This window comes from Myotis myotis, unplaced genomic scaffold, assembly GCF_014108235.1.
Source record: "Myotis myotis isolate mMyoMyo1 unplaced genomic scaffold, mMyoMyo1.p scaffold_m19_p_2, whole genome shotgun sequence".
NCBI lineage: Eukaryota > Metazoa > Chordata > Mammalia > Chiroptera > Vespertilionidae > Myotis > Myotis myotis.
The window spans coordinates 110314991-110459169 of NW_023416324.1; the positions used below are offsets into that span (position 1 = coordinate 110314991).

General features: G+C 39.7%; 2 protein-coding genes and 1 pseudogene across 2 annotated transcripts; all 3 read left to right on the plus strand.

Annotated features, from left to right (window-relative positions):
- The first annotated feature begins 4229 nt into the window (after nt 1–4229).
- LOC118677944 lies at nt 4230–4350 on the plus strand (annotated as a pseudogene).
- Nucleotides 4351–32339: 27989 nt separating this feature from the next.
- Nucleotides 32340–74965, plus strand: CPB1 (carboxypeptidase B1). The gene is made up of 11 exons (XM_036351913.1): nt 32340–32410; nt 32525–32600; nt 41195–41319; nt 54612–54711; nt 54798–54899; nt 55760–55861; nt 58464–58574; nt 58663–58753; nt 59416–59618; nt 72920–73004; nt 74672–74965. Exons 1-11 carry the CDS (start codon nt 32340–32342, stop codon nt 74857–74859), a joined length of 1254 nt encoding a protein of 417 aa, XP_036207806.1. The 3' UTR covers nt 74860–74965.
- Nucleotides 74966–82771: 7806 nt separating this feature from the next.
- Nucleotides 82772–115486, plus strand: CPA3 (carboxypeptidase A3). The gene is made up of 11 exons (XM_036349972.1): nt 82772–82939; nt 83036–83111; nt 89358–89479; nt 99168–99270; nt 99383–99484; nt 101322–101423; nt 102699–102809; nt 104057–104147; nt 106303–106505; nt 108902–108986; nt 115197–115486. The coding sequence occupies exons 1-11, from the start codon at nt 82872–82874 to the stop codon at nt 115382–115384; spliced, it is 1251 nt and encodes a 416-aa protein (XP_036205865.1). The 5' UTR covers nt 82772–82871; the 3' UTR covers nt 115385–115486.
- The last annotated feature ends 28693 nt before the right edge of the window (nt 115487–144179 follow it).

Here is a 144179-nt window from a genome sequence, read left to right on the forward strand (position 1 = left end):
GATTTTGGAGATGAAGTCAATTTAAAAGAGGATAATAATTAGACATGAGTTATAGTCATGAGCATTGCCATGCAGTATCATAGGGTTAAGAGTCAAACAAGCAAGCAAATTGGAGTCATTCCTGTACAAATATTTTAAAACAATGGGAATAAACATTGATCAAAAACAAAGAAAACAAATGGGGGCCCTGGCGCAGTGGCTCAGTTATTGGAGGTCATCACCTACACCAAAAGGTTGCAGGTCCAATTCCTGGTCAGGGCACTTACCCAGATTGTGGGTTCATCCCCAATAGAGGCACATGAGGGAGGCAATTGATCAATACTTGTCTCTCTTTCTCTCTCTCTTTCCCTCTCTTTTTCTCTCTCTCACTCCTCCCTCTCTCCCTTCTCTCTAAAATCAGTTTTAAAGATCTTTTGTATTTTTTTTTTTTGGTCTCTATGTCATTTATTTCCACTCTGATCTTTAGTATTTCCTTCCTTCTACTTATTCTGGGCTTTTCTTGTTATCTTTCTAATTCTTTAAGTTGTTGTGTTAGATAACTTATTACCAGTTTTTCTTGTTTTTTTGAGGTAGGCCTGTAGTGCTATGAACTTCCCTTCAGGACTGCTTTCACTGTGTCCCATAGATTTTGGATTGTTGTATGTTCATTTTCATTTGTTTATTTTTTTCTTTGATCTCTTTGGTAACCCATTCATTGTTTAATAGCATGCTATTTAGCCTCTATGGATAAATAAGATTGATGAACCTCTAGCCAGGCTCACCAAGAAACAAAAAGAGAGGACCCAAATAAACAAAATCAGAAACAAAAGAGGAGAAGTAACAAGTGACCCCACAGGAATACAAAGAATTGTAATAAAGACTATGAATGACTTTACTCCAACAAACAGGACAGCCTGTGCGTAATGGACATATTCCTAGAAAAATACAACCTTCCAAAACTCAATCAGAAAGAACCAGAAAACCTAAATAGGCCAATAACTACTGATGAAATTGAAGCAGTAATAAAAATAAATAAATAAACAAACAAACAACGCTTGGTAAAGAAAGCCCTGGTCCAGATGGATTCAGAGGGGAATTTTACCAAATATTCAAAGAAGAACTAGCATCTCTACTCCTCAAACTATTTCAAAAACTTCAAGAGGAAGAAAATTTCCAAACTCTTTCTATGAGGCCAGTATCACCCTAATTCCTAAACCAAATAAAGACATGACAAAGAAAGAGAACTACAGGCCAAAATCCCTGATGAACATAGACACTAAAACCTTCAACAAAATTTTAGCAAACTAGATCCAGCATTGCATTAAAAAATCATACATCATGACCAAGTGGGATTTATTCCAGGGATGCAAGGCTGGTACAATATTCATAAATCAAAAAATGTGATACAGCATATAAACAGATTGAAAGGCAAAAATCACATCATATCAATCAATGCAGAAAAAGCATTTGACAAAATCCAACACCCTTTTTTGATAAAAATTCTCAGCAAAGTGAGAATAGAGAGAACATACCTCAACAAAATAAAGGCCATATATGACATACCTAGAGCCAACATCATACTCCATGGACAAAAACTAAAACCATTTCCCCTAAGAACAGGAGCAGAGAGGGATGCCCACTTTCACCACTCTAGTTCAACATAGTTCTGGAAGTCCTGGCCATAGTGATCAGACAAGAAGAAATAAGAGGCATCCAAATTGGAAAACAGGAAGTAAAACTCTCATTATTCACAGATGACATGATACTGTAGATAACAAACACTAAGGACTCTATAACAAACTACTAGATTTAATAAATGAATTTATAAACATAGCAGGATACAAAATTAACACCCAAAAATACATAGCACTTATATACATCAATAGTGAACTCTTAGAAAGAGAAACTTAAAAAACAATCCCATTTATCATTGCAACAAAAACTTTAGGATACTTAGGAATAAATGTAAACAAGGAGGTAAAAGACTTGTACTCAGAAAACTACGGGACATTGAAAAAAAAGAAATAAAGGAAGATATAAAGAAGTGGAAGAATATACCATGTTCATGGATTGGTAGACTCAACATCATTAAAATGTCCATACTACCCAAAGCAATCTATAGATAGAATGCAATCCCTATTAAAATACCAATGGTGTATTTCACAGACCTAGAATAAACTCTCCAAAAAATTTATATGGAGCCAAAAAAGACCCTGAATAGCTGCAGCAATCTTGAGAAAGAAGAAAAAAGTTGGAGGAATCACAATACCAGATATCAAGTTATAATACAAAGTCACTGTACTCAAAACAGCCTAGTACTGGCACAAGAACAGGCAAATAGAACAATTGAACAGAACAGAGAATCCAGAAATCAGCCCAAGCCATTATAAGCTCAATTAATATTTGACAAAGGAGGCAATAGCATATATCAGAGCAGAGACAGTCTCTTTAATAAATGGTGTTGAGAAAATTGGACAGGTACATGCAAAAAAATGAAACTAGACCACCAACTTATACCATACACAAGTATAAAGTCAAATGGATAAAATACTTAAATGTAAGAAGTAGAACCATAAAAGTCCTAGAAGAAACCATAGGCAGCAATATCTGAGACATCTCTCATAGCAATATGTTTGCAGATACATCTCTTAGGACAATGGAAACTAAGGTGAAAATAAACAAATGGGACTACCTCAAAATAAAAAGCATCTGCACTGCAAAAGAAACCATCATCAAAATAACAAGAGAGCCCACTACATAGGAGAATGCATTTGCCAATGATACGTCTGATAAAAGGTTAATCACCAAAATATATAGGGAACTCATACAACTTAACAAAAAGAAAACAAACAATCCAATTAGAAATGGGCAAAGGCCCTAAATAGACACTTTTCCAAAATATACAGAAGGCCAAGGGACATGTGAAAAAATATTCAGTCACAAATCATCCAAGAGATGCAAATCAAAATGACAGTGAGATATCACCTCACACCTGTCAGAATGGCTATCATCAACAAATCAACCAACAACAAGTGTTGGCAAGGTTGTGGAGAAAAGGGAACCCTAGTACAGTGCTGGTAGGAATGGAGACTGGTGCAGCCACTATGAAAAACATTATGGAGTTTCCTCAATTTTAAAAAATTAAAAGTGGAATTCCCCTTTGACCCAGTCATCCCCTTCTAGGAATATATCCTAAGAAACCAGAAACACTCATAAGAAAGAATATATGCACCCCTATGTTCATAACAACACAATTTGCAATAGCTAAGACTTATATGCATGAATATAAGTATAACCAATGGACATAAGACACTGGGGGGTAGGGGAGGCCAGGGGATTGTCAAGGGCGGGGGGAAAAAGGAGACATATGTAATAACCTTTGTAATACTTTAAGCAATAATAAATAAATAAATAAATAAATAAATAAATAAATAAATAAATAGAAAAAGAAAAAAAAAGACTTAGAAACAGTCTAGGTAAGTTCCCATCAGCAGATGACTGGATTAAAAATAATAAATAAATACATACATACATACATACATACATACATACATACATACAAACTATGGTACATTTACACAATGGAATACTATGTGGCAATAAAAAAGAGAGAACTCTTACTTGCCATTTGCAACAGCATGGATGGACCTGGAGAATATTATGCTGAGTGAAATAATCTAGTCAGAAAAAGGCAAGTATCACATGATCTCACTCATATGTGGAATCTAGTGAAACAAATAAACTGATGATAAAAATAGACCTAGAGACATAGAAGCATGAACAGACTGTTGAACCTCAGAGGGAAGGCAGGAAGGTGGGGGCGAAGAGAACAACCAGTGAACTTATATGCAGATATGCATAACCCATGGACACAAACACTGGGGTGGTGAGGGTGTGGGTGAGGGGAGTTCAAAAGGGGACTGGAAGAGATTACTGAGAGTAAAAGGAGGACCCATGTAATACTTTCAACAATAAAGATTTTATTTAAATAAATAAATAAATAAATAAATAAATAAATAAATAATTTTTAAAAATTTAAAAAGAAAACAGTGGGGCGGGGGGTGGGGTGTAGAGTTAGGGATTTGCAAGGACCTTCCATTGGTTCAGTGTTTCATCTTAAGAAGGCACATAAAAATGTTAAAGTAGGTAATGTAGAAAATGAACAAGAAACCCAAATTAGTAGAAGAAAAAGTGAGAAATAACAAAAACATAATCAATCTCCTAGAAAGCAGGTTAAAAAAATAATGCCATGTGGCCCTTAACGAAGCTGCAGCTGCTGCAGTCAAAAAGGAGCCCGGAGTGACAGTTTTCCTTGATGGTCGCCTTTCTGTTTGCTGTAACCGATCTGCAACATTTCAGGAAAAGACAATTCTCATGGGAAAAAATAATAATAATAATGCCATGGAAACTGAATAAGTATGATTTAAAAAATAAAAGTCAACAAACCAAAATAAACATCCTTGGAGATATATATATATATTATATATATGCTAGAGACCCGGTGCACAAAAATTTGTGCACTCGGGGGGGAGGGGGGGTCCCTCAGCCCAGCCTGTGCCCTCTTGCAGTCTGGGACCCCTCGGGAGATAACGACCTGCTGGCTTAGGCCCGCTCCCGGTTGGCAGAGGGCAGGCCCAATCCTTAGGTGCAGCCCCTGGTCGGGCTCAGAGCAGGGCCGATTGGGGGGTTGGGGCACCGTCCCCTGTCACACTCAAGGCAGGTTCGTTGGGGAGGTTGCGGCGCCAGCCCCTGTCACGCACAGAGCAGGGCCGATCAGGGGTTTGGGGAGCCGCCACTGTCACACTCAGGGCAGGGCCGATGGGGAGGTTATGGCTCTACCCCGTCACACACAGAGCAGGGCCCGTGGGGGGGGGGGGGGTTGGGGCATGGCACCCTGTCACACACAGAGCCCCAGGGCAATCAGGGGGTTGGGGAGCTCCCCCGTATCAGGCACAGAGCAGGGCTGATCAGGAGGTTGGAGCGCCTTCCCCTGTCATGAACAGAGCAGGGTGGATAGGGAGGTTGTGGCCCCGCTCCCTGTCACACACAGAGCCGCAGGGCCATCAGGGGGTTTGGGCGCTGCCCTCGTCACGCTGATCCCAGTGCTGGGAGGCCTCGCGGCTCCGCTGATCCCGGTGCTGGGAGGCATATTACCCTTTTACTATATAGGGTAGAGGACTGGTGCACGGGTGGGTGCCGTCTGGTTTGCCCTGAAGGGTGTCCTGGATCAGGGTGGGGGTCCCCACTGGGGTGCCTGGCCAGCCTGGGTGAGGGGATGATGGCTGTTTGCAGCTGGTCACACATCCTTCAGGGTGGGGGTCCCCACTGGGGTGCCTGGCCAGCCTGGGTGAGGGGATGATGGCTGTTTGCAGCTGGTCACACACCCTTCAGGGTGGGGGTCCCCACTGGGGTGCCTGGCCAGTCTGGGTGAGGGTCTGAGGGCTGTTTTCAGGCTGGGGGTGACTGAAGCTCCCAACTGCTCCTTTTCTTCTTTTTTTTCTTTTTTTATTCTGGGCCAGCTTTAGCTTTGAGGCTTGGCTCCAGCTCTTAGGCCTCCGCTGCTGAAAGTAGGTTTCTGGCCTTTGCTTACAATGTTGCGATCCTGCTGGCTGAAGCCCAGCGGACTAAAGCAGGTTTCTGGGGTTTTGTTTAGCTTCTATATTTGTTACATAGTTGCTTAGAGTTGCAGCTCAGAGGCCTGCAACGGCAGGTGGGGAACGTTGGAGTCCTCCGTCACTGAAGCAAGCAAGCCTCATGTTAGTTTCAAGCTGCCTGGCTGCCTGCCGCCATCTTGGCTGGCAGTTAATTTGCATATTGCCCTGATTAGCCAATGGGAAGTGTAGCGGTCGTACGCTAATTACCATGTTTCTCTTTTATTAGATAGGATATACATATATATATAGTCATTTCCTTAGAATCTTTAGAAATGGAAGCCTGTGATAAAATTTATGTATACAATTTTAATATAGACACAATAACTTTTGATTTATCGATTTGCTTCACAAACTATATTTTTAATAAAAAATGTAACTGCATATCTCTTAAACTTCACTTTGGCATGCTCCATGCTATTGCTAATGCTCCAGCCACACTGTTCGACCTACTCCCAAAATACACCAACCTCGCTCACTTAGGACCTTTCCATATGCTCTTTTCTCTCTATTGGCCTCCCACTTGCTCCCATACCCCATTACAAGGTGGTGCCTGTGGTCTTCCCACAGGCAGCACCTTCCTGAAAGAGTCCTCTCTTTCATTCTTCCTTAAGTAGCCATACCTGGAAGATCACCTCCCCAGTAACGCATAGCCACACTTTGCAAAAAATTCTCAACAACTTTCCTTTCTAAAACTGATGGGTGTAGTGTCACCTCCTTATGTTAATTTTTACAGCACAGTCTTTATTCTTTGACACACTACAATTGATTTTATTCTTTCATAAATCAAGCTTCTAAGTGCTAATAAGCCATATAATAAAAAGGTAAGCGGCCTCTGTATTAATCTTCAGTACTGCTGCCTGTAATGTAATTTTTAAAGCTATATTCTCAAATCAACATAAACCCTGTGGGGCTGATTGTCAATGTCTTTCATACATAAAAAAAAAAGCCTCATTGTGGCTGTCATATAGCTTATGCCAAATCTGTTTTCTTCCCTACTTAAAAGAAAAGGAAGAAGAAAAGAAAACCTTGCTATAAAGAGACTCTTGTGAACTTCGTTCTGTTGAAAGAAGCCACACTAAGTGTTCATGGCCTTGGCTTAACCACAGGAGAAGCACTTTCCTATAGCACTGACATACCTCACATACATCAGAAAATCCAGTCCTCTTGATATGAAGCATCCAATACCAGTAAAAGTCTTTGTCATTAGAGTTTTTGCCATTTCCAGCAGGAAATGACCTGGACTATCACAAAACAACCAGCTTTAAGGATCTAGTGATGGCCGCCAGGCATGAGCTGGTGAATTATTAACATTACTAAACCTGTCTGTAGCATTTAGGATTTTCAGAATGTTTTACAACCCCTTTTCTTAGTCATAACTCACAAAGGCAGTACCTGTCATATTTGCTTTGCAATTTGGATGCTGATCCATGGAAAGGTTAAATACCGTTTCCAGGGTCACCAAGAGCTTTCCTGACAGGGCCTACTTAAGCATTCATTGCCTCTGACATAGGGCTCTGGGGAGAAGGAGAGAGTAGAGGTGAGGAAAAGCCCTAAGCTACGATGAGAATGCAGTGCCATAAGCACTTATCCAGGGATAACATTCTCATAAACTCCTAAAGACAACCACACCATGAATATTTGATTGTCTAATTCTTGCTAATATTAAATAACAGCATCCTTAGCATTCCTGGGGAATAGCAAAGCTATAAATTGATATAGAATGTGAAGAGGGTGAAAAAATACACTGACTTTTTAATACCAAGACAGAATATTTATTTTCTATTTATGCCATGTTGATGTTAACACATGCATCTTATATTTACAAACACTAATGTACTTCCGTCACATGTGCTGTAAGGATCAGGCATTGTTGGATTTTGCTGTCTAGGATCTGACTGTCAAGGGAACCCTATCATCTTTCAGAGAACTCTGTACTCAGAAAAATTAAGTGGCTCATCCAACATCACACAGTACCCAGTGCACCTTGCCCCCAGCTCAGCTCTCTGTCCCCAGGCCATCCTATCTGTCCCTGGCCTTCCTCTGGTGGGCAATAGTGGTTCCCTTAAAAATGGTCACATCCATGAAGACATTTTACTGTGGGGGAACACATGAGCAGAGAAAATCAATTGGCAAGAGTTACTAATCAACTGCAAAGGATTTGGGTGAAATGCTGAAAACACCCCAAAAATCACATGATCTAAAAACCTTTAAGTAGAGGAATTCTTTTTTTTTTTTTTTTTTTTTTTTTTTTTTTTTTTTCAGAGAAAGGAAGAGAGAGGGAGAAAGAGAGATAGAAACATAATTGATGAGAGAGAATCACTGATTGGCTGCCTCCTGCACGTCCCCTACTGGGGACCAAGCCTACAACCCAGACATGTCCCCTTGACCAGAATCAAACCCAGGACCCTTCAGTTCACAGGCCAATGCTCTATCCACTGAACCAAACTGGCTAGGACGAGGAACTCATTATTGCTCAGTCATCACAAATCCCAGTTTTCCTCTTATCCTTGGCCAGGGGAGGTTGGAAACCCAGATTAGCTCTGGAGGCAGCTGTGACTCTGATCCTGGACACAATCCTCATGATCACGTATTTCATCAGATTGGCTTCTGCCCCATAGAGAGTGCAATAGGGCTTATTTATTACTGAGAGCAGAGTAACAGTGTACAAATCAACTCTCCAGTTTTGTTCTGTTTATTCCAGATATTAGTTTATTTCCATTGCACTGTGGTTCATGAATGCACTTGGTCATAAAAACTTGGCAGTTCTTGGGGGTTAATGTTGTTCAACCTGGAGTAGAATAGGTGCAATGCACTTTCCTCTAAGTAGAGCTCAGTATGGTTCTTTTACTCCTGACTTCAGCAGCAAACCACAAACTTTTCACTGTGGGATTTGGGGATTAGGTCTGTTTTCCCTTAGCCCCATTATTTTCCTAGCATTTGAGCAAGTTCATTGTTTCTCTGCCAAGCTCTTCAATTGGTACCTGCAGAACAGACATCGCATCCAAGACAACGTAGTTAGGCAGACCACAAAGTCTCCAGAATGAGGAAATACTAAAAGCAGATAATATATTCAGCTGAGCATTCTTCCTGGCAGTGTGAGGGAGAGCCTGCTTTGGACCTTAAAAGTTTAGTGGCAACAACAAATGAACATTGGTCTGGTCCTCTTAAGCAAGACAAGGTAGGCAATGTGAATATAAGTTTGAGTTATTTGCAGCATCTCTCTGCATTTAAAAAAAAATGGTCACACTCCCACACAGGCCACTGTCATGAAGTCATTGGGCTCTGCATCCCTGTGTGTGACCTAAAGTTCTCTACATCTCTGCCTCCCAATACCTGAGGGTCAAGTACCCCTCTGAGCTTGGAGACAGAAGCCAAAAAGATGTGGAGCTGGTGAGGGTGACTTCTGAGCACAGATGGTGGGCTATGGATGTGATCTGTGTATCTGAGAGGCATGTGCTGTAAGGAGGCAGCTGCTAAACCAAATGAATCAGGCCACAGTTTTTAAGATGAGAGAGTGTGGATTGGAAAAGGTAGAAATTTTGATGTTATGCAGCTGTTCATGGCTATGATTGATGCTTAAAAATCAAGATTATATGCACTAATTGATTGAGGGTTTTCCCAAAGTTCAACTCTATGGAGGGTCCAAGCAATAATCCATTTCATTGGGAGGGGGGGGATGGGTCATTTTGCAAGCTCAACTTTAATTCTTTCCATCCGTTGTTCTCCTGGTATGCCGAAAAGCGTTTTATTACTAATGGTGCTCTATATTTTAGGATGGGATAGCAGCTCCAGGTTTAAAAGAAGGTATTTAACTGTCATTTCCCTGTGGAGGGAGAGCAGAGAATGTTTTTACTCCGTGTATTGATCACTTAGATGCATGGTTTAATCTGGTCGGCTGGGTAAATTTTGAATTTTCTATTTATCTAGTGTAACCCATTATGTTAGTGGAAAATGAGCCAACATTACTTAGTTCTGGCTATGTGAGCAGCACTGAACTCTAATGTTGATCGAAGTCCCAGAATGGAAACTGCCAAGATCAATTGATTTTGATAAATCAACTGTTTCTGATGGCCATCTACAGTGAACTGCAGCTGCTCCGCTTTTTCCCCTAGCAACATGATTATGAAGCACGTGTGCCCCAACTATTACTCATACTCTTTTACTGAACTAATGAATTGCTCTGGGAAGCCTGTTATGAAGATTTTTGATCAATTATTGCATACAAGTTGGTTAAAATTATAATCATAATTAGGCGAACAAATCTGTTGTGAAGCTTCATCTCCTGATGAATGAATTCCTTGGAAATGAGGGCTTGGTGGGCACATAGGGGTACTTTGCATTTTTCAGTTTATCGATTTTCTTGCTTTATGATATGATGGATTAACAAACTCTGGCTCACAATTTCTCTTTGTCCAGAGTTTAATGGAGAAAAACATACCTTTCAGTCTCTTTTAAAAAACTTCTTAGACGTGTGAGAGGAATAAGCATAAGGTCTCCAACAACACTTCTAAGGACATTCACCTAGATCAAATGAGGAATGTTAGCTGTCACTGCTATGTCATTACAGCCCCTCCTCAACTGCACTTATGTTGCCAACAAGAAGCCTCACTAGATCAAAATAATTGGAATCGGACCGAAGACAGCTGTGATATAGATAAAGGAAACCAAATGATTTTCAGTCTCCTAGATACCGAGAAACAGGAGATGTCATTGGTGGCCAGTTAGTAATCTTGTTCTGTACTCCAGTACCCATCTGAGTGTAACACTCTGTATGGTCCTTGGACCATCACTGCTTGTTACAGTTTAAAGAGAAAAGGATTCCATTTCCTTTTAAAACCTTTTACTGAAAAGTTATGGACTCAGACATCAAGTATCATTGAGAAAACTTCACCTATACTGACCTTTTACTAGAATAATTCTATTTTTCAAAAACTGAAGCAAAATCAACATGCATACACATTTTAGACTAGACACTACCAAGTGGCAAGTAGAGTTTATTCTGAAATTATTAAAAATTGACTACATGAAGAGAAAGTCATCAGTCAAACCACTCACAAGATACTTTGGACATTGATAAGAAATTAGTTTATACCTATCTAAGTTTAAACACAGTGTCACATTATACTCTACGAGATATAACTTAATAAATTGAAAATTTTACAGGTCAGATATGGATATGTGCAGGGTCAAAGTCATTTGAACTTTATGCCCAAACAAATAGAAAATAATCTCTGGACTCATGGGAAGTACATTTCTCAGGAAGAATCAGTCCACCCTCTACCCTGTCCCATGAAAGAAGCCAAAAAGCATCCCTTGAATGGGCCTCCATTTCCCTGGCTCTTGTTCCAGGAACTCACCTCTGGAACTCTCCCCAGGAAATTTTGAGCCTCCTTGTTCACAGAGCTTTTTCTAAAGATACCTTGTATAAGATAATTTGAAAAAGTGTGGTTTCCTTTGAAGAACAATGGGTGTTGCTATTACTACAGCGGTTTGTGGCCTATATTCATAATTGAGGGAAATGCCAACTTTTAATTAGAAGTGAGAGAAAATAAGGATGTCATTATTTTCAAATCCGAACTCATGGGCCCTGAGTTTTCTCCGTGGACCTCAGGTTGAGACCCTGAATTAGAAGAAGAAAGGTTCAGTAAAAAAAGAGTCTTCCCTGCTGCTTTCTATTCTTCCATTTTCCCAGACGTGTCCTGTGTCTCTTAGGCCCTTTTCCTGCAGTTTCTTGCTATTTCTTCTCCGTATCTGTCTTCCCTTCTTTCTTTCCTTAGTTCCTCCTCCCATTCTCTTCCGCAAATGCATTTTCTTTTCTCACTTTTCATGATCTACCTCTCAATACACTGAGCATGTGAGCAGCCCTGCTGGGGCAGGCCCTTGACTTGGTCTTCCTTGCAAGCAGTGAAGGTTTGGGCAAAGACGGAAATGTACCTCAGAGTGCAGTCAAGGTGTGAGATGAGTGCAGCTTGCACCAGGCCAGACCTCTTTGTCATAAATAAAAGAAAGAAAGCAGCTTCAACAGCTCAGAATGAAAAGGGGCTATTGTTTTCAACCTTTATTCCATATCCAATCAGTAGTTATCCAATCTTGAAAGTAGAATACTTGCAGACATTATTTTTATCACTTAAATATCAAGCTCTTCCTATAGAAATTAAGGTTGCATTAGCTAATCCCACAGCATAATAGAAATTAGCATTAGCAAAATCCTAAAAATATTTCTGGACAGTCAAAAAGATTGTAGGGAAGCTCAAGCAATTAAAATTATTATCCAAATACCTCAAATACACAACCATACACTGACACTCAAAAGTATAATAATACTTCACACACACACACACACACACACACACACACACACACACACACACACATGCACACACCACCCTGCTCCTCAAATAATATTCTAGAAGCATCTTATTTGATGATTACCTTAGAGGCCACTGGATTCTCTGGTTGGCCTCTGGGCCACTGTTGAGTAATCCAGAAGTCTGTTAAATACCCCAGTAAGTTGCTAAAGAAAAACACGGAATCGATATAGAAACAATAGTAAACAAGAGGCTCATGAATGAAATTTGTTTTCAAATTGTGCTGGATAGATTAGACTTACCAATGAGGAAAGGGAATTCATTAAATGTTAATCGTTTCATTTCAATAAAGCACGTGTAACATTTAATGTAATTTTGTATAAAACTATCTGAACTAATTTTGCAATAAAAATTTAGCCACCTGGGTAGAAAACTGTCTAGAAAAAAATAATAATAATTTATAAGAATGCCAATTGAGGAAAATCACTTAATAGTATGCTATCTAGCAAAGAAAATGAGATCTGTTCAAATCACATTATTTCTCTGACATGAAGTTTTTTGTGTTATTTTGTTCTTAATCCATCATGAAAAAGACCCAGCCAGGAAGCAGGTAAAAGCATAAGTGTGAAAGTCACACCTGAATTCACACTTTTTTTCAGATGACTCATCCCTTTTCAGATTACATAGGTCTCTCTTCCTAATGTTTCAAGTACAAATAAACACGATGTCTCTGATTCAAATCTTGGCTCTCCTAATTGTGTGACCTTAAGCATTTACTTTCTTCTTCTAAATTCCAGTTTTTTCAGATATAAGAGAGGAGTAATTCATAGAACAGACATGAAAATCAAGATAGACGATCCATGTTAAATTGTTAACACTGAGCCTGGCATGGACTAAGTTCTCAATAAATAATAATCTTTAGTTGATCCATCCAACTGACCAGATGATATTTCAAGCTATGAAAAGGAAGCATAGTTGAATTTTGTATAATGTGGAATGCCTTTTCTCTGCTTAGGAATCTGTTTTGTTCTCTTTATATTTGGTAAAATATATACCAATGGTGTGGTAGAAGAATAATTTACACTTTAACTAAAACAGCTCATACAGTGCCAAGGACTATGTCATCTGCCTTGATACAACATAAAGAACCGCCCCCCCCCACCCACCCCACCCCCACACACACAAACAACCTGGAGAGAGAAGATGGCTTCAGCTTTGTTTATATGGGAAGAATAAGTTAACATTCAGTCATTTCTGTATTTTAAAATCCAATGTACGTTGGCTTAGCCAACAGATTTCAAAATAAATAATTTCTTAAGTAATAGTGATCTTTAAAACTAGGGAAATAATTAAAAATCCATCTCCTTTATTTAGCACATTCAAATATAATATCTATAAAAGCTTTGTGTTGTGATATTAATCCTTTACACAGTATAAGGATTATACCCCTTTGAATTAGATTTTGATAAATTTGAGATGTAACCTGACATATTCCTATGTTGAAGATGGCTTTTCTCTTACATGATAGCATCACTAGTATCCTCTCTCTCTCCTTGGTCTTTCTATTTATTCATTTCCCATTAATCGTAAAATTGAAATAAAAAGAAAAATGAATTTTTTAAAGTCACTTTCCATTTGGAGCTTTGTTAATTTCTTCTAAGTGCACTTGAGTGCAGTTTAATTTGTATCTGGGGGCAGTACACTGCTACAGCACTATTTGCTATTCCTCCAGATAGAGACAATTAGCTGGGCTAGCCAAATCCTCCACCTGGCCACTATCAGCATATGCATCGCACCAGAACAAAACAGGAGGCTGAGTGTTCCTCAGGGCCTGTTTCCTGTGGTATTCAAAACCCCACTTTCTCCAGTGGGCCTGTGGTAGTGGAGGCAAATGTATGGAACTCAGATCATCTCTGATCCTATTCCAGGCAGACAATGAACACAGTTGTATTTCTATGCTGATATTTCAGTACCAAACACAGTTCTATTTAAAAGCTAGGGTGAGGGCATGGGGCAGGGCCGGGGGGGGGGGGGGGAATAAAAGCTATTCACTGACATTCTCTAAAAGTGCACTTACTAAATTGGCATTGGTTAATACTTCTGGGGTGTGTGTGTGTGTGTGTGTGTGTGTGTGTGTGTGCGTTTTAATAGCACCAAACAATATTCTGTAACATCAGCTAAGTTTCTTACAATTTGCCTCAATTCTGACACTATCTACCTTGAGATAGCACCAGATCCCACACATTAAGGACTCAGTCCTACAAGACTGGACTCCTCCCCGACTTCAGATGCAAATTGCAAGTTCTGGTTGTCACTTGTGCTTCTGACCCACCAACTACAGACCAGAGGTTCCCATGACCCCCTCCTTGGATTTGATTAATTTGCTAGAGCTAATCACAGAACTCAGAGAAATATTTTACTTCATATTTCTGGTTTATTATAAAAGGGTACAACTCAGGAACAGCCATATGGAGGAGATGCATAGAGCAAGGTATGTGGGAAGGGGCTTGAAGCTCCCATGCTCTCTGGATGCACTACTCTCCCCAAAACTGCACATGTTCACTCACCCAGAAGCTCTCCAAATCTTGTCCTTTGGGGTGTGTTTTGTTTTGTTTTGTTTTGTTTTGTTTTGTTTTGTTTTGTTTTGTTTTGTTTTATATAGCTTCAATACATAGGGATTATAAGATCCTTAGCCACTGGCAATTGATTCAAGCCTTCTCTCCTCTCTCTTCCCAGAGGTCAGGCTAACTATTTGAATGTGCTAAATAAAGGAGATGGATTTTTAATTATTTCCCTAGTTTTAAATATCACTATTACTTAAGAAATTCAAACTCTCTAATCTTACAGTTGATTCCCCTGGCCACCAGCCCCCATCCTTAGATGCTTTCCAAAAATCACCTCACTAACATACACTCAGGTGTGGTTGAAAGGGGTTTGTTCTGAATATCAAGGAAACTTTATGGCTCTTATCACTCAACAAATTCCAAGGGTTTTAGGAGCTCTCTGCTAGGAATGGGAACAAAAACCAAATACATCTTTCTTTGTTTTGATAAATCACAATATGACAATACTGGAAATCAATGTTTTGTTAATGTTACATAAGAAAAGTCTAAAAAGAAACAGGAGTGATCTTGGTGTAGCTCAAACAATATTATGGATGTCCAGACTTTGGAAAATATTTATAGATTTTCCTTGGTGAGATTGTCCTTGTAGGGTCACTGGCTAACTCCATACCCCTTTGAATTAGATTTTGATAAATTTGAGATGTAACCTGACATATTCCTATGTTGAAGATGGCTTTTCTCTTATATGATAGCATCACTAGTTTCTAGGCTTTCTTCCCACAACTGAGCACAGCATTATCTTCAATTTATAAAAAGTTTCACTCCCTAGGTGTCACCTGACAATAACTCATTTTGACACAGAACATTTTGATTTTAAAATTAAATCATACTTCATCGGGGGATCTGGTACCCAAGAAAACAAACATTTTTAACTAAGGATCTATCATGTCACATTCAAATAAATTAAACATTAAGCATCTTGTATAAGATCAATAGTGTAAGGAAATGTGTAGGAATTTTAGATGAATAGGACAGAACAATATTTTTATTTTGTATTAAATGTTTATAATTAACCTATCATTGTTATTTGTGAATATTTACATCTTTCTCCTTCGATTTCAACAAGAGATGTAGGATTCAGAAGACCTCATCTTGGAGGTGTTGGAACTTTCAACTTAGAGAATGATTCTCTTCATCCTTGGTCATGCTTTTCCTGGTCTTAGAACCTGCTCAATAGCAAACCCACAGGTGATTCAGGGAAAAGACCAATAAGTAATCCACCAAAGAACTGAAGGGAAGCCCCAAAGATCTTTAAATCAAGTAACCAAAAGTTGTAAGTTTTTTCTTCTAAAGCAAATTAACTTTTTTCTAATTATAAGGGGAAGTCATCTGCTAAATAGCTTCTTTCTTTACTGTGTACAATTTAAATGGCTGTCCACAGTTGTAATCTAGGTGCCTAGCTCAGAGTCTAGCACATGGAAGAGGCCACATAAATATCTTTAGAAATTATAAAAGGCTAGTTTAGTGAATGCATAAATAAATGGATGAAGATCATATTTTTTGATTTAACTTTTATTTTTCAATTACAGTTGACATATAATATTATATTAGTTTCAGGTATACAACTCAGTGGTTAGACATTATATAACTTACTAAGTGATCACCCCAATAAATCTAGTACCCATCTGACACCATACATAGTCAATACAATATTATTGAGTCTATTTCCTATATTGTACTTTACATCCCCATGACTATTCTATACCTACCAATTTGTACTTCTTAATCCCTTCACATTTTTCACCATTCCCCCAAACCCCCTCCCAACTGGCAACTGCAACAATGTTCTCTGTATCTATGAGTTTGTTTCTGTTCTACTTGTTTATTTTGTTTTTGAGATTCCACATATAAGTTTTGAGGTTCCACATATAAATTTGTCTTTCCTGTATGACTTACTTCACTCACACAATACCCTCTAGGTCCATCCATGTTGTGCAGATGGTAAGATTTCATTCTTTTTTATGGTTGCATCATATTCAATTGTATATATGCACCACTTCTTCTTTATCTATTAATTTATTGATGAACACTTAGTTTGCTTCCATATCTTGGCTACTCTAAATAGTGCTGCAATGAAGATATATATATATATGTCTTTTTTATTTAGTATTTTGGGTTTCTTCAGAAAAGTGGAATTGCTGGGTCCTTCTTTGTCTCTGGTTGTATAGCCTTTGTTTTAAAGTCCAATTCATCTGGTATAAGTATTGCTACACCAATTTTTGTTTGTATGTTTCTATTTTCATGAAATATCTTTTTCCACCCCTTTACTTTCAGTCTGTGTGTGTCTTTCAATCTGAAGTGAGTCTCTTATAGATAGTATAGGTAAGGATCTATTTTGTTATCCATGCATCCACATATGTCTTTTGACTGGAATGTTTAATCTATTTGCATTTAAAGTAATTATCAATAGATATGTATTTATTGTCATTTTATTCAGTTTTTTTCTTCTTCTTTATAAAAAAGACCCCTTAACATTTTTTATAATATTGGTTTGATGATGAACTCCTTTAGTTTCTTCTTGTCTGGAAGGCTCTTTATATGTCCTTTAATTCTAAATAATAACTTTGGTTGGTAGAGTTATTATTGCTTTTGTTCATGCCAATCCTTTCTGGCCTTCCAAGTTTATGTTGAGAAATAAGCTGACAGTCTTATGGGACCTCCCTTATAGATAACTAACTGCTTTTCTCTTGCTGCTTTTAAGATTCTCTTTTAATCTTCAACCTTTTACATTTTCATTATGATGTGTCTTGGTATGGGCCTCTTTGGGTTCATCTTGCTTGAAACTCTCTGCACTTCCTGGATTTGTCTCTCTCCCTCACCAAGTTAGGGAAGTTTCCAATCATTAATTATTCAAATATGCTTTTTTATTTTTTGCTCTCTCTCTTCTCTTTCTGGCACCACATGATGAAAATGTTGATATGCTTGATATTGTTTCAAGGGGTCCTTATACTATCCTCATATTCTGTGGATTCTTTTTTTTCTGTTCTGATTGGGTATTTTCTGCTTCCTTATCTTCCAATCTCTGATTTAATCTTCTACTTTATCTATTCCACTGTTGATTCCCTGTAATATATTCTTCATTTCAGACCGGGTCTTCTTTAATTTTTCTATCTCTATTTTTGTTTCCTATCTCTTAGTTCAAGTTCTCAATAAGTTCATCTACTCTTCCCCTAAGTTCATTGAGCATCCTTATGACCAGTGTGTTGAACTCTGCACCTGATCGATTGCTTGTCTCCATTTTGCTTAGTTCTTTTTCTAGAGTTTTGTTTTGTTCTTTCATTTAGGCCATGTTTCTTTGTCACCTCATTTTGGCAGGCTCCTGTGTTTGTTTGTATGTATTAGATAGAGCTGCTGCATCTCTTAAGCTTGGTAGAGTGGCCTAGTGTAGTAGATGTCCTATAGGACCTAGTGGCACAGCGTCCCCAATCACCTGAGCTGGGCATTCCAGGTGTGCCCCTGTGTAGACTGTGTATACCCTCCTGTTGTAGTTGAGCCTTGATTGATGTTGGTATCTCAATGAGAGGGATTTACCCCCAGGCCTATCACTGGGAGAACTGGCTGTGACCGCCAATGAATTTAAGGGATCAGCTGTATAGGGGCTGACCCCAGGGAGTAGAACTTATCTCAGCAGGATTCTGGTGCCCCCTGCATTTGTTGCTTCTGGAGGTGGGTGGGTGGTGATTCAAGGTGTTATGAAGCTGTTTACTGGGTGTGCTGACTTTAGGGCCTCCTGGTAGGTGAAGGCCAACCAGGCTGCCACCTGTACCCTACCTGGGACCACCCAGCATGAGCTACAATGCAATATGCTAATTATTGCTACTTTTGCTGGACTTGGAGGTGCCCATAAAAGGCTTCCACTAGTTACAGACCTAGGGCCACTTATATGGTGGGGGGGGGGGGGGGGGGAGGGGCATGCAAAGGCAAGATGCTGCTTGTTTGAGGGATAATAGGAAAGTCTGAAGCATGAGCTAGGGCCATTTGTATAAAATAGCTTGTGGGCCCATAAGTTGGGTGGGGCAGAGTGTCATGGAATCATCAGGGTGGGATGAAGAGTGATAGCCAGATTAATGGAGACTTAAATATGGTGCCTGCCTGCTGGCTCTATTGAGGGAGGGCTCAGCAAAGGAACAGTGTCCTCTGCCTGTAGTTCTGTCTGGAAGAAAGATGCCCCTCCAGCTCTCACCCTGAAGCCAGACAATTCAGTTCCTCCTTGTATGTCCCTGGTGCCTTTTGAGCTGTTGCCCCAGTGCTGGAGCTCAGAGAGAGTGAGTCTGCGCATGAGCCCTTTAAGAGGAACACCTGGGACTCCTACAGTCCTCCATTTCACTCAGCCACAATCTCTGCTGGTTTTTACAGTCAGAAATTATGGGGACTTCTCTTCCTGGCACTGGAACCCTAGGTGGGAGGGCCTGGTATGGGGCTTGGACCCCTAACTCCTCAGAGGGTAGCTAAAGAGTGGAGATATCCCTCCCAATTTTTATCTGCCACATGTGGATGTAGCATCAGCTTGTTCTGCATCTCCACCCCGCCTTGCAGTTTGGATGTGGCTTCTTCTTTATATCCTTAGTTGTAAGATTTCTGTTCAGCTAGATTTCACGTGGTTCTGAATGATAATTGTTAGTTGTAGTTGTAATTTTGATGTGGTTGTGGCCATCTTGATCAGTGAAGACCCTGTTCTAAGTTTTAATTTATCACTAATAATTTAGCAGAAATTTCCTGAGAAGTTTTGTTGTTAATATTAACATTTATCATCACATTTTCTAAATTCATACTATCAAAAATGTGAAAATGTTGAATTGGTCTCTAGATTGTACAAAAAGCCAGGGAACAGAACAAATCAAGGTGGAGGAAATTTTCCTATCTCTTTATATTCTCTGATAAATTAATAAACAATCCTGCATGTTGTTCTGGATTTGAAAATGTTTTAAAATAAGTTACATTTTTATTTGGCCCCATTAGTAATCAACCTAAATCCTAGTTTTCAAATGTGAGCTGTCCTTTATCATAAAAAGACAAAAAGGGAAGAGATAAAAAGATACACTTAAGGCCACAGTTTTAAAGAATTAGATTGCTGCATCACCTCACAGCAGACAGTCTGGAAATGACAAATGATAGGCATTTTGGTGGTATTAGCAGAGTAGTAAATATAATGTATTTCATTTTTATTCCAGACAGGAAGACTGCAGGTAGTTACTAGTGAATGACAGTAAATTGTACCAGTAAATTTGAACAGCCTTTTATATACACTTCTCATATTCACCTACTCATTAGTATTTTAATTTTTAGGTATATAACTCAATACAAAGTTTCAATATAACCATACGTAAAAAGAAAATTTCAAAGTTCTCTATAGAATAACATTCTCTTCTTGAGATAAGCATTCATAGCTTGATAAATAAATCATTCAATATCTACCCAAGAGAATGAAAACATACATCCACACAACTTATATATGAATATTAATGAGTGGAAACAATACAAAATGCTCATGAACTGGTGAATGGACAAACAAAATGTAGTCCATCCAGACAATGAAATATTATTCAACACTAAAAAAGAAATGAACTATTGATAAATGCTACAAGATGGATGAACCTCAAAAACATTATGTTAAATGAAGTAAGCTAGGTACAAAAGATCTGGAATAATATAATGTAATATTCCATTAATATAATATAATAATAATATAACATTCCATTCATGTAATCTTATCTAATAAAAGAGAAACATGCAAATTAACCATACCTTCGCTACACTCACAAGTCACGCCCACCAGCCAATCAGAGCAACTATATGCAAATTAACCCAACCAAGATGGCAGCCGGCAGCCACGGAGCTGGAGGAAGCAGGAGGTTTGGTTGCCCCAGGGATGGAGGACGCCAAGCTTCCCGCCTGCCCTGGCCGGCTGTGGCCTCCACTAAAGGCAACAAAGTTTCAATTATAGAAGATAAATAAATCCCAGAACCTGCTTCCAGCCAGCCTCCACTGAGAGCTTGGGTGGCTGGGGCCGTGACCAGCCTGCAAAGAGCCATCAGTCCTTCACCCAGGCTGGCCAGGCACCCCAGTGGGGACCCCCACCCTGAAGGCGCTGTGGCCAGCCTGAAAATAGCCATCAGCCCCTCACCAGACTGGCCACACCCTCATGGGGTGAGGGTACCCACTGGGGGGCTTGGCCAGCCTGCAAACAGCCATCAGCCCCTCACCAAGGCTGGCCAGTCACCCCAGCGGGGACCCACAGCCTGAAGGGGCTGTGGCCACCCTGCAAACAGCCATCAGCCCCTCACCAAGGCTGTCCAGTCACCCCAGCAGGACCCCCATCCCTGAAGGGGGTGTGGCCAGCCTGAAAATGGCCCTCAGCCCCTCACCCAGGCTGGCCAGGCACTCCAACGGGGACCCCCACCCTTAAGGGGCTGTGGCTAGCCTGCAAATAGCCATCAGCCCCTCACCCAGGCTGGCCAAGCAACCCAACAGGACCCCCCTACCTGAAAGGGGTGTAGCCAGCCTGAAAACAGCCATCAGCCCCTCACTCAGGCTGGCCAGGCACCCAAGCAGGACCCCCTCCCTGATCCAGGACACCCTTCAGGGCAAACCAGCTGGCCCCATCCATGCACCAGGCCTCTATCCTATATAATCAAAGGGTAATATGAAAATTGACCCTAACAGCAGAAAGACTGGGAATGACTGGTCACTATGACACACACTGACCACCAGGGGGCAGATGCTCAATGCAGGAGCTGTCCCCTGGTGGTCAGTGTGCTCCCACAGGGGGAGCTCTGCTTAGCCACAAGCCAGGCTGACGGCTGCCAGTACAGCAGTGGTGGCGGGAGCCTCTCCCGCCTCCTCAGCAGAGCTAAGGATGTCCAACTGCAGCTTAGGCCTTCTCTCCACTGGCAAGTGGACATCCCCCAAGGGCTCCTGGGCTTCCACAGGGATGTCTAAATGCCAGCTTAGGCCCAATCCCCCAGGGAGCGGGCCTAAGCCAGCAGGTGGACATCCCCCAAGGGGTCTCAGACTGCAAGAGGGCACAGGCCAGGCTAAGGGAGCCCCCCAAGTGCACAAATTTTTGTGCACCAGGCCTCTAGTTATAATATAAAAATCTATTACTATAATCTATCTATATATATATAAAAGCTTAAGCAACCATTATGACCTAATGACCAGTTGCTATGACTTTCACTGACCACCAGGGGGAGATGCTCAATTCAGGAGCTACCTCCTGATGGTCAATGTGCTCCCACAGCCAGCCACCACTGATTGGCCGACCTTCTGCGATCCCTGCCCCCAGCCACTACACCCCATATCTCCCTGCCAGCTGGCAGGCCCTGGTGGCAGTGAGGTGGCAAGAATTCATTTGTCATGTATTCTTGGCATATAGAGTTGCAGTACCTCTCTTCAAAGATTTAACAGTAAGAGCCAGAACATGAACCTGTCCTGCTGGCTGCCATGTGTACATTTCCATATTCAGAAATCACCAGCATCAGATAAAATAATGCATGTCAAAACCATTGTTCACTTTTTTAAATTCCCAAAATACATGTAAGCTATTGATCTGTATAAATCTTAACAAATCATTTAATTAGTGCATGAAAGAGCAAAGTCACTGATGGTTTCTATACATAATTTTTACTTATGAACCTCTTTTCCACATTGTTTCTCAGCCTCATTAAAGCCTTATCTGCATTAAAAATGGTATTCCCTCACCATAACCAGGAAGAATGTATTTGGTGCAGATCTCTCTTTCCCTCAGGAGATCTGCACCACATACCTGATCCTGTATGGCTGCAGTGTAGGTTCTGGATGTGACTGATGCGCATTATGATGTTCCTACAATGCAGTATTGATATATATGTAAACATTTTGTTCATTGGACAAAATGCTAAGTAGAAACATAAGCAAATGAGTGGTTTCAAACATGTGTATGAGTGAGAGAATAAAAAAAGGCAGAAGAATACTTTAAGCAATAAAAAGAAAAATTAAAAATTAAAAAAATAATAAATAATAAAAAAAGGCAGAAGACTGGAAACAAAAAGAGAGTTCTGGTTTTTTGTTTCTTTTCTTTTTTTTTTTTTTATCATCAAGGCTTATGCCAAAGAAGTTAGGACCATGGCTTCAGCTGTGTCCTTCTGAAGGAAGCTCTGCCATCATCCACAATTTATAACATGGTCCAGTATTTCTCTTGATCAACTTGTCAGTCTGCCAGTTATAATTTGCCATCTAACAAAACTTCTACCAACTGCCACCCTTATGCCCATTGGACTTAAACCAGCTACTCTTCCCCACATTTTATACTGAACTAAATTGTGTGTGAAAATTACCTTTTATTGATTTTAGTGAGAGCCTTATACAAACAACTGAGGGCAGATTTCAACTGCCCACTGCCAAAACAGCCCTCTGTCCCATCTGTTGGATGTACATATCATTAAGATTTTTATTATCTTCAGAAATAGAGAACTCATTTTATGTTGTTAGCTAAAAATCTACAGAGTCCTTGAAAATCAGCTCTTACCAGTCCTGATAACCCTGCATCTGAGCAAATGCTGTAAAGAACCACGTTGGCAACAGACATTGATAAATAAAAATGCCTGCAAAGGATAGCACCAAAATGTAATTTCATACTTACATTAAACTGCTCAAAGAAAATAGACCCTTTGAAATCAGAGACTTTTAAAAATTTGTTAAAAAAAAAAGAATAAGAAAATTTTCTTAGAAACATTGGGAAAACATATTAATAAAAACAAACAAACAACAACAAAAAACAACAACAACTGTGAAACAAAGACACACCATCATAAGAAATCAAGAACTTTCTTGGAAATGGAAACGTTTTAAAAGACTTAACCATTAGGGGCCCAGGGAAAAGTAATGACCTTTTACCAGAAGAAGAGAATAAAATCATGGAGACCTAATATATTTTTTTACAATGCTGCTTATAATTACACATTAAATTATTTACCCCTTGTGAATGGGTTTCTACAGCCTGCTGAGATGTTGCATTCAGAGAAACGCATACATGCTGTTTTTTCTTCTGTTGCGGTTTATTTTTATTAAAACAAAAACTTAACAATAACCAAAAATATTCACTTTTGCTGAATTTTACTATTTCCAAGAAAACTAGCAGCATGGGTAAACATTTGTCCAATGTTTGCTGTAAGTCCAATAATAAAAAACAATGGTTTATACATCCATGACCAGTCAATGTCCTATGGGCTGGAATTCATAAAATTGAGGCAGCAGATGGCATACCTAAATTTAATTTGCTATTTGATTTATCCTTGTGTTACCGCTCTGAAATGTAGATAGTGAATGTTTATCTGCCACTGTTAAAAACACAAGACCATACTCTGATGTTGGTTCATTAATCCTGAGGATGAAAACTGTAGTTCATCAAGAGGCACTTTGCTCAGATTAAAGGAACACATCAACAATCAATGCCTTGTGTATCAGGGATGGCATTTCATGTAGTTTGGAATCACTACTCATGACAGTAAATTAATACCAGAGACCATCAAGAGGAAGAATGTGCCTTTGATTCTGCTGATCTAATTTGAAATTAGAGGGGATCTTTGTGTGTTTCAGCCTTACCTCCCAATGTTCCTTGAGAAAATTGGTGTTTTGTTCGATCACTTTTCCTTATAGGTTCTTCTCTTGAACACTGTATTTGATTGTCCATTAGCATGTAAACATCAGTCCAATATACTAGACCACCACATCCTGAAATGAAAATTTCTTGAGACTGATGTTACTGCTTCTGGCAGTTGTGAAAATAATTTCTGCTGACATCATGTTTAACAGACTTGCCTCTGAGTCAGATCAATGTTGGGAGCAGCATGCAGTGCTGCAAAATTAGATCATTAATTGTGCAGCAAGTTCAACCCTCCTTGCATTTGGAGACCAAAATCCTGAGGTAAAAGGAAACTAAACAAAGATTTTGGAATCTTCTTTTACATTTCAATCATGGCGTCAGTTTAGCTATTTAATCCTCAGAGTTCTTTGGAGGAATTTTATAATTTAAAAATCATGATATAATACCTAGTCCTCCAAAGAGACTGTACAGCATTCCAAAATTAAAATGTATCACTCCTAACAGATAAAAATCGAACATACTGATCATCTTTCTCAGCACTCAAATGTGAACTTTTTCTAAAGACTCCAGGTTCTCTACCTGTTACTCTCAAGTGTCAACCAGAGTAGTTATCATAGGATTAGCCTATAACATTCCTCATACTAAGAAAAGAAAGAAACACAAGCATCCCAGTGACTTAGAACAGAAAAACCCACCTGTTGGTTAGAACCAGGTTGCCAAGAGACAGCATCAGCTGCATTACCTGTGTGCCTGGAGGTTGCCTTTCCAAACTAATTTTAAGAATAAATTGAAATTGAACTGGAGCTATTAAGACTTTATTAAGATTCTTATCAGGTAAAGAGTAAACAGGTTGTCAGAAAACATTGACATTTTCTTTGTTAAATTGATTCTATGCTTTTATTTTTCTACCCATATGACATTTTATATTATTAACATTTATTTATGAAAACTCTGCCTTTTCTTCAAAAAGTTTTAAGGAGCTTTAAGGTTCTGTTACAGCATTTTAAGAATAAAAATAGTTCCCCATTACTTTACAAATTAGAGTTAAATAAATATTTCTCATAAAGTAAAGATATTAATATGGAAATATAACATAATTTATTCATATAATAAATCAAAATACGTGGGAACTTTTTCCTAATATCCATCATCTCATACACAAATCAAAGATCAAAATATTAAGATGGCATTTAAGAATTAACAAAGATAAATGTAGGTACAAAAATAGGTTGATTTATTTGTCACCATTCCAACTTACCTCCCCCTGCCTCTGTTCTGATTAATTGCCCTCAGCAAGGAGCTGGAGCCTAGTTATGCTGTTTTCTTAATTCCTGTTGATGGAGTATTGATACAGGCTGGAAAGAGAACCAACTGCCTTTTAACTAACCCATTCTTCATGAGTTAATCAATCATAACTTGTCCATTTTAATTATCTCTCAAATTCCAAATAGAGATATGCTTGCAGTTTCCAAATATTTGCATGATTAAAGTCGTTTTCCTTGTTTCAATAAGGAACCTCAAATTGATGAGTCAGGTGGTAAGATTTATTTGGATGAAATTGTCCAATTTATCTCCCAGCTTTCAAAAATACTGGTCTGCAGTTCTTAACAAATATTCCCACCAGACTATGCCCATTAATGATGATGATCATATATATATATGTATATATATATATACACACATATATATATATGCAAGTAAATGCAAGAGAGAAAATCCAGCCAAGAAAATATTTACTAGCCTCCCTCTTCATATTCATAAAAAGTACTTTATTACAATACTAAATATAATTACACAAAGCTAATAGGCCACTGGTGCATCTGGATAACATTTTCAGGTTGTTTTTGCCCTTTTTTGGAGGAATACCAATAGATTGGGTCATCAATCAGTTACACCCATCAAGTTACAGGGAAACTAGCTGCCTCATAAACATCGGGACAGTTCAGTTAAGATAAAGGTTTGAGCAGTATTTTCACTGAATTGACTGAACAAATTAGTTTATTTGAGTGAATGCAAACAAAAACAAAAGCTAACTCTTCAGAAATAATTTTTCATTTAGGAGCTTCCTTCTTCTATCTCTAAAACCTTTTGCAGTTTAACATTAGAATTGAAGCAACACTGTTCTTTCTTCTTTTATTTTTATTTTTTTCATTTTTAAATATATTTTTTATTGTTGATAGTATTATAGATATTTCCCCTCTTCTTCCCAGCCCTTACCTTCCCCCCACCGAGGTCTTCACTACCATATTGCCCATGTCCATGGGCTATGCATATCCTAATATATAAAAACCCTGGGTTCATCACAACTGGAGTCTCGACCAACCGGAAGTCAATCCTGCAGTCAGCACTGGGTTGCCAGGGCGACCCAGCACTGACTGTTATGGCAGCAGGCATGGTGACTCAGCACTGACTGCTGAGGGGGCTGCGAATCAGGCCCATAGAGAGGCCTGAAGAGAGAAGCAGGGTCTGATCTGTAGCCTCTGTTGCAGCTGTTGATCAGCTCTTGCCTCTCTATTTCTCTCCTGGCCTGGCCAGCATTTTTCTCCAGGCCTCCACCAGGGCTGCTGATCAGCCCTGCCTTTCTGATCAGGCCCCATTGACAGGCCCGGAGACGCTGACTGGCATAGAAACCAATCAGTCAGAACCAAATCTGGGTGAAGTGCGAGGAGCCAATGGTTGCCTAGGAGGCAGAGCTTTTGATGCTGACTGGCATAGAAATTGACCAATCAAGATCAAATCTTGGTGAAGTGTGAGGAGCCAATAGCTGCCTAGGAGGCAGAGCTTTTGATGCTGACTGGCATAGAAACTGACCAATCAAAACCAAATTGGCCAGCAGAAGATGGCAATTGGGAGCAAGATCAGGCTGGCAGGGGAAGGCAGTTGGGAGCAAGATCAGGCCAGCAGGGGAGGGCAGTTAGGGGGGACCAGGCTGGCAGGGAAGGGCAGTTGGGGGCGATAAGGCTGGAAGGGGAGCAGTTAGGGGGTGATCAGGCTGGCAGGCAGAAGCGGTTAGGGGCAATCAAGCAGACAGGCAGGCAAGCAGTTGGGAGCCAGCAGTCCCGGATTATGAGAGGGATATCTGACTGCCAATTTAGGCCCAATCCTGGGCCTAAACTGGCAGTCAGACATCCCCCGAGAGGTCCCAGATTGGAGAGGGTGCAGGCTGGTCTGAGGGACAACGCCCCCCCCCCATCGGTGCACGAATTTCGTGCACCGGGCCTCTAGTAAGTATATAAGTTCTTTGGTTTATCTCTTCTTGTCCCCCCAACCCCACATTGAGGTATGTCAGTCTGTTCCATGCCTCCCTGCTTCAGGTCTTACTTTGTTGGTCAATTCATTTTGTTCATTACTTTCACAAATAAGTGAGATCATGTGATATTTGACTTTCTCAGTTTGGCTTATTTCACTTGGCATAATATTTTCCAGGTCCATCCATGCTGTCCCAAAGGGTAAGAGATCCTTCTTTTTTATAGCTGCATAGTATTTCATAGTGTAAATGTCCCACAGCTTTTTTATTCATTCATCTACTAATGGACACTTGAGCTGTTTCCAAATCTTAGCTATTGAAAATAACTCTGCTATGAACATAGGTATGCATACATCCTTTCTGATTGGGGTTTTGGGGTTTTAAGATATATTCCCAAAAATGAGATCACTAGGTCAATAATAAATGATCTACCAGTTGATAATAAGATAAGATAATGATGGAGATGACTACACAGGATTTTTGAAAGTATCAATTTTATATAAATCTTTTCTATTCCATATGCAATAAACACAAATATATGTACAAAACACTTTAACTCCTCCAAGTCATTAGAACAGTTTTCTCTGATTTAAGAGAAATTACACATTCCCTGATTTATCTCTCTCCCCCTGTATTATCTGTTCCTATAGTGAAAAAGAGCTCTCTATTACTCTCTTGCACTTACTATTTCTCTCTTATCAGTTTGAGGTTGCATTTAGGTTGAGGGAATGGTTTACCCAAAATCATCGATTGACCTAATGTTAAACCCATACTCTAAAGCAAAGCAAACTCTCTTGCCTTGAACAAAACACACCAAGAATCCAAAGGGACCTTTTAATTTAATGTGATTCCATTTGTGAACTCAGTCTAGTTTTCCAAAATGTGTTCCCAAAATCAGTGGGCCTAAGTGATGCTTTTGAAGAAAATGTTCCACAGCCAAACACACTGGAGTGTAGCAATGGTCCTAGGTCCTCTAGATTTAGCTGGACATAACTAACATGGCACTCTACTGTGGGGTATATTTGGGATATGCTGTATCACAGTCCCTTTTTGAAGATTTACAATATACATTAAAGACTCTAAAAAACCCTGCACTATAAGAGCTTGTCTGTTTTAGTTTAAAGCAAAGGCATTTGACCTCAGCACTCTTTCCTATTTAACACCATAGAATATGTTTAGGAAATGCTTTACCAGAAACTGAGACATCACATAGGATGAATCATAACATCATGGAGCAGTTTACAGACTCTTCAAAATCTCACACTGTTACATTAACCACTAACAGACACAAAGCTGCCTCTTGGCTTATTAATAGCCAAAGTTGTACATAAAAAGAAGAAATTAAATATATAAATATGAGATGGGAAGCAGAAATTTTAATATCTATGAAAAAATTATTGCAACTAACAAAAACAAATTTTACTTACTAATTGGAATTCCCAATTGTTCTCCACTTGGATTCAAACAGTATCCATTGAAATAAACCTGCTAGCATATTTACAGTTCCAAGTATAATACCACAAGTCACCTTCAAATGATGATGCCCTCCTTCAGTGTATTTGTCATTCTTTTTATCATCCAGATCTTAACACCTTCTCTAAGACTTCAAAATGCTCTAGTTTAAGAGCCATAATAGGCAAAGACCCTTTCCACTCTTTAAGTTAAAAGTCAGACTCCCACTTTCCCAGCCTCCCTTATAGTTAGGACACTGACTTATGACCATGACTTTGACTAGGACTCCCATGACTAGTAGTCCAAGTGAGGACTGCTCAAGATCCACTCTGAGGAAGGTGGCAAGAGCAGCAGTAATAGCTCTAGTAGATATTTTGTGTGGGGCTTATGCCAAGGGTCTAGGGTTGGTCATATGACTTATACCTGGACATACATACATCTCATCATCCTGACCACAGAATTGCTTGAAAGACAGGGAGGCACATGTGCCAACTCAGTCCACTGAGATTCAATCTGAAAATTTGGGATAGAATTTTGGGGAAGAAGAAACTAGCTTTCCAATAAGATTGCCAACTCAGTAGGATGCAAAACTGGACCAATAGTGGCCATTCTATTATCACATAGCAGAATTTACCGAAAACAGGATTAACAAACATCATCAACTGAATCTGTGAAGCCAGTACTATTGCTGAACTTACAGTTACATAAATGAGTTCTCTATTTTATTTAGCGAGTTGAGACCAGGATTGTTTTCCATGATAGAATTGCCCTAGATTCCTTCCTTGTAGTCCATGTGAAGTTTGTGCAATAGCTAATAAATCCTATTGTACCTGTATTATTGCCTCAGGTGAAGGGGAATAGTCAATATTGAAATTTAAGAGGAAAGCTGCCTGGCTTTCTAAAGCAGACACTGATGGTTTATGGAATTTGTTCAGCTGGTTGGGTCTAGTACCCTGGGAAAGCATGGCAGAGATCAATGTTACAGATTAACCTCATGCTGCTTGGAGTCCTGCTGATATTCATCTTAATGAAATGCCACATTAGGTAAATTGAATGGATTTGGTCCTGTCAGAATTATCAGAGTGACCAAGAAAGTAGATACTCTTGGGAAAATTCACCAAAAGTCAAGAGTATATAGAGAGGGGTAGGTATTGTTGAGAGACAATTATCCATGGAGCCTCTGTTTCTGCATGACTTGGGACAACTTTTATTCCAAACTATCTTTTCAAAGATATTTGTATAGAAAACAGCTTGGAAGATAGAAACAGTGTCTGCCTGTTGGGCAAAGGAAAGTCCTATTTGCACTCCGGGATAACAAAGCTAATGTCTCCTCTGTAGCAAAGGTTGGGCAGATTTGCTAGCAGCACCCTCATAAAATTGGAAATTTCCTAAACTTAGTATACCTCAATCATGACATAAACCTGCATACCAAACATCCACCTGAGCCCATGAGACTGGGGTGTAAAAGGACTGGTACAAATGTAAAGCTTATGCTGCCCACTGTGTCAGAAATAATAAAGTCCTTTGATTCTGACCCAGGAGTCTTCTGCCAGCATCTATGAAACTCTGGCAAGATAACTTTTTATCTTGAAGGTATAATAAAATATCAGACCCTTCACACTTTTGACAAAGACCCATATTAATATACATAATAATATACATAATATACATAATAATTATTAATATACAAAGATAATATGTATATGAGTAGAAAGACTCAATATCATAATTATATCAGTTCTCCCAAAATTGCTCTATAGATTCAGTGCAATCCCAATCAAAATCCCAGCAAGATTTTTCATAGAAACTGACAAATTGTTACTAAAATATATATATTGAAATGCAAAGTACTTAGAATAGTCAAAACAATCTTGGAAAAGAACAAAGTTGAAGGATTTACATCCTATATTACCTTAAGACTTACTATATAGTATAACAACCAAGATATTGTGATAATTGTATAAAATTAGACAAATAGCCCAATGAAACACAATAAAAAGTCCAGAAATTCCCCTACACATATATGGCCAAATGAATTTGACAGAAAAACCAATGTAATTCAATAGGGAAAGAAAATAATTCTCAAAAAATAGTATTGGGTCTATCGAATATCCAGATTAAAAATTAGTTGATCCATACTTCACTCCATACATAAAGACCTATAAGAAAACATAGGCAAATATGTTTGAGACTTTGGAATAGTAAAAGATTTTTGAAAAGATTGTAAAAGACATGAATTATAAAAGAAAAGCATTGATAAACTGAAACCTGAAACTTTTGCTAATCAAATGATAATATTGAGAAAGTGAAAATGAAAGCTACATACTGGAAGAAAATATTTGCAAGATATAGTTTAAATAGAGGACTTGTATATGGAATGTATAAGGACCTGCTATAAAACTATTTTAAAAGGCAACAATAAATTTCTTTAAAAAGACAAAAGACTTCAAGTGATGCTTCACTAAACAGAATTTTTCAAATGGTCAATAAATACATGAAAAGATGTTCAGCATCATTAGTTTCAGAAAAATACAAATTAAAACCACAAATAGATACCACTGCACACTCACTAGAGTTACCAAAACTAAAGACTAATAATACAAAAATGTTTGGAATGCAAAGCAACTGGATACTGGTGAAAGCTTAAAATGGTACAACCACTGTAGAAAAATGGTAAAATCTTATGATGTTAAAATACAACTACATTATTTAGCAATTCCACTCTTTTTTACCTCTTTCCAAAATTAAAATATGTTAATAAAAAGACTTGTATAATAATTTTTATAGAGGCTTTATTCATAATAACATAAAATTAAAAACAACACAAATATCCATCAACAGGAAAATAGGTAAACTGTGGTATATTCATACAAGTGAACAAACCAATAATACAAACAAAAATACTAATAAATCTCAAAACCATTATCTTGAATGAAAGAAGCTGGACACAAAGGAATATATATGGGGTGACTTCAATTACATGAAGTTTTAGTATAGTCAAAACTAATATATGAAGCTAGAAATCTAAATAGTGGTTGCCTGAAGGAGAAACAAACTAAAAGTACTCAAAAGAACTTCTTAGGGTGATGAAATGTATACCTTGATAGAGATGATTATTACATGTGTGTATACATTTGTCAAACTCATCAAAATTTACACTTAAATCTATAGAATTTATTGTAAGTAATTCTCAATTCAAAATGAGAGGAAAAAAAACAGACTGTGAAATAGATTTTATGTAAAAATAATTGACCTTCAGACTGTTCAAGGTCTGACATCCAATTAGATAAGATGAAGTTGAGGTTATTTGTCCTGTTTCCACAGGTGTGGAGAGAGATATCTTCTCAGACTTTACACAGCTACCAAAGTAGCAATGCCAGGAAAATAATTAATCATGATTTGATAGTGCCTATTTGCAATCAGAAGAAAAAAAACAAACACCCTGGATTATAAAAGTAGGTGAAACACACCCAAAAGACCTAGTCAGGCACAATGTTGGCACTCTTGGTTCTCGTGACTTTGGCCCTAGCATCTGCTCACCATTCTGGTGAGCACTTTGAAGGGTAAGTAAACAACTCCTTAAATAAGTCAGTCCTTCTTCCTTGGTAGCTCAAAAAGTTTGAATGTATTACCCAATTTAAAATTTTCTCTTCTTCTTCTGCTCTCTCACCATTCAGTGAGAAGGTGTTCCGTGTCTTTGTTGAAGATGAAAATCACATCAACTTGCTCCATGCCTTGGCCAGCACCAACCAGGTAAATTGCAATTCTGTACTATAGGTTTGGTTCATACTTACTTTAAAATCTTAGATTGCACTGTTCTTCCATCAAAGGAAGAATTACTTGAAATATTAGCTATAGCATTTTTGTTGCAAGAAGTAAAAACTTGAAAAACATTTAGTGCCTCATATCTTTTTATTCTGCCTACATTAGATTGCCATAAATCCTACAGTGTTATAAATCCAAGGTAACTTTTTTAAGAGCTGGTAGAGCATGACAACTGGATGAGCTGGCCTGTCACAAATATCATAGAAAATCTAATGTACAGTCACTTTCCTTCTTAAGCAAAAACGAAAAATAATCGACTTCAATATTACTGAAAAACTGGGCTTTTGTCCAACTTGAAATTCATTTCCACATCCCATGTATCATCTGTTCTCTTTGATTTTCTTTCATTCCAAATCAAACAGTTTGAGTTTTCATGACCTTGATTCAGGCCCTCTTAATGATATGACATGGGTAGAGGGGAGACAAGGTAAAAAGATATGGGTGATTTCCATGCTTTCTTTTTATTTTCAAGAAACCAAAATGTCTATGCTACTTTAAAAAATTCACTGACCATGGAGTAAAAACTGACATTTTTTATTATGCATGTCATGTGGCAGTAAGCTATTGCTGATCACAAATAGTTCACTTAGGCCAAAACTCTTTCTTTATGAATATATAATCTAAAATAATCTACTAGCTCCTAAATATCTATCCATCTCTCTATCCAGCTATCTTTTCTTTCTACAGATTTTTTTTGTTTGTTTTGACCTTTTAAGGTATAGAGGGAAAAAAAGGTAGACAGTGTCATAACATGAACAGATTCAGAAGTTTAGAATTAAAAGGTGATATAAAGTCATCTATTCCAGCCTTCCACTCAAATCTAGAATTTCCTCCATAGAAATAGCATGTGGTTGCTAGCCCTAATAAAACCTGTTTGAGTACTTCTAGGGACAGTGAGAATACTGCTTTTCAGAGTAGCCCATTTGCCTTAAACAGCATTCTAATTGCTATGTGAAGCTGAAGGTACCTTCTCTAACTTGGACCTAACTGAGATAAATATTGTCTTATTTCTATGATTTTTTTTCCAGACCTTCCATCATTTATCTTAGCACTGGTTTACAGGCACTTGATCATCCTGGTCACCTCTGAATATTGCTAAGCTTTCTGTCTGTATTTCTTTTTTAAAATGTAGTTCTCAGAATTGACAGTGGACCTCCAGGTGTGCTATAATTAATACATACCACAGACCACTGTCTACCTTCATTTGTAAAGCAGACATTATTATTACTGGGGTCTGCAATTCTTTTTAGCATCTTGAACAGTTATTGAATACGCTTAGCTCATAGTAAACCTGTGTCCAATCAAAACCATTAGGTAATATTTTCTCACATGAGTCATCCTCAAGTAAGATATTTTTCCTTATGTGACTGCGATTTTTTAAACTAAATGCAAGATTTTAGATTTACCCCTGAGAAAATTTATCTTGATAGCCTGTTTTCAGCCTGTTGAGATCATTTTAAAAATAAATTGTCATCCAGGATCATAATTCTTCTCCCTAACTGCATCACCAGCAAGTTTGATAAGTACTCCTTCTCAACTTTTATCTTTGTCACTTATAAAGAAAAAGATTAAGGAGTCAGGGGTCAGCACAGAACTAGGGGCCTCATTCATGGTTTATTCATTCAATATGTATTTATTTTCACTCTCCGATGTGCCAGACATAGTGTTAAGTACTGAAAGTGATTCATTAACCAACTCTTCTTGGATAAGTTCACTCAACTACCCATGTTACTGTGGTGTAACCTACAGATAACACTGTGCTTTCCAACTTGTAAAGAGGAATATAAATGAAAACACTTGGTCAATTGCTTTGCTGAGATTCAAATTCAACATGCAGGCTTGAGGTCTCTTCCAATAATAAGATGAAATAATTGGGCCTAACTTATTCTTATTTTAAACAATGCTGGCTCCCAGGGATCACAACTTCCTTTTCTGAGCGTTCACAATCCATCTGCTTCCAGTATACCCTACAGCTTTGCCAGAATTCATGCCTGGCCCAGGAGCTCCTGTAACTGAGATTCAACTGTTTTTCTCTTTATGAAATCCCAAACTTTCCCCATCCATTCCTAGCGATCCCTTCAAACTCTAATTGCTCCAAAACTGCTGATAAAGTTCTGCAATTACATCTGCAGTATTTTTTAGTTACTTAAAATTCAGCATTTTATGGTGGTCAAGAGAAGATAATCTGGACTCAGACTGGGCTCTACCACTTGCTAGCTGGATCTTGGTCACCTCTCTGGGTCTCAACTTTTTTGTTAATAAAATGAGGAGAATAATAGTATTTACCTTATAGGATTGTTGTGAGATTTAAAAGAATTAATATAAGTAGAGCACTTAGAAAGAACATATATAATAAGAACTACATAAGTGTTCGTTACATCTGGAATTTGAAAGGCAATTTACACAGCCAGTATAATCCCCTCTCTCCTCATCTACTGTGGGCCTCAATGTTCTCTTTCCAAAGAAAGTTATTTCTGCTAAAATTTAACATGACAAATTCTTTATTCGTGTTAATTTCATCTCTCTGTATAAGAAGAAGAGATAGTGTTAACTCCTTGGAAAAAAACAAAGCTAAACAAGAGTTACATAGGGCTACTTTCTTCTAGCTGCAAACACCAGGCTATAGCTCCATGCAGTGGAACTGCATGTTTCTTCTTTATTCATTTATTTCCTACATGATTGAAAGATATTTTTATTCTCCTTAACAATCCAGCAAGTACAGCATATTCTGAACTGTAGCCTTCCTGATAAGATCATTACAAGGGCATCTAGTCTTTGTGTTCATCCTTGGCCATGTGTCCTTCCTCCCAGCTTTTGAACATGTCCTTTTGAAAGTTAAATGCATGGGAGAGATCTGTGACCACACTGGACTCTAGCCACCTCCCCCTTTTCATCTGTAATTATATAGTAAATACTTTATCTCCTTGCAATCAGAGTTCTATTTGTTCCTTTATTGGTGACAGTCACCATAAAACCTACTGTTTTCTCTGTACTTTTAAATTTCTGTTTCTCTAGTTTAAGGTAAATGTTTATCTGTGCCCAGAGTAACCTGGTTACAGGTTTTCAATGTTCTCATTACTCCCACTACATTAGTAAGTTCCTCCATGGAATCAGGAGGAATCAGGTCTAGAATAGAAGTCACTTCTACTTCCAAAAATAAAGGAAAATTCATCAAGATAAATGAAGATTCTATAAGATGCTAAATTTCTGGTCAAATGCAATGTGAAGAAACAAATTTGTATAAGAACCAAAATGCAATGTGAAGAAACAAATTTGTATAAGAACCAAAGATCCTCAACATCAATATTGTTTTATACACCCATTTTATTCCCAGTAGAATTTAAGATAAAAAATGTACTTAAGATAAAGTAATGGACATACTACTTTATCCTTTTATTGCAGTAGTTTTGTGATATGTTTTAGGAAGGGCTCTTAAGTTATTAACCAGCTGGTTAATTAAGTTAATATTCCCACTGTGCTATCACCTAAAGATATTCTTTTTTTTAATTAAATCTTTATTGTTCAGATTATTACATTTGTTCCTCTTTTTTTCCCCCCATAACTCCCCTCCTCCCAGTTCCCGCCCCACCCTCCGCCCTCACTCCCCACCCACTGTCCTCTTCCATAGGTGCATGATTTTTGTCCAGTCTCTTTCCGCATCTCCCACACCCCTTTCCCCCCCAAGAATAATCAGTCCATTCCCTTTCTATGTCCCTGATTCTATTATGATCACCAGATTATTTATTCACTTGATTCTTAGATTCACTTGTTGATAGATGCATATTTGTTGTTCATAATTTGTATCTTTACCTTTTCCTTCTTCCTCTTCTTAAAGGATGCCTTTCAGCATTTCATATAACACTGGTTTGGTGGTGATGAACTCCTTTAGCTTTTCCTTATCTGTGAAGCTCTTTATCTGACCTTCCATTCTGAATGATAGCTTTGCTGGATAAAGTAACCTTGGTTGTAGGTTCTTGGTATTCATCACTTTGAATATTTCTTGCCATTCCCTTCTGGCCTGCAAAGTTTCTGTTGAGAAATCAGCTGACAGTTGTATGGGTATTCCCTTGTAGGTAACTGGGTTTCTTTCTCTTGCTGCTTTTAAGATTCTCTCTTTGTCTTTTGCTCTTGGCATTTTAATTATGATGTGTCTTGGTGTGGTCCTCTTTGGATTCCTTTTGTTTGGGGTTCTCTGCGCTTCCTGGACCTGTAAGTCTATTTCTTTCACCAGGTGGGGGAAGTTTTCTGTCATTATTTCTTCAAATAGGTTTTCAATATCTTGGTCTCTCTCATCTTCTGGCACCCCTATAATTCTGATGTTGGTACGCTTGAAGCTGTCCCAGAGGCTCCTTACACTATCTTCGTATTTTCGGATTCTTTTTTCATTTTGCTTTTCCAGTTGGGTGTTTTTTGCTTCTTCGCGTTTCAAATCTTTGCCTTGATTCTTGCGCTCCTCTGGTCTGCTGTTGGGTGTCTGTATAATATTCTTTATTTCAGTCAGTGTATGCTTAATTTCTAGTTGGTTCTTTATCACAATATCGAGGGTCTCATTAGATTTCTTGAGGATCTCACTACATTTATCGGCGGTCTCACCAGTCTTTTCGAGGGCCTTACTAAGTTTATCGGCAGCTTCTAGACAGTTCTTGAGAGACCTTAAAAGTGTGGTTTTGAGCTCTATATCTTCCATTTCTGACATTTGCGTCCTGTTTCTTTGTCTCCGCATTTTCATATCTTTTCTTGGTGCACCCCCTAGTGGTCTTTGTGCGCAGTCTTGTAGTTAAGCCTTGATTGTTGTCGGTAATACCAGGGGTGATTTGACCTCCAGGCTAACTGGCTATGAGAGTCAGCTGTGTCTGCAGTGGGAGAGCTTCTGTGCTGGATCTCTAGGGCGGTGCTAATCTAGCCTTTGCCTGAGGCTATCTGGCAAATGGCTCTGCGCAGGGCTTGGGTGGGGTGGGTCCCCGGGGATCTACAGGGCTGGCCGGAGCAAGCAGTTATGGCGGCTCTCAGTTCCGTCCCTAGGGGCTCTGCCTCTCAGAGTCCCAGCAACCACTGCCCACCTCGGAGAGAAAGCTGCCTTCGAGTTCCGACCGAAGCCAGACAGTCCCGCTTCTCCCGTTTGAGTCTGGGTCCTTAGAGACTCGCCCGGGTCTGGAGCTCAGAGTCTGAAACTCCCTCCCGATTGAAAACAACAACCACGCCCTCCGCCGCCAGCCCGCTCCGCGCACGCACTCCGCACCTGAGTATTTCACTTCAGCACTGCACCTCCTCTGAGTCTGGGTATGATATTCTCTTTCCTCCTACTTGTAGAATTTCCACTCAGTCAGCCTTCCTGTGGTTCTGGATGATGTTCATTCTGTCCTTTAGTTATATCTCTGAAGTGGTTGTTCAAGGCAGCAATCTCCGGCGTTAACTTATGCCGCCATCTTGGTTTCTCCCTAAAGATATTCTTTTATCTTCCAACAATTATTCTTTATGGTTCTTTGTCACTCAGTTTTCTGTATTATAATTTTATGACCTCAGTTGTATAACTTCTTAGCTTAGAATTTAATTTTCCATATCTCATATTATATATTTTACTCCATTTCCATACTTCAGACATAATCTCACTCACAAGGTCTTGGTAATTACTGAAATTTATATTTATTTCCTTGTGCTAATAATTTGAGTCTATTATTTGTATCCATACTTGATACATTAGTAGACATCTATGTGCCTATAGTGTTGCTCTTGATTTTTGCCTCCATTTCTCCTAAGCACTGGGGAGTAACTTCAGTATAATAAGTCTGTGCCATACTTGCAGGGCTCCATAGTATTGGATGTCAGTGTTTGCTAAAAGATTTCTCCAAGATGAAATTGATAAGGAACCTCAGGTTAGGTCTGCATGTCTTCTGTCAAACATATTTATGAGATTCCTCCACCTTATTTTAAAGAATCCATAATTCTTACTGCAGAATAATATATATAAATATATTTCTCCCCTCATTCGTTGCAAAATTTGGCAGAGCCAAGATGAATGGGCAAGGGATTGGGAGATCAGGGAAGACAAATTTCAACTTACTAAGAAAAATAAAACTATCTCTAAGACAATTAGGCTGTTCTGAAGTGGTACTAGATGTACTCAAGATTATATTAGAACCATTACAAAGGATATTGTGCAAATATTTATTGTTCTGAGTGGGAAGCTACATCTTAATATAGGTTCTTCCAGAGCAGTCCCTTAGACAAAGATGTGCAGGCAAAGATTTCATTTGGGAAGTGCAGGAAGAACTGATAGAGAAGTGGGAAGGGTTACAGAGAAGCCAACAAAGCGGTCCTTATTAAGTCAGTTACCACAGATGATGACTAAAGCTTAATGCTACAGTGAAACTCTAGGAAAGGGTACAAATCAGACGCCTCTGAATTATCTCACCTGAGAAATGCGGAGTTGAAGTATTTAGACATCCACTTCCAGGGTCATGGTTGAGCGCTTCTCTAAAGAGAGGTTTTATTTGTTTGTTTTTTGTTTTGTTTGTTTCTTTGTTTGTTTGTTTTGGCGTGTCGTGCATGCTTTGAACTGTTAGCTTGGTTTTTTCCAATTCTCAGGGAACTAGCTTTCAACAACAGAGATGCAGAGTTTGGTAGTGGGGAGTCCCAGAATTATGTACTGGTGGGGCACTGCCAACTTGCTACAGATACTTGGAAGATTTTATGTGCTTTGCCAATTCTAAACTTCTGTGTCTATGAAAATACACCACCCTCTCTCATCCCACCTTAGAATGCCAAGTATTTATTAGAAACACAAATTCAGGGTTAACTTTTTAAAGTATGTTTTTTCTTATAATGTGCTTGTCTTCATTGTGCTTCTCTTTACAACATTGGCTAACTAGAATTCATTACTAGTCCTTTATTTTCTATATCCTTATCACAACATACTTTTGTACTTCCTCCACTACCTTTTGACATCTTATCTTTATCCTCCCATTGTTGATTCACTAAGTCACACGCTGTAGCCAGTCCTTATCAAATCATCAATACTCACTCCTTTCAACACCTTAGTGACAACCACACTCATACTTTTTCTTCTGGAATCCCTCTTGATGTAATCCATGTGTCCCTGTCTCCCCATTGCACTGACATCCCCTATGACTCTAACTCATAACTCAGCACCCATTAGACATCTTCTGCGATTTGAAGATTACCAAGACAGGATATAGGCTATTGGATTACCCACAGGTATATCTAAAATTGAGTCATCTTAATATTTTACCTCACCAGTTCCTATTAAGTCTGCCCAAACTTCCTGCCAAGTTCCCAAGCAATTGTCTAAATATCTCCACCTGTCACATCTCCTGCCTGAGACTAGCTTGTAACATCTAAACAGGAATTGTGCAAGACAGAGAGGTAGAGAAAGACCCACTGTCTGGCTCACATCAGGCTTCTAGGCCTTTACTCAGGCCAAGAAAGGAACAGGAAAATAGATACCTACAGGAGACGGCATGTCCTTAGTTATTATTTTTCCATGGAAAAAGGAGATTTGAAACTACACATCCTGTGATTTTTGTGCACAATTTTCTCTAAAATATCTCTCATGAGGACAGAAGCCATATTTGATTTGCTCAGTATTATATTTGCTCACAATAGTCTCAGTCACAGAGCCTAACACATAGTAGGTCCTCAATAATAGTTTAGGAATAACTGAACAAATGAAAATGTCAGTACATTACTTGATCCTTAAGAGTATTTGTTTTTTGTCATGGTACCTAGATGACCACTATGGAAGGGTACATTTTTCTTCCCTTATGTATCTTCCACAGGTCAGAAATGCCCCCAGGCCCACATATTACTTTGACATGTACAGTGCTGAGCTCCTCATAAAAAAAAAAAAGTAACTAAAAATTAAAAAGGAAAGCTCAATTTCTCTCTATTAAATTTTGTGGCTCTACATTAGTGGTTATCAATCTTCTGGCCCTTTAAATACAGTTCCTATTGTTGTGACCCAACCATAAAATTATTTTCTTTGCTACTTCATAACTGTAATGTTGCTACTATTATGAATCGTAATGTAAATATCTTATATGCAGGATGGTCTTAGGCGACCCCTGTGAAAGGGTCGTTCAACCGCCAAAGGGGTTGCGGCCCACATGTTGAGAACCGCTGTTCTAGATAAATTCTCATCACTCATTCAGCACTTTTATCCATTACCACAAACATTGCTATTCCAATAAGTAACTGTTCCTGGAAATCAATAAATAGAAAAGAGTAGTTATAGGGTACTGCAATTGACTAGCACTCTGGGAAATAATTACATGTTTTTCATGCTTGTTGATAATCAATTAGGACTATGAAAATACGTAAACATTTTTATTAGCAACTGCTTGTTCTCAACTCTTATTCACTCAAAGAATATATCTCTAAGAGATTTCATAAATAATTTGAGTTTGAAAATAACTCAATGGAGTAGAGCAATAGTATTCTTGCCAATAATAATCCATCCATTAGATTAGTGGTGTTCAAAATAACATATCTTATTCCTTATTCAGATCGACTTCTGGAAACCAGATTCTGTCACACAAATCAAACCTCACAGTACAGTTGACTTCCGTGTTGAAGCAGAAGATATTTCCACTGTGGAAGACTTTCTAGAGCAGAATGAGCTACAATATGAGTAAGTTTATGTTTATAACTATTAAAATTTTCTCCCATGTACGCTGTCATCCAAGCCTCTGAATAACTCTGGGGAGGTAAAAATAAGACCAAGACCATGGCTTCCCCAGGTCCACACAAATAGGTCATAACAGAGCTAGACCTGAATTCCAAATCTTAAGACTTCAGACCTGGTCAATTTTCTGTTTAGTTGTTGCTCCAATAAAAATGGTTTTGATTCTTGAACCCCAAACCTTCAGTCAGAAATCTGACCTGCTACTGGTTTATAAGTGATAGATAGTCTATAGGCCAAACCAACTGATGGTCTATCATTAGTTATACACAGTTTTAGTCCCAAGTCAAATCATCGCCTTTCTAGGTGAGCAGCCAGACCTATTATGAGACATGAGGGCTATTTATATCTTATAATAGGACCAGACTAGAGTCAGACTGAGTGGTCCTTCTGTCCCTTGTCCCCAAAGGCCCCATGACTATCTCTAATGGTAAGAGAGGTATGGATAGAAGGAATAAATAAAAGAAAAGTCATTCTCTAAAGGCCTGGAGTAGAGTTGACTAAGCTGATCACACCATGCCTCCTTTCCCCAAATAGCACACTGGTCCATATAAATCTTTTAAGATGAGAATGTTCACCTAAGTAGAGGCAGTTGTTCATCCAACAAATAGTGAGTGCCTACATATGCCAAGTACCAAAAAGGAAAAATATAACCGAACCCATTTCTGAGGAAACCAGATTATAAACTAAACTTCAATAATGTGTAACAGATGTCAAGAAAAGTAAAGAGCTCAAAATGCAGGGAAATAGATCAAGTCTAAGGGCTAGAAAAGGCCACCTGATTTTTTAAGATCCAAGATGGCGATGAAGTAGGTGGATGTTACATTTACCTCCTCCTGGAACCAAACTGGAATTACAACTAAAATATAGAACAATAAGCCTGAATAACCAACTGAATACTAGCTGAATCTTATAACTAAGGATTTACAGAAGCCACATTGAAATTGGGAGGAAGGGCAAAGATGAAAAGAGGGCAGGCCCCATTCCCATGGGTGGCAGCTAAGATTCTGGAGGGATATCTAAGCTGCAAAATTTCCTTCTGGGAAGATAGGATCTCAAGCCCATGTGGGGCTTCCCAGCCCAGAGCACCAGAGCATCAGCAGGGATTCTGCCCATCAAGGAGAGACTAGAGACACAGGTGCCCTCTTAAAGGGCAAATGCATAAATTTTGTTCGCAACCACTCACCCTGTGCTCCAGCAATGGGCGGGCAGAGTGGAGTAGAATCAGGTGAGGAAATACTAGGGTTTGTGGCTCTGGGGAGAGAGATAGTCACCAAGATACCTGTGGTGAGTCATTCTCCCACACAGTACATGCCATCTTCCTTGGGTGGAGCACTTCCCTTCATATAGCATCAGCCTGGAGGAAAGCATTAGCTATAGCCTTTAGACTCCCTGCGGCCCTCACCTTGAGGAGCTTGCACCCTGCTGAGGTGCCAGCTGCCTGGGCCGGTATATAGAGATGTAGGCAGACTCAAATATGTCATGACTGAGCTGTGTGGCTCTGCAGTTGGGAGCCACTTGCCCCACTTTCCCTCAAGCCTGACTAGCACCTCCTTCTCCTGGGAGATTCATCCATCCCACGGGCCATGTAAGGCCAGCAAAATCATTTGGTCTGGCCCTGCCAAGGCATTAGAGGTGAGTTAATTAAATGTTTGACCAAATATAGCAGGCTAATTTTTAAGTTGATAATTTGTATGGCCCACGATGATGTTATAAATACCTAATGGCCCTTGGCAGAAAAAAGGTTCTCTACCCCTGCATTAGATGAATCCTCCCAACTCCAGGCAGCCCTCCTCTACTGAGACTGGGCTCTTAGCATAGCCTGGAACAAACTAAGTTGTGTGGCTCTAAGACAAGGGCCATTTTTTCCTTATATGCTCAAGTAGTACAGAGCCCTCCCTTCACACAGCCAAATCTTAGTCAGTTTGGGCCTGATAAACTCTGTTGGCCACACCCTGACAACTCACTGAGACCCTGCACCACCATGAAGGTGTGCAAGCACCTAGCAGTGGCAGCTAGATTTGGTATATCTTGGAACATTGCTGAGTGGCCTCAGACCCAGCATTGGCACCAAGTTTGAACCTGTATAAATCTGGTGAATACCACTCACTCCTATCTGGTGACCCACTGAGAATCTGCCTCATGCAACTTGAGTACCACCAGAGGCTCTTGCAGTGACTGAAACTAACAGACAGCCAACTAGTGGAAGCAGGCGAAGGCCGATCTCAGGGTCCCTTGGGCCTTTTGCTGACTTACCCCTGGGCCTGGAGGTGGTAAAATCTGGCCTTGATATGTAGCATGGTCCTTTCAGCACACACCCAGGGCCAGCAGAGGCAGCAATAAACTGGTTCACTTTGTAGCTTCAAATAGGTTGCCAGGGCTAGTCACAGACAGCATCTCAGCTCCAGTGACAGCAATGAAGTTTCAATTATAGAAGCTAAACAAACCCCAGATACCTGCTTTCAGCAGGCTGTGGCCTCAGAGCTGGAGCCGGCTCTCAGCTCCAGTGACAGCAATGAAGTTTCAATTATAGAAGGTAAATAAATCCCAAAATAAAAAAAAAAATAAAAAAGGAGAGGCTGGGAGCTTCAGTCGCTGGCCAGCCTGAAAACGGCCCTCAGCCCCTCACCCAGGCTGGCCAGGCACCCCAGTGGGGACCCCCACCCTAAAGGGGGTGTGGCCAGCCTAAAAACAGCCATCAGCCCCTCACCCAGGCTGGCCAGGCACCCAAGCGGGACCCCTACCCTGATCCTGGACACCCATCAGGGCAAACCAGCCGGCCCCCACCCGTGCACCAGGCCTCTATCCTATGTAATCAAAGGGTAATATGCAAACTGACCCTAAAAGCAGAAAGACTGGGAATGACTGGTCACTATGACACACACTGACCACCAGGGGGCAGATGCTCAATGCAGGAGCTGTCCCCTGGTGGTCAGTGCACTCCCACATGAGGGAGCTCTGCTCAGCCACAAGCCAGGCTGATGGTTGCCCGTACAGCGGTGGTGGTGGGAGCCTCCCCTGCCTCCTCAGCAGCGCTAAGGATGTCTGACTGCAGCTTAGGTCTGCTCCCCGCTGGCAAGTGGACATCCCCTGAGGGCTGCTGGGCTGCCAGAGGGATGTCTGATTGCCATCTTAGGCCCAATCCCTCAGAGAGCAGGCATAAGCCAGCAGGTGGTCATCCCCCAAGGGGTCCCAGACTGCAAGAGGGCACAGATCGGGCTGAGGAAACCCCCCCCCCCCCGAGTGCACAAATTTTTGTGCACTGGGCCTCTAGTACACTATAAGAAATAAACAATAGGTTGAATGAAGCAGAAGGCTGAATCAATGATTTGGAAGACAAGGTAGCAGCAAAAGAAAAAGAATTTTTAAAGAGTAAGGATAGATTAAGGGACCCTTGGAACAACATAAAGTGTAACAATATCCACATCATAGGTGTACCAGAAAGAGAAAAAAAAAAGAGAGAGAGAGAGCGCAAGGGATCAAGAAAATATTTGAAGAAATAATAATTGAAAATTTTCTAACCTGGTGAAAGAAAAAGATACACAAGTACAGGAAAAGCAAAGAGTCCCAAACAAGATGAACCAAAAGAGGCCCGCACTAAGACACATTATAATTAAAATGGCAAAGGTTAAGGGCAAAGAAAGAATCTTAAAAGCAGTAAATAAATGAAATCATAAATAAAAGAAGAGAAGTAACAACTGACACCAAAGAAATACAAAAGATTGTAAGAAAATATTAAGAACAACTAATGGCACAATCTGGAAGAAATGGATAAATTCCTAGAAACATACAATCTTACAAAACTGAATCAGGAAGAATAATAAAATCTGAATGAAGAGATAACAACTAATAAATTAAAGCAGTAATCAAAAAATTCCCAAAAAACAACAGTCCTGAACTGGATAGTTTTACAGGTAAATTTTGCCAAACATTTAAAGAACTAACACCTATCCTTCTCAAACTATTATAAAAAATTAAAAAGAAGGAAGACTCCAAAGCTCATTTTATGAGGCCAGAATTATCTTAACTCCAAAACCAGATAAAGACACTAGAAAGAAATAGAATTATAGGCCAATATTTCTGATGAACATAGATGCAGAAATACTCAACAAAATATAAGAATACCAAGTCCAGTGATACCTTAAAAAAAACAAACACCATGATCAAGTGAGATTTATTCTGGGGATGCAAGGTTGGTACAATATCTACAAATCAATGAATATGATACATCACATAAATAAAATGAAGAACCAAAATCACATGATCATATCAATAGATGCAGAAAAAGCATTTGATATAATCCAGCACCCATTTATAATAAAAACTCTCAGCATAGTGGGAATAGAGGGAACATACTTCAGCATAATAAAGACCATATATGGCAAACCCATAGCCAGTATCATACTCAATGGGCAAAAACTAGCTTCGTTCCCTTATGATCAGGACAAGACAAGAATGTCCACTTTTACCATACTTTTACTCAGTTCTATCCACAGCAATCAGACAAGAAGAATAAATAAAACACACCCAAATTGGAAAGGAAGAAGTAAAACAGTCATTATATAGATAGATAGATAGATAGATAGATAGATAGATAGATAGATAGATAGATGAAGCAATAGAGAGAGAACCTTAAAAATTCCACCAAAAAACTATTAGAACTGATAAATGAATTCAGTAAAGTAGCAGAATACAAAATAAATATCCAGAAATCATTTGCATTTTTATACACCAATCCTATATAATGAAGAGGTAATGTGCAAATTGACCATCACACCCTTCCACAAGATGGCCTCCCCCATGTGGTCAAAGATGGCTGCCACAAGATGGCTGGCAGGGGAGGGCAGTTAGGAGTGACTGGGCTGGCAGGCGAGGGCAGTTGGGGGTGACCAGGCCTGCAGGGGAGGGCAGTTGTGGGCAACCAGGCCTGCAGGGGAGGCCAGTTGGGGGCAATCGGGCCAGCAGGGGAGCAATTAGGCATTGATCAGGCTGGCAGGCAGGCAAGTGGTTGGGAGCCAGCAGTCCCGGATTGTGAAAGAGATGTCCAACTGCCGGTTTAGGCCCAGTTGGGCCTAAACCGGCAGTTGGACATCCCCCTAGGGGTCCCAGATTGGAGAGGATGCAGGCTGGGCTGAGGGACACCCCCTTCCCAGTGCATGAATTTCATGCACCAGGCCTCTAGCAATGACTATAAGAAAAGAAAACTAAAGACCAGCCAGTGTAGCTCAGTGGTTGAGCATCGACCTATGAACCAGGACATCACAGTTTGATTCCCAGTCAGGGCACATGCCTGGGTTGTGGGCTCGATCCCCAATAGGGGGCATACAGGAGGCAGCCAATCAATGATTCACTCTCATCATTGAAGTTTCTATCTCCCTCTCCCTTCCTCTCTAAAATCAATAACAATATATAAAAACAAAAGAAAGGAAGACTAATAAAACAATCTCATTTATAATTGCATCACAAAAAATAACTAGGAATAAATTTAACCAAGGTTGTAAAAAAACCTGTACTTGGAAAATTATAAGACATTGAAGAAAGAAATTGAAAAACATACATATAAGTGGAAGCATATATCATGTTCATGGATAAGAAGAATTAACATCATTAAAATGTCTATACTACCCAAAGCAATCTATAGATTCATCACAATTCCTATCAAGACACCAATAGTTCATTTCATAGAACTACAACAAATATTCAAAAAATTTATATGGAATCACAAAAGACCTCCAAATAGCCACAGCAATCTTGAGAAAGAAGAACCAAGTTGGGGTAATCATGCTGCCTGATATCAACAATACTACAAGTCCATAGTAATCAAAACAGTGTAGTACTGGCATAAAAACAGTCATAGAGATTAATGGAACAGAATAGAGAGCCCAGAAATAAACCCATGCTTTTATGGCCAATTAATATTTGACAAAGGAGGCAAAAAACATACAATTGGTTAAAAACAGTAAATAGTGTTGAGAAAATTGGACAGACACATGCAAAAAAATGAAACTAGACCACCTTCTTACAACGTATGCAAAAATAAACTCAAAATGGATTAAAGACTTAAATGCTAGACTAGAAACCATAAAAATCCTAGAAGATAATATAGGCAGTAAAATCTCGAACATTTCTTGTAGCAATATTTTTTTCTGATATATTGCTTTGGGCAAGGAAAACAAACAAAATGGATTACATCAAACTAAAGAGTTTTTGCACAGCAGAAGAAACCATCAACAAAATGAACAGACAACCCACTGAATGGAAGAACACATTTACCAATGACACATCCAATAAGGGGTTAATATCCAAAATGTATAAAGAACTTATACAACTCAATGCCAAAAAAACAAATAACCTAATTTAAAAATGGGCAAAGGACCTGAATAGTTACTTATCCAAAGAGGACTCATATGTGAAAAAGATGCCCAATATCATTAATCATCAGAGAAAAGCAAATCAAAACCACAATGAAATATCACCTCTCACCTGTCAGAATGGCTGTCATCAGTAAATCAATAATCAACAAGTGCTGAGGAGGATGTGCAGAAAAGAGAATCCAGACTGTTGCAGCCACTGTGAAAAGCAATATGGAGTTACCTCAAAAAACTAAAACTGGAGCTGTCTTATGACCCAGAAATTACACTTCTGGGCTATATCCAAAGAAATTCAAAACACTAATTCAAAAGGAAACACACATCCCTATGTCCATTGCAGCATTATTTACAATAGCCAAGATTTGGAAGCAGCCCAAGTGCCAATCATAGATGAATGGATAAAAAAAAGCTGTGGTACATTTACACAATGGGATAAAACTCGGCCATAAAAAAAAGAAGGAAACCTTACCTTTTAAGATAGCATGGATGGACCTGGAGAGCATTATGTAAAATAATAAGCCAGCCAGAGAAACACAAGTACCATATAATTTCACTTATAGGTGGAATCTAATAAACAAAATAAATTAACAAATAGGATCAGATCATAGATATGGAGAACAGACTGACAGCTGTCAGAGAGGAGGAGGGCTGGAGGGCTGAGTGAAAAAGGTAAAGTGATTAAGCAAATTTTAAAAAGAACTCATAGACATAGAAAACAGTTGTGGGAAAAGGGGTTGGGAAGAGGTAGAAGAGGATAAAGGGGGGATAAGTGGTAATGGAAGGAGACTTGACTTGGAATGGTCAACACATAATACAAAATACAGATGATGTATTATAGATGTGTACATCTGAAACCTTTACAGTTTTATTAACTAATGTCATTCTAATACATTCAATAAAAGTTAATAAATGAATAAAAGAAAGGGGCACCCTAATAAATGAGGCTTCAGCTGAGAACTGAAAGATAAATAGTAATTAGCTTAACAAAGATAAGAAAAAATCATGCTATGCAGAGAACAGACTATATGCTAAGGCTTAAAACTGGAGAGACCATGTTAACTTAAAGGCATTTATTCTACAGGGAAGGAGAAAATGAGGCTTTAGTCCTAAGCAGAGTTCATCCAGGGAGTGGGTCGGCATGGAGCAAAGGAGCAGTCTCAGGTTCCAGTCCTGAACATCCAAACGTTTATCCAACAATTCCCTATCACAAGCTCAACTCTTCATTATATTTTGAGAAAATGTGACCTACATCATTTTATCAGAAAATTTCTTGTTTTTCACATCTTAAATATATAGTATAGTATCTATGCTATTGAACATGTCAGTGTTTTCATTAGTAAAATCTGTACCTGTTTCAGAAGTGGTGCAGCATAATACAACAAGTAAATGCTTTGAAAAAAAGCAAATCAGATTCAAATCCTGGCTCTGCAACCTCGTGGTTGTGTGAGTTTGGACAATTTGCTTAACCTTTCTGAGCTTCAATTTCCTTCTGTATAAAATGAGAATATGATGCCTTTTTCAAAGGGCAGTTGTGAAGATAAAACAAAACAATATGTAAATATATTGCATCTAATATTTCTATTGCTAAGAATGCTGCTATGGTTTAATATTATACAAAGAGGGAGATTGTACATTTTCTAAAGGTCAATAGAAAGTATTATGTTTAATCCCATTATCATGCTTCTCATAGCTTAGCTATATGCTTCTGCCTGTGAATATGAATTTGACCTTAAGAATTGACTGTATGCTAAGTGAAATTAGCCAGTCAGAGAAAGATAAATACCACATGATCTCACTCATTTGTGGAATATAGAGAACTACATAGACTGATGAACAGGGACAGATCCAAAGACAGAGAAACAGCGATCAGACTATCTATCCCCAGAGGGAAAGTAGGGGAGGGTGGGGGTAAGGGGAAGAGATCAACCAAGGGACTTGTATGCATGCATATGAGCCAAACCAATGGACATGGACAACAGGGGGATAAGAACATGAGTGGGAGGGGGGGGAGGTTGGGGGTTAATGGGGGGATGAGGACACATTTGTAATACCTTAACCAATAAAGAAATTTAAAAAAAAAAAGAATTGACTGTCTTTTTAAAACAAAGATATAACACAGTAAGTTTCAAAATGTGATTTAGATTCATATTTGTGATATTTTGCTTTTATTATTACACTAGAGGCCTAGTGCATGAAATTCGTGCACTGGGGGAGGGTTGTCCCTCAGCCCAGCCTGCACCCTCTCCAATCTGGGACCCCTTGGGCCTAAACTGGCAGTCAGATATCCCTCTTACAATCCGGGACTGTTGGCTCCCAACCGCTTGCCTGCCTGCTGCCTGATTGCCCCTAACTGCTTCTGCCTGCCTGCCTGATCACCCCCTAACCACTCCCCTGCCAGCCTGATCACCCCCTAACCACTCCCCTGCCAGCCTGATCCATGCCTAACTGCTCCCATGCTGGCTTGATTGCCCCCAACTGCCCTCCCTTGCTGGCCTGGTTAGACCTAACTGCCCTCCCCAGCAATCTTGGTCACCCCCAACTGCTATCCCCTGCCAGCCATTTGTGGTGGCCATCTTTGACCACATGGGGGCAGCCATCTTGTGCGAGGGCATGATGGTTAATTTGCATATTATATCTTTATTATATAGGACTAGGAAACACTTCTAAATTCTTAGTCTGTAGGAGCTTCATTAACATTCAAAAAGATGACAGTGTCTTCATAATTTTTTAAGAAAAAAGGATAAGCTAGGCCTAACCACCCAAATGATGTCCTAACTCTACCCATCTCACAAACTAGTAAAATGACTTCTAATCACACATCAATCTCCTCATATTGGGTGGAAAATCCATGTATTTATTTAGTGGGTAAACTTTTTGGGAACTCTGTGTGAACACTCTTACCTAGAACATAGGACGTTCCCTAAGGGATAAGATCTTGTTACTTTTTGCTTCTCTGTTCACTGTGGCACACATTTGTAGCATATAATTTTCTAAATATCTCTCTATATAAAAGCCTAATAGGCAAATAAATAAATATATATATATATATATATATATATATATATATATATATGCTCAACTGCTTGACCAGTCGCTATGACACGCACTGACCACCAGGGGGCAGACACTCCAACTGGTAGGTTAGCTTGCTGCTAAGGTTTTGCCTATCAGGAGAGGCAGGCCAGACACACCCTGGAGCCAACCTCCTATGCCCTGGAGCCAACCTCCCACGGCCCCTCCCTGGCCTCTAAAATATTTCTTCTAATTAATTACCTTTCAATGTGCACGAATTCATGTACCAGGCCTCTAGTTAAATAATAATAAGTCCCTAGAAACCCTGGAGAAGCACACCAGCAATATCCTTGCCGGGGCTGCAAGCAGTCCCTGTGTATCCCATTATGACCTCATATGGTAACTAATTTTTGTTTAGACTTTAGACTATTTCCTGACACAAGAATTTGTAGTTGTTTGTATACTCTAAGGCATAAATCCAAGAAAAATAGCTTTTCAGATGTTTCAGTGGTTCCAACCCTCTTCAACAAGACTTGTATCATTTGACAACTTTAATCAGATTCTGAATTACCATGGGAAAAAATCACAATGTGTGTACCCAGAAAAATAACTATTTTTAAATAGTTATTAGATATAGAGAGACTAGGAATTGGATGGTGTCAGTCTCCACTCCAGGAAAGACTGATTGTTGCTAACAGCCTATAACATCATTTTTCTATGTATTCAGATTCGTTCAGGGACGTGTCCTCAGAGAGCAGTGAGTGCATCATAGTGTTCTTCCACAGTGGTAGGCACACTTCCAGACTAAGTAAATGCTCCTTTCCCAGGGACCTGAAAGGTGGAGAGAATGGAGTCACATCTCTCCTTTTCACCACTGTACTCCTTGCTTTGTTGGGAGTCCCTATTATCTAAATTGCCTGCATATTTTTAAAAAAGAAGTTGGATAGCAAAATACAAGGAACATAGGAAAGTATAAAATAGTGTACATGCCTCTGTATTTGGAGCCGTAATATGCTCTCTATTACATTAAGAGGCATTGTTTTAATCTCCTAATATAGAGGCTCATTATTTAGTAATAATATTTTGTAATATAGTAAAGAGTGCTTTGTCCTAAATCTAATAAAATCAAATAATCATAGGGCTGGAAAGATCATTTGAGGTCAATCCCCAGTCTTCAAGCAAAACTCAGCACCATATTTCAACCTCATTCTGTTTTGCAAGTTACCCAAGGATACTTTTACTTTTAGGGGTCATCTTAAATGTAACTTATTTTTATGCCTCTGGTTATTGATTAAAATGTTTAATATTTAACACAGTAACAATGCTAACAGAATGTCTTGTCTTAGTACTGAACAAAACACCAACCCCTACACAGCCACTAATTCTCCTAAATAATTTGAATTTGATGATCGGGTACAGGAAAAAGGGCAGGATGTGCTGTGGGAGCTCTGTGGCCTCTTTATCAGAGTCGGTTCCCCATAGATGAGTGATCATCGCCATGGTTATGGTCTTAGATACAAATGTCTAATGGAAGTCCTGAGGGTGTGGAATGCCTGGAAGCAATTAACTGATTACTTCTTTTCTTTGGGCACCCCACGAAGAAGCTCTATAACCCATATACTATAGTACCTGCTCACTGACCATGGGAAATCTGTTAAAGTGAAGTGAAAATAGATATCATTTACAGTTTCCCCTTTGGATTTTTAGTTTTGCCATTTGGTCAGACAAGTTCATCCTTATTTAGTAGGATTTGTTCTTTTTCAATTTGATGATTTTAGAATGTAGTTGTTTTCTTTAAATTTTCTGCTTTTAATTTTCTTTTTAAGTTTTCAGGGTTTTGTTTTGTTTTTAGTTATATTTGAAAATCATTTTCTTAAACTATTTCTATTCTAGACATTAGCTTTCTCTGTGTTTTCCTGAATTTTATGAAAATGGTAACTAGCAATTTTACCATAGTTTAATTCTTTCTTCATAAACCTTGGAAGACATCTATGTAAATGACCAAGGTCCATAGATTTGAGTCAAGTCATTGCATCTTAGAATTGAAAAGAACATTAAATACCAGATAATCAAATGCTCCCATTCCAAAAATTATAAAATTATGAGTTAGGCAAAACTATGACTCTGATCTTGATTTCTAATTTAGGATTTTTCTACTTCTCCCCTCTTCCCTAACAATTCAATGTGGATGTTGAATATCATTATAGCACCTAACCACAGCAGGCAGAATGATGGTCCCTCCAAAAGGTCTACATCTTAACCCACGAGCATTTGAACATATTATGTTAACTGACAAAGAGGAATTAGTGGTGTAGATGGAATTAGGGTTGCTAAGCAGCTGGCCTTAAAGTAGGTACATTATACTGAATTGTCCAAACAGGTCCACTGTAATCGCAAGAATCCTTAAATTCGGAAGAGTGAGGCAGAAGAGGAGATCAGATGCTGCGATGTGAGAAGGACTTGAGCCTCAGCTGTTGGTTTCCAAGTGGGGGAGCACAGCAAAGAGCCAAGGAATGTGCCTCTTGCAGCCAGTAAGGGCAAGGAATCAGATTCTCTCCTCAACCTCCAGAAGGAACTGAGCTCTGCTGACTTCCTGATTTAGCCCAGAGACCTGTGTAGGACTTCTGACCCACATAAGTGTAAAATAATAAATCCATGTTGTTTGTGGTAATTTAAGGCAGCCATAGAAACCAATGCACTGACAGAGTCCTGATGGCAGAAAATTCTTTTTCCACAGAATACATTTTAAAACCTGCTCCTTTTCCTTTAAAAAAATATCTGCCTTAAGACAGTATTTGCCTTTTGCTAGGAAGCAATATCATTTTGTATTAATTTATTGCATTTTCCATAAATAGACACAAGTTCATGCCCAAGTTAACCAAATGAAGGAGCGACAAGGGGGAGTTCAGAGGATGTTGCTGCCGCTCCTCATCAGAGTGCCCTTGGGGCAGCCGGAGGAGAGGCAGACTTTTGATGTGGGGCTGCAATTCTCAGTGTGTTAGATAAAAACATTTCAAGGTTTGACTGTGGTTAATAGAAGTTTTGCAAGCTGGCTTCTGTCCATAGCATTCACAGTGCTGTGATTAAGGACATTGATGTTCATAAAATTTTGTCCCTTCAAAACACACTTTCCACTCAAAAGTAGCAAAGAGAAATGAAGTCATACATACACACACCCTCAGGCCTGCTTTTGACAGCAGGAATTTTCACCTGAACAATCATTTATAGAAATAAGCCTCAGAGACTCTATCACCAATTTTCATATTACCTTGCTACAGAATCATTCTTAGACTTCTTTGAACACTCGAAAGACAGGCAGGCAGAAACAAGGTCTTTAAACCCAGTATTCTTTTGTCTACTAAATCTTTAGTCTTAATATTTTTAAATTTCCACCCAAGGTATTTTTCTCAAAAACATGAAGACCTCCAGTGACCACGTGTCCCAGTTTACCTGGGACTGACTAGGCTCCTGGGACATGGGACTTTTAGTGCTAATACCAGGAATGTCCTGAGGAAGAGAGACCGCAGATAGGGCTCAAGTGCACACTTTTGTGTGCAGCCAAGGCCCTAGCTTAGAATACCCCAGATACCATTTTTCAAGTTTAGAGTCCAAAACACCCCAAAATGTGAAGTTTGGGCTCAGGAAGAGCCAATCTTGCTCCACTCTACAGTATCCTTCTCAGTGATTTGCTAACCATTTGGGATTATCAGCTCAATGTGAAAGATGTTAGGAACTATCAGAGAATACATGTGACTCCATGGAGAACACATTGAACCGTCTATTTATGCAGTGGCTCTTGGTTTTCGCCTGTGCTCACTGAGAAATGTACTTATGTTTACACATTTTGGTTCATTGCAGGGTATTAATAAGCAACCTGAGATCTATTCTGGAGGCTCAGTTTGACAGCCAGGTCCGTGCGACTGGACACAGTTATGAGAAGTACAACAACTGGGAAACGGTAGGACTTGCACATCATTTAGTAAGACATTACTTTGGGGATTGAACCAAAAATGCCATATTAATCTATATGGTTCCATTTGGTAGATAGAAGCTTGGACTCAGCAAGTTGCCAGTGAGAATCCAGACCTCATCTCTCGCAGTGCAATCGGCACCACATTTGAAGGACGCACTATGTACCTCCTCAAGGTAATTGTTTTTAACCATGACCTTGCCATATCTGAGGGCTTTAAATCGATGAATTCTAACATATTAACATCTATTCCCAGATATACTCATCCCAAACATTGTTAAAATTCTTTCACTGCCTATATCCCCCAGGGAATCAAACAGATTTCCCAGCTTCTTTTATCATACATGGATTTTTAAATCATTATGTTGACTTTTATTCAAAAGAAAAAATGCAATAAAGTGGATGTCCTATAAATTTAACCACTTTCCTCCAAGTCTAAGCAATGTAAATGATCATCTACCTTGATGAAATTCTTTCCCCCCAGATGTTTGCAAATCCATTTGCTAAAGAGTTTCATAAACTTCATGTCTATCAGACAACATTACAAAGCGTATCAACAATTTGTTTCTGTCATCTTCTAAAACCATTTAGGTCATATAATTCTAATAATATAAAAAGACAAGGAATAAGTGGAAGAGAAGAAAAAATTCTTACAAGATTAGCAATAATCACTATTATTTCTAATTATTCTTCCAGTTGTCTTGGACCTGTCACCTAATAATAGCAGCTGAAAATAAGCTTCACATGAGGACAATTAAGCAGGGTAATTAAGCACCTTCTGAAAATATGTGCTTATCAAGCTTAATAAAAGTAATAAACAACCATGTAAGACCACAGATAGGGCTCAATAAGCCTTCAGCTCAAACACTGGGTTATAGTGGCAAGAACATACTGTGCTAGTATGATGTTTTAATTTAATCACGGAATATATTTCTTGCTGCTGTCAAGTTTCACCTGTTAAATCTAAGGCTCAGAAGGGTAGTGACTGGTAAGCTCCAAATTTAATGAATAATAGTTTTCCTTTTGTTTGCAATAGGTTGGTAAACCTGGACCCAATAAGCCTGCTATTTTCATGGACTGCGGTTTCCATGCCAGAGAGTGGATTTCCCCAGCATTCTGCCAGTGGTTTGTGAGAGAGGTCAGTATGTAAAATGATTTAGGGAAGAGAGAAGTAGAAAGTATTATTTTACTTCAATCAATTCCTTACAACCTAGCTATAATAGAAGAGAATAATAACAGAAAAAATCATAACTTCAAGTTCTTATTTTTGGGTGTTAGTTGCAACTCTCACCAAAAGACCTTCATAAAGCAAGTTTTAAAATAAAAACAGTTAGCAAATTGTATTTACTTGAATTTCACACCCACCTTTGGTGGAAAGGCTAATAGGTAGTATAGTGGATGAAAGTTCATGATTGTAGATAAACACTAACTTGATCTTTACCTTCTGGATACTAATCACTGCATGCCTTATAATAAAAGAAAATAGTACATATAGCTCCCTACCATAAATGGTACTGTTTTGAACCCTTATAATTCTAATTATAAGATATATGTGAAAGTCCTTTAAAAACTAAAATTCTTAAATATCCATGAGCCCATATTGATATAAATAGATTATTAAATAAGTTAATAAAAAGAAAAGAAGGAACAAGTCTTTCTTACAGAATTACAACTAACAGATGTACAAAGAATGAGCAAAATAGAAAATTGCCATTAGAACACTATAGTAATAATAATTTCAGGAAAATCAGTGGATATGCACAAAAATTTGGGGGTAAAATTTAAAGAGAAATAAAATATTTGCCATCCTAAAAGTACCTACTGAAAGATATGTACCAGATTATAAAATTTACAGTGGAGAAGCCTAGCAGGAACTACCTTAACAATGATCAAGGTTAACATCATCAGTATGAGACAAAATCAATACAATGTGCTCTCTAATGTTATGCACTGAAAAGGTACATGGTTTTTGTGGTATTCTTCACCAAAATGCATAATCTTTCTCTAATTATTAAAAATATCAGAGAAGCCCAACTGAGGGACCTCCTGCAAAATAACTAGACAGCACTCTTCAATAGAAGTGCCAAATCACAAAAGACAAAGATAGACTGAGGAAGTGTCTCAGATAAGAGGAGACTGTGGAGACATGACAGCCAAATGCAGTGTGGGCGTCCTAGAACAGAAAAAGGACATTAGTAGAAAAGCTGGTGAAATATGAATAAAACTTTTGTACCAAAGTGGATCACTTTGATGCCTGTAACATAGTTATGTAAATGGTAACATTAGGAAAAGCTGAGTGGAGGGTACATAGGAACTCTCTGTACTTGTAACTCTTATAAAATTATTACAAAACTAGAGGACTAGTGCACGAAATTCGTGCATGGGTAGGGTCCCTAGGCCTGGCCGGCAATCAGGGCCGATCTGTGGGGTGACTGGCGGGGTGATCACTTGCTGGCCCCACCCCCCACCACCACTGCCAGGTCTGGGCCTGCAGGCTAGGGGCAGCTCCTGTGTTGAGCATCTGCCCCTGGTGGTCAGTGTGCATCATAGCAACTGGTCATTCCCCTGGTCATTCTGCTGGTCAGTCGATTTGCATATTAGGGTTTTATATAAATAGATTAAAGGTTTAAAATATTAAACTGTTTTTAAATATATAAAATATTATTATATACAATATAATTTCTTTTCTGTGAAGCACTTTTGTGTCTATTTGTATGGTTTTGGTTTCTAGACATGTTATGTATACAATTGCCACCATTTAACTTTAGTGAATGTTTCCCCATCTGTCCTCTGGGGAAAGAACTTTTATCATTACTGTGATTATCTCCAAATTGTAGACCATTGAAAAAACATGGTTCTATAGCTTCTCTAACCTCAAAAGCCCATGTTTTATCATGTTATTGTAATGAATATACATGCATAGAGTCACAAAGAGTATATAAAAACTATTAATTCATAAAAGCCTCAAATGCCATAAAGTCTATTCAAGCAAACTTAGGAGAGAGTTAAATTTAAGTTTAAAATAATTCCGGGCCTGAGGGACTGTGACTACGAGAACATAATAAATGGGCATGAGGCCCTTATTCACAGATAAGTGTTCTTAGCATGGAGAACTAGTCCAGTCCCTTAACAGAGTTCCCTTCTTAAGAAACAATCATACAAAGAAGACTTCCATCATTGTGCAGCTTGGAGCCTCAGTGAGATGCTCCCCAAAGTCCATTAGTGTGAACTCAATTTATAGTGGAAGAGGTTCTCATTCTTTTTCTATAATAGACACTGGATAGACCATCTACAGGAGGTTTCATAGAAATTAAATAAATTTCTAGATGATATTGTGAGAAACAGGCATAGCCATCCATAGACATTCCTTGCTTACTAGAATGGGTCTTACCCTCATATCTTACTAGCTTTGAAAAAAGTTATCACAGTTATTATTGCAAAGGAAGTGAGTATGTATTTTATTTAAAAGTCTTTAGTTTTGTTAAATCTTTGTTAAACTTTAAAGTAAAAAATTAAAATAAAAATAATAACTATGTGGAATACATAGAGATGAAATAGAGTATCCTGGAAACAGAGAAAAATTAGAAACAAGTGTTTTAAACAAAACTATCAGCAGTATTTTGCTAATTGATTTTTAAACATTAATATCTAACCAAAGTCAATATCATCTAATCTATGTAAATTTTAGCAGCATCAGCATTCCATTTTTTCATGAAATTCTGCTTTGTAATTCATCACAGGCTGTTCGCACCTATGGACGTGAGATCCACATGACAGAATTTCTCGAAAAGTTAGACTTCTATGTCTTGCCTGTGGTCAATATTGATGGCTATGTCTACACCTGGACCAAGGTATATGAACTACTATTTAGAGACACTGATCACATTAAAACCAACCACTTTCTATTATACTTGTTCTAACCATATAATCCACTTTTAGAACCGAATGTGGAGAAAGACTCGCTCCACCTACGATGGAACTAAATGCATTGGTACAGACCCCAACAGAAATTTTGATGCTGGTTGGTGCAGTAAGTATCTGGCTGACCATTTGCATGTATCTGTTGAGAAACATAGGCGGAAAAATAAAATAGGAAACATAATAGTATCTAAAACAAGAAAAAATATAAAATTTTATAGTTTAGAGTTCTAATTTCTGAAAGCATAGAAAATAGAGTTTATTCAGTCCATAAAAATGTGTTATGTGCTCTATTGTGTTCCCAGCTGTGCTAGATGCTGGAACATAAGACTGAACAAACCCGACATAATCCTACTACTTATGGAATGTATAATTGAGAGGAGACCACCATTAAATAGCTATTTAAACAAAATTGTGATAGAATTATAATTTTGTGATTCAATTCTCAGTAAATGATTACAATAATATGAAAATTTCTCATAGATATTAGTTTGCTCCATACTTTTTAATTTTCATACACTATATTGATCTCACTGACTGTATAATACTACACAGGGAAACATTGCTGGTTTCACATGCTGTCAGCTTAAAAACACACTACCCTAATCTTGTGACTAAATGTGTACATAGTTTATAATGTGTACATACATGATGATGATTATTTGTACTCCTATGGAAACCACTTATCTTTAACTCTCTGATTTGAAAGTTTGAAATATGCCCTGTGAGAACTTTAGTAGATGATCTTTACCATTAACAATATATGTTTTCTAGAACTTGGAGCATCTCAAAACCCCTGTGATGAAACTTACTGTGGGCCTGCTGCAGAGTCTGAAAAAGAGACCAAGGCCCTGGCTAATTTCATCCGCAACAACCTGTCTTCCATCAAAGCATATCTGACAATCCACTCCTACTCCCAGATGATGCTTTACCCTTACTCCTATGATTACAAACTCACGGAAAACAATGTTGAGTTGGTAAGTAGTCTTGACAGTAGATATGGTATTTCACTGTTAAATTTTTAAAATTCTATTATTGGAAAAAAATATAAGAACAATTTCTAGAAGTTCCATTAATAATTTTTGGTAATAGAAGCAAAAGACTTACAACAAATTTACAGAGAATCTAGAAGTGGCTAAATAAATTATCTAAAAGAAATATGGTTTTGATTCAGGGAATGGTCCCAACATGTGGTTTATTCACTCATCTTCAAGATGACAATAGTTCCACCTCCTCCTGCTTCACCACAGTGTTCACTCTCATGACAATTTCAGAGGCATCTGGGATAATCCAGAAAGTTCCCTCATGTCATGTATAATCTTAATCAGAAAGTCAATTTTGTCAAGTTGCCTTGAGCTGGATTTCACATAGGCTGAGTGTTGCAGATGTCATTAGGAATGTGGTACATTTGGTTGACATTGGATTGTGATGAGTTCCTAAAATTGCTTATTTCACTGTTTGATGAGGTGAGACACAAAAGTAAATCAGTCAATGAAAAAAATGATGTGAATGGGTCCTTATTTGATATAGGAAATAATTAATATCCCTGACTCAAAAAAAAAAACTAGCAATCTTGTTGGAGAATCAAGATATAACTACATGAAAAGCTAAATTACATAATTAACAAATATCACACATCAATACATATTATTTTTAAATAAGGAGGTTTGAATTCTTCAAACAATATATTTTTTTAAATTTGTGAAACATCTGGCTGCCAGAAGTTGGGACCAGTGATCTAAAAGAAAAGATTTAAAGCATTTGAAAAAAAATTTAAAAATAAAGCATTTGAGTTATGCCCCCCCCCCAAAAAAAGTATTTTACTTAGACAATGACATAGATATTTGGCTTACCTACATACATAAATTTGAAGACCCGGTAACTTTAACAAGTGAAAAATATTGCTTTGTACTTTCAGATTCAGTCTTTCTAAGACCAAATAAAACATGTAATGCTGTAAATGTTTTGTGAAGAGCAAAACAGAAAAATAATTCAGACTCTTAGAAAAAAAAAAAACAGGATAGCTAATAGCTGACAAGGTTGTTCTTTTTTAAAAAATGCTATTTCTCAAAAAGCTTTCCATTTTCCCTGTCTGTTGCCAAAAAAAAACAAAGAAAACATCATTAGTTGGAACCATTAAATATTTCACTGTTCCAATTATACTCAGTGTTCCCAGTGGGTGCTAAAGGCCCTCTGTCCCAGAGATGGGTGTGGTCAGCTCTTCACTTCAGTCCTAGATTTCTGGTCACCAGTGGAGAGGTGGTGGCATGTATTGTTTGCTTAATTAGTGTGAATATGTTTAAATTGTACCACATCAAAATAAAAAAGACAAAGCCATAATAACTAAGCATTAATAAGTTGGTAAGTAAAATAGTAAAACTAAAATTATAAACCATATTAAGTGTAACAGTAACCAGGATATCCAGTTTGCTTAATAGCAACTAGTTTTAAACATAAATTCTAAAAGACTAAAACAAAGTATTCTTTTGAATTGAACTGCTTCACAAAGTTTCAATGCTTTTTCTTATTTTGAGAATAAATGTAAACCCTTTTGGATGAAAACTTTGTCACTCCATATAGTAATAACATACTATCTGGGCTACTCTAAAAGTCTAGCAGCAGTTCTCAACCTGTGGGTCGCGACCCCTTTGGCGGTCGAAGGACCCTTTCACAGGGGTCGCCTAAGACCATCCTGCATATCAGATATTTACATTACAATTCATAACAGTAGCAACATTACAGTTATGAAGTAGCAACGAAAATAATTTTATGGTTGGGTCACAACATGAGGAACTGTATTTAAAGGGCCAGAAGGTTGAGAACCACTGCTACAGATTATCCTTTTTTTAAAAAAAAATAAAGTTCTACTTATAGAATCTCCTGAATAATTTTTGCTCCTTCCTATGGTAGTCTCACCCAGAAACAGACTCAAGGCTCGAGTTAGTGGGTTTGGTGGGCCAGTTCATGCATGCCCCCAGCAGTGTGAAGCCGATCCCTAGAACGCGAGCCACTAATGCTCCTCTCTAACAATCACTCCTTCATTTAAAATCAAGGAAAGAGAGGTAATGTACAAAAAGATATTAGAAATCCTGCCCTCCAAAATTGTTTTTAAATTCTAATTAGCAAAGGAGTGTAATGAACAGAATTATAACAAACTAAAATATTCACAGTCTATTCTCAAAAAAAGCACAAACCACAAAATAATCTTATGTTGGATGTTTATTTTTACATTCACAAAACTAATAAATTCAAGGAAAAGTACATGTGACTTCTTATATTTTTCAGAGCATAATCAGATAGGTAACTAAAATGCAAAAATACAATTTTACTTATATCACACTCATTCATTTAAAAGTTACTTTTTTTCTTATAATTGTTTTCTATAATTAAACTTTTGCCTCATATCTTAAAAGAAATTTTTTAAATGCCACTAGTGAAATCTGAGGTGGATGTTATTTGATCATCTGATTCTTTTGGGATCTGGATTTTGGTTGGCATTCCAAAGCAACTTTAAGTCTTTTGAATAAATAAAGATACTTTCAACTTTTTTCTTATTTTGTATAAATTCAACTTACCTACTTCCTAGGCACATTTTGCTAGGACAGCTCATAACTATAGAGTTATTATAAATATATTTGTACCTGAAAGACAATTTGAGTCTCTCAAAAAGAAAAACATTAGCTTTTCTGTGGTTTTTATTTGTAGTATCGATATCAAGGAAAAAGTAAGTCTTGATCTAGAAAGATGAATGTTCCATCCAACTGTAGTGCCTCCAAATTAATTCTCAGTTAGGAAAATGTGACCACAGTAGGAAATAAAACATAGGAAAAATTAATGAGATAAATTATGGGCATACCACATTATAGATAAGTCAGAAATTTCTTAAAGTAATGCAAAGCAGATTTTGTCTTACACAAAATTTGGCATGAGTGTGTGTAATTCTAATTTCTCTATATACTTATAAAGTTTATAAGATTATACTTGTTGGGAAAAAATATTCAAAGAGAATAAGACTCCAGGATGAAGGAAATTATTCTCTACTTATATTAGCATTCTTAGCCCAAATCTAGCAATTCTTTGATGTCTGAGTCATGATGAAAATTTATGTGGCTTCATTTCTGAAAGATCTTAGGTGCAGATTGCCTGACAGTTGCCCATATCATGAGACAACTTTCAGAGTGAAGAAAGGCAGAGATAGGAATGCAAAAGACCAATGAGGTAGAAAAACATAAGTGACAGCATGGATGACATGGAAGGCTACAAAAACATATCTTCAGCAGATCAGTAAAAAAAAGTGTGAGGAATCATAAAAGTATCTTACATGCATTGCTTCCCAGTTTGCAAATCACTTTCATAGGAAGTGCACTGTAAGTTTCCAATGGTTTAATAAACTGTTCCTTGGTGTTGACTTCTTCGCTATAAAGCTATCACTATCTTCAAAGGAAGGTTTAAGGCCCAGATAAAGAATATACTTACATTTTCAAAATTCTAAAAGATAATGAAATAGTGAATTGTATGACCTCTTTATTGTCACAGAAAATAAAAACTGGCAGACATGATTGAAAAGGCTCCCAAACTTATTCATATCTTTGCATTTATTGAGTATGGAGAAGCTCCCAATCTTTGGTACACCTTCCTCCCAAAGAGGCCTACATGGCACTGTTAATAATAGTAATTATTATTACACCACTTCTAAGTTCAAAAGTAGGAACCCAGCATCATAACAGGTCAACTAAGTATCTTGAGCAAATGGAAAGCTGATGTGCACTCCACAAAAGTACACGAAGGGGCAGGCATCTCACACCACATTTCTGCATTAGAAGCACAGAATTCTACAGCTGGAAATCTTGGAATATCTCTGATCTTCTTATTTTCCAGCTGAGACAATAAAGGCTTGGCAAAGTCAATAGCAGTAGTAGAGGCAGCCTAGGGCCTGGAACTATTAGATCCTAAAGAACTTCTTAGGCTGCCCTAATTTCCAAACACACACACACACACACACACACACACACACACACGCATTGGTGTGGCCATGTTCTAGGTTGGTACCCCTTCTAGCTATTATTCATTAAATAGTCTTTCATGCCTCTGCCCCTAACTTTGCTAAGGATTTACACTGGTCAGCTGAGATGCCTCACTTCTCAGAGCCCAGTTTTTATGATTAAACTGGAGAAAAATGACAGCCTTACTGAAAAATTATTAAACTTAAACAAAAAGATAGAAATATTTTTCTAAAGTCTAATACCTTCCAGTCTTGTGGCACCTCACTACTTCTTAATTAAAGTTTCAGTTAATGAGCCACCGAGATAGAAATCCAGTGTTCCATCCAAGCATGTGAGCACAGCGCAAGGCTCTGATTAGAGATAAACATAAAAATCAAAGGAAATAAATATTGTGATTAGGAGGTGGACAGCTGCAGGGTCATGAGCATACCCAATCACAGTTGTCACCACATCTCTGCCTAGTAACAAGAGCAATGAGGCCATAGCCCCACTGTTAGGCAGGCTACCAGCAGCTAAGGCAGACAGGACTTGAGGCACAAAACATCTGCTTCAGGAATTTTCACAGAATTTGCAATCTCAGTTAGAAGACAAAAAATTTTCAAATAACAACTGCAGAATTTCTTTGATTAGAAAAACTAGTTGCTAACTTACCACTATACATTTTCAGTGACTGCTTGGCTTATTAAAATTCCCAGTCAGTACATGGCTTATCAGGCAATGACCAGAAATTTTATTGAGCCCCTATTGAGTGCTCAGCATAGAGCATGGCTCCTGCGATAGAGAGTGTAAGATCTTACTGACATGGTGAAGAGGACAGAATGGCAGTTTCCAACCAGGCACAATAGTAGGCATTCAGGGCGGGGAAATAGCAATGTGTGATAAAGTTATTCAATGCAGGTTACAGACAGGAAACAGCCTTGAAGGAAGGGCAGAATTGGGGTGGCAGAGGAAAGGAGCACTTGAGGCAGAGAGAAGAGCCAGCGAATGCACCACAGTGCAATGGGCAGTGGGGGTGATGGGAGAGAGGAGGCTCTCCTGTGCTGTGTGTTCCTGCCAGAGAAGAGTGGGTAGGAGGCAAACAGGCTTCAGGGGCTCTTAAATGTCAGATAACTGCTGTGTGGGAGCCAGGCCCTGGAGTTGGCACCTGAGACATAAGATTGCCTGGTCAAGTACAGGACGCCGTGACACCTGAGTTTCAGGAAAACAACAGATCATTTTTAGTATTTAAGTATGTTCCAAATATTGCATATGACAGACTTATACTGAAAATTACTTGTTTACCTGAATTTTATATTTTGGATACCCCAAAATCCAGGTATCCCATATTTTTTGCTAAATCTGGCAACCCTGTTAGCAATGTGATATTTTAGCAGTGATAGTTAAGAGACACATACCATTGTCAACAGGAAAATAAGGATTCAGAGCACCTTTAAAACCAGTTATCTTCCTTTTTAATTTTTTTCTATAAAATATACTCTTTGCCATAATCATGTCCTTTATTTGACTTTCCTTGTAAACTAGTTTTGCTCCCTTCCCTGTCCTGAAGGGACATTTGGTAATGTTGACGGGGGGGGGGGGGGGGGGGAGGTAATTTAGGTTGTCATAACTGTGGGAGTGCTTGGCATAGAGTGGGTAGAGGCCAGGGGTGCTGGTAAACATCCCACAATGCACAGGACAACCTCAAGGCAAAGAGTTATCCAGCCCAGGCGTCCAGAGTGCTGAGGTTGAGAAACCCTGCTTTAAACAGAGATAAGAATGGAGTCACATTTCTAGCCAAAGGTTCCTGGCTTTCATAGCATCTCCCACCCTTCTCATGCGTAGTTTACAGTGTTCTGCAAATCTGAAGTACATGTACATCCTCATTCTGTAGCATTTGTTTCTTAATATTTATTTAAAAGAAGCACCACTTCCACACACACACACACAAAAAAAATTTCTGGACTTTGAAACTTCAGCTGACTCATGCTTCACATTTTCCTTGAATTTTAAAGAGCTTAAAAATATGTCTGTAGATCAGCCAAAGAAAAAATTTGGTTTACATCAGTGAAAACATTCCCACACTCCCCGTGGACTCTGCTGAGATAGACAGGTCCTCTCTCCTAAGTCAAGCTATCCCTAACTCCTTGCCTTTTTTGAATCTCAGGGCTTTGCAACCAGAGCCTATGCTTGTTTACCCTCTTTGTTTTTCCCAGAAACACATTTGTTTTTTAAAATCCCAAAGGCCTTCTCCTCAGCACTGGCTTCTCTTTTTGCACCAAAATTACAAAAGTTAAATTCCTCATTGGTCCCTTGGTGTGAGTTCACCATTATCACGGGACAGAAGGAAGGAAACTGCCGTTAAAGATCATTTTGATGCTTCCATTATCACATGTCTTCCCCCAGAGGGATGGTAAAATTCAAGTGAGAAGCAAGGCTCTGAAGAAAATGTCCTTTGAATTAGTTTAAAGCCCTTGTCAGTTTGGGGCCTCTGTTTTCTAGTACCAGAATAAAGGACCAGAGGAAGATTAGAAGGCAGCTTCCCTTCGTGACACTGGCTGCGTGCATGGAGGCTGCAATGAGGACCACAAGCACAGTCCTAAGTCAGGGGTCCCTGATCACATGTCACCTGGGGACACAGGTCAGTGGGAAGAAACACCCTCACTCTATTCATCTCACCCTGGAGCTCAGAGCCTGGGGAACCATTATACTAATTGGTCTTTTGTCTCTTGGGCTTTGAGTTAGATGTGACACTCAGGACTGTCACTGTCTTTTGCTGTATGACCAAGGCCTCTTTCTAAGAAAACAGGTGACAAAAGAGAACATGCATAAGATGTGGTAGGAAACTCATCTAAGGATTAATAAAGGCTGGCCATGTTTGGCCTTGACTGAAAGCAAAGTTCTCTCTGAGACTGGTTTATATTTAGCTTTCTTCTGTTCTTTACAATTGGTAAAACCAGCTCCAGCAACACTTCTTTTAAAGTATTCTAAAGCCACAGGGAGAAGTGAAAAAGAGCACAGATTTGAAGCCACAAGAGCCTAGCTCAAGTCAGCCACTTACCAGGAATGCATGCCCTCGGTCAAGTTCTTTTATCCTCTCTGAGTTTCAGTTCTTTTATCTGAAAAATGGGGATAAAAATACCTACCTCTTAGCAAGAGTTCTTTGTAGAGTCTAAGGTTTATGTAAATGTTAGCTCTCATTTTGAAACTATTGAGCAAAGATGTAACATGTCCCTCAAAGAACAGATTGTATAGAAAGTGTCATTTATTGGAGTTTTTCAAGATGTAGATCACACTCTGATGAGCTATTGCTTCTGTGGGTCTTTCATTAGCTTTCCTCATCCCTTTATACAGAGCCAGACAGGAAAAGGAGTTACCACTCTAACATTTTAGCAAATGCAGGGAACCCCCCCACACTCCCACTCCTGGAAGGGGTCAGTCACTACTAGCTTAGTTGAAACATCCCCACCAAGCACACTGACCCCCATGGCATTCTATTCTGCTAGAAAATTCCATGTCGATGAAATGTGGACAGATAATGTTGGGAAGATAAATGACTAACATTTGTGAAAGTATTTGAACTCTTTAAAAGAAAAGACCCACACTGATTCCAAAGATTTTTGTTATGATCACTGGAATTTAAAAGATGATATTTTGGTTGACTAATGTCAGTTCCAACTTTTTTGTCTCTTGGTATTGAGGGGCTAGGGTCCACAGACTTCATTTTTAAAAATTAATAAAAATAAATAAAGTCCATAGCAGAGGTCAATGCCATCAGTACCTGGTACTGCCTGACACCCTCCCCACAAGCATCCCAATCTCCACTCAGGCAAGTCACAGTTCAGCCTTTTTGCGGAGCTCAGCACTCTAACCCCCTTCCAAATCAGGCTCATCTGTAATGCCCCAAAGTCCCAGAATTAGACTCAATCAACCAACCATGTGGTAGGTGCTATGCAACCTACTGAAGATACAAAATGAAAAGCCAAGAATCCCTCCTCACAAGGAGATTGAATACCAAAAAGAAGTTACTACAGCAGAGTTGTTAATGTAAAAACATTCAAACCTGTAAAGAATTTTTGTGAGTTTATTTGAGCCAAACTGTCGACAATTGCCGGGAAGCAGTATCTCAATGGATTTGGCTAATGCTCCACAGAATGGCGGTTTTTCATCTATTTTTATACATTGCAATCAAAGGAGGGGGACGTAGGTGGGTTACATGAAATCCATTGGTGATAGACTAGAGAGGCGGGAGAAAGCAAAGCGGAGAAACCTCTGGGATTGTATGAAAAGCAAAATGATAGACACATACTTAGGTGGGTGCAGGATAGTTAACAGTCAACAATTAACATGATAACAATAACAATGAATGAATTTGTGTATCTGTCCTGGTGCCCAGGCACATTAGGTTGTGCCCCAAGGGGTCCGGAAAAAGGGAAGTTACAAGTTACCCAGACATTTCAAGGATATGTTATCATAGATGCAAAAAGACAGATAGGCTTAGTTAAGGTAAAGGTCGACTTTGTCAGTGAAGATACCAGCCTAAGATGTGACTATCCACCATAACTGCTTTTAGATAAAGTTTAATTTCAGACCATCCTTTGTAGTTACTTTAGATCTTTGAGTTTGCAAGATTGTCATGCAGGCCCTCTCTGAGCTCATCAGGTTAGCATGTGGCCCCTTTCATCCACAGAGTGATAGGAACTCTAATAGAGGATGAGCCCTCACAAGAGAGGGGGGCTCAGTGCTTCCTAAGAGAGTTTTGGCAACTTTGAAGATGACACTAAAATTGAAACTTGAAGAACAATAGCATGTGAACCATGTGAATAAGGAGGGGAAGGAGAGTCCAACAAAGGAAGAAGGATACCCAAGGTCAAGGAGGTAAGGAGAGGCAGGGAAGGGCACGCAGGGATAAGTTCAGGGAACCTAGCTAGTAAGGGACAGCGGGAGGCACAGTCAGTGATGCAACCTGAGAGAAAAGGGAGGGACTCACTAGCCCAAACTCTTAAACCCAGAAAGGAGGAAAGTGAGAGCCACTGACAGATGTGATGATGCCGTAGATGTCCAGATGAGAGAGCAACTGCAGACTAGGCCAGCCAATGCTGAGGCCCAAACTAAATGTTCCTGCAATGTGCAGAGTGACAGAGCAAAATAACTGCAGTTTTAAGGTAACATCAATCTTAGATAGTGCTTCAGTATCAAAGGCACAGCAACTGTTTCAGAAAAGGCAAACTGAACTTTTGTGTGACTCTAACAATAATTATGGATAAATTGATAAGTTAATTAAGTCAAAAGAAGTAACAGATCATGAGTAGGCCCCTTAGGTTTTGTTGGATAATTCAAATATTGTTATACCAATAAATATATTGAGAGACTTGAAGGTCAACCAACACACAAGAGTTCAGTAGATGATGACAATGATCTTCTTGTCTTAAATCTTCTCTAGTCTTCATAACTTTTCACATTTGGAACTAACCCTAAAGAGTCATATCTGGGGGGGGGGGTTCCCAGCTTTATTGAGACATAACCAACATATAACACTGTGTAAGTGTAAGGTGTACAATATGATGATTTGATACATGTACATATTGTGAAACATTTACCACATTAGTCAACACATCCTTTACCTCAGAACTATGTTGCAGTTATTGTTATGGACAGAACATTAAAGCTTTCCTCTCATAGCAACCTTCAAGTGTTCAATACAGTATCGCTAACTATAGTCATGTTGTTGTACCTTAGATCACCGGAACTTTTTAGAGTCATATTCCTACTAAATGAAAGTAGTAATTCAAGGCTTATGGAAAGAAAAATAGAACAGATGAAAAGCCTTAAAAAGGTAACTAGGGAAGAAATAAAAGGTTTTTAGAATCAGAGATTCTGCCTTACAAAAAAATAACTAGAGATGTCTTTGGGTAATGGCAAGTTAGAGAAATTGTAGAACAGTAAAAAACGTATTGTTTACCTATCAAAAGAATGAGTACCTCGCCATGTTTCACATCTCTAAAAGATGGTTTGAAATCTATCCGGAGCGTGATGCAATGTCTGTAGACTATTCCGATTCTATTGGGCAATAGGTGGTAAGAAGACCTGATTCCAGTGTGGGTCAGAATAAGATTGAACAGGAACTAGACAGATCGCATCAGTAATGAGGCTAGGCAGTAGGAGAAAGTATATATCAGTTTAGCAGTTTAGGAAAAAAGGAAATTCTCAACTTAGTGTCCAAAAGTCTGAGAATAATATGTTAATTCCAAAAAGCTGATTGCATCAATTCAGTCAACCAGACCAAAAAATCATGATTTAAATTTTATACTTATTTTTAAATTTTCTAATGTACCACTTGGTTAATGAAGCATTAACTCTTTGGGAGCTGGAATCCTTGAAGTTTTATAGGACGTGCCCTCAGCAGTTTTACATCAGACTCTATTAAACTGGTTTTAATAGAAAAAGAACTAAGGGAAGTTGCTACTTTGTAAATAGAATTATTCTGATTTCATCACCAACCTCACAGTTTTCCAAGCATTTGTACAAGTCATGATAATGATGCCAAAGTGTGAAATAATAGCCAGTTTCACAACTAGAGTGAATTGTGGCTTATTCTCTTATAGTAAACAGTCAGATTTTCAAACCTGTATTCTCCAGAAAGCCTAAGCAGGCCTTGTTTTCCAAGTGATTCATTTAAATAGGCAGTGAATTAGTGGATGCTAGGGCCTCTATAGTGCAGGGAGGAGCTGGAAACAGAGCCCTTCTCCCTGGGGAACTGAGTGCAGGGGCAGGAGGGCAATAGGTCTTTTGAGAGGGTGATGCTATTTCTAAAAAAAAAAAAAAAAAAGAATACACTTAAGTTAATATTTCCTAATTTTTGATTCTTGAATTCAAATGTTCTGCATTTTGAAATAGAATAAATGTTCTCTAATTTCTCAATCTAAAACTCTTCCAAGCCAGAACTGTCCCACATTCTTGGAACTACCAATGCCTAAGCATCTCTGTCCTGGCACTGAACGCAGCATTGACCCTCAGTCATTCACATGAGTAGTTTCTGATGCTCCTGCCCCACCTCCCACAGTCCTGTCATGACTTTATCTTGGCTTTATAACCTGCTATGTTGCCAGGTGGTTTGTGTTTTTGGTTTGGAGTTATTTTCTGTGCATTTGACTTTTGTTTGTTTGTGTGTAATAGCCATAAAAACCTTATTGCCTCCTTTCTCTTTCAAGCTCCAGAGATAAGATAAATTTGTCAAACTAATCCTTAGACAGGACCTAATTTTTACTTCACAATGACATTTTATAATGTCAATAATAAAACTGTGTGACTCAGATGGCTATGATGTGATCAGGCCTGTCTGCATGGACCAGGCTCGCTGGCATTCTGGGGAATGACACTGTCTCCATGTCACTGCACATGCACACAGAAGTAATGTCAGCTAATGCTGCATGAGTAGCTGCTCATGACACAGCCTAGGGTGCAGATGCCCCTCCTACACTCCCTCCTACAAGTCCCTGAGAGTGCAGACAGGGCTTCCTGTGCCACCTGCCTCCTGCGGCAGGCTTCTCTCCCTCCACTCCCGGGAACTTGAGGTAACAGAAACCCTGGGCCCCAGGTTCCCACAGCTAACTGTGGCACAACAGCTTGGATTCCACTGAGGAGCCCAAGGCCAGTGACAGGAGCTGAGGGTGGGGAGCAGTTCAGCCAGAGAGACGCCAGGGGAAAGGACTCAGGACCCCCACATGCAGGAATCTTGGGGCAAAAAGTTGGGGATGGAGCTTGGAACAAAAGGGAGAAAGTGAAGGGAGCTGGAGCATAGCAAAGGGCCAGGACTGGGACACTGCAAGGAAGACAGGCCCAGGCCTGGCAGGGTCTGGACTACTCATCTGCCTCTGCTCCAGCAGGTGCTGCACGGATGTTTCAGCAGCCACACAGGTAACCCTGGACCATCCTTTCTGCCATCATTCCCATGCCTGTCCTCTCCTTCTTTTTCCTTCTCCAGGAAATACAAGGAGCCCTCTCTATGTGTGGAGTATTTTAAAACTGAGACAGCAATTTTGGAGTTTGAACACATTAGCTCTAGAACCAGACTGCTTGGGCTCCAATCTCCGCTCTGGGCTTAATCACCTGTGGACCCTGAGCATAATTCTTAAGATGTCCGTGCCTCAGTTTCCTCAGTTGTAAATGGGATAATAGTTCCTGCTTCACCAGGTTGTCGTGAAGTTTCCTGCAAAGCGCCTAGCATTCGATAAAAACTCATAAATGCTTAACTATTATTATTTTAAAGAATTGTCAAAACAGGATCATAAAATTGTAGTATATTTTAATGTTTACACTAGCAAATTATAATTTTAATTAAAAAAACACAATGGCATATAACTGTGTATTCACAAGTAACTATAAGAGTTTGTTTTTCTTTAATTCATAGCATCCAAAAGGTAATATGGTTCAATCATGGGGCATAAGTTTAGAGTCAAATGAGACGCATCTGTGTCTAAAACTTGATTTATAACCTCATTTGGAAACAATGTCAAAAGTCTAAAGTTGAGGTCTTTTGTGAATGTTTGTCTCTAGGCCAAAAGCTTTTCCTGGTCCCTTTCTGATCCCCATTCATATCTTAAATGACTGAGCAAATAAATGGAGGAGTTGGAATAGACTCCACTTCCTGTCTCTCTGATTTGGAAATTAGATAAATTGGGCACTAGGCCTTTAATTCTATAATTGGGTGATTTATAGAATCAGTTACAGGTCTCTATAAGCTGCCTGAAGTAAGGTTTTAAAAATTTTTTTAAACAAGCCTAAATAAGAATTCCAGAAAAAAAAATTAAGCAAAAGATTTTTCTAAAACAGAACTTATTCCTAGAACTCATGCTTTATTGTATCAGTGATTTAAAATAAATAAAGGGCCTAATTCCAAATAATTGGGTAAGAAGAGTGCTGACCATCCTCAGAGTTCCAACAAATAGTTACTGAACAACCTCTAAGTGACAAACCCTGGACAAGACCCCGGGGACACTGAGTTAAAGACAGAAAAAGTCACAGAGGACTTAAAGGCCAGCAAATGGTGTGACAGAGCATGACCACTCTGTAGGACAGAGGGAAACTGAGTGACTTTTTGGGGCATTGGGGAAAGACATCCTGTCAAGGCAGTCATTGGGGTCTCATGACCAAGTTTGCTGGAAAACTGGAATGGGTGCTAAAGGAGTATAAAATGTTAATGGAACTGTGACTCTTCTCAAAACAATGTGTGGGTGTTTGTTTTGGTCTGTCAGTGTGTACGCTGGTTTCTTATTCCCTCGCTCCTGGTTCTTTTGCAGAATGCCCTGGCTAAAGCCACTGTGAAGGAGCTGGCCACGCTGCACGGCACCAAGTACACTTATGGCCCAGGAGCCACCACGATCTGTGAGTATCAGCTTCTGAACTGTCCAGGGAGAGCCTGTGCCTAAGAAAGCAATAATGGCTCCCAGAGCCTTTTCTTTCTGATCATTTAAACCATGTGGTTTTGCCTCAGGGTGAATTTTTTATAAAATATGTCATCAATTTCTGTTCAGAAAAAGAGAAAAAAGTATATTGCTTTCAACACACATAAACATTCACTCTCTATAAACACCTATTGAGCATCTACCATGTGCCAGACCTTACTGGGTGCTGGAGAAGAAAGGAAGGGTGGAGAGTAGGAAAGAGAAGAAGGGAAGGAAGGGACCAGTCAGTCTTCAAAGTACCCACAGCAGGGAAGGAAGAACTGTGGACAGGGGTGAGCTAAGAGCTGACCAGAGGGAGCACAAAGAGAGCACCCCAAGGAGTAACCAGTCCAGCCTTGTGTCAAGGGTGACTGCCCAGGTGATGGTACAGAACAGTTGCTGGAGGAAAGCATAGGAGGGAGGCCTACTTCAGGCTCAAGCCAGGCACTCGGGTGTGCAAACGAGTGACAAGAGACATGCATGCAGCAGGAGAATGAGGTGGGGGCTGGACCCCAGAGCCTTGGAGTCACTAGGAAGGCACATTCTTCAGGCTCTGTTTTCAAAATCTACCAATATTTTTCTCTGCCTTTGCTAATTTCTTTTGCCCCAGGTCCGAAAGGACTGGAAATACAAGGAAAAAGACTAGGTCCTATCATCAAGGGGCCCCCCCGTGCAGTGGGAGATGCTCCAATCCTAAGGCTTTAAAAAATTTTTTAAAGAAAAAAAGCTTTATGTAGAATACAGTTCTCTGTATTCTTGTCCTTTTTGAAATGGCTTTGAGTCAGACAACATATACTATTATCTTAAGGGGTTCTAGCAGAAATAACCCACCTATTCATATACTGAGAACTTCTTGTATATTTTATTCAGCCTAGTCCAGTGAGGTTTGTGATTCTACTGTAAGGTCTGGGAGGCTCACCAGAGTTGAGCCTATGGCTTGCTGCTCAGTGGGGGCTGTACATCGTTGACTGAATTAAATAAATAAGTGAATGAATGAGTGAATGAATGAATGAACGAACTAACGAAAGAACAAGTGAATCAATAAATGAATTCATAATCCATGTGGCAGTGACACCATAACTGTTATTGAATGAATGACTGGATGACTGCTTAATCCATGCCAAGACATAGGCCAGGCCCTGAGGAAACAAGAATGAAGGCATAGCCCTGCCCTCTGGCTGCTCCAGTTCTATCCCTCAGCACAGTGGCCCCAGGGCTGAGAGTCCTCTCCTCTTACCGGTCACCATGAAGCTTTTCTTATTTTCCTGGAAGATACATATTCTTTTCCAAGAAATTATATATATTTTGTAAACAAATTCCATACTATATGGCATAGTTTACCACAGCATACAAGCACACTGAGTAGTTTATACGTTACAATTACATACTTCCTAGGGTAGTAAACACATCATTCCCACAAAGGAGGCTTAGTGGCAACAATGGTCTAAATTTTTAAAATAGCCTTTATATTTTTATGATCCAGTTTACTAGGCAAGCAGCCTATATTATTTTGCAGTGAAACATTTTTAATTATAAAAGAAAGCTGGCATGTTTAAAAATTTCCTTCCTAGATGTAAAGATTTGTTTTCTGCTGTTTGCACATTTCAGATCCTGCTGCTGGAGGCTCTGACGACTGGGCTTATGACCAAGGAATCAAATATTCCTTCACCTTTGAACTGCGGGATAAAGGCAGATACGGCTTTGCCCTTCCTGAATCCAAGATTCGGCCAACCTGCGAAGAGACAATGCTGGCGATCAAGCACATTGCCAACTACGTCCTGGAGCACCCATACTAGTCGAGCATCTGAGAGCCTTAGTCCAAAATGCTCACTGTTTCTTTTCTATCCTGAATTCTCATTTCTGCTTGCCTGGATATTTCCAGATCCCAATTCTTCTTTTAAGCTTTTGGGTCTATTAAATTAGTTGGAAAAAGTAATAATAAAAGTGAATCACTATCATCGGAAAAGTTGACAGATTGCCTACTTCTTTGGGGGAAAATGAAGTGAACAAATGACTAAGTAATCTGTGCACAGTAATGAAGTGGGTCCACTGCACATGGGAGTTAAAGCCCTTGGGGTGTTGGCCAAAACTGGCAGAGCACAGAGATGCGCAGGTTATGAAGGGGGCTTTCAAGGGTCATAAACGATAGTATAGGTGAAAAGACTCTATCTTGATTTAGTTTTCATCTCACTCAACTCATTCAAGTTATTTTTTGAGCTGTGTGCTATGTGCCAAGCCCTTTGCTAAGCAATTGAGAACAGAGCAACGAAAAAGAAAGATAACATTTCTGACCTCAATGGTTGTATAGACCATGTGGAAAGACAGACGTGAAACAAATAGTTATTTAACTTGTTATGTAATAATCCATTAATTTACATTAAGCAAGTAAGTGGTGGACAAACTGCATTAAAAAAAATTAAAAGGTCTACCTACCTGATGTGGGGAGAAGGCTCTCTCAGGAAGTACTGAAACCTGAAGAATTAAGTCACAATTAGCTGATAAAAAGAATGCCGGAGTCCATTCATTGTCTTTACTAGCTGAGTTTAGACAGAGACCCCCCAAAAAAGGCTAGTAACCTTTGAAGTTCTAGTAAAGGTCAGAACTGTGAACTACCCAATTAATTTAAGTAATAATAGTTGAAGCATCTCCACCTTAGTTCACTTATGTAGATCTTTGTTGATTATTGTTGATCAGATACTCCTGGAGATCTGTTGATGAGCTAATCAGATACTCTGCCTATTCCTGAAAATTGTCTGCTGATGTGTGTCATTAAAACCTCCTTACCCTAAGGGCTACTCCAGATGAATAAAAGCTTGGTGAGACCTGAGCACGGGGAGAAAGTCTTTCCGGACTTGCCTGCCTGGTCCCCCGGTATTGCAAAATTATCTCGTGTCTCTTTCTTTCATTTGTTGTGCGGCTCTTCTTTCAGATACCGAACCCTACTCCACGCGGGTCGTGGAAGGAATCACTCAGCAAAGAACACCCCTTCCAGGCCCTGTGACTATTCAGAACCTGAGAGACGAAGCCAGAGAGGGTGAAACTTAAGAGAGTTGAGGAAAGAAAGGCCTGTGTATGGGCTGAGGAAGGAGTAGGGACCATATTAGGCAGGTCATCTTAAGGATTTGGAACACTGGTCTAGAAACAATGGAAAGCAATGAAAGGCATTAAGTTATAAATGACGTGATCAATTTTTAAAACACCCACCAGGCTAAGTTGTAGAATGCAGACTGAAAGTAAAACAGGAGGTACTGGGAACCCTGGCTGCACAAAAAGTCACTCTAAGACTTGAAGTTTTCCAGAATTAGAACTGGACATGCTAATGGTGGAGTATATTGTGCAAAGTGCAAATTTTAAAATAATGTGTATTTATTAATAGTTTGGGAACATCTCTTATTTTAAAACCATAGAACAAAATATTAGTTCATTGTTTTCTATGTGGATTCAAGGAAAACAGGATATGTTGAAATATCTATGACAGTGTACTTTTCAAAAAAAAGAATTCTATTTTGTGCTCACCACCAAGAGCATACAACAGAGTATACAGATATTGACAATGTTGTACACCTGAAACTTATATAATGTTATTTACCAGTGTTACCTCAATAGAAAAATTAATTTTAAAAAATGATCGTATATGACAGAAAACAAAACAAAAAGAATCTTTTGAAGTCACACAGTTTGTTTAGAAGTTGTCAAGATGAAGAAAGATTAATTGCATTCATTGTCCACTAGATGGTAGCAGTGAAGTTGCTACAATTTCTCAAACAATCATCAAAATAATTTAGTAATACATTATTTAAATAAAAAGATAAAAAGATCCTGGCCAGCATTGCTCAGTGGTTGAGCATCAACTTATGAACCTGGAGATCATGGTTCAATTCCGATCAGGGCTTATGCTCAGGGTGTGGGCTCGATCCCCAGTAGGGGGCATGCAGGAGGCAGCCAATCAATGATTCTCTCTCATCATTGATGTTTCTATCTCTTTCTCCCTCTCCCTTCTGCTCTGAAATCAATACAAAAATAGTTTTTACAAAAAGAAGAAGAAGGTAAAAAAAGACATCCTTTCCCTGGGTGGTTCAGTTGGTTGGAACCTTGTCCCATGCACCAAAAGGTTGCAGGTTTCAGTCCTGGGTCAAGGAGCATACAGGAGGCAACTAATCAATGTTTCCCTCACATTGATGTTTCTCTCTCTTTCTCTCCCTTCCTCTCTCTATAAGAATCTATACTAATAAAAGGGTAATATGCTAATTAGAGTGGACATCCATCTGACAAAGCCATAGCAGCTGTGAGGCCCAGGGCTCAGGCAGCCACGAGACCCAGCAGCTGCGAGGCTGGGGTTCAGGCCTCGCAGCCGCCACGGCCGGCAGTGGCAGCAGCAGCAGGGTGATGGGGACGGCGCTTTCCCCTGATCAGCCCAGTTGCCTCCCACAGGGTGAGGCCAGACTGTGGCTTAGGCCCGCTCCCCATCAGTAGGACATCACCTGAGGGCTCCTGGACTGTGAGAGAGGGCAGGCCGGGCTGAGGAAACACCCCCCCCCCCCCCGTGCACAAATTTTTGTGCACTGGGCCTCTAATCTATAATAATAAAAGCCTAATATGCTAATTAGACCGGACAGCTGAACAACCTTCCGGATGTCATTCCGGATGAAGCCGTAGTGGTGGGGCCAAGGCAGAGGTGGTTAGGAGTGAGCAGGCAGGCAGGCAAGTGGTTAGGGGCAATCAGGCAGGCAGGCAGGGTGGTTAGGGGCGATCAGGCAGGCAGGTAGGACAGTGGTTAGGAGCCAGAGGTCCCGGATTGTGAGAGGGATCCCAGATTGCAAGAGGGTGCAGGCCTGGCTGAGGGACCCTCAGCCCCCTGTGCAAAATTTCATACACCAGGCCTCTAGTCAATTTAATAAAAAATAAAAAACCACACACACACACAAACATATCTCTGGTGAGGATTAAAGAAAGAGAGAGAGGGAGAGAGACATTTTTAAGGGCAAAAAAAAAAAAAGAAATTCTCATAAATTAGTAAACAATACTGATGGTAATTTAAAAACAGATGTAATTAGCTAAATTATCTTTCCCCATTCTATATTTAAGTCGTATCCATGTTGTGAATTGGAAAGCTAACTCAACCGCAGTTACCTGAGTGGAGTGTTCTTGCTGGAGGTATGTCACTGAATCACAGATAGTTCCCCAAGATGCTCCCTTACCCTGCCTCTGTGGGATGCCATAGCCCAAAGTTCAGAAATCATGTGAGTAAACTACAAAGAACCCTCCAAAGTCTCTAACTGAGTGTTCTAAAATAGAAATTATGAATATAAATGGGCTTTTCTAAAATTACAAGGAATTTTTAAAAAGAATAAGGATTGGGAAAGCAAATACACAAATATTCTCATTTTAAATCCCATGTATCCAACATTTCCTGCACTGGAGACATTTTTGCTATATCTCTTGCCAACATTAACAGCTAATGGCTTAGAGTGTCACTTGCCTGAGCTAAACTGGAAAAAAAAAATGAAAATGAAAACAGAAAGAGGAGTCTGCTGTAATTCTTCCCAATGCAATGGTGCTGCATGCCTGCCTGCACAGCTGACCTGCGACTGCTGAGGGTCCCAGCCCAGGCTTGCCCACCCAGGAGCCCCTGTCTGTGGGGTGCCTCTCCTCTTCCCTTCTTTAACTTACTCCAGCCTGAGAGCCCAGCAGTGAGCCTCTCCTTCAGTTCCACACTCTCATCTTTACCAAAGCAGCAAATAACCAACAGCACAAGAACGGCCTCTGAATCTTTCCTTTCTCGAATGGTTTGGCTACAAAATAGCAAGACTGGTTTTCCTGTCGTCTGGGTTATTGAAGTTCTACATTCTTGGAATCACACTCCATGTATTCATCTGCTTTTGCCAGCTAACCTATAGGAATTGGTAGGGGGAGAATTTCAGTTAGTGAGGTTATTTGGGCGCCAGTTGGGGTCTTGATGATCTCTCAGGTCATCTCACTTAATAAGGTAGTCATTCTCCCCTAGCCAGGTACCACTCTGCATGAATCACACAGGCCTCTGTCCAGAGATGTTACCTTTGCTGCAACGAACAAAGGCAAGTTTCTCTCCAGCATTTTGCAGGGCAGTTTTGTTTCAATGTTAAGAATCAAACATCCACAATTACAGGTAACAAATCTTTCTTTCACCATATCCTTTATGAAATAGCTAAAGGTGTTCCAGAAGTTTGTTGGATTCTATTTGAAGACAGATAATTACTTGAAGGATTCTAATAATGACAAAACAATTTTGACTTTTATTTTTTAGGAGATTTCTCTTATAGCAATAATGTCTAAAATATGCAGAAAAGCATAGTTTAAAAAAAATAATGTGGTTTTTAAACCGGGGTTAGACATATACTACTGAAAAATCCTAGGAGTATAGAGATCCAGAAAGATAGGAAATTATTGCTATGTTAAGCATTCAATTTTACATCTCTTTTCAAAGAGATTAATTTAACCTATGAAGCATATTGTCTTACATAGCCAATCTTGAAATGATATGATATCCAACAGCTATCCTACCCTCATATATTTGCCAAGATCTTTGATAATCTTGCTGCAGTAAGATAAAGTTGTACTGAATTATGCTTGCCAAGAAATCATACCCATTCTGAGAAAAAGCTCCATTATATTCTTGAGATCCATCTATTGTACAATTCCTCAGAGACAAAATAGATTGGGGAGATGTGGCAGGTCTTAAAAGCATCACATATCCATGTGATTTGTCAATATGCAAGATATGAATAACAAAGATTTATTTATAATCAGAGTCTTATCCTGAGAAATATCAGGATCCTTCAAACATTTATTTAGATCCCAAAAGAAAATAGAAGTGCCATACCCACTTGACCTAAAAAAAATATATAGAAGCCTTTTCCACACAGTTTTAAAACTAGTCACACAGAAAAAGGCTTCCAAAAAATGTCGGAATGTTAGAACTAATGGTGATTTCTATTTTCTTCTTCCAACTTTTTAATAATTTGTTAAATTATTTTCAATGGGAATTTACTACTTTTAGAATAGAAAATGAAACTCCAAAAAGCTAAGCAACTACATAAAAAAAAAAATCTTGAAGTAGTCCCCATTGAAACAAACATAGAGAGATATTTCACCCGCAAAGGTTGCAGCAGGCACTTTAGTCTAGCATGTGATATATGCTGGTGCTCATCAGCGCTGCAGCACACGAGGCCAGTTGTAAGTCTGTTACAGAATCTTACAATTTCATCACTACCCAGAGGTCATGGCATGTCTTTTGGTACCTACCATCCTCCACATCCCTTACATATGCCCTCTCATTTAAGCATCACAGCCACTTTTTTTAATTTAAATTCTTTATTATTGAAAGTATTATATATGTCTCCTTTTTTCCCCCATTGACCTCTCTGGGGCTGCTCCCTCCACCCAGCAAAAGCCCTCATCCCCCTACTGTCTGTGTCCATTGGTTATACGGAAACAGCCTAAGTGCCCATTAGCAGATGAGTGGATTAAAAACCTGTGGTACATCTACACAATGGAATACTATGCTGCTGTAAAAAAGAAAGAATTCTTACCATTTGCAACAGCATGGATGGACCTGGAGAGCATTAGGCTAAGCAAAATAAGCCATTCAGAAAAGGATAAATACCACATGATCTCACTCATTTGTGGAATATAATGAACAACATAAACTGATGAACAAAAATAGATCCAGAGACATAGAAACATTGAACAGACCATCAAGCCTCAGAGGGAAGGCAGGGGAGAGTGAGAGGGGGGTTGGTAAGAGATCAACCACAGCCACTTTTAAAAGTCGATTTGCATCCCCATTTTACAGATAAGAATGACTAGGCAGCTTGCTCAAGGTAAAGTGTTCAGGAGCTACTCTGAGGTCATATCTGTCAAGCTCTTGATTTTTCTCTGTACCCCTGCCAAACATATTCTAAGAGACAATGGAACAAGTGTTTGCTTTGGGAGTTCTAGTGTTGATGAGCTTGTCCAATGTCAAAAACATGAAACCATTTGTAAAACCCTCTTTTTTCTTACCTGTAGGGGGGCAATGGGGACCTTTGAAGGAATAAAAAAGTCTTACATTATATCGCACATCTATCAGATGGAGAGAAATGAAGCTATTGCTGCTAATCCTATCTAATAATAGACAAACATGGTAATTGACCATACCTTCGCTACACCTCCCATTGGCTAATCAGCGTGATATGCAAATTAACCGCCAACAAAGATGGTAGTTAATTTGCATACGTGGGTGTGAAGCGGTGGAGTGAAGACTGAAGGCAGCTCCGGCCAGAGCAACAAAGGCTTGAAGGCGGTTCCGGCCAGAGCAGGGAAGGCTTGAAGGCGGCTCAGGCAGGAGCAAAGGCCTGGGTCCCTGGTGCCGGAGGAAAACCGGTGCCGGCAGCCAGAGGAAGGGAAGGCCTATTGCACAAAACTTTTCATGCAACAGGCCTCTAATAATAATAATAATAATAATAATAATATGCAACCATGACTCTGAGAAGTTTCATATATGACCACTTATGCATTTGTCAATGTGAAGAGGTAGTTTTTTGTTTTGTTGATCATTACCCGAGGATATTTTTCCATTGATTTTTTAGAGAGAGGGAGGGAGGGAGAGAGAGAGAGAGAGAGAGAGAGAGAAACTTATGTGAAAGAGATACATCTATTGGTTCCTCCCTCATGCACCCTGACCGGGGCCTGGGATCAAACCAACAATCCAGGTACATGTACCCTTGACCAGGAATTGAACCCAAGACTCTTTGGTGCATGGCACAATGCTCTAACCACTGAGCAATGCCAGCCAGGGCTGAAGAGGTAGTTTTTAAATGGAAATTCTAATAACTTCACTCACTCTGTTAGATTACCTATGATTCTGGGTAAAGGTGTTGCCATCTCCCAAATAATCTATAATTAACTGAGTTGTGTTCAATATGGAAGAAACCAACCACCCCAAGAGACTGTTTAAAATGGCCTATTCATTACTTTTACTTTCAAAAAGCATTTACTAGGCACCTGCAGCATCCAGATCCTGAAGACAGCAGCCAATGTACAAACATTTGAGCAACCATATTATGTTGCCTCCAGGAATCTTCGAGCTACTTTAGGGTTGGGGGCTGCCTCTGAGAATAGAGGGAGGAAATGGGAAGGAGAGGAGGTGGATGCTGTAGCTCTTTCTATAATGTTGTTTTGCTTCCTTATAAAGAGAGGTGCAGAGCAAATATGGCAAAAGTATGGCCGTCATAAAATCTAGATGGTGGACACATCAACGTTTTCCAGAGTACTTATAATATTTTAGTATATTCAAAATATTTTTTAATTTAAATGTTTTTAATTTAACAATTTACAATGTAGCTTCAAAAACATATTTTGTTATTAAGGGCCACCCCACAAGGTTCTGTGGCCAGATACACAAATTTGTCACAGGTTTCAAATGAAAATTTAACATAATACCTTCACTCATTCCATTCAAACATGTGGTAGAGCAGTATTTAAGAGCAAAGAATTGGTTCAAATCCCAGCTCTTTGAACATACAAGCTCTGTTACCTTGGGCAAGTTATTTGCTAAAAAAGGAACTTGCCTCCAATTCTGTCTGCAAAATTTGTATTCCCTATTGTAAAAGGAATATGAGTCACATGGCATTTACTGTTATGTCCCCACCCTACCTCTCAGTCCTTAACTAGAAAACATGGGGGAGGGAGGTTTCATCCACCAGAATCCTAAGAGGAAATCAGCTGCTTCTCCAGATAAGAGCTGAGACATAAAACTGGCAGAGGGCCTGGGAGCAGGCAAAGAAGAACCATGCGTCTCATCCTGCCTATGGGTTTGATCACTACTGCCCTGGCCATTGCTCCTGTCCGCTTCGACAAGTAACTCTCACCACCCTGTGTTGTGGTCTCTGTGTGGGAAGAGGATTAAGGAATGCGCTTTGCAGTTCACATTTTTCATCTTTTGCTTTCGTGTAGGGAGAAGGTGTTCCGTGTGAAACCCCAGGATGAAAAACAAGCAAACATCCTAAAGGACTTGGCCAAAACCAACAAGGTAAAGCATTTAAAGAGATAGTTTATCTTTTCTTTCTGTTCTCTAAAAGTTGCTTCTTTTTTAGGTTTAATGTCCAAAGACAAAGGTAGGGGAAGAGGCAAGCACTACTTGGATAATTCAGATAATTGCCAGTACTTCCTAGGTTTTATTTTTGTTTTTGATTTTCCCTAGGCTATCACTTCCACTTTTCCTCCCAAAAGCCTTTTTCTAGTCAAAATTCCTCCCTGCTAGTGCTTTGCCCACTCTATTGTCCTCACTCCCACCCCAGTCTTCACCCATAGCATCATTTCTGTTACAGTATTATTAACTGCCTAGAGGCCTGGTGCACAAAAATTTGTGCACTCAGTGGGGAGGGGGGTCCCTCAGCCCGGCCTGTGCCCTCTCGCAGTCTGGGACCCCTCGGGAGATAACGACCTGCTGGCTTAGGCCTGCTCCCAGGTGGCAGAGGGCAGGCCCAATCCCTAGATGCAGCCCCTGGTCGGGCTCAGAGCAGGGCCGACTGGGGAGTTGGGGAGCCTCCCCCTGTCATGCACAGAGCAGGGCAATCGGGAGGTTGTGTGCCACCCCTAGTCACGCTCTCAGGGTAGGGCCGATTGGGGGGTTGGGGCACCATCCCCTGTCACACTCAAGGCAGGGTCGATGGGGAGGTTGCGGCGCCACCCCGTCACGCACAGAGCAGGGCCAATCAGAGGGTTGGGGCGCCACACCCTGTCACACACAGAGCCGCAGGGTGATCAGGGGGTTGGGGAGCTCCCCCCTAACAGGCACAGAGCAGGGCTGATCAGGGGGTTGGGGCGCCTTCCCCTGTCACGAACAGAGCAGGGTGGATAGGGAGGTTGTGGCCCCGCCCCCTGTCACACACAGAGCCGAAGGGCGATCAGGAGGTTTGGGTGCTGCCCCCTGTCACGCTGATCCTGGTGCTGGGAGGCCTTGCGGCTCCGCTGATCCCGGTGCTGGGAGGCATATTACCCTTTTACTATATAGGGTAGAGGCCTGGTGCACGGGTGGGTGCCGGCTGGTTTGCCCTGAAGGGTGTACTGGATCAGGGTGGGGGTCCCCACTGGGGTGCCTGGCCAGCCTGGGTGAGGGGATGATGGCTGTTTGCAGCTGGTCACACATCCTTCAGGGTGGGGGTCCCCACTGGGGTACCTGGCCAGCCTGGGTGAGGGGATGATGGCTGTTTGCAGCTGGTCACACACCCTTCAGGGTGGGGGTCCCCACTGGGGTGCCTGGCCAGTCTGGGTGAGGGTCTGAGGGCTGTTTTCAGGCTGGGGGTGACTGAAGCTCCCAACTGGTCCTTTTTTTCTTTTTTTTTTTTTATTCTGGGCCAGCTTTAGCTTTGAGGCTTGCCTCCAGCTCTTAAGCCTCCGCTGCTGAAAGTAGGTTTCTGGCCTTTGCTTACAATGTTGCGATCCTGCTGGCTGAAGCCCGGGGACTAAAGCAGGTTTCTGGGGTTTTGTTTAGCTTCTATATTTGTTACATAGTTGCTTAGAGTTGCAGCTCAGAGGCCTGCAGCGGCAGGCGGGAAACGTTGGAGTCCTCCATCACTGAAGCAAGCAAGCCTCATGTTAGTTTCAAGCTGCCTGGCTGCCTGCCGCCATCTTGTCTGGCAGTTAATTTGCATATTGCCCTGAGTAGCCAATGGGAAGGGTAGCGGTCATATGCTAATTACCATGTTTCTCTTTTATTAGATAGAATAACAGTACTAAATTAAGATGTTACCCTTCCCTCTCCTATGTCCAAAAAGAAACAAAGTCAGACCAGTCTTTTAAAATATAACAGAATAACATAATCATTTTATCATCCATTCAGCTGCTCCTATACAAAGGCACATGTGCCAGCCACTTTGCATACATCATTTCAAATTCTCCAACAGATTTTCTGTGTCTGTGTCATAATCTAACCCATTTAAAACACAAAAATTGAAGCTCAAAGGCAGAAAATTAAATAATCAAGATTAAACACCAGATATAAACCCAGAACCAAATCTGGGATTTATTCTACTTCCAAATACCTTGTCTCCACTTCAAATCAATCAAAAGTTCCACCTACTCTAATTCCCAAATGTTTTTCAAATCCACATTTTTCTGTCCATTCCCCTGCCACTGCCAAGTTTATGTTGGCTCTATCTCTTACTGTAACAATTTCAATAACCCCTGAGCTAGTATTCAGTCTTAGTCTTTTCTCCCACACAACCAGTCCACATGGCAACCTAACCGCTCTCTTTAAAACTTGATGATTGCATTCCTCCAACTGAAGCTTTTTCATGAGAGGCAGCCAATTATGGAAAGAGTATGGTCTTCAAAGGTTCCAAACCCAGCTATGTGGCCTTAGGCAAGTTACTTAACCTCTCTGGATCTCAATTTCCTTCTTCATCAAAGATTAAGTATGCTAACATTTGGGGAGCGCTCAGTAGTGGCCTGGCCATAATAAGCTCCAGAGTCCCTCAGAATCTGCCACCTCTGCAGTCTCCTGCTCCTCCACCATCTTTCTCTAAAAACTCCACGAACACCAAAGACTCACCCACTTTGGCCCTGCACACCTTGGTACAGGAGGAATGCTTCCTTCTGTACTTGGCTAACTCTTATTCTTCAAGACAGAATCTCTACTCAGGCAGAGTCTCCTGCAGGAAGTCTTCTTGGTCGACCAACTCTCATGTCCAGCTTGTATTGCTTCCTGTGCTCTGGGAATGCTTGTGCTTTTCCCTCGCATTGCTCAGCATGTTGGAAAAGCATACGTCTCTCACAATGAACTTCTTGCTTATCTTAAGTCCTTTATTAGCCTCCACAATAGTGACATCCAGTTCTGTGTCTGGTGCTTAATAAATGCTCATGAAAGTTCACTAGCCCTGAATGCCTGTTCAGCATTACCCTGTTATGACAGAGAAACTGCTGTATGGTTAGATAGCCCTGCATAATTCACCTTTAAACCACTACATCTCTCCTATGTCCAATTCATCTGTAGCTTTTTGATCAAAACAAACCAATAAATATTAGTTAGTTCATAGCAGCCTCATAATAATTAACTGAGTTACAGTGGCATTCAACTCAGAAATGGAAGGTAGACTTAGATGTGCCCAAAAACCTGTTGTGATGAGTGGAAATTGGGCATTTTCTTCACATTTCTCATATTTTGTATTTGAATATGATTTTAAAGAACAGCAAGAACTGGAATCTTCTCAAATTTATCTTAATCTGAATGCTATCCTTCCAGTCACCAAATTTCTGATATTCTCAGCCAGAGGAATTAACAATTGATAAATGCCTTCATGTCCCAGTTCTCATAGCCATTTCACAATCTGCACAACATCTCATGGATCCTTGTTAGCCTTATTTTCAGGGAAGCAAACTGAAACTCAAAGAGTTATGGTGATTTGCCTAAGGACATACTGCTAGAAAAATGACAGGCTAAATATTATGCCTTCTGTTGGACACAAACATTCCAAGAATTCCAGAATTTACAGGGACATTTGGTTTTAAGGCTTGAATTGGGAAGGAGAATAGGGAACCATTTATTTAATTTATATTCCCAATTAGAGACAGATGCTCTGGCTAAATCAATTATAAAACAACAAAAATCAACCCCAAGATGGTGGAACAAAACAAATTAACTAAAAGTTGTTAATTCTTTTTGCATTTATAGATAACACTACAGGCCCGGTGCACAAAAATTTGTGCACTCGGGGAGATCCCTCAGCCCGACTTGTGCCTTCTCGCAGTCTGGGACACCTCAGAGGATGTCCATGTGCTGGCTTAGGCCCGCTCCCTGGAGGATTGGGCCTAAGCTGGCAGTCCGACATCCCTCTGGCAGCACAGGAGCCCTCGGGAGATGTCTACTTGCCAGCGGGGAGCAGGTCTAAGCTGCAATCAGACATCCTTAGCGCTGCTGAGGAGGCAGGAGAGGCTCCCACCACCACCGCTGTACTGGCAGCCATCAGCCTGGCTTGTGGCTGAGCAGAGCTCCCCCTGTGGGAGTGCACTGACCACTAGGGGGCAGCTCCTGCATTGAACGTGTGTCATAGTGACCAGGCATTCCCAGTCGTTCTGCTGTTAGGGTCAAATTGCACATTACCCTTTTATTATATAAAATAGAGGCCTGGTGCATGGGTGGGGGCAAGCTGGTTTGCCCTGAAGGGTGTCCCAGATCAGGGTGGGGGTCCCGCTGGGGTGCCTGGCCAGCCTAGGTGAGGGCCTGATGGCTGTTTGCAGGCTGGCCACAGCCCCTTCAGGGTAGGGGTCCCCCCTGGGGTGCCTGGCCAGCCTGGGTGAGGGGCTGATGGCTGTTTGCAGGCTGGTCCACGGCCCCCAGCCACTCAAGCTCCCAGCGAGGTTGGCTGGAAGCAGGTATCTGGGATTTATTTATCCTCTATAATTGAAACTTTGTTGCCTTTAGCGGAGGCCACAGCCTGCCAGGGCAGGCGGGAAACTTGGCTTCCTCCATTGCTGGGGCAACCAAACCTCCTGCTTGCTCCAGCTCAGTGGCTGCCGGCCGCCATCTTGGTTGGGTTAATTTGCATATTGTCACTCTGATTGGCTGTTGGGCATGGCTTGGGGCATAGTGGCAGTGCAGTCAATTTACATGTTTCTCTTTTATTAGGTTAGACTAGAGGCCCAGTGCACAAAAATTTGTGCACTCGGGGGGGAGGGGGGTCCCTCAGCCCAGCTTGTGCCCTTTCGCAGTCTGGCACCCCTCGGGAGATAACGACCTGCTGGCGTAGGCCTGCTCCCGGGTGCCAGAGGGCAGGCCCAATCCCTAGGTGCAGCCCCTGGTCGGGCTCAGAGCAGGGCCAATTGGGGAGTTGGGGCGCCTTCCCCTGTCATGCACAGAGCAAGGCAGATTGGGAGGTTGCGATGCCACCCTCAGTCACGCTCAGGGTAGGGCCGATTGGGGGGTTGGGGCACCGCCCCCTGTCACACCCAAGGCAGGGTCGATGGGGAGGTTGCGGCGCCACCCCCTGTCATGCACAGAGCAGGGCCCATCAGGGGGGTTGGAGCTCCGTACCCTGTCACGCACAGAACAGGGTCAATCAGGGGGTTGAGGAGCTCCCCCCTGTCACTCACAGAGTAGGGCAGATAGGGGAGTTGGGGCACCACCCCCTGTCACACTCAGGGCAGGGAGGATCAGGGGGTTGGGGCACCGCCACTGTCACACACAGAGCAGGGCCCGTGGGGTGGGGAGGGTGTTTGGGGGCGCCGCACCCTGTCACACACAGAGCTGCAGGGCAATCAGGGGGTTGGGGAGCTCCCCCCTAACAGGCACAGAGCAGGGCTGATCAGGGGATTGGAGCGCCTTCCCCTGTCACACACAGAGTCGCAGGGCAATCAGGGGGTTTGGGCGCTGCCCCCTGTCAAGCTGATCCCAGTGCCATGAGGCCTCTCGGCTCCGCTGATCCCGGTGCTGGGAGGCCTCGCGGCTCTGCTGATCCCGGTGCTGGGAGGCATATTACCCTTTTACTATATAGGATAGAGGCCTGGTGCATGGGTGGGGGCCAGCTGGTTTGCCCTGAAGGGTGTCCTGGATCAGGGTGGGGATCCCCACTGGGGTGCCTGGCCAGCCTGGGTGAGGGGCTGAGGGCTGTTTTAAGGCCGACTGAAGCTCCCAACTGCTCGTTTTTTTCTTTTCTTTTTTTTTTATTCTGGGCCAGGTTTAGCTCTGGCTCCAGCTCTGAGGCCTCTGCTGCTGAAAGAAGGTATCTGGTTTATTTGCGTTCTTTAATCGAAACAATGTATAACTCCAGCTCTGAGATCCCGGGCTCGCTGAAAGCAGGTTTCTGGGGTTTTGTTTAGCTTCTATATTTGTTACAATGTTTCTTAAACTGCAAGCTCAGAGGCCTGCAAGGCAGGCGGGGGAACGTTGGAGTCCTCCGTCACTGAAGCAAGCAAGCCTCATGTTAGTTTCAAGCTGCCTGGTTGCCGGCCGCCATCTTGGCTGGTAGTTAATTTGCATATCTCGCTGATATGCAAATGGGAAGGGTAGCGGTCGTACGCCAATTACCATGTTTCTCTTTTATTAGATAAGATATCCTGCAAGAGTGACTGGCACAAATGGTTTCTTTCCCACTTTATAATATTCAACAGATCTTAAATATATTTGCAAAAATCTCATAAGCTTATTAAGAGTAGGGTCCATACCTTAGTCACATTGAACCTACATTCCTTCATGGTGTATGACACATAGTCATTTATTAATAAATTTATTGTTTGAGCAAACAAACAATTGAAACTAACATTGAACTCCTCTCCACAGCTTGACTTCTGGTATCCAGATGCCACCCACGTGGCTGTTAATATGAGGGTGGATTTCCGAGTTAGTGAAAAGGAATCCCAGTCCATCCAGTTTGTCTTGGATCAAAATAAAATGCACTATGAGTAAGTTCTATTATTCAATATTCAAATGTGTTAGATATTCAAAGTTTGGGGAGTCTTGAAATTGAAAGGGAAGTTCTATTTTTTAATTGGGGGGTGGGGGAGGGGAGAAAACTGTATCTACCACATAAAACTTACAATTACTTCCAAACAGACTATTGAGTCCTGACTATAGAGGTGATGAAATCAAACTTCCATCTTATGTTTGTTCTGATCTGCAAGAATGACAATTATGTACCTCTGCCATCTCTAAAAACCAACCCCTAGTGAGGACAGAGTGCATGTGAGCAGGCATAGATGGTTTAGCCACATTCATCACCCCAACAGGAAATCGCCCAGAGCTTAGAATCAGATGCTACTGGTGACCACCAACACCATATTTTTGTATTTGAATTCTCCTGATACATAAAAAAAAGACCCAAATTATAGCGTTCATCTTTAAGTCAGAGATGAGAGAATGTAAAATACATAGTAAATAAATAATTTTTATGAAAGAAATTCTTTCTCAGGCAAAGCAAAAGCAAGCAATAGAATAAGATAAATCCAAAAGGAGAGAATTTTCAAATGGCCAAAGATGCCAAAATGAGTCATTGTGGTCCCAGCCATGGGCCATGCACTGCCTGGGCCCTGGGGCAGTGAACAAAAAGGGAGCCCAGCAATGAATGTTACAAATCAACACAATATAGGAAGCAAAATGTGTTATTATACTTTCAAACATTTAGTGATTTAAAGTACTAAAGGGTCCCATCTTAACTCCCTCAGCCCTAATCAGCCCTGGAGTCCCCTCACCACTAAAAACACTGCTAAACACTAGTCCTTTCTCTAGGACCTGCCATTTCATGCCCCTGCTACCTAACTTAGTACTGTTACTCAAGAGGCCTCTTCCAGATGAGACAAAGATCCCATCATCCACTGCAGAGCATTTCCTGCTGTCATCACAACTTGGTTGCATTATGATATTGCTACAATATCCTCAGTAAATATAAACTCTATTGAAATTAAGGAAAGACATGTAAGACAAGTTGAAAAACATTCTTGTTCTTGGCTTGATGGCTTAAAAAAGTAGCAGGCTGTTATTAATCTCTGTCTTTGTTTTTGCTGTTGTTTCCAGAGGGATATGAAACAATTGAAGTTAATAAATGGGAAGAACATATTCAAAGTTAATTTATACCAAAGTTGATTTAATTCTTTTTAAGTAATACATCAACATGTGCTTTTCTATGTTTTTATAAATTGCACCATTAAATTAGAATAAATACTTGATAAGTATATGTGCAAGTTATCAAGAATCAGTAGTGCATTATGAATTCTCTGCTTATGCTAAGGTTCAGATGACATCTCGATACTTTCTTCTAAAAGACAGTCTTTCCACCCTATATAACTATTGGTGACTGTCTCTTGATTCATTTCATGGCCAGATCCTCATAATAGTGTGTTTTTCAATTTGTCTTATGCCAAGATACATCCTTGCTATCCACATCAAGAACCAAAGTGTTAAACTACCTATAAAATTTAGTTTTATCTAATTAGGACATCATTTCTAGAAATTAGTCCAAATTAACAAGGGTTGTAGGAAAGCCACATAATTAGATAGTTACCTTACTCAGAAATATAAATATGTAAAGTGATCCGTGCAGACAAGAACTATTTAAAATCTTGTCTCCAAGTAACAATTATATAGATAATTTTATTTGCATATTAATTATATGTGTTACTTGGTGTCAGTCAGTAAGCGAAGAAAGTTCTAAGAACAGAAATATCTGATTAGACCCAGGCACCAGTCTGAATAAAACCACATTATGAGACTGGTTTGACACAATGATTTACCTGGATAACCTTCATTAAACAGTGCAACAACAACAAATAATATGTATATACTAACAAACCTGAACAGACTGGTGGAAAAATATCTAAAGGAAAGTACGTTCATTCAACTAAGCTGAAAGGGGCACACACCATATTTGGATTCAGCAGTTAAAAACCCTTGTGTTTTTACTATATTTTTAATATTTTAGATATTTTTATTTTAGAGTCATTTTAGATCTTTTCTTTTATCAAAAGTTAAAAGTAGGAAGTCTGTAATACTTTCAAAAATAAAAATACATTTCTTAAAAAGTTAAAATTAGATGATAGAGTTGTTAATAAAAGGTAATTCAGAAAAATACTATTAATATAATAGTAAAAATAAAATGAAACAATTAAGTAAAATCTTACTAAGATCCATTTAAGATTGTGTGGGAATTGCAAAAGAGATCTATATCAAACTGACACAGCAGTCAACACTTGACGTTGATGTCTAATAATGTTCAGTCATACACAAATTCATATTCAAAATATATACATAGTCCTATAAAATTAATATTTTAATACAATAAGTCATTCTAATGTTTCATCCCATTTGTTTTCCTTCTGCTCTACCTTTTTATATATTATTTGCCCAAGAGTAAAACAAGTATGTTGATACCTGCTCTAAATGTTGACGAGATGTTGGTCATAGTAGAAAGCAGCAGAGTGTGGTCCAGTCCCATTTACACCAGGCATTAGGTATTTAACATGAAAAAATTACTTAACTTCTCTCCACCTCACTTTCTTCATCTTTAAAATGGCGTGTTGTAGAGCTTTCATGAAAATTTACTGAGATGATAAAATCGCTCTTTGTCTGGTTCCTTTACTTCTATTAAATCAAGTAGAGGAAGGACCACTTATATGTGTTTACACAATTGTGAGCATGTGCACACACACATGCACACACACATGAACTATGTTTTCTCCTATACATACAGACCTATGATAAAGTTTGGTTTACAAGTTAAGTACCTTAAGAGATGAACAATAACTAATAATAAAATATAATAGTTATGACAATATGCTATAAATAAAAGTTATGTGAATGTGGTCTCTCTCTCAAAATATCTTATTGTTATATATATATATATATATTCACCCTTCTTGTGATGTGAAATATCATGCCTATGTAATAAGATGAAGTAAGGTACTCAGAATGGCATGCAATTTAAAATATATGAATTGTTTATTTCTGGAATTTTCCATTTAATATTTTTGGACCATAGTTGACCACAGGTAACTGAAACCTTGGAGAACAAAACTGTGGATAAGGGGGAGACTTCTGTACACTAGCCCACAGTTCTCCATCATTCCTTCTCTGTTCCTCTCTAAAAACCGCAGAAGGAGGGTGCCTTGACATGGTCAAGATAGGATTCATCCTGCCTCTTCTCTAAATTTCTCCTCTATTCCTAATATTGAGACACATGTTTCCAGGAGTGCTGGCCACTGGGCAAACTTTGCACAGCCTTAGTGGACTAAGCAAACTACAGGTTCAATGTCACTCTCCGAGGATTTATTTTACTCCTTATAATGGAGGTGTTGTTGTATAATGGTCCACAAGTAGAGGTCAGATCTCTAGGTTCTAATCCCACTTCTATATTTTACCCATTGTGAGGACTTTGGAAATCTACCTAATCTGTATAAAAATGGGGGTGATAATGGTACCCTGTTAATAGTGCTGAAGTAAAGATTAAAAGATTAAATGTAAATGCCATACTGAGCAGAGTGCCTGGCACATAAGAAAGACTGGATAAACATTAGCCATTCATAGCATTAAATCCTCAGTGATAATTATTTATCTTTTCAACTACATTTAGAAATATCTTTAACAAATTAAGCAATTATTGGAGTTAAAAAATAATATTTGAGAGAAAGTAATTTGGTTTCATTTGTCTTAGCCTGGCTGCTGATTATTGGAAGGGCTCATGAAAATAATGTCTGGCCCTAGTTCTTAATTTTCAGCCTTGGACTTAAATTACAGTCCTAATATCAACAGTCTGGCATTGTTTGGTGTCCTCATGGTGCTGGCTTTGTGGAAAGGTCATATTTTAGCTCACACTATTTTGCTGCTAAATTGACAAGTATAAGTCTAAAACTATTCTTAGATACAAGCTTCCTGTTATTAATTAATACTGATTTATGTTACAAATCAACCTTTGGGAACATAAAATTTCTCTTTGGCCTGGTTCCTCTACTTCTATTAATTCAGATAGAGCAAAAGCTACATCACCTCTTTAGAGCTTAAAATAATTAATTATGTCTGTAATGACCACCCAAAATGTAATTTCCAACCTTCTTGGGCTTTGTGTGAGTTTTAGTGCAGCATGACCCACCTGATTCTGAAATTGTCACAATTTTTTTCTCAGAAATCCCAGGTTCATCATAAGTCAAAAGCCAAGCAAACAGTGAATTACATACAATATGCATAATAATGTGCTTGTCAGTGCTGTTAGTAGGAATCAATATTCATGAGCAGAATTTAGACTTGTGTTAAATAAACTCTAACTAGGAGTATACCTCATTTATGTTCTTCCTCCTAACTCAGGTCAGTCAGTCAATCAGCATGAAGAAACTGAAAAGTAGATTGGGTGCTGCAGTGTCACAGTTCATTATCATGAGAAATTGAAGAAATCAGAGTCAAACAAGTACATACCATCAAAGCCTAGTTTAAAGACATGTTAAAACTGTGAAGTGGTTGTCAGTTTTGTGACTCATCTTCACTATTATACTGAAGTTCTCTGGATGCCCATGACATGACAAAATACATTTCATATTTCACTTAATTTCATCTTCACCACAATCCTGCCTATTATGTTTGGTACCATTGTAAAAGTAAGTAATCAGAGAGATAATTAACCTGCCCAAGATCATAATAAATATTAAGTAGCTAAACTGGGATTGAACACAAGAATATCTGATCACAGAGCCTCTTCATATTAGATTCCTGCTTCCTTACTTGATAGAATTTATGAAAGTGAAAGAGTACACAATACTGTGCTAAATGACTAGGATAAATGTTTAAAAATAGACAGCATCCTCCTACATAGATACTGGAAAAAAGGAGAAAGTATAATTTTTTTGCAGAATAACTACACAGAAACCCTGAAGATATAACTAAAATTTATCAAAAGTAAAAGGATAGTTTTTATATTAATACAATGGCTAATAGATAAGTAAAAGCAAAGCAAGATGTTTTTTTTTAATAAATAATAATCAGTTCCTACATTTAGTGGGAAAAGAGTCACTCACAAGACTAATAAAAATATATGAATAAACAAAAAAATACAAAATTTCACTGAAAAATAAAAAAAGCTATATTATGCTTCAGTATTCATTACTAGAGGCCTGATGCACAAAATTTGCGCAAGGGTAAGCTTTCGCAGCCCCAGTTGCCTCACAGCCCCGGTTGCCTTGGCTGCCTCTCAGCCCTCACATTCCCGGCCACCTCAACCCTCACAGCCCTGGCTTCATCCAGACAGTTGTCCTGTTGTTCAGCCATTCGGTCACTTTGCATATTATGTTTTTATTCTTATAGACTAGTAGCCCGGTGCACAAAATTTGTGCATGGGTGGGGGTTGTCCCTCAGCCTGGCCTGCACCCTCTCCAATCTGGGACCCCTTGGAGGATGTCTGACTGCCGGTTTAGGCCCACAGGGATCAGGAGTATACCTAAACCAGCAGTCAGACATCCCTCTCGCAATCCGGGACCACTGGCTTCTAATCACTCACCTGCCTGCCTGCCTGCCTGATCACCCCTAACCACTCTGCCTGTTGGTCTGCTTGCCCCCAATTGCCCCCCCCACTGGCCTTCTCACCCCTAACTGCTCCCCCTACCAGCCTGATCACCCCCAACTGCCCCCCCCGCCAGCCTGCTCACCCCTAACTGGCCCCCTCTGCTGGCCTCATGACCCCCAACTGCCCTCCCCAACTGGCTTGATGGCCCCCAACTGCCCTCCCCTGACAGCCTCATGGCCTCCAACTGCCCCCCACTGCCGGCCTGCTCACCCCCAACTGCCCTCCCTTCCTGAACTAATCGACCCTAACCAGCCTCTGCCTCAGCCCTGCCACCATGGCTTTGTCCGGCAGGTCTCCTGGTCTAATTAGCATATCACCCTTTTATTATTATAGATAAGATTCTTCTCAAACTTATTCATAATTTAATACAATTCTAATCAAAAGTCCATTTTTCTAATAATTTCTAAAGTGATTCTGACAAGACATTTATTAAAAATAGGTGAAATTACTTAAAAATGGAAACAAAAATGAGACTTATGAAAATTTAATATTAAAACTGTAATTAAGAAACCAAGATGGTAGCATAGGTAAACACTGGAGATTGCTGCCTCCCACAACAACTTCAAAAATACAACTTAAAGACGGAATGGACATCATCCAGAACCACAGGAAGGCTGGCTGAGTGGAAATTCTACAACTAGAAGGAAAGAGAAAAGCATACCGAGACTCAGAGGAGGTGCGGTGCGGAAGTAAAATACAAAGATGCAGAGGTGCATGCGGAGAGGGCTGGCGGCTGAGGACACGGTTGTCTTTTTCAATTGGGAGGGAGTCTCAAGCTCTGAGCTCCATTCCGGGCGAGTCTCTGGGGACCCAGACTCATACGGGAGAAACGGACTGTCTGGCATCAGTCGGAACTCGAGGGCAGCTTTCTCTCGGAGGTGCTCGCAGCAATTGCTGGGGCCTCTGAGGGTAGGACTGAGAGCAGCCATAACTGCTCACTCTGCCTGCCCTGTTGATCCTCTGGAACCCCGCCCCGCCCAAGCCATGCACGGAAGCTTTTGCTTATGAAAGGCCCGGCCCTTTGTAATCTGAAAATTACTTAACAAACTGCAGCTGGCCCAAGGCCCCAGGGCAACGTGCATTGCTTTACAGCTGGCTTCTGCTGGGTAGCCTCAGGCAGAGGCTAGAGTAGCACCTCCTTAGATCCAAGAGCCAGTGTACTCAGTGGTCAGAGTGGGACCATCCAATTACAACTCCTCAGATCCAAAAGGGACACACTCCGGGGGCAGACTCAGTGAGCAACAAAGCCCCACTGAAGCAAGTCTTTCCCCATAAGGGTGTCTTCAGCACAGAAGTTCTCCCACCATAGACACAGCTGATTCTCACAGCCAATTGGCCTGGAGGTCAATTCCTCCCAGTGTTACCTACAACAATCAAGGCTTAACTACAATAAGACTGTGCACAAAGCCCACAAGGGTTGCACCAAGAGTGTCTACCTCAGGTAATTGGGGAGGCTGAGCCACTGGGCCCTATAGGACACTTAGCACAGAAAGCCACTCTATCGACACAGCGAAGCATAAAAAATGCCGAGACAAAGAAACAGGACACAAATGACAGAAATGGAGGAAAGCAAACTACTGGATATAGAGTTCAAAATCACACTTTTAAGGTTTTTCAAGAATTTTCTAGAAACCGCTGATAAACTTAATGAGACCCTCAAGAAATCCAGTGAGACCCTGGATGTTGTGATAAAGGACCAACTAGAAATTAAGCATACACTGACTGAAATAAAGAATATTATACATACTCCCAACAGCAGACCAGAGGATCGCAAGAATCAAGTCAAAGATTTGAAATACGAAGAAGCAAAAAACACCCAACCAGAAAAGCAAAATGAAAAAAGAATTCAAAATACAGATAGTGTAAGGAGCCTCTGGGATAGCTTCAAGCGTACCAACATCCGAATTATAAGGGTGCCAGAAGAAGGGAGAGAGAAAGATATTGAAAACCTATTTGAAAAAAGAATGACAGAAAACTTCCCTTACCTGGTGAAAGAAATAGACTTACAAGTCCAGGAACCGCAGAGAACCGCAAACAAAAGGAATCCAAAGAGGACCACACCAAGACACATCATAATTAAAATGCCAAGAGCAAAAGACAAAGAGAGAATCCTAAAAGCAGCAAGAGAAAGACAGTCAGTTACCTACAAGGGAATACCCATACAACTGTCAGCTGATTTCTCAACAGAAACTTTGCAGGCCAGAAGGGAGTAGCAAGAAATATTCAAAGTGATGAATGCCAAGAACCTACAACCAAGATTACTTTATCCAGCAAAGCTAGCATTCAGAATTGAAGGTCAGATAAAGAGCTTCACAGATAAGAAAAAGTTAAAGGGGTTCATCACCTCTAAACCAGTATTATATGAAGTGCTGAAAGGTATCTTTTAAGAAGAGGAAGAAGAAGAAAAAGGTAAAAGATACAAATTATGAACAACAAATACACATCTATCAACAAGTGAATCTAAAAATCAAGTGAATAAATAATCTGATGATCAGAATAAACTGGCGATTATAATAGAATCAGGGGCATAGAAAGGGAGTGGACTGACTATTCTTCAGGGGGAAAGGGGTGTGGGGGATGTGGGAAGAGACTGGACAAAAATCGTGTACCTATGAATGAGGACAGTGGGGGGTGGGGGGGTGAGGGTGGGAGGGGAACCAGGTGGAGGGGAGCTATGAGGGGGAAAAAGAGGAACAACTGTAATAATCTGAACAATAAAGATTTAATTAAAAAAAATAAAACTGTAATTAAATTGTTTAGTTGCCTACACAAGAGTAGGAACACAGATCTGTAGAGCAAAATAGAAAATTCCTAAACAGACAAAATATACAAAAATGTTTGTGCATATGATGACAGTGGTATTTTTGAAATATAAATCTTGAAGTCTGGCAAGTTGGCATTTAAATTCCCAACTCCACCACACACAAATTGTATTTAAACTTTCTGAATAACAATGTTCCCCATCTATAAAATGGTGGTAAAATAAATAACATAGAATAAAATAATGTGTGTAAAGCAGTACCTGGACCATACTAAATAAGTGGATATCCAGGTGAAAATGTTAGGTAGGCAGTTGGATGTGCAAGTCATAGGACAGGTAGGGGAAGAATTTAGGGAGAGGTAGGTTCAGGGGGAAACCCAGAACTGGAGTTACAACTATAGATGACCTTTAGGTTGCCATTTAAGCCTTATGATTCAATGAGGTGATAAGTGGATATAAATCAGGGTTATATAAAATAGACAAGAGAATAGAGACATTAACCTTCTGGTCCTCAACACTAACCTTCCAGTGATTCTTTCTGCATCTTTTTTCACATTCTCCAAACCAGCCTTGTCATTTTATAGCTCTGTAACCATAGGCAAGTTATGTAAACACTTTATGCCTCAGCTTTCTCATCTGTAAAATGAGGATAATAATCTCAGTGTGGAAATTAAATAAGTTAGTGTATGAAAGTTGCTTAAAACAATGACTGGCACATAGTAAGAGCTAAGTAAATGCTTATTATTATGGTTATGCAACTTTCTCAGGACAGTCAGTAGATTTTTGCATAAGAATACCCACATTTGTCTGTGTTGTATGTTGTGAATGTGTGTGCTCTGAAGAAAGATTGTGAGTGGCTATAGAGTGGCACTGACCAACAGCAGTATAATGCAAGCCACCTGCATGCTTTTAAATATTCTAGTAACCACATTAAAAAACCAATATTGACAAAATATTTTATTCAATCTAGCATATGCACAATAGTATTTCAACATGTAATGAATATAACGTATTAGTGAGCTATTTCACTTGTACAGCAATATCCATTTTTGGACAAGCACATTTTAAGTGTTCTATAGTCATGTGTAGCTATAGACTATTATATTGGACAGCACAGCTGTAAATAAATGGAAAGATCTGAAGCCAGACACATGGCATGTCTAAAGGCTATGGTAAGAGAATAATCTGATCTAAGATAAAGAAAAGGGAAGAGAAAATTTCTGCAAATTAAAGATAAATGTGTTTTTCTTTCCCTAGTAAATGTGCATTTTATCATTCCTCTGTCAAACAGAATCTTGATTCATGATCTACAAGAAGCAATTGAGAAGCAGTTTGATGTTAAAGAAGATATCCCAGGGAGGCACAGCTATGCAAAATACAATGCCTGGGACAAGGTACAGTAAAATGCCTGTGCTTCCAAAAAGAAAAAAAAAAGAGTTATCCTCAACATTTATTGTCACTTATTTTTCTTTTATTCTAATTCCTCAAATTGCTTTTGTTTTTAAGATTGTTGCTTGGACTGAAAAAATGGTGCATAAGCATCCTGACATGGTCTCTCGTATTAAAATTGGAACTACTGTTGAAGATAATCCACTGTATGTTCTCAAGGTAAAAATAACTCAGGAACTACTGATTCTTATTATTGTTGAAAAACATGAATTTTAAAGTTACTTTTTGCCACATATAGCTAATTTTGATACAATAAAAAGTTATTTTTTAAGAACATTTAAGCTCTAGACATTTTACAATAGAAGTAACAGTTGGTTTCAGGTTGAACCAAAAAAGTTCCTGATTAACACCTGTGCACTGCTGGTGGGAATGCAGACTGGTGCAGCCACTATGGAAGACAGTATGGAGTTTCCTTAAAAAACTGAAAATGGAACTCCCATTTGACCCTGTGATCCCACTTCTAGGAATATATCCCAAGAAACCAGAAACACCAATCAGAAAGGATATATGCACCCCTATGTTCATAGCAGCACAATTCACCATAGCTAAGATCTGGAAACAGCCTAAGTGCCCATCAGTAGATGAATGGATTAGAAAACTGTGGTACATCTACACGATGGAATACTATGCTGCTCTAAAAAGGAAGGAACTCTTACCATTTGCAACGTCATGGATGGAACTGGAGAGCATTATGCTAAGTGAAATAAGCCAGTCAATGAAGGAAAAATACCACATGATCTCACTCATTCATGGATAATAGAGACCATTATAAACTTTTGAACAATAATAGATACAGAGGCAGAGCTGCCTCAAACAGATTGTCAAACTGCAGCAGGAAGGCCGGGGAGGGTTGCGGGGCAGGAGGTAGGGGGGTAAGAGATCAACTAAAGGACTTGTATGCATGCATAGAAGTATAACCAGTGGACATAAGACATGGGGGGATAGGGGAGGCTAGGGGACTGTCTAGGGCGGGGGGATAAAATGGACACATATGTAATACCCTTTGTAATACTTTAAGCAATAAAAAAAAAAATAAAAAATAAAAAATAAAAAAATAAATAAATAAATAAATAAAATCAAAAAAAAAAAAGTTCCTGATTAAACCATTTGTCAGATACAGTGGATAAATGCAGACAAACATCTTACTTATCCTGTATCTTTATTATAAGAGTTTATGATGTCTCTGGTGTATAAAACAGTTTTCATCCCATTAAAATTCAGTGAAACTGTTACTAAAATATCATGAAGAAAATATAAATTTAAGAATCATGGAATCATAGGATCCCAGAACAATGAGGCATTTCCACCCCATGTTGAAGGGGATTCCCTTCTATAACTGAGCTGATCATTACCAGTCAGCTGCTGCTGGATTTTGATGCATTCCCTTAATAACTGGGAAGCCCTTCCTGACCCTAAACTCCCATCCATCCATTCTCTCCAACCGCACAAAACAAATCTAACCTCTCTTCAAAATGACAGCCCTTCAAACATCCACTTCAAACACAATCACAAAATCTTGTTCAATCCAAGCAAAATATCCCCAAGATTAGGAAGACAGAAAAACAAAAGAAAATGACAGAAACAGAAGCAATTTTATATATAATCTATGTCTCAGACCAAAGGATATTAGCAGTAAAATAAAATAAAATAAAATAAAATAAAAGAAAAGAAAATAAAATAAAATAAAATAAAATAAAATAAAATAAAATAAAATAAAAAGCAATAGATTGTGATTTTTAAAAATAACCCTAAAAGCAACTCTGACACTAGGGAAAACTTTTGAAAAATACACTATAGAATAAATTATGATTTATGTATAGACATTTAAGGATAAATGCCATGGTCCTACCTGAGAACATAAGTGCTTACACAGGTACTCACTCAACGGGAAACGGGAAAGAATTGCTTTGAGAATGTGAATGAGCTATAGGACAATAAGAAATAAGAGATCAATCTGTGAATTCGTGCAAAATATCTTGATTTTATTTTTAAACAGATTGGGGAAAAGGATGAAAGAAGAAAGGCTATTTTTATGGACTGTGGCATTCACGCACGAGAATGGATCTCCCCAGCATTCTGTCAATGGTTCGTCTATCAGGTAAGTGAATGGAACACCCATACAACCCTCCCCTGATTATCAAGTCTCAGCACCTCACTGAGTGGCAACCTTCCAAATGAGTGCAGTTCCACTAAACTGGACAAGCTTATATTTGATGCTGCCAGGAAATAAATGCTCCGATTTTACTCAGCATTGTTTTTATAAAAATAATTGACACCTTCCTTCAGACTTCTTAAATTCCAGCTGACAGCTTAGAAAATGAAAAGAAAGTTCTTTTGTTACAAAATGAGAGCTTTTCTTATAGTTAGTATGGAAAATCTGAAACTATTTTAATATTACAATCCACAAACGTGGCCTTTCTTCAGTAAGCTCAAAGCACAGATCTTTAATTTCTGTTTTTGTGTTTCATTGGCCACACATACACTTTGCATACTTAAATTCCCTTCCCAAGTTAAAAATGACTCACTTTTTTTAAGTTTGTTATTCCTCTCACTCTATTTCTATTTTATTCTGACTACTACTACGTTTAACTTTCTCTTACCACAGCTTATGTAAGCAATACATGACAGTGGCTTTCTGGGCATGGATAGTTTCACTGGGAATGAATCTGCAAGTAGAACTGATTTATCCCTGCCCTGTTTTAACTCTTCCAGCTGAGGGCCCAAGCTCCCCTTATGCAACCCATAAAGGAAATCAATCATAAGACTATCAGATATCTCCTGGCTCCAGTATAGCTGTACCCAGAGAGATTTTCCAAAAAGTATGACAGAGATTTTAGGTAGCTATAGAAAGTCCAGATACTTAGAGAAATTTCAGTCAGATGTGAGGAAAAATGTTGGTCAATTTCTAAACGCTTGAGTTATCAATAGAACACTTTTTCTTTAACCTTATTAATTTATGAACCCTCTCCAATATTTACATATTCTTATGTTTACAAACTCAATCCATATGTCCATAGGAATGTGAGGCAAATAATCTATTTAAAATAAGTTGTGCTAATTTTTCACTTGACTCTATTCTCCCTATGAAATGTATCTTGCATGTTAGATTTGAAATGCTACAAGTCTCAATAATGAAATGATCCTGTAAATAAGGCTCAGTTTAATTAATTTAATTAGTCTAAATAAATGTCATTTTTTTTCTGTCATCTATATGGGTCATTTATTTTTCTGCAGTTTAGGAGAAATATGTTTGAAATCATGTGACCTTGGGCAAATGACTTAAGGAGTGGCAGTTATTACTATTATAACCACAACTTTCCACATGATAACTAAACTTTACACCAATAGTTTCAGCTTTTTTCTTATCCCACAGGCAACCAAAACTTATGGGAAAAACAAAATTATGACCAAACTCCTGGACCGAATGAATTTTTACGTTCTTCCTGTGTTCAACATTGATGGGTATATTTGGTCATGGACACAGGTACTGTTCTGTAGTTACTCTTTTGTATTTAAATAATATATTATTTACTGACTAATTGCTATGCAATAAGTTTAAGATTTGGGTAACTGCCTTGGTTGGTGTGCTCAATAGTTAGAGCATTAGCGCGCGCGCGCGCGCGCACACACACACACACACACACCCTAAGGGTCTGGGATTTGATTCCCAGTCAAGGGCACGTACCTGAGTTGCAGGTTTCATTTCCCTTCCCAGGTCCTGGCTGTGCAGGAGGCAACCAACCAATGTGAATCTCTCTCTTTTCCCTCTCCCCCCTCCCTTCCACTCTCTCTAAAAATCAATGGGAAAAATATTCTCGGTGAGAATTAACAAAACAAAACAAAACAAAAATCTCAATTTCAGACTAAGACAAGCAAGGTTTCCTAGCTACATAGATGTCTTTGAAATATAAAATTTTGGACACAGACAACAGTGTGTTGAAGGCCTGGGAGGGTGGGTATGAGATGGAAGGGGTCAATGGTGAAAAAAGGGAAGGGGACATCTGTAATACTTTCAACAATAAAAGTAAATGAATAAAAAGAAATAATATAAAATTTTTGTTGCTGAAACTGGTAGTGTGGAAAAGAAAATAAAACAGTAATTATTTTTAAATGTATGTTATATATTGGCAAAAGCACATTTTAGCTAAGAATACAAGTTATTTAAAGATATTATGAACACATTGACTTCAAAGTAAATGTCACTCTATTCCATCAACTTGGGACAGAATTTGAGGAGGAATATTGTATCAAAAATAAATTAAAAAGTGGCACAGATATCTGTCTGTCTTTTAACAGGATCCTTTATTTCCCTGCTGTTGCTAAATAAGATTAATAACAAACTTCCAGACAAATACTATATCATCAAGTTCTTTTCTGAAAAGTATGCAGTCACAATTTGAACTGTGTTGTATCTGAATCTATAAATGGTGAAAGATGTAATGAAGTTATAATTTAAAGTATAGGTAATTTCAGGACATCATCTATCTTTTCTAATACTGAGAACTAATCAACAGTTTTTAAAACTAACTTAGAATATTAATATAAAAGGCAATATTTCTGAAAATATTATGTTATGCAAAAACAATATATTTTTCTTTATAATAAAGGGCCTCAGTTTAACTAGATAGATTTCCAGTAAAGCTGTAGACACTTGCAGAGAGGATCTAAAATGATAAACCTGAAAAACACAAACTGATCTGCTGTAAACACTTCCATCACTTGATCCTGCAGAACCGCATGTGGAGAAAAAATCGTTCCAAGAACCCAGGCTCCAAATGCATTGGCACTGACCTCAACAAGAACTTTAATGCCTCGTGGAACTGTGAGTTGACTTGATCTCAAGCAAAAGAGCTATAAAGAGTGTTTAGACACTGAATTTACTTAAACCACCTACTTATTTCAGTAAAGATATGTATTAGCTCTGTGGTGTTAATTTTCTAATCTGAAAAAGGAAAGATAATCATCACTACAATAGAAATATTATGAATGTTTTATTGTATGGGAGGAAGTGGGGCATGGGATTATTTATCAAACCATCTCTCACTTAATATATTTAGCTTGCTAAAATTAAGCACAATCCAGAGGTACAAAAATTCAGATAATCTGAAGACAGATCTCAGGTGTGCATCCTCATCTTATTCTGATAAAAGCTGAGAAATGCCAGTAGTTAAAACCAACATACAGGTAGTTCTTCAGATGTTCAGTGAAAAGAAACATATGGAGAGAGAGAAATTGAAAAGGTTTAATGGAAATGCAGTAATAATAAGCAAAGACCTGCTACACCAGATGACTTATACTTGCTACACAAATATGATTTGATCATCCTATCTAATAATAGACAAACATGGTAATTAACCATACCTCCGACACGCTTCCCATTGGCTAATCAGGGTGATATGCAAATTAACTGCCAACCAAGATGGCGGCCGGCAGCCAGGCAGCTGAAGCGAATAGGAGGCTTGCTTGCTCCAGTGATTGAGGAAGCCAAGGCTCCCTGCCTGCCGCTGCCGGCCTCTGAGCTTCACTCTAAGAAACAATGTTGCAATTATAGAAGCTAAACAAACCCCAGAAACTTGCTTTCAGCCAGCTGGGCCTCAGAGCTGGAGCTGCGACAGTGTTTCAATTATAGAACCCAAACAAACCCAGATACCTGCTTTCAGTAGCCGAGGTCTCAGAGCTGGAGCCGGGCCTCAGAGCTAAAGCCGGCTCTCAGTTCCAGTGACAGCCATAGAAGGTAAATAAATCCCAGAATAAAAAAAAAAAAAAAAAAGGAGAGGTTGGGAGCTTCAGTCACCTGCCAGCCTGAAAACAGCCCTTAGCCCCTCACCCAGACGGGCCAGGTACCCCAGTGGGGACCCCCACCCTGAAGGGGGTGTGATCAGCTGCAAACAGCCATCATCCCCTCATCCAGGCTGGCCAGGCACCCAAGCGGGACCCCCACCCTGATCCAGGACACCCTTCAGGGCAAACCAGCTGGCCCCCACCAATGCACCAGGGCTCTATCCTATATAGTAAAAGGGTAATATGCAAACTGACCCTAACAGCAGAATGACTGGGAATGACTGGTCACTATGACACACACTGACCACCAGGGGGCAGATACTCAATGCAGGAGCTGTCCTCTGGTGGTCAGGTCGCTCTCACATGGGAGGAGCTCTGCTCAGCCACAAGCCAGGCTGATGGCTGCCAGTACAGCAGTGGTGGTGGGAGCCTCTCCTGCCTCCTCAGCAGCGCTAAGGATGTCCAACTGCAGTTTAGGCCTGCTCCCCACTGGCAAGTGGACATCCCCTGAGGGCTGCAGGGCTTCCAGAGGGATGTCTGATTGCCATTTTAGGCCCAATCCCCTGGGGAGTGGGCCTAAGCCAGCAGGTGGTAATCCCCTGAGGGGTCCCAGACTGCGAGAGGGCACTGGCAGGGCTGAGAGACCCCTCCCGCCCGAGTGCACAAATTTTTGTGCACTGGGCCTCTAGTTATATATATTCAAAGAGAAATTACCACTACCCCAATTCATAATATTTTTCATAACCTAACTTTGTTGAAAATACCACCTCAACTTTTAATTCTATTCTACCATAATGAATATGATAGTAACAGCTTCCCTGATTGAGGGCTGCCTGCTGAAACAGGTTGAAGTCACTCGGGCTCAAGGAAAGTAGCCAGCAAGTTAGAGCTGGGTTGAATTGGAACTGGGTTCTGTCTGGCCACCTGCCCTGGACTGCTTCTGGTGTATTACTACTGAGACTGGGAAAAGGATGAGAAATAAACAAGGCTAAGATATTCCACTGGGCTAAATCTGATACACTCTGGGCTGTGTGTACAAAGTTAGTCTGCAGTGACTATCATACCAGAAACACAGAGGGGCCCTGTGAATCTGGGAGACTAACATGCTTAAAGCATTTTGTGAATCCCCATCAGAAGAAGTGGGGCTGTGCTGAGGGGGATCAGACTGTGATCTCCTCCATTCACTCCCTCTGCAGCTTTTCCTGACACCAATGACCCATGTGAGGAAATCTATGGGGGTCCCACCGCAGAGTCCGAGAAGGAGACCAAAGCTGTCACTGACTTCATTCGAAGCCACCTGAAATCAATCAAGGGCTACATCACCATGCACTCCTACTCCCAGATGCTATTGTTTCCCTATGGGTACACATCAGAATTGCCACCTAACCAGGAGGAACTGGTATGTAGCAAAATTCCTGTAGCTTATGTCTTCACACCACCATTGACTTTCAGTCTATTCTTCATTAACAACTTGGGTTAAGTTAAAAGACGTCCACATTTTAATACCAAAGAAAAGAACAAATGAAGTTTACCTTGGAGTTAAAAATCATAATCCTTAGATTAATTTTCATGTGATAAAAGTATACAGTTAATAAATATCTTTCAACATGATTATAAGATAAAGCCAGTAAGAAGAAATGTCTGGGCCATCAGGGTAAAATTCTATAACTACATAGATAAACATTTAAAATACATCATACTGTAAAAACCACACACAGTAAAAGCCTAATAGACTAGCAAAGACATCTGCTATTCCCTGAGACACCAGATTTAAGAATATCTGTTGTATTTTTATTCTCCAGATCAGCTTGGAAATTATATTAATACTTTTAGTATCCAAAGGAAGACTATTACTATCAAAGGATGTTTGTGAAACTTCCTCACTAAGAACTCAGTCTTTTCAGAACTAGAATCCACTAAGCATCCTTTTCCATTCTATGGAAATTTGTTAGCTTCATAAAAAAAAAAAAAAAAAAAAAAAAAAAAAAAAGGAATTCTACATATGGATTTCAGTGAATCGCAGGAATTGGCAATGTGAATACATGAATATCCATATAAATAAATAAATACTTTTAATTGCTGTGGAAGAAAAGAAATAAAGCAGATAACATCCAGTGTCCCAGATCCCATGGTAGTTGGCAAATATAACACAGCGAGTAAAAGCTATGGTTCAAACACTACCTCATGAAATTATTTTTAATTTTTTAAGAGATCACAATTGTCATTATGACTTCAGTTAATTGTTTCAGCAAAACAGCATTTAATTTTGAATTGAAGCAGAGATTTGGACCAATCATTAAAACCATCTGTACATATAAAACTAAGAAAACATACAAGCAACCTATGGCCCAAGAATCATTTCTTTAACCAAATAGGTGAAAATCTGAATCCATGAGTATTAATAACCTACCTATACAAGGACACACCAATGCAATTTCAATCTGCCTTTAGGAAAATGGCATTATGGATTAAAAAAATAGAAATATACACACCAAACTATTTGAATAAAGAGTATTTACAACGCAACTAAATTAAGAAAAATATATTTCTTAACTATATAGACTAAAAAAAATCTTCACTTAGAGTACAAATATGTTAGTGACTATATTTCCCTAAAGTTTGTTCCAATAAATCATTCTCATAGCACAAAATACTAATGTGTGTTAAAGGTCGTGAAATGCTACTCTGGAAATAAAACTCTAATTTCACAGAACTATTTTTTTAAATACATTTTTTATTGATTTCAGAGAAGAAGGGAGATTGATTTCAGAGAGGAAGGGAGAGGGAGAGAGAGATAGAAACATCAATGATGAGAGAGAATCATTGATTGGCTGCCTCCAGCACACCCCCCACTGAGGATGGAGCTCCCCGACCTGAATCAAACCCGGACCCTTCAGTCCACAGGCTGATGCTCTGTCCACTGAGCAAAACTAGCCAGGGCTCACAGAACTATTTTAGAGAGAGGTAAACCACCTTTCTTCCCTTGGCATGCTAAAATCTGAAGCAGAGATAGTCCTATGGCAATGTGGAACCTATAAAGACAAAGAAAGGAGGGACAAGAGAGAAACAGGTTTGGAAGAGACAAAAATCTGAAGCCAGTGACAGGATGGATGGACCTTGAGAATATTATGCTAATCTAATAAGTCAGTCAGAAAAAACTAAGAACCATATGACTTCACTCCTATGTGGGTTATAAAACTAAAACTCATAGACACAGACAACAGTATGGTGGTTACCAAAGGGAAAGGGGGTAGGGGATAGTAAAGGTTTTAAGGGGCTAAATATATGGTGATGGAAGATGATTTGACTTTGGGTGGTGGGCACACAATGCAATATACAGATCATGTATCATAGAAATGTACACTTGAAACCTATGTGATCTTATTAACCAATGTCACCCCAATAAATTTAATTTAAAAACATAAAATAAAATACTAAAGCTAAAAAAACTAAAGCCAGAACAAAGTCTGAGAGGAAGAAGAAAGATATGATTTTTTATAAGAAATGATGGAATAAAGAAACAGAGGAAGTGAGAGAGGGAGGAAGAAAAGGAGAGAGAGAAAAGAATGTGTAGAAACACAAAATGAGATATGACATTATTGCAGATAACTGATTCCACATTTAGAAGTCTTCACAATGACAATATATCTTACTGAAAATACATTTCTCATTTAACCATTTATTTAATTTTGATCTTCAAATGAAAAATAACCAGTATAATTGACTTTTTAAATCCCCAGTAAATTAATGGCATTTACATAGTACCCTAACTTCCTAACTTCCCTTTCTCTACAGGCCAAAGTTGCAAAGATCAGCACTGATGCTTTATCAACTCGATATGCAACCCACTACATCTATGGCCCAATAGCATCAACAATTTGTAAGGTTTTCCTATTACTTACTGTGTCATTTTCCCTAATTCTTTTTTTATGATTATTTAAGAAAAGTATAGAATTTGTAAATTTATATTAGAACAATTGGAATTGCTAATTTAACCTTTACTTTTAACAGGTGATTTTGAATTATATGTGAATCTGGGGGATAAAATCTGCGATTGATGAGGATAATATATTTCTAGAAACAAATTATACTGAACTTTTTACAAGGTTATGAGGTCAACAGAAGTAATTCAAAACAAATTTAGAGTTTAATCCATCCTCTTCTTGTTCCCATCTTCTTAACTTGTTCCCAGCTACACAACATTTTACTCTCAGGAATGATAAGAATTAATTAAAACAGAGTTGATACTTTTTTCTTTTTAATCCTCACCCTAGGATGTGTTTTTATTGTGTGTTTTTAGAGAGGGGAAAAGGGAGAGAAAGAAATATCAATCAGTTGCCTCCTGTATGTGCCTCTACCGAAGATCAAATCTACATCATAGGTATGTGCCCTGACCAGGAATCGAACCCACAACCTTTTGGTGTACAGGACAATCATCCAATCAGCTGAACCACCCAGCAGGGAATACTTTCTTTTTTAATCATTTAACTTTAACTGGGTTCTTTCTTACTTAGGCTAGTCCCCCGGGCAAACATAGTCTTTTCCTGAACTCCTGATGAGAAAATGGGGAAGCCAACAGTTTCAGCCACTTTGATCATATAAAACCAGTTTCCTATCTCTCTCACCAGCCCCTTCCTAATGTATTTAACTGAAATCTATATTGAATTAAGAAAGGAGGTCACAGGGCTCTAGTTCTGTTGTTTTATTTTAGTGTCTCTGTACTTCTTATTCTTCCCTATTTTTAGACTTTCTAATAATTTGCATTTTATATTTCTGACTTATATTTCTTACAAGCCAGTAAATAATATATTATCGAAAGGCAAAAAGAAACTACAGAACAGTACCTGTGTCCATGACCAAATATCCTCAGAATACCCTATGACGGGGCAATACTTATAACTAGCTGATTCCCAGGTTTTAACAAAAAACAAAGCCCATGATTTTGACCACTATGCATAGTTTTTTCCTTTTTGTTTTTTTCAGCTAAAATAATCAGGCTTTTCTATTTTCAAGCAATGAAAATACATTCATTTGGTTTTCACCAAAGGCCATTAATTCAGACCCTAGAAAGTGAGATCATGTTTGCTCTTCTAGCTAGATCCCATTGGTGTTAATGTGGAAATACTTTAGTAAAAATTGCTTTTTCTCCAAACCATTTACAAGCTTCAGTTCTTAGGCCCAAACTTTATGGAAAATTCCTAATGAAATTATTTACAAAACCTTAACTTCTTAACAAAATTTAATTCCTCAAAAGCAAGAATTATACATCCAATCTCCTCTTAGACCACATAATATTTAGCACAGTGCAGGGCATGGACAACATCAGAAATAATTGTCACAAACTTGCTCAATGAAAGTGGTGTCCTGACTTACCCAAAAAGAGTAAACATGGATTGAAACCACAAGACTAGATTTGATATAGCCTGCATCACTCTCTAAAACTAGCCAATATTTTTAGCATAAAGACTGCATTTCATGGACAACTCATCACCACCAAAAACACATGCTTACTTCCATTATACTTTTTAAATGCATGGATTTCTTGCAATAACTTTACCTGCCACACCTTATAAACCACTTCCTTAACCCAAGCTAAAAGTATAAACTTTGAACTAACAATTGCCATGAAATTTGAAAATGCTGTAGCCACCACATACAACTTCTAGAGCCAACTTATTAGAGGCCCCTTTTTATGGAATTGGATTAATGACTAAAAAAAATTAAAAGAAACTGACAAGTCCCATTCCTACAGAACATTCAGCAGCAATCACCTATCAACCAGTCATTGTACATTGAAGAAAATGTACAATGACACAGCCAATCACCAGCATCCAAACAGATCATGCTGCAACATGCCAGGAATTCATTATACATACAAGTGGAGGACAACCGGATTTCAAAACAAATGATATACCCAGCTACGTGAATGGACAAAAAGCAAAGCAAAGACCAAGAGAACAGACTAGAACACCAGTTTAAAATGGCAGCATACTTTATGGATACTGAAAAATAGCAGGGCCAGATAAGCCACCAGATATGATGTAAGTGCAATTCTTACAACCATAAACAGAAAAAACTCACAGGTATTCTTAGCATCAAAGAACAAAGAGTTCTAAACAGGAACACATTTTTCAACTGGCAACTAGAAAATCAAAGGATTATTACTCTCACACTTTCCACATCTATATATGCAAATTATGAACAGAGTAGAGCTATGCATGGCATTGCATCACAATCATTTAATTTATGGAGCACCTATCTAATAATTGCCCAACATTTTGGAGCTTTGAGAGATAGGTGAGAAGAGTTAAGACACAAAGACTACTCGCAAGGAGTTACATTCTAACTGGCAGATAGCCAAAGATACCATGGCTCCATGCCGTCGTGTGTCACTCTCTAAAGGAGAGGATAGAGTGAAGAGGAATTACTATTGTGTACATCTGTATAGCAATATTTTAAACTTTGTATTATATGATATTAAAAGATTTTTTTAAGAGATTCAGATTGAAAAAGCATTGCCTCTTTCATACAGGGCTGCAGCAGCTTGATAGATGTTCAAAACTCTTAGGAGTGACGGCTTCAATAAAGCACCTGATTGAATGTTAAACATTCATGAGAAGTAAGGGGTACAAAATGGTTGATTTGATAAGAATAGAAAATAAAGGCACCCACAATTAAAACTTACTCATTCTGATAACCTGATTGTTACTTAACAAGTCCCGGGATTTGAACAAAGCATCAAGCACTCACCAGTATTTTTCTCTCTTTGAATTGATAGAGATAGAAGAAAAGATCTGAGGGAGCATTTAAAAAACCCAAATTGTGGAGAGATCTCTGACCTCCAGAAAAAAATAAATGTTTGCAATTTGAACCTAAGAAGCAAATATAGCAAATAACTTAAAGCCAAAAAAATTTAAACTATAAAAGATGATCTAATTCATTGGTTTTCAACTTTTTTAATCTCATTGCACACATAAACTAATTATTAAAATTCTGCTGCACAACAGAAAATATATTTCTTGACAAAAAAAAGATATAGTTTTGATTCATTCACACGGGATGGCTATTGTTGTTGTGCTGGCTGTTGTGAATTTTTTATTTGGCAATCTAAGAGGAAAGAGCTCAGTACCCCATATATATAGTCAGGTATTGCATATTTTAAAAATTCTTGTGGCACACCAGTTGAAAATCATTGATGTAATTCATGGTTCTTAAGCCTCACTTCCCATTAGAGTCATCTGAGGAACTTTTAAAATACACAGGTGATCAGGCCCCGCCCCATCGCAATCTGATCTCATTAGTTTGTGCTGGGTCCAGGCACTTGCATCTTTTTGAAGCACCCAAAGAGAGTCTAAGATGAAACTAGGTTTGACAACCACTGATCTTATTTAGGTTAGTCCCTGATTTTTAGTCTGTAAAATTTACATACAGAAAGATTTTATTAGTTAGAGCAGAACAGGAACAAAAAACAGCATTTCAGACCACAGTCAAGTGGTATACCAAGTTCTCTGACACAAGCAGCAATATTTAGATCATAAAATTGATGTTAAAAGATTGTGAAATAGTTACATATACATATTGACAGCATATCCAATCCTTTACCATCTTAGAAATAGTACTTGGTTAGCAAGAATTAATAGAATTCAGGTCACTTATATCATTATTAATATCATCCATTTGTGAGCTACATCATGAATTAAAAAGTTAATTTCAAAGTGCCTTTTTTATTGCCTTTCAAATCACCAAAATTGCTAGATGTATTCCTGTTTCTCCACCTACTGCTGTTCCCCATAATACATTTGGAAAAGAAGAAAATCAAAACCTCAAATTTGTAGCTTACAACATCCAATGACTATCTACTAAGAGAAATTCAAGCTGAGATTATATTAACAAACAGAAGGGCAGAGAAAATGTTGCAACTTATGACCATGTATCTCTAGCTTCAGCTCTTGTTTCAAATAGAATTTTCACTTAGTGTTGATATAAAAGTGCTGGTTATTATATTTAATGCATGTCAATAACATTTTTTAAAAATACATTAATTTATCAGCATCACATTTGTGGGTTCCTTTGGTCTATAACCAAATTCCCAGCTTAGTTCAGTTTTCTTTTTAGTTATTTTGATCATATTACAGTAAGTTCCTTGCACCTAATGTGCTTTGAAAGAAGAAAATTGTTTTAATGTCAATAAATTAAGAAAATATTGTCAACAAAAAAATTATCTTGTAGAACTCATTGAAGACTTTTTTTTGGCGGAACTATAGATTGACATATGGTGGGTATAACATAGACAGGTTGAAACTGAAAAATATATATTGTGAAAACATTAATCAAAGAAGGAGTGGCCATATTAAATAGCAGATAAAGTAAATTTCAGAGCAAAGAATTTTTCTAGACATTAATAATAATAAAAGAATTAATCCACCAAAAATATATAATGATTTTATGCAAACCAATTTCACCTATGATGCTTCTGCCAAAATTTTAAAATTCATTTTTCCAGGTCCTGATTGATCTAAACATATCCTTGTGTCTTCCTTCCTTTATTCTTTCTTTTTCCCATCAATACCCTCAGTTTATTTTTGTGTTAATTATGTGAATTTTTTTCAGCCACCCAAATTGAAATAGCACTAATTTTTATCAAATTCTGTGACTTTTCCATTCCAGTACTTCTTACATGGAGGCTTCAATTCTGTTCCCAGTGTGGCGAGTCTATACTAGCTCAGGCTTTTATTGCACTACTTCCTACCTAGTCTCTACTCTTTTCAGTCCAAATTAACCATCCTAAGTACAGCACCAAAATGGCTGTTATTGCCTCCCAAACAAGTCACTTTGTCCTGATTTATCAGGTTTTCGGAGTTTTGCCTACAACTGGATGTCACTGGTCCCTAAAAACACCTCCATGCTTTTCCATCCTTGTGGTTCCCTGACCAGAATGCCTTTCTTCCATCTCTAACTGAAAAAAGTACACCTTTCTTCAAGGCTCACCTCCAGTACCACCTCCATCATGAAGGAGCAGGCATTGAGCATGAAATGCCATCTTCCTCACCAGTCATATAATCTTTTTTTTCCTTAAAAATTTCATAAAATATTGTACCTTTCCTATGGTACTTATATATTCTGTCTGGTCTCTATTAATTTGCATCTTTGACTTCTCTCACCTAAATTCTAAGTTCCTAAAGACACCAATGGCGTCTTCATCTTTGTACTCTGCACCTCCCATCCTCCACAATGCCAAGTAAAGTGTATTATACATATTAAAGATTCAATAAATATTTGATGAATAATTTAAGAGCCAGTCTTATCTCTTTCCACTGAAATAGGTATTCTCTCTTTTCTCATCACAGCTTTGAATTCTTATCTTTCAAACCTAAAATGTTAATGTCAATACTTGTCTTAGAATATAAATTATTTTATGTGTAAAAAAATACTTTTTCTATTACATAAATGCATATTAGTATTTATATGCACTTATATAAACCTTATGTGTATATAACTTCTAGATGTGTCTATATTTTCAATCTTTTTACTAAATAATAACATTTTTAGTAAAATTTCCTAAAAGTTGACATGGATAAGTTAAATTAGGGGGTTAAATACAACCTTAAGATAACTAATTTCCACTTTCTTGGTCTTTTTCCTATAAAAAGAGTTTACCCTAGTAACATGAATATAAAGAAACCTGAATGTTAGAAAGAATGTGACTTTGCCTAGTTTATATGTGTAGTTTCCCTTGGTGGGATTTCAGCAACCAGTGACCCCTCCTTGGTGATTTCCTCAGCTGCTTGCCCTGGTTCAGAATGCCTCCCTCTGTGACTGTGTGCCAGGAAACAAACTCAATTTTGAGTGCTGAGCCATGTAAAATGTAATTTTGAAAACACAGCATTTTTTAAAATGTATGTATCAAAGCTATGATTATATTTTACTCTACACTCTGTATTACACAGACCACTACTCCCATTCATTACTGCAATTACTCGTAACTGTACACATAATTATTTTTATTGCTAATTTACACCAGTGAATTTCCATTTCAAGACAAACATTAGTATTTGTCTTTAATTAAATATTTACTACTTATGTTTTACAGACCCAACATCAGGTTCATCTTTAGACTGGGCCTACAACCTGGGCATCAAGCATACATTTGCCTTTGAGCTCCGAGATAAAGGCAAATATGGTTTTCTCCTTCCAGAATCTCAGATAAAGTCAACCTGCAAAGAGACCATGCTAGCTGTCAAATTTATTGCCAAGTATATCCTCCAACATACTTCCTAAAGAATCACCCTCAGTTTGGAATAAGCCATTAATTCTCCTTTGTTCTTTTCACCAGAATGTCAACCTTCAATTATCCCTAAATAAAGCTTCCACATCACCTGACTCTTGCTCATTTAAGTCCTATGTTATTTCTTTTTGCTTTTATTTCCTCTCAGTGGGAACTTATCAAATAACTTTAAACAAAAGCTTTTAACTACCTTTCTTTGCTCCAAGTAAAGTTTGAACCCAGCAAAAAGTATTATTTTTACTATTTTCAAAGGTGATATACAGTGGGTCACAGGAAAGAAATAAGAATCCTCAGGTTCTCCAGAAGGAGATTTTCACAGATTTTCATCATTTTATGTACTAATAGAGCAAAAATAAAACATATTCCAAAATGCATCTTGTTTTTTATAAAGTATACTAGAGGCCCGGTGCACGAAATTTGTGCACTGGGGGGTGGGGTTCCCTCAGCCCAGCCTGCCCTTCAGTCTGGGAGCCCTCAGTGGATGTCCCACTAACGGCCACAGTCTGGCAGCAGAGGCTCGGAGCAGGCATCCCGTGTGTGTGTGTGTGTGTATGTGTGTGTGTGTGTGTCCCCACTGGGGGTCTGCCCCCAGCCACATTGGAGGCTCAGAGTAGGCTCTGTGTGTGTGTGTGTGTGTGTGTGTGTGTGTGTGTGTGTGTGTGTGTCTGCTGGGGGCCTGCCCCCAGCCACACAGTGGAGGCTTGGGGCAGGTGCCCATCTCTGTTGATCTCTCAGGCTCCTGGCCTCCACTGCATGTTGTACTCTCCCTTGAGCTGTGGCCAGGGTGGGGTGCTGCCTGCAGGCCACCCTTTCCTGCTCTAGGATCCCTGTGGCGACCTAGGAGCAGGCGCACACGGGGGCTGCCTGCAGGCCACGATTTCATGCTCTGGGATCACCATGGCGACCCAGGAGCAGGCCTTGGTGGGTGCTGCCTACAGGCCGCACTTTCCTGCTCACCGATCACTGGATCGCCAGGGTACCCGGGGTCAGGCCCTGCTGGGTGCTCCCTGGGGGCGGCACTTTCCTGCTCTCTAATTGCTATGGTGTCCCAGCTGGGGGGGGGGGGGAGGCTTAGGTGGGGTGGGGCTTAAGCAGCACACAGGGGTCCCGGCTGGGGGCGGGGCTTGGGGTTCCCGGCTGGGGGAGGGGCCCAGATGGCGGCTCGCACTGTCCTGCCCTGCCTGCAGTATGCAAATTAGCCACCATCTTTGTTGGTGGCTAATTTGCATATCGTGCTGATTAGCCAATGGGAGGCATAGTGAAGGTATGGTCAATTACCATCTTTGTCTATTATTAGATAGGATTCTCTATATTACTCTACTAGCATTAATAATCAAGCACTGTTTCTCATGCATTCTGTTAGTAAGAAAGAATATCTTCAATTTTCAAAAATATATTTTGCTTACATATGTATATTCTTAAATACAAGTAAACATTATTTATATATTCACAACAGCAAAAGGATGGCCTAGTGTTATCAGTGGGGAGTTCTCTGTGTCCCCACCTATTGCTGATGGAAGTGGACTTTCTGCAATGTCATGAGAAAAGGAATTCTTGAAGACTTGCACGAGAGAATGAGTGATATTTATTTACATGGAATTAAATCCCCCAGTTTCCAAGGTTCCAACTCCCTCCATCTCACCAAGGAAAAAATCCAGTGTGTCTTCAGAAGGGCTAAGATTAAAGCCATTGCCCAGAGTTTCTGCTCCATATTTGCACAGTCCAGTCCAGCATCCAGCTAGGTTATTTTGTATTTCCATCATTGCATGTGGGATCCAAATTTCAGTGCTTGCAGTGGCTTCACTCCCTCTAGCCAATTACATTTGTTCCCAGATTAGACTGACAGGCATGTATTTTCCCTATGTCACCCTGACTTTACTATACAGAAATCCATCTCCCCTTTGTTGGACCCCTTCCCCCAGGGATCTGAATGGAATGGACAGGTGGTTCCCTGGGGAGTACAAAGTTGCAGCTTCCTGGTGAAGCTGCCTAGATGACCATGAATGTCTGGACTGCCTTTTGCTTTCTTCCTATTATTAATAACTAGAGGCCCAGTGCATGAAAATCGTGCACTGGTAGGGTCCCTAGCAGCTGGTGGAGGCTGGCTGGGGCCTCCCTCCCTTCCCCCAGACAGCCCTGTCCCCTGGTCGAAATCCCAGAAGAACTCCCTGTCGAGAGGACAATTTGCATACTATGCTTTTATTATATAGGACTAGCTAATTACAAAAGGTTACACTAGCAGGAAATAAAGGGGTTCATACAGAGATGAATCTCAGTGCTTTATTTTTTTTGTCTAGTTTTACATATGTCTCCTTTTTCCCCAATTGACCCCAGCCCCCAGCCATTCCCACCCCGAGCAAGCCCCCACTGCCCCAGTGTCTGTGTACATTGGTTATGCTAATATCCATGCAAACAAGTCCTTTGGTTGCTCTCTAACTCCTCCCTCCCACCACCACCACTACCCTAGCATTTGTCTCTGGATCTATTCCTGTTCATCAAATTATGTTGATCATTATATCCCACATATGAGTGAGATCATGTGATATTTATCTTTCTCCAACTGGCTTATTTTGCTTAGCATAATGCTCTCCAGTTCCATCCATGCTGCTGCAAGGGGTAAAAGTTGCTTCATTTTGTGTAGATGTACCACAGGTTTTTAATCCACTCATCTGCTAATGGGCACTTAGGCAGTTTCCAAATCTTAGCTATTGTAAATTGTGCTGATATGAACATAGGGGTGCACATATCCTTTCTGATTGGTATTTCTGGTTTCTTGGGATATAGTCCTAGAAGTGGGACTACTGGGTCAAATGGTGGTCCCATTTTTAACTTTTTCAGGAAACTCCATACTGTCTTCCACAGTGGCTTCACAGTCTGCATTCCCACTAGCAGTACAGGAGGGTTCCTTTTCTCCACATCCTCGCCAGCACTTGTCATTTGTAGATTTGTTGATGATAGCCATTCTGACAGGTGTGAGATGGTATCTCGTTGTTGTTTTGTTTTGCATCGCTCTGATGATTAGTGACTTTGAGCATGTTTTCATATGTCTCTGGGCTTCTGTATGTCCTCTTTTGAAAAGTGTCTATTTAGATCCTTTGCCCATTTTTTTGATTGGATCATTTATCTTCCTTTTGTTAAGTTGTATGAGTTCTCTGTAAATTTTGGAGATTAAACCCTTATAAGAAATATCATTGGCAAATATGTTCTCCCATGCAGTGGGCTTTCTTGTTGTTTTGTTGATGGTTTCTTTTGCTGTGCAGAAGCTTTTTATTTTGATGTAGTCCCATTTGTTTATTGTCTCCTTAGTCTCCCTTGCCCTAGGAACTGTGTTTATAAACATACTGCTATGATGTATGTCAGCTATTTTGCTGCCTATGGAGTCTTGTAGGCTTTTTATGATTTCCTGTCTTACATTCAAGTCCTTATGCCATTTTGAGTTTGTTTTTGTGTATGGTGTAAGTTGGTGATCTAGTTTCATTTTTTGCATGCATCTGACCAAATTTCCCAGCACCATTTATTGAAGAAACTGTCTTGACTCCATTGTATGCTCTTGCCTCCTTTGTCAAATATTAATTGAGCATAATGGCTTGGGTCGATTTCTGGATTCTCTGCTCTGTTCCATTGGTCTATATGTCTGTTCTTTGCCAGTACCAGACAGTTTTGAGATCTGTGGCTTGGTAATATAGCTTGATATCTGGTAATGTGACCCCTCCAACTTTGTTCTTCTTTCTGAGGATTGCTGTGGCTATTTGGGGTCTTTTTTTTATTCCTGATGAATTTTTAGAGTGTTTGTTCTAGATCTTTGAAATATGCCATTGGTATTTTTTTAAATATAGTTTATTAATTTTTTACAGAGAGGAAGGGAGAGGGATAGAGAATTAGAAACATCAATGAGAGAGAAACATCGATCAGCTGCCTCCTGCACATTCCCTACTAGGGATGTGCCCTCAACCAAGGTACATGCCCCTGACTGGAATTGAACCTGGGACCGACGCTCTATCCACTGAGCCAAACTGGTCAAGGTGCCATTGGTATTTTAATGGGAATTGCATTGAATCTATAGATTGCTCTGGGTAGTATAGACATTTTAATGATGTTGATTCTACCAATCCATGAACATGGTAAGTTCTTTCATTTGTTTATGTAGTCCTCTATCTCTTTTTTCAATGTCCTGTAGCTTTCCAAGCACAGGTCTTTTACCTCCTTAGTTAAGTTTATTTCTAGGTATCTTAAATATTTTTAGTGCAATGGTAAAAGAGATCATCCTTTTTCGTTTCTCTTTTTATGAGTTCATAATTGGTGTATAAAAAGGCCATAGATTTGTGGGTGTTAATTTTGTATCCTGCTACATTGCCAAATTCATTTATTAGGTCTAGTAGTTTTTTTATGGAGTCTTTGGGGTTTTCTATGTATAGTATCATGTCATCTGCAAATAAGGACAGTTTTACTTCTTCTTTTCCTGTTTGGTTGCCTTTTATTTCTTTGTCTTCTTATCTAATCGCTATAGCTAGCACTTCCAGTACTATATCAAACAGGAGTGGTAAAAGTGGGCATCCCTGTCTTGTTCCCAGTCTTAGGGGAAATGAGTTTAGTTTTTGCCCATTGAGTATGATGTTGTCTGTAGATTTGATATATAAGGCTTTTATTATGTTGAGGGATGATCCCTCTATTCCCACTTTGCTGATAGTTTTTATAAAGAAAGGGTGTTGGATTTTGTCAAATGCTTTTTCTGCATCAATTGATATGATTATGTGATTTTTGTCTCTCAGTTTGTTTATGTGATGTATCACATTTATTCATTTGTGGATATTGTACCATCCTTGCATCCCCAGAATAAATCCCACTTGGTCATGGTCTATGATCTTTATAATATAATGCTGAATCCTATTTGCTAGAATTTTGTTGAGGATTTTAGCATCTATGCTCATCAAGGATATTGGCCTGTAGTTCTCTTCTTTTGTGGTGTCTTTATCTAGTTTTGGGATTACAGCAATGCTGGCTTAATAGGAAGAACTTGTAAGTGTGCCTTCCTCTTGAATTCTTTTGGAATAGTCTGAGGAGGATAGGTTTTAGTTCTTTGAATGCTTAGTAGAACTCTCCTGTAAAGCTGTCTGGGCCAAGGCTTTTGTTTGCTGGAATATTTTTTATCACTACTTCAATTTCTTCAGTAGTTATTGGCCTATTCAGGTTTTTTTAATTCTTCCTGATTGAGTTTTGTGAGCTTGTATTTTTCTAAGAATATGTCCATTTCATCTATGTTGTCCATTTTGTTGGAATAGAGCTGTTCATAGTATTTTTTCATGGTCCTTTGTATTTCTGTGGTATTGGTTGTTACTTCACCTCTATCATTTCTGATTTTGGTAATTTGGGTCCTCTCTTTGCTTCTTGGTGAGCCTGGCTATAGGTTCATCAAGCTTTTTTATCCTTTCAAAGAACCAGCTCTTGGTTTTGTTGATCTTTTTTATTTTATTTTTTTGGTCTCTATGTTGTTTATCTCCTCTCTGATCTTTAATATTTCCTTCCTTCTGCTTATGCTGGGCTTTTCTTGTTGCTCTCTTTCTAGCTCTTTGAGTTGTAGGGATAGATAATTCATTACCATTTTTCTTGTTTTTTGAGATAGGCCTGTAGAGCTATGAACTTCCTCTCAAGACTGCTTTCACTGTGCCCCATAGATTTTGGATTGTTGTGTTTTCATTGTCATTTCTTGCCATGCTGCTTTTTATTTCTTCTTTGATCTCTTTGGTAACCCAATCATTGTTTAATAGCATGCTATTTAGCCTCCGGGTGTTGGATTTTTTATTGTTTTTATTGTAGTTGATTTCTAATTTTATGCCATTGTGATCTGAGCAGATGCTTGATATGATTTTTATCTTCTTGAATTTGAAGAGACTTTGCCTGTGTCCCAATATGTGGTCTATCTTTGAAAATGACCCATGTGCATTTGAGAAGAATGTATACTCTGTGGCTTTGGGGTGAAATGTTCTGAAGATGTCAATTAATTCCATCTGATCTAGTGAGTCATTTAGGATTGATGTTTCTTTGCTGATTTTGTGTTTAGAGAATTTGTCCATTGTTGTTTGTGGGGTATTAAAGTCCCCTACTATGACTGTATTGTTGTCCATCTCTTCCTTGATATCCTCCAGAAGTTTTTTATGTATTTGGGTGCTCCTGTATTGGGTGCACATATGACTACCAGAGTTAGATCTTCTTGATGAATTGCTCCCTTTAGTGTTATGAAGTGGCCTTCCTTATCTCTTATTATGGACTTCACTTTCAGGTCTAATTTGTCAGATATAAGTATTGCTACCCTAGCATTTTTTTCATTTCCATTCACCTGAAAAATCTTTTTCCATCCCCCCACCATCAGTCTGTGTGAGTTCTTTTTTCTGAGGTGGGTTTCCTGTGTACAGGAGATATATGGGTCCGGTTTTCTTATCCACTCAGCTACCCTATGTCTTTTGATTGGGGCATTTAATCCATTTCCTTTTAAAGTTATTATTGATAGGTACTTGTTTGTGGCCATTTTTATTCTTTATGCCTGTGTTCCTTCTTCCCTTTCTATTTCTTCTTTTTACAGCAGACCCTTTAGCATTTCTTGCATTGCTGGTTTGGTGGTAATAAACTTCCTTAGTCCTCTTTTGTCTGTGAAGCTCCTGATTTCACCCTCAATTTTGATTGATAGCCTTGCTGGATACAGTATTCTTGGATTCAGACCCTTCCTTTGCATGCCTTTGTATATTTCATTCCATTCCCTTCTGGCCTGATGTGTTTCTGTTGAGAAATCAGTCGCTAGTCTGATGGGGGGTCCTTTGTAGATAACTCTCTGTCTCTCTCTGGCAGCCTTTAAGATTCTTACCTTGTTGTTGGTGTTTGCCAGTTTAATTATAATTTGTCTTGGTGTGGGTCTTTTGGGGTTCATCTTGTTTGGGACTCTGTGAGCTTCTTGAACTTGTGTGAATTTTTTCTTCTTCCCAATATCAGAGAAGTTTTCTGTCATTATTTCTTCAAACAGGTTTTCTATTCCTTGCTCAGTTTCCTCTCCCACTGGCACCCCTTGTTGTTTCATTTCATGGTGTCCCAAAGTTCCCTTAGTCTCTCCTCCTGTTGTTTAAAGTTTTTTTCTAGATGCTGCTCTACTTGCATATTTTTTCCTACCTTGTCTTCTAGCTCACTGTTGCAATCCTCTGCTTTTTCTAGTCTACTGTTGATGCTTTCTATTGAATTCTTTATTGCAACGATGTCATTTTTCATTTCTTCTTGGTTCTTCATTTCCTCTTGGTTCTTATTCATAATGTTGAATTTGTCTTCCATCCTTTTCAGCAACCTTATGACCATTACTTGGAATTCTTTCTCTGACATATTGCTTGCCTCCATTTCATTTACTTTCTTTTCTGGTGATTTCTCCTTTTCTTTCGTATGTGGGCTGTTTCTTTGTCTCTCCATGGTTGCTCCTATCTAGGTATCTGGTTATGTAGCTCTCTCTCTCCTTTCTCTAAGGCAGTGGTTCTCAACCTTCCTAATGCCACAACCCTTTAATACAGTTCCTCATGTTGTGGTGACCCCAATTTCATTGTTACAAATTGAACATAATTAAAGCATAATGATTAATCACAAAAACAATATGTAATTATATATGTGTTTTCTGATGGTCTTAGGTGACCCCTGTGAAAGGGTCGTTCGACCCTCAAAGAGGTCATGACCCACAGGTTGAGAACCACTGCTCTACGTGATTCTGACCTTTCCATCCATGGATTGCCTCACCATCTGTGTTTAATTCACCAGTTCTGGGTGGATGTTATTTGATTCAGCTGTTCCTTCTATCTGCTCTGTGAGAAGGCACAGGGCTTGATTGCGTATTTGTGCTGCTTTGTCTCCCCATGGACAGACTTGTTACGTGCCCGCGGTCAAGGAGGCTGTATTCCCGGTGTTCCTGGGTTTGCAGCTGAGGCAGCTGGTCCCTGGGAGTTGTGGTTGTAGGGTCCTGGGAGGTATCTGAGGTTTCCCCGGTTGAAGGTAAGGCTGGGCTTCAGATCACATCTACTCTCCCCTTCAAGATGGCGCAGTCTCTGCGGCAGATCTGGCCACTCCGGGACAGATTTCAGCAGCAGTAGAGGCTGCCCGGCCAGGGTAGCCCAGTCCGCCAGTCCCCAACAGTCCCTTGGAATATAGCTGTCCCTCACTCACAAATACAGACACCCCCTTCACATCCAAACACTCGCCTTTCATTCTCTCACTCATACATTATCTTGCAGCCTGCCGTCCTGTCGGCAGCTATCTTGGGTCCCGAATCTCAGTGCTTTAAACAGCTAGTTTCCATCAACATAAAATGTATTAAGTTCAAAACAGTTTAATTTAGCCTGTCATAACCAGAGGAGCTACCTGCCAAAACCTCTTGGCAGTTAAAGACACAGCCAAGACAGTGTGGTCAGCTGTGAGTCCTGGCCCCATAATGGATAGAAAGGAAGCCTGGAATGTAGTGCAAGTTGAAAAGAGAGAGAGAGTCATTTTGACCAAGGCTAATCAGAGTACTGTTGCATTTATACTGCTTATAATGGTATTGTTTAAAAGAGTGTTACAAAATTTCTTTTCCCCAACCTTAATTCTTTAATACTTCATCATGTGAAATCAGTGCTGTCTACATTCCAGAAATCAAGAACACAGATACCTGATAGAATTTTAAGCCAAGTAAAAAGTTCCTTAATTTCCTATAAACTTGCTTTTCAGAACACTCTGGATAAAATTTTTGAGGACTTATAAGAAATCCTGAGAAATCAAGTCAACAAATAATCTGGGACACTCCTCATGAATCTTTTAGGGATCATAAAAACACAAGTACTATCAAACCTACACGGCAATAGTGTTTCTGATAGTTATGAGGTAGATAAAAGTTTCTCATGTAAAATTGTCTGGGGGAAATCAATATGAACTAACAAAATTGTTGTATAAGTGAAGAGGAAAAAAATGACAAAAGCAAGAAATTAAAAAGTAAAACTGTGGTTGAGATTAAACTGTTCCTTATAAAAATATAATATTTATACCTAAATATTTAGCATTCAAAACTGGCTCAGAACATGGGAATGTAAATTTGTTCCATTGAACATGACATTTGGGAATTATTCACTCATTCACACTTGCTTACTCAACTGAGAAAGAACTGAAAGAAATTCTAACCTTAAAATTTACATAATTCCATTGGGTGTATGGATGGAGGAGGTGAGAAGATAATCCCAATTGTTTAATAGCATCCTGTGTTCATCCATTATTCAGTTTACAAAGGACACAAAAGGTTTATGCCCTATGTTATTAAGCAATTATGTAGTTTTACATTTATTTTCTCAATCAGTGGAAAATCATTTGAGTAAAAAATCAAAAATTCTAACAACAATTCCTTATCTTAATTAAATAGCTTTTTCATTGTATCTAGGGTATTTTGCTTTTTTGACTTCATATAAATTGTGAAAATAAAGAGGCAAAGAAAAATATCCATGTTAAAATTAAAAACTAAAACTTTATGGGGAAGTTTTAGTACTCAGTGTTGTGAGTCTTCCCTTGTCATTCCTCATTTACCAGTAAGAGCACTTTGTACCCAAATTACAAGTTATGCTGTCTCTTATAATATGTCTCACACACAAAAAAAATCTTCTAAATCATTCCTTTTCTAGTTTTCTTACTGCAAAATTCATTCAAGGGACATTGTTTTATATTTTGAATTTTTTTTTTCTGGCAATGGTCTAATGGCTGAGACACACATCTCCATTATATAAGAAAATATAGAGTGGTGGAGGTAAGAGAGGGAAAAGGGGGGATAAATGGTGATAGAAAGAAACTTGACTTGGGGTTGTGAACACACAATACAATGCACAGATGATGTATTATAGAATTATGCACCTGAAAATTATGTAATTTTATTAACTAACTAGTTCCCTGGTGCATGGATTCGTGCACATGGAAAGAAAATTAATTAGAAGGTGGCCAGCAGGGTGGGACTGGGTGAGATAGGCCGGACACTCCCTGGAGCCAACCTCCCGAGGTCCCTCCCCTGCTGGCCACACACAGTGCTGCAGATCAAAGGGCATATGCAGAGTAAGTGGGGTCCCTCTGGCAGGTGGGAGTCCCTAGGCCTGGCCTGTGGGGATCAGGCTGAAACCAGCTCTCCGACATCCCCTGAGTGGTCCCAGATTACGAGACGGCAGTTCTCAGGTGATGTACACAGAATCGGGCTCCCTCCTCTCTGGTTCCAGGGTGCATCACCTGAGAACCACCACTATCAAGTCACCACAGCTCCGCAGCTCCGGCGTTGAGCATCTTCCCCCTGGTGGTCAGTGCAACTCATGCCTACCAGCCAGTCAGATGGTCGGACAGTCTTTTAACCTTTTATATATAGACTAGTAGCCCGGTGCACGAAATTTGTGCACTGAGGTAGGGGGGAAAAGGGGCCCCTCAGTCTGGCCTTCACCCTCTCCAATCTGAGACCCCTTAGGGAATGTCCAACTACCTGTTTGTGCCCACACTTGTAACAGATAACAGCTCCATTGTTGTTTCTTTCTTATGCTTAAAACCATTGGAATTAGTAGGTATTCAAAGTGTGTATACATTTTGGGGGGACACCTGTATATCTCTAGTCAGCGGTGAAAGAAACCAACAGCAGATTTGGAACCCCCAGACAGGGAACCTCGCTCACTCCCCACTTCACTTTCCACCTTCATGGGCAGCAGGAGAATCAATGTTTTCTCTCATTAATTTGGAAAAGCACGTCCTGTCACCCGCTGCCCGGCAGGAGTGAGCTAGGCCCCGAGCAAGCGAGGCTCAGTCAGGGTAGCCTTTGCTCATGGGTGCTGGCACCCAAAGTGCACATTCCTCCTCTACAGTCACCCCAACTATCCCACTGTTTCACTGAGAGGACGGAATTCCTCTCTGCCTCTGGGTTCTTGATCTTGAATGCTAACCGAATGCACCTCAGCGAGGGCCGCCCGTGCCCACCAGGTGTTTCTATCTGCACCTGCTCCTGCCTCAGCACCTGCATTAACCCCCCAGAGGTGATCTCGTAGCCTCCGTGGGAACAGGGCATCACCACTCCGCCCTCTCACTGTCATCTCACAGGTGCCCACCCTCAGCACCCAGAACACCCAGACACTCTCCAAAGGACGTGAGCGCATCAGAGGGGATGTGTGCACATCCTGTGGGGATGTTAGGCATGCTGGGTTGATGGAAGTGCGGTGGAGAGGTGGGGGGAACTTGTGCATGCCTTGGTTTGCAACTGTTGCAGGCGCAGGAGGGTGACAGTGTGCTGGGGGATGTTCGCACGCCAGGGGGGGATGTGCACACCGGAGGCCTCTGGCTTTGCAGATCCGCAAACCCCCGTGGTGGGGCCAGGAGGATGTCAGTCTGGCCCGCCACGGTGGCTGTCCCTGTGATCCTGCACCTTCTGGGCCAGGAGGCGGATCTTGTGCAGCCACTCCTGGGCGCTGATGGCCTGCAGGTGCTACTTCAGCTCAGCCTGCAGGCTCCGCTTGGCACACTCACAGCTGTCACCATCACCATGTGGGGAGTACAGGCTGCCCTCCGCCGGCCTGCCTCCCCTGTCCAGAGGCTCTCTGCGCTGCTCACCTGCCCAGAGTGACTGGGGCTGGGTGGAAGCCTGGCGTCCTGCCCTGCCCAACCCCGGTTGATCCGCCCCTGTGCGAGCTGCCGCCCCACCAGGAAGGGTCACAGATCCAGGTCCCGGGACCGCGGACAGCCTCAAGCGCTGCCCCCCGCCCAGCAGGGTCACAAATCCGGGTCCTGGGACCACGGAAAGTGTCAAGCGCTGCCCCCCGTCTGCCAGGTCACGGATCCGGGTCCCAGACCACGGACAGCCTTAAGCACTGCCACCCTGCCCGCCAGGTCACGGATCCATGTCCCAGACCACAGACAGCCTCAAGCACTGCCCCCCGCCTGGCAGGGTCACAGATCTGGGTCCCGGGACTGCAGACAGCCTTGCCCACTGCTGCCCACCTTCAGTATACAAATTAGCCGCCATCTTGTTGCTTCAGGGTGGGGGTCCCCACTGGGGGGCCTGGCCAGTCTGGATGAGGGGATGATGGCTGTTTGTAGCTGGTCACACCCCCTTCAGGGTGGGGGTCCCCACTGGGGTGCCTGGCCAGCCTGGATGAGGGGATGATAGCTGTTTGCAGCTGGTCACACCCCCTTCAGGGAGGGGGTCCCCACTAGGGTGCCTGGCCAGTCTGGGTGAGAGGCTGAGGGCCGTTTTCAGGCTGGCGGGCGACTGAAGCTCCCAACCTCTCCTTTTTTTCTTTTTTCTTTTATTCTGGGATTTATTTACCTTCTAAGGCTGTTACTGGAGCTGAGAGCCAGCTTTAGCTCTGAGGCTCAGCTGCAGCTCTGAGACCTCGGCTGCAGCTCTGAGACCTCAGCTGCTGAAAGCAGGTACTGGGTTTGTTTGGGTTCTATAATTGAAACACTGTTGCGATCCTGCTGGCTGAAGCCCTGCTGGCTGAAAGCAGGTTTCTGGAGTTTGTTTAGCTTCTATACTTGCAACATTGTTTCTTAGAGTGCAAGCTCAGAGGCCGGCGGCAGCAGGCGGGGAACCTTGGTTTCCTCCATCACTGGAGCAAGCAAGCCTCCTGTTCGCTTCAGTGCCTGGCTGCTGGCCGCCATCTTGGTTGGCAGTTAATTTGCATAAGGATATGCTGATGAGCCAATGGGAAGGGTGTCAGGGGTATGGTCAATTTGCATGTTTCTCTTTTATTAGATAGGATGTCACCCCCAATAAATTCAATAAAAAAGTAAAAAAAGAAAACAAAAGATCTTACTGATTATTTTTACTAATGTAAATAAATTTGAGTATCCAATGGGTATTATGACTCCAAATTGATTTTAAAATGTTTTATCAGAAGTACCTTCTCTGCATCCTACACATTGGATACACCACGGAAATGTTCATTGGCTAAGTAAACAAGAGGCTCATTGACAAGAGTCTGTTTCTCATCTAAGATAAACATCTATGTATGATTTTCTTTAGATATAAAAATAAACAAGTTAATTCCTAGAAAAACTTACAACAGGTCACTGAGAATATACAAATTTTCTCTGTTCGGAGGTTCTCCGCTAGCAACTTGTTCTCACAAAAATGTTTAAATTACTTTGCTCATTCCAAATGGGTGGACATTGGGTATCATATATATTTGAAAGTTCAGAGTAAACCTTAAATGTTCTCAATGCATACAAGAAAACATAATTATGTGAGGTGATGACGGTTTTAAATAATCTTGTTGTGATAATCATTTCACAGCATATACATGTATCAAATCATCAGGTTAAACACCTTAAATTATACAATGTCTATGTCAATTGTATCTCAATAAAGTGGGAGAAGAAAATATGTGATTCTTATAGGTACTATGATATTGTAGATGCATATGTTACAATATTTTAAGGCAACTTTAGTTAACCCATTGAAATAGGAGAAGTAGTATTCTACCATTTAGTGAAGAAAGAATTTATGGAGAATTATATGAAGTTCAGATTACCTCTGGTTGTAGAAGACACCTCCTTTTTATTCAACTAGCGACAGAAAATTATGAGTGGAACTCAAATTAGGAGTAACAAATATATGCAACCTTCCAAATTTGAAGGTTTTATTACATAAAGCCACATTAAAAGCAACAGCACTTACTAAATAGTGCAGCTAATATGAATACATGGCAATATTTCAAAGATTATGCCTTTACAATTCTTACTCCTTTTCAACACAATTGTATTTCATGATTAAAATACCAGGTCATTTTTCTGTAATGAGTAGAAATGAGTCATAATAGCATCTTGACAATCTCAGCAGCATATAGGCTACTGTCAGAAATTCCTTAGGCAAAGCTTTTGGGAGAGTCTCTTTCATTTCATTGTCACAAAACCCATTATACTAAGACAGATCTCAGCCTGCCTGAGTAACATCTATGTGAGGGTTATAATTTTGTCATAAAAATTTACTCTCACATGAACTTAGCATAAAAGATCTCCGTCCAGAAAATAGAATGGAAATGGATATATTATCACTTGAACTGCTCTTTTGCTCACTTATCCTTCAGTGACAAGCCTTAAGTTCACTGGTGTCAAGAGGTTAAACCAGAAAAAAATGTAAAACAGTTTTTGAAATATGTGAGGGAAATTTGATACTTAATGTTCCAAATGCATTATTATTGCCACAGTATCACTGAAGTGTGCTATTAATTCATTTTACACTGTAGATTCATGAAACAAAGAAAAAATTCATATCTCTCATTTCATATATAAAAGAAATAACAAGAACTCTGGTTTATTTTCTTATTTTAAATTGTCCAATTTCTTTTTTATTAAATCTCTGCTTTATAAAATTTAACAAGAGGTAATTAAATTTCAATGGGGCAAAGTGTGGGTAGTGAGGAGAAAAAGTTTTGAGAATTATAATCACCCTGGCAGGAATAATCATATGAAAGTAGCTTTTGCTTAGCACTGGGTAATTTAAAAATTGCCCTCACATGCATATCTGCATTTGATCACAGCTCTATGAGACTGAGTTGAGGGGAGGCTAATTATAATCCACATTTTATATATTAGAAACCATGATGCAAAGTACTTAAGTGATTTGCATATATAAAGTTGCAAATTGAAATTAGATCTTCACACTTCAAAATTCAAATTCTTTTCATTACACCACACTGTCCAATGGTCATTACTTCTGTAGAAGGCAGAGAGAAAAAGAGGCTATCTAATGTGTTAGTCGTCATTTTAGTTTCCCTCTTCTTGATGCTCTAGATTAGGGATTCTCACACATGAACACATATTGCAATCACCTGGGAAGCTTATTAAAGTACAACTTGCTGAGCCTCTCCCCCAGAGTTTCTGAACCAATAGATCTGGGATACAGTGCAATATTCTCATGTTTAACAAGTTCTCAGGTAATGCTGATGCTTCTGGTGCAAGAACCACACTTGGAGAACCACTGATATGAAATAATTCTAAAATTTCTTTCTACTTTTTTTGGTTAACCTTTCTACTTTTCAATAATTTTTTTCAACAATTTTAGTGAGCTTTGAAGTTTATTTGAAAAAGTAATTTACTCACAGGTTTTATCTTCAATTAATATTGTAGAATGAGAATCAAATAGATAAAATAGGGATATTTTCATTAAAATACCCATCATCTATAAAATGTTTGTAAATAACAAAACCAAGTGTTTGAACACAGATTTATATATTTCAAATCCACTCAACATTAAAACAGTTTTAAAATACACATAAATAAGTAAGTATAATAAGGGTCCCTGCTTTGAAATGTTGTTGATTCCACAAATTGTTAGATAACTGGCATTAACTTATTTTTATTATTTATATTTTTATTTATCAATATATTGAATTTTTTAAGTTGTTATGTTAAATGTCATGTTCAAATCCATGTTAGAACATAAAAAATGTGACCTCCACCAAGGCCAACTCTGTCCACTGAGGAAACTCTGCTTTGGAATCCATTATGAAAATTCCTTTGGCAATGAGCAGTAGCTTCCTTAACAGTAAAACTGAGCAAATTCTGAGAAGTATTTGCAGAAATATTTCTGGAGTTCCAGTGCTTGTTTCATGACGACTAAGGAGAGGACTCCAGCTGACGTGGTTCTTGGCTGTCATAGAAGCTCAGACAGGATGATGGCATAATCTGAAGACTTGCTTATGTCCAGGCATCCCTTGAGGTCACCACTTGACAAAGCCCAATTGTATCTGCTCCAATTAACTTGTTACAAATGCAGAGAAATGAAGAAAGGTAAGGAACATGTGTCTAGTGGTTTGGACAGAAGACTAGAAAAAAAGGGTCAGGAAGAAAAATATAATGAAGTCAGATTTTCCCTAGCCCCTTCCACAAACTAACACTTTCTCTTATAATTATTTAAATATTAGAGGCCTGGTGCATGAATCTGTGCACCAGTGGGGTCCCTCAGCCTGACCTGCAGGATCGGGCTGAAACTGGCTCTCCGACATCCCCCGAGGAGTCCTATATTGCTAGAGGGTGCAGGCCAGGCCAAGGGACCCCACCAGTGCACGACTGGAGCCAGAGAGGAATGCAAGAGGTTGGCCAGCTGGGGAGGGACCGTGTCCAGGGCCTGGGAGGACTCCAGGGCATGTCTAGCCTGTCTCGCTCAGTCACTATTGGTCGGACCCCAGCAGCAAGCTAACCTACCAGTCAGAGCATCTACCCCCTGGTGGTCAGTGCACGTCATAGCAAGCGGTTGGGCGGCCTTAACATATCATTAGCATATTACGCTTTGATTGGTTGAATGGCTGACCAGACGACTAGACACTTAGCTTTTATTATATAGGATTCTGCCTCATCTTAACCCACTGTCCATTTCATTTGGTCTACAAAAAGCCAGTTTTTGAAATAAAAAAGCAAGTCTTGAAAAGGAGATGCCTTTCCTCACACCCTGGACCAGGGCAGCCTCATGATTTTGGCATGTCAAGTGTATTCCTAATTACCCACTGATCCCACTGATTTTTAAAGTAACCTATGGAGGTTAAAGATCTTTTATTCCTTTATTTCATTCTAAATCAAATATGCTTCAGAAATACAATTTAAAAGGCTAAATAAGGATGCAAGAACATTTGAATGCACAGCAGGTGTGATGGAGCACACAAGGATTAGAAGTCACTCCAAAGCAGGTTTGAATAGAGGCTTCACTGCATACTAGCCATGCCCATCTGTGATTTCAGATCATGGTATTTACGTCAAAGACTGCTGTGAAGACTAAAAGGAACCATCTACACCAATAAAAGACAAACATGCAAATTGACCATACCTTCACTATGCCTTAAGCCATGCCCACCAGCCAATCAGAGCGACTATATGCAAATTAATCCAACCAAGATGGCAGCCAGCAGCCACGGAGCTGGAGCAAGCAGAAAGCTTGGGTTGCCCCTGGCGATGGAGGAAGCCAACCTTCCCGCCTGCCCTGGCAGGCTCTGAGCTCCATTCAAGGCTACAAAGTTTCAATTATAGAAGGTAAATAAATCCCACAATAAAAAAGAAAAAGAAAAAAAGGAGAGGCTGGGAGCTTCCGTCACCACGGGGCTTGGCCAGCCTGAAAATGGCCCTCAGCCCCTAACCCAGACTGGCCAGGAACCCCAGTGGGGACCCCCCTACCCTGAAGGGGGTGTGGCCAGCTGCAAACAGCCATCAGCCACTCACCCAGGCTGGCCAGGCACCCCAGTGGGGACCCCCCACCCTAATCCGGGACACCCTTCAGGGCAAACCAGCCGGCCCCCACCTGTACACCTGGCCTCTATCCTATATAATAAAAGGGTAATATGCAAATTGACCCTAACAGCAGAACGACTGGGAATGAATGGTCACTATGACACACACTGACCACCAGGGGACAGATGCTCAATGCAGGAGCTGTCCCCTGGTGGTCAGTGCACTCCCACAGGGGGAGTTCTGCTCATCCACAAGCCAGGCTGATGGCTGCCAGCACAGCAGTGGTGGTGGGAGCCTCTCCCGCCTCCTCAGCAGTACTAAGGATGTCCGACTGCAGCTTAGGTCTGCTCCCTGCTGGTAAGTGGACATTCCCCGAGGGCTCCCGGGCTGCCAGAGGAATGTCTGACTGCAAGCTTGGACCCCATCCCCCAGGGAGCAGGCCTAAGCCAGCAGGTGGACATCCTCCGAGGGGTCCCAGACTGCGAGAGGGCATAGGCCGGGCTGAGGGACCCCCCCGAGTGCACAAATTTTTGTGCACCTGGCCTCTAGTATAGAACATAAGAGAAACCTTATGTTCTGGTTGGCTCAGAAGCCAGGGGTTTCCCAAAGTACAGGATTTTCAGTGCTGAAACCAGAACAGTCCTGGGGAAACCGGGATGGTTAGTCATCATGTTGTACTGAAATGTTACTCAAGCAAAAATAAATCTTAGGACTCCTTCCTCTCCTCTTCTTCCCCCAATTTTCTAGAAACTATTTTCACCAGATAAAATAAATATTAATATTTATTAGTAGTTATCACTTTGCTATTAGACATTCAATACTTTACATGTATTTTATCAGTTATTCTTTAAATGAACCCTTAACACTAAATGTCATATTAATCACTCCCATTTTGACAGATGCCAAATGGAGGCACAGAGCAGCTAAATGCCCTACTTAAGGTCACAGAGCTAATAAATGGTAGAATAAGCATTTAAACCCAAACAGTTAAGTTTTAAAATGTGTGCACTGAACTCTTTCTCGTCAGTGTGATCCTCAGACCATCACCCTCCACATCGCTTGGGGGCCTGGGAGAAATGCTGACTCAGTGCCATGCATGCCCAGGTTGAGGGAACCCAGTCTCTGCTGTGACACTAGGCTACAGCGTTCTGAGACACCTGCAGCCCAAAAACAATTCAGAATCTTGAGCTTTAGATAACATCAGCAGCTTCTCACTCATGCCCCTAATATACGAGGGCACAAATCTGAAGCCCCAAGCCTCTGAAGCCACACAGAGACTAGACTTAGTAATGAAGGAAACTCAAGTTAAACTAAAATATAAATTGCATCTCTAGAAGTAAACTTAAAAACACTAAGTAAACTTGAAGCTGAAATAAACCCTAACAATGATCACTCAGAGCAAGTGTTTGGGTTGTTTTTTCCCCTTCAAAATATACCTACTTAGAACATAATCAAAACAACACCTTTTTTCTAATACAAATGAAGTAAGCAATGGGGAGGGCAGAAACCAAAACATTAAAGCATTTTGAAGAGAAACTTTGAGCTGACATACTTTTGTGCTGTTCAAGTTCTTGGCTTTCACACAAAACTGAATATATAAGGGAAAATTCTTATGGTTAGAACAAATTTAAAGTTTTGAATATAAATATAAATTAACAAGTATTCAATGTGTTGTTGTTTTCCAAACACCGGATCTTAGAGAAATAGTTTATCAAGCACTCTTACGGAAACTGGAAGGCAATAAAATCTCATTCCAGGCTGAAAGCAGACACACACAGTCAGAAGTGATGAAGTCGTTACCGTTTACTAGATTAAAAACATTCAGTCTCAATAACAACTCAGACCCAGTTAAGAGTAACAGCTTCAGTCTATCAGAGTAAATATTTTATGTGCCAAAATACATTGGACACATAGTCTGTAACAAATTATATGTTTACTTATCTGCATTTTGTTAGATGCCTTTATACAAAGGCTATCTCTTCTATATGACCTTTTTTTTCCATCTAAAGTGAATAAAATAGCCACTGGAAACAATTGCATTTAGGAAATAAAACTATACTTCCACCTTTAAAATTCTTTTATTTTCAATCTAAAGATTTTTCTCAGAGTGTTTCTTTTTTAATAATGTATAAGTATCATATTTTTTCATTAAATTTAAATTGTATTTTTAAGGCTTTAGCGTCAGGTATCACAGCTGACATATTAGGCTATATTAGAGGAGGACTGACATTTCTGGAACTCCACTCCAGGCTCTTTGCATCATTGTTTTATTTAATCTCCCGATGATGCTTTGAGACAGGTATAATTAACCACCATATAAAGGATGAAACCAAGACTCAAAGAATCTAAGAGAATCACACATGGTTTTCACCAGCGGGACAGAATTTGAACCCAAGTCTGAGACCCAAGAACAATGCAATCCAATAGTGGCTATAGATCCTTGTGGTACATCACTCAAGGCCTCTGGAGCTGGAAGTAAACTGTTTCCTGGCTAACAAGTGCGAGTTTATAGACAACATAGACTCAAAAAAATGAGTAAATTAAAAGAAGCTTTACTGCTCCTTCCAGACACCATAGACCCCTCCCTCCACCCCACCCTAGCTGCTGGGAAAGCAAACGGGTATGGCTATTCCCCAGTGATAAACAGAGGGGGCATGGCTCCACTGTGTGCAGGTACTCCAGGAGCTGGTCAGCTTCACCCAACAGGCCAGGGACAGCAATTCCCCCACAAGTTCCAGCACAGGTGACACGATGGCTTGTACCAGACAATTTGGTGACTAAAGAGGAATAGCACACACTTTTTTTTTAACTGGCAGGGTTTTTTGTTTGTTTGTTTGTTTGTTTTGTTTTGTTTTTAATATATTTTTATTGACTTTGGAGAAGAAGGGAGAGGGAGAGAGAGAGAAACATCAATGATAAGAGAGAATCATTGATTGGCTGCCTCCTGCATGCCCCCTACTGGGGATGGAGCCAGCAACTGGGGCATGTGCCCTTGACGGAAATTGAACCCGGGACCCTTCGGTCCACAGGGTGACACTCTATCCACTGAGCCAAACCAGCTAGGTGAAGAGCACACATTTTAAGATGCTTGGGAGGCCTGGGCTCCAAAAAGAAAGTGTCCCAGGAGCCCTTTTCAATATTGCTCCTCCAACTCAAACTCGCTGCTCAGACCAGGCTCCCTCCTGGGCCTTTCCTAAAGGTTCCAGTTCAGTTCACATGTGTTTTCCACTCTCTCGGCTGTCCCAGAGTTTGAGTTGCTGACTTTGGTACACCATCCCTCATGTAGGACTACTCCTGAGCCTGCAGCTATACTCCTGGAACTCAGCCACAACTGCATGGATTTTTAAAATTCCCAATAGCACCTGACACCTCTCTGACACAGGCACAGCCTCCTGGTGTGGCAACACTCAGGGAAAGTGATCATTGCCAGGAATCAGATTGCAGCAATGTGATGAGAAGTGAACAGGCTCTGCTAAGCGAACACATGTCAACCAGACTCACTAGGGTCTGACATCTCCAGGACATTGTCAAATTATTAATTTACTATGGGCTAATGGAGGTTTGGAATGGATGGGAGAATGCAGAAAAGATCCAGTGGGGTTAGAAGGACAGCATCAATCCCACTTCTGGTAAAAAGGCAGAAGTACAAACTGGGAGAATAAATGTCATGAGCTCATGTTAAGTTTCAACTTTCTGCATTTGGCCTAGCAAATTAAATGAGAAGCAAGACCAGCATAGTGCTTCCCAGTAGCCACCTGTCTGTCTTCATCACTATTCTTTCTCTTTACTCAAAACAATAAGGGAGTCTTTATGCCTGGAAATTTGGGTGTGGGGTACAGTCAATGCCCAGAGGGGTGAAGTTAATGTCCCAGAGTGTCACTTGTTTCCAGAGATCACTTTCTAAGTATGCTCTACGCACCCACACCTTTGTCTCAGGCTCTGCTTTTAGGGGGACTCAAATTCAGAGGGAAAGGAAAGCAGGAGAAATAGACAAATCATCCAGAGCAGATCAAAGAGAGGCTTGTGTGAATAATTCATGCAGCATCAGGATCATCCTTAAGGCGCTGCATATCAATTTGTCAGAAACTTTTTGCTGACTGTGAACAAAAGTTACTTAATTTCCAGCAACATGTGATTCAGTTGAGGAAATTAATAAGCGCATTTGTTTAGTCAAATAGAAAATGCTAAAGAAACTCCAGGGCTGATACTATCACTACTGTAAGGCTAAAGAGATCGAGATCATGACACAGGTTATGAAAGCAGTGAAGCTATGCATAATTATTAATAAAAGAGTTGTTGTCCTATTTAATTTTTGAAAAGGTTTTATTTTGGGGGGACAATTTTAGATTCATAGCAAAATTGGGCAGAAGTACAGAGATGTCAAATATGCCCTGCCCCCACCCATGCCTGGTCTCCCCACTAGCATTTTGTCCCAGGGTGGGACATTTATTACAATCAGTGAACATAGCTGAAAGTCTTCAGAATAGATATCTAGGAACCCTACACAGCCTACCAGTTAGGTTAGTTCTTGATGCATTGCAGGAATGTGTATTTATACAGTAAAGAATTAGCTCATTGAGAAGTGCAGAACCTATGGTCATTCCTGGTGGCAGACTGAACCATTGCAAATCCTCACACTTTGAGTCCACAACCCTTTAAAAATTCTTTGAGAACAGACTATGAGTTTACACAAATGCAAGATAACACCAGTTAAACTGGCAGAATAGTTGTTAGCAGCCTGGAAGAAAAGGCAGGAGATAAGGATGGAGCACTCTAAAGAACTGACCCAGCATATGCTCCTGGTGCCGCGTGACAATGGGAAACATACACACTGAGGCCTCTAAGTGGAAGGACTCACAAGAGCAAAATTCTGAGTATGAAGTTATTTTAGAAATAGCAGCAAATTTATTGTTCTCATATTTGCATTTTTATATATATATGATTGTGAAATATGTTTTTCCAACTTGTTGCGTAAGTCTAATAGAGCTCTTTTTAAACTATGGAATAAAATCTTAGGGTTAAAAATTTTAATTAGTAGAATTTTTTCTTTCTTAGTGACAAAATCAATGTCATCTAAAATTCCATAAAATATGACAAGTGCTTACAAAATAGGGAAGGTTTGGGGGGCAAAGGTTGGGGAAACCACCACTAGTTTTCAGATGCTAGAAGGCTTACTCTCAGAAAACCTCTGCTGAAGGTTTCAGCTGCAGGCAACATCAAAGCAAGTAATTTGCAAAAGAATGCCCAGAACTCAAAGTAAACCTGGGACTGTCATGTGGCTGTCATTTGCCTTTCACTCACCTGTCTTGCAGAGAATAATGCCTTCTCCTATTTTTTCACATTTGCTGTCTCAAGTAAGTGTTTCTCACTAACAGAACCTGACCTCTGCAGCTGAGATAACTCTCCCAATTGAAAAGAAATGCCACATGTGGTTGTCAGATCAGCCCATTCTGTGCCTCTGCCACTCCATCAGTCTCCATGTTCTTTCTTCTTTACTTCTCTAGTTGTAGGACTTCCATTCAGCCAGCTTTCAGGCAGTTCTGAACGATGGTTTTTCTGTATTTTAGTTGTAATTTTGATGTGGTTGTGGGAGGCAACAAGTACAGGTGTTTACTTACACCACCATCTGGGTTCTTTGGGATAGCTATATATATAAAAGGCTAAGCGACTGGCTGACCAGCCAACCGGCTGGTACGTATGATGCACACTGACCACCAGGGGGCAGACGCTCAATGCAGGAGCTGCCAAGCAACAGCAACTTTTCAGAGTGCCCTCTCACACTTTGGGACCCCTCAGGGGATGTCAGACTGTCAGTTTCGGTCCGATCCCCACAGGCCAGGCCGAGGGACCCCACCTGCCGGAGGGACCCCACTCACTCCCCAGATGCCCTTCAAGCCCTGGTGCTGCCCCGGGTGCAGCCGGCCTGGGAGGGACCCCAGGAGGTTGGCTCCAAAGCGTGTCCAGCCTATCTCGCCCAGTCCTGCCCTGCCGGCCACTTTCTAATTAATTTCCTTTCAATGTGCACGAATCCATGCACCATGCCTCTAGTTCTTAAATAAGAGAACAAACAAATACAGGAGATGTTGCAATGGAGATATGAATTAAAGAGACCAAATATCTTGGTTTCTATCTTAAAAAGACAGTGAGAAATCTATCATCAAAGTAAAACATATCCATAATAACCCCCATTTAAAAGCTTAAATACTATAAGTATGTTGAAAGTTGAATGAGAACATGCCAAAACATTATTTCTCTGCCCAGCTGGCATAGCTCAGTGGTTGAGTGTAGACCTATGAGTCAGGAGGTCATGGTTCAATTCCCAGTCAGGGCACATGCCTAGGTTGTGGGCTCAATCCCCAGTATGGTGTGTGCAGGAGACAACCAATCAATGATTCTCTCTCATCATTGATGTTTCTATCTCTCTTCCTCTCCCTTCCTTTCTCTGAAATCAATAAAAAATATTTTTAAAGAAAATAATAAATTTTAAAAAATATTATTTCTGAAAATTACTTCCACCAAGCTAGTCTGTGAACTATTAATCTGTTCTTGACAAGAGAAGGATCTTGCACCAGAGTGTATATCAATCATGTCACTAACCATTCTTCTTAGTTTAGCCATCATGATTTTTACATAATGACTTTCTGAATGAAGGAAGTAGTGCTTTAATTTACATTCTGATATGAGATTCTTGATTCATTGAGCATCAGTAACAAACAATTCCCAGGTAAGCATTTTAAAAAGAGATAGCTATTAATTTAAAGGAGGAAGGGAGATGAAGTCAGTGAAAAGAAATAGAAAAACAATAATAAGTTGAGATATTTAAACTGGTCCAAATATGGTAATAATTAGCATAAATAAATGTGAACTAAACTTTGAAAGATTAAGAGTCACAGTTTAGATTTTATAAAATCTAAAATATGCTGTTTTAAAAAGATATAAAATACATTTAAAAAAAACAAAACTTAAAAGTAAACAGATAATGAAATATGAAGTAAATACAACCAAAAGAAAGTTATTGTAGCTATACTAATAGCACATAAAATAAATGTAAAAGTAAAATGTATTATTAGGGACGAAAATTTGATTCAGTGCTTAATTCAATTCTCCAGGAAGATGAAGTAATTTTAAACAGTAACTAATAAAAGTGTCTTGAAGTATGTAAAGTAAATGTATTAGAACTGTAGGAGCAAGGTGATATATCCTCCATCAACGTGAAAGATTTCAACACATCTCTCTCAATTATTGAGAATTCAAATAGATGAAAAAAATAAAAAAATATATATACAGGATCTAAATGACACAACATATATTGAACATATATTGAATAAACATATATTAAATTCTGCATCTGACAGTTATAATAAAAATATTGTTCTCACATACATGATTATTTATAAACATTTATCAAAAATTAGGCCATAAAGAAAAACTCAACAATTTTATAAAAAGAAGTATGCAATTAAGTTAGACATTAATACAAATATAGATTTTTAATTCCCATTTATTTGAATTTTTTTAAAACCCTGAAAATAACTCATTGGGTAAAACGAGTCATAATAGAAATTTTAAAATATCTAAAGTAGATTTAAAAATTTTGTTATATATAAATTTTTTAAAAATCTTTATTGTTCGGATTATTACAGATGTTCTCCCCCCCCCCCCCCCCATAGCTCCACTCCACCCCATTCCCACCCCATTCCAGGCCTTCCCCCGCCGCCCCCGCCCCCCGCCACCACTGACCTCGTCCATAGGTGTAAGCTCTTTGTCCAATCTCTTCCTGCACCCACCACAACCTCTTCCCCCCGAAAATTGTCAGTCTGCTCCCTTTCCATGCCCCTGATTCTATTACATTCACCAGTTTATTCTGTTCATCAGTTTTTTTATTCATTTGATTTTTAGGTTCACTTGTTGATAGATATGTATTCGTTGTCACTTTGTTGTTCATAATTTTTTCTCGTTACTTTTTCTTCTTCTTCCTCTTCTTAGAGAATATCCTTCAGCATTTCATATAATACTGGTTTGGTGGTGATGAACTCCTTTAGCTTTTTCTTATCTGTGAAGCTCTTTATCTTATCTGACCTTCAATTCTAAATGATAGCTTTACTCTAAATCTTGGTTGTAGATTCTTGCTATTCATCACTTTGTATATTTCTTGCCACTCCCTTCTGGCCTGCATAGTTTCTGTTGAGAAATCAGCTGACAGTCATATGGGTACTTCCTTGTAGGTAACTGTTTTTTTCTCTTGCTGTTTTTAAGATTCTCTCTTTGTCTTTTGCCCTTGGAAAACCACTGGGAGAGCCTGCTGTCCATAAATGCATGCATTGAATACTGGTGGAGCTAGGAAGAAGCCTTCCTTAGATTAAGCCACTGCACTTTGGGTTTGTTTATTACAACAACATAGTCTAGTTGCTTTGACAATTACAGATGAATAATTAGACACCTGACCCCAAAAAATGATGGAAACTTACAATAGTGAAAATTAGAACTGGCAATTAATTGCCAAAATCTGGGAGAAATAGCCACTATTTGCAAAGCCCTTAGAATTGAATGTGAAATATAATTGGCAACCCATGAATGTGTTGGCACTTGATTGCAGAAAGCCTGATGACTGAAAGGAAGGTAGAAAGATGCTTTGCCCCTCCCCACTGTCTGCCCTGGCTCAGAAATGCAAATACACTGCCAACCAAAAAATGGAGCAACCACTCTACTCCTACAATGATGTTTTCAACAAGTGCTATCCCCTCCTCTTCCATCTCTACCCCATCCTCATCAGATATAAGTCAAAGAACATTAATAAATATATTTGAAACTCCTTTTATAAGCTTCCAAAATCCTTACCTACTTTATTCCCTTGTTTTGAATATGGTGTCTATTATTTCTCTCCATATTTTTATACTTTGACTATATGTTTATTTGTTCCAAAGTAATATATCATGGTGTGGGGTGTTTAAAAAGATTAATCTAAATACTAGCTTAGACTATAAACCCTTTAACTATTTTTTTTTAATTTAATGCTGTTTTCTATATTTATTCACATTGATACCTACAATTGTTTATTCATATTAATTGCTCTATATATTCAATATGCCACAATTTTCCCCCTTCCTCGCCACCCAAATATTTATTTTGCTCCAGCTTCTTTGAGTGCGGGCTCTGTCACATGCCATAGAAGCTTTCCTATCTGTTACTATAAAGCTGCCATTTTAAAACCAAATGCAATCTGGCCAGAGTAGACCTATGAACCAGGAGATCATGTGTCTATTCCTAGTCAGGGCACGTGCCTGGTTGTGGGCTCACATACTGATCAAGGATTCTCTCTCCTGATTGAAGTTTCTATATCTCTCTCTCTCTCCCTTCCTCTATGAAATCAATTAAAAAAAATTTAAATGCAAGTATTGGACCCAGGTTTGATTCCAGTCAAGGGCAGAGGCTTCAGTTGCAGGCTAGATCCCCAGCCCTGATCAGGATATATGTGGGTGTGAGTGGGAGGCAGCCAATTGATGATGTGTCTCTCTTGCATCTATGTTTTTCTCTCTCTGTCTCTTCTCCTCCCTTCCACTGTCTCTAAACATCAAAGAAAAGGAGAAACCAAGATGGCAGCATACGTAAACACTGGAAATTGCTGCCTCGCACAACCACTTCAAAAATACAACTAAAAGAAAAAACGGGCATCATCTAGAACCACAGGAAGGCTGGCTGGGTGGAAATTCTACAATTATAAGGAAAGAGAAAAGCATACTGAGACTTAGAGGAGGTGCGGAAGTAAAGTGCAGAGGTACAGAGGCGCACGCAGAAAGGGCTGGCAACTGAGGATGCAGCACACATGGAGAGGGCTGGAAACTGAGGACACGGGTTTTTTTTTTCAATCGGGAGGGAGTCTCAAGCTCCCAACTGCTCTGAACTCCAGTTCCAGGTGAGTATCTAGGGACCCAGACTCATACGGGGAGAAACTGGACTGTCTGGCATGGGACAGAACTCAAGGGAAGTTTACTCTCAGAGGTGCTTGCAGTGATTACCACAGGACACTGAGACGCGAGGCCTCTTAGGGTAGGACTGGGGAGCAGCCATAGCTGTTTGCTCTGCCCTGTTATCCCCTGAGACCCCACCCCACCCAAGCTGTGCACGAGGCTTTTGCATATGAAAATGCTGGCCCTTTGCAACCTGAAAATTACCTAACAAACTGCAGCTGAATCAGAGAGACCCAGAACTTCCAAAAGAAGGTCCAAGGCCCCATAGCAGCTTGCATTGCTTCACAGCTGGGCCTCATCTGGGCACCTCTAAACTCCAAACAAAGAAGAGGAATCTCTCCATAGCTCCTGCTGGGAAGCCTCAGGCAGAGGCTAAATTAGCACCTCCTTAGAGATCCAAGAGCCAGTGTACCCAGTGGTCAGAGTGGGACCATCCAGATTACAACTCCTCAGATCCATAAGGGACACACTCAGGGGGCAGACTCAGTGAGCACCAAAGCCCTACTGAAGCAAGTCTTGCCCCAGAAGGGTGTCTCCAGCACAGAAGTTCTCCCAGTGCAGACACAGCTGATTCTCACAGCCAATTGGCCTGGAGGTCAATTCCTTCCAGTGATACCTACAACAATCAAGGCTTAACTACAACAAGACTGTACACAAAGCCCACAAAGGGGTGCACCAAGAGTGTCCACCTCAGGTAATTGGGGAGGCTGAGCCACTGGGCCCTATAGGACACCTAGCACACAAAGCCACTCTATCAACACAGGGAAGCATAAAAAATGCGGAGACAAAGAAACAGGTCCCAAATAACAGAAATGGAGGAAAGCAAACTACTGGATATAGAGTTAAAAACCACACTGTTAAGGTTTTTCAAGAATTTTCTAGAAACTGCTGATAAATTTAGTGAGACCCTCAAGAAATCTAGTGAGACCGCTGATAAATTTAGTGAGATCCTCAAGAAATCTAGTGAGAGCCTCAAGGTTATGAAAAAGGACCAACTAGAAATTAAGCATACACTGACTGAAATGAAGGATATTATGCAGAGTTCCAACAGCAGACTAGAGAATCACAAGAATCAAGTCAAAGATTTGAAAAATGAAAAAGCAAAATCACCCAACTGGAAAAACACAAAGAAAAAATAATCCAAAAATATGAAGATAGTGTAAGGAGCTTCTGGGACAACTTCAAGCGTACCAACATCTGAATTATGGGGGTGCCAGAAGAAGAGAGAGAGCAAGATATTGAAAACCTATTTGAAGAAATAATGACAGAAAACTTCCCCCTACCTGGTGAAAGAAATAGACTTACAAGTCCAGGAAGTACAGAGAACCCCAAACAAAAGGAATCCAAAGAGGACCACACCAAGACACAACATAATGAAAATGCCAAGGGCAAAAGACAAAGAGAGAACCTTAAAAGCAGCAAGAGAAAAACAGTCAGTTACCTATAAGGGAGTGCCCATACGACTGTCAGCTGATTTCTCAACAGAAACTATACAGGCCAGAAGGGAGTGGCAAGAAATATTCAAAGTGATGAATAGCAAGAACCTACAACCTAGATTACTTTACCCAGCAAAGCTATCATTCAGAATTGAAGGTCAGATAAA

Coding starts and splice junctions, on each gene's coding strand:
- CPB1 (XM_036351913.1), top strand. CDS start 32,340: ATGTTGGCACTCTTGGTTCTCGTGACTTTGGCCCTAGCATCTGCTCAC. Junction 54,900..55,759: donor GCACTATGTACCTCCTCAAG/GTAATTGTTTTT, acceptor TGTTTGCAATAG/GTTGGTAAACCTGGACCCAA. Junction 58,575..58,662: donor ATGTCTACACCTGGACCAAG/GTATATGAACTA, acceptor ATCCACTTTTAG/AACCGAATGTGGAGAAAGAC.
- CPA3 (XM_036349972.1), top strand. CDS start 82,872: ATGCGTCTCATCCTGCCTATGGGTTTGATCACTACTGCCCTGGCCATT. Junction 106,506..108,901: donor CACCTAACCAGGAGGAACTG/GTATGTAGCAAA, acceptor CTTTCTCTACAG/GCCAAAGTTGCAAAGATCAG. Junction 108,987..115,196: donor CCCAATAGCATCAACAATTT/GTAAGGTTTTCC, acceptor TATGTTTTACAG/ACCCAACATCAGGTTCATCT.